At 39.3% G+C, this 143,869-nt stretch overlaps 5 protein-coding genes and 2 long non-coding RNA genes across 12 annotated transcripts in view; 3 read left to right on the top strand and 4 right to left on the bottom strand.

The window, feature by feature from the left end:
• The window catches only part of SMYD3 (SET and MYND domain containing 3), a 384,522-nt gene extending 364,628 nt beyond the window's left edge, over positions 1–19,894 (bottom strand). For both annotated transcript variants that reach the window (XM_068185376.1, XM_068185377.1), the window contains exon 1: positions 19,618–19,894. In XM_068185376.1, the coding sequence (XP_068041477.1) occupies positions 19,618–19,781 (164 nt within the window). In that variant the 5' untranslated portion in view covers positions 19,782–19,894. The remainder of the gene's footprint in view (positions 1–19,617) is intronic.
• Positions 19,895–19,914: 20 nt separating this feature from the next.
• LOC137471245 (uncharacterized) lies at positions 19,915–22,184 on the top strand. Its single transcript, XR_010997476.1, has 2 exons — positions 19,915–21,055; positions 21,580–22,184. It is a non-coding gene; the product is annotated as an uncharacterized lncRNA (long non-coding RNA).
• Positions 22,185–25,561: 3,377 nt separating this feature from the next.
• Positions 25,562–35,984, bottom strand: TFB2M (transcription factor B2, mitochondrial). Its single transcript, XM_068185381.1, has 8 exons — positions 35,614–35,984; positions 34,694–34,782; positions 33,637–33,790; positions 33,055–33,203; positions 31,377–31,466; positions 29,053–29,115; positions 27,680–27,831; positions 25,562–26,351 (listed from the first exon to the last, which is right to left on the bottom strand). The coding sequence occupies exons 1-8, from the start codon at positions 35,912–35,914 to the stop codon at positions 26,159–26,161; spliced, it is 1,191 nt and encodes a 396-aa protein (XP_068041482.1). The 5' UTR covers positions 35,915–35,984; the 3' UTR covers positions 25,562–26,158.
• Positions 35,985–36,041: 57 nt separating this feature from the next.
• Positions 36,042–85,457, top strand: CNST (consortin, connexin sorting protein). 4 transcript variants are annotated; one of them, XM_068185369.1, is made up of 13 exons: positions 36,042–36,164; positions 37,849–37,945; positions 40,224–40,245; positions 49,928–50,365; positions 56,900–57,105; positions 60,041–60,071; positions 62,596–62,682; positions 63,132–63,246; positions 65,707–65,728; positions 65,901–65,997; positions 70,981–71,849; positions 79,320–79,455; positions 81,120–85,457. In XM_068185369.1, the coding sequence occupies exons 2-13, from the start codon at positions 37,943–37,945 to the stop codon at positions 81,323–81,325; spliced, it is 2,232 nt and encodes a 743-aa protein (XP_068041470.1). In that variant the 5' UTR covers positions 36,042–36,164; positions 37,849–37,942; the 3' UTR covers positions 81,326–85,457. The 4 variants fall into 4 exon arrangements, with proteins under 4 accessions (XP_068041470.1, XP_068041472.1, XP_068041471.1 ...); XM_068185370.1 differs by lacking the exon at positions 36,042–36,164 and adding an exon at positions 36,686–36,868; XM_068185371.1 differs by lacking the exon at positions 40,224–40,245 and having other exon boundaries at positions 36,043–36,164.
• Positions 85,458–94,966: 9,509 nt separating this feature from the next.
• LOC137471243 (uncharacterized) lies at positions 94,967–108,742 on the bottom strand. 2 transcript variants are annotated; one of them, XR_010997474.1, is made up of 4 exons: positions 106,852–108,742; positions 104,651–104,802; positions 101,745–103,972; positions 94,967–96,470 (listed from the first exon to the last, which is right to left on the bottom strand). It is a non-coding gene; the product is annotated as an uncharacterized lncRNA (long non-coding RNA). The 2 variants fall into 2 exon arrangements; XR_010997473.1 differs by lacking the exon at positions 101,745–103,972.
• A 1,453-nt stretch (positions 108,743–110,195) lies between these two features.
• Positions 110,196–120,023, top strand: SCCPDH (saccharopine dehydrogenase (putative)). The gene is made up of 12 exons (XM_068185375.1): positions 110,196–110,470; positions 110,646–110,758; positions 111,599–111,679; positions 112,140–112,269; positions 113,891–113,940; positions 115,402–115,532; positions 116,096–116,213; positions 117,121–117,240; positions 117,359–117,415; positions 118,378–118,489; positions 119,304–119,385; positions 119,832–120,023. Exons 1-12 carry the CDS (start codon positions 110,257–110,259, stop codon positions 119,935–119,937), a joined length of 1,314 nt encoding a protein of 437 aa, XP_068041476.1. The 5' UTR covers positions 110,196–110,256; the 3' UTR covers positions 119,938–120,023.
• Positions 120,024–120,837: 814 nt separating this feature from the next.
• On the bottom strand, positions 120,838–142,305 carry LOC137471231 (protein ELYS-like). The gene is made up of 27 exons (XM_068185367.1): positions 142,209–142,305; positions 141,982–142,108; positions 140,556–140,809; positions 138,892–139,072; positions 137,929–138,136; positions 136,668–136,784; positions 135,911–135,995; positions 134,312–134,462; positions 132,576–132,708; positions 132,308–132,489; positions 131,797–131,858; positions 130,843–130,971; positions 128,848–128,938; positions 128,672–128,761; positions 128,350–128,490; positions 127,471–127,575; positions 127,255–127,348; positions 126,833–126,956; positions 126,668–126,724; positions 125,506–125,652; positions 124,583–124,770; positions 124,264–124,408; positions 124,035–124,166; positions 123,353–123,500; positions 123,120–123,267; positions 122,423–122,618; positions 120,838–121,002 (listed from the first exon to the last, which is right to left on the bottom strand). The coding sequence occupies exons 2-27, from the start codon at positions 142,100–142,102 to the stop codon at positions 120,973–120,975; spliced, it is 3,459 nt and encodes a 1,152-aa protein (XP_068041468.1). The 5' UTR covers positions 142,103–142,108; positions 142,209–142,305; the 3' UTR covers positions 120,838–120,972.
• Positions 142,306–143,869: the final 1,564 nt, after the last annotated feature.

Raw genomic sequence — 143,869 nt, 5'->3', positions numbered from 1 at the left:
TTAACTTGAAACAGAATCTTTTTTTTTTCCTACTATTATAAGTACACTCTTGAAGATATCTTCATTTCGTAATTGCAGATGACTTTTCACAAACAGTCTCAAGTCTGTTTTTTTTAACGCAGTACTGTATTTGAAATATCAGTTGCACAACAAAATAAATTCTAATATCTGGAAACAAAATTTTCTCTGACAAACTGAAGCTGCCCTTTCTAAACCAGGAAACACTTGTGGAACTCCAAACCTTGCCAGCCACCATGCAGTGTTGTAAGGGCCACCAATACCCAACCTGGTGATTAGCACCATAGAGGCTGCATCACTGTGTGAACACCTGACAAATAACTGGGCACCCGAGGGATGAAAACCCCATAACTGAACAAGTAGAAGCAAACTTCCTAACACCAACAAAAGACTAATTAGGGCATTAAAAGAAATGTTATTCTTAGCATAGTACACAATTTCAGTCAGTCTACACTAGTTGAAATCTGAGTTTTATTCTACCAAAACTACTACAACTTTTTTGTCTTTTGGAACCAAACCAATCCAGTTTTCAGGCTCAAGATCCATACCTTAGGTATAAAGCTAAAGTTTATTTCTACCAGTTTTTTTCATTAGTTTCCAAAACATTCTGAATTTTGAACAAATATGAAAATGCACCAATATATTTGTATGCATTTAAAAGTTACTGGTTTTGCTCAAAATTATATAACAAATACCTAACTCAACAAAGGTAACAGAGTTTGAAACTCAACCCTTACTTTTTATTGTTTCTCACATAAACCACATACCACAGAGTAATTGGAAACCATAGTCCAGATACTTCTCACTACTTTGTACCTTGCAGAGCACCCAAAAGCCGGGTTAAGTGTCATACTGCTGGCACCCAGTGAACAGCACAGCCTCATTGCTGACCTCTTATTAAAAAAATACCCTGCTGGTTTCCCCTGAGGAAACCCTTATTCATTCATAACAGGTACACTAGAAACAAGGAGTTCACTGCTCACAGGGTTTTGAAGAAATCAATATTGTCTATTCTAATGGGACCACTCTGATTGTTCAGATCAGCAGACACACTGCATGTGATGGACTATGAAAACAGATGACTTGCAGCTATAAACACATCTTGGAGAGCTCCCTATAAACTTTGAATAAATTTGCATTTATTGTCATCGATTTGGATTGGTCTGTAGGAGAGGACAACTATAGCATCAGCTTAGATAATAATTCTAGTATCTAAAATAAGACACGTATGAACTACCACAAAAATTCATGTAAAAAATTACCATTAAAATTCATAACTGAATCTTAGGAAAATGGGATCCATGCAACATCAGAAACAGCTCAGGAAGTTGTAAAATAAACACGATTTAACAAACGGACCCAGGACAATTTGCATATGATGAAGCCCAGATCCAACATCTAAAGGAAGTAAACACCAATGTTCATATACTAATTAAGTAGAAACAAAGCATGGTTTGCTCTGTTTCTTTTTTAGTATTACCAAGACAAAATTTCTGGATAAAAGGGGAAAGCTTGAGGCTTTTAATCAAATTGCACCTGATGGGAATGGGCAATAGAATGAGCGAGCCATCAATCTTACCCTACGCTTGGGCCACCAGTTACTGCCAGGCTTCAAAGCCCTAGCCATGATGCATATATCCAGTTTTTTTAGCTCCACTTCGTTCCAACAAAACAGGGTTTCTTAGACCTCCCTGCAACCGTGTCCTTTGTGTCATTCCTGCAACAATCTAGTGCAATGTGTTTTTTCCCAGTGTTACTGTTGAAGGCCAGCTGAAATTTCCTATTATTTCTGGATACTCCAGCCGGGCTGCAGAGGGGAAGGGTTGGTATGCAGAGTCTACTTCTACTTCATCAACCGCTCTAATTCACAAACATTTCTGGATGCAATTACAGGCAACTGGAAATCGGTGCAGTGAGCCAAGACAGATGCAACGTTCACACTGCTCTGAAAGACAAGCAGCAGAATAAGATTTCTCCTGGCAATCCTGAAATAACACAGTATAGTGGAATGGCACATGGCTGAAGGGTACACTGCAGTCCTGCTACTTCAAATAAAGATATTAGTGGGGTAGGGAGAGAGATTTGTGCATCTTTAAGGCACATCTTTAAAGGACACAGGAAACAGAAGGATGCTTAATACAGCAGGAAGTATGTAACATATTCTGCATTTTTGGTTCTATTTTGTGTTAAGTTTTGGGTTTTTTTTAAAATAGCATGTAAACTGGGGTGCCACTAGGCATCATGTAAGAGGGTACATTATGACAGCTCCAGATGAGGTAATATCCCATTGCTTACTAAAATTGGTCCATTCTCTCAATAATCAAAAACCAAGTTCAACTATCCTCTGCAGAGGCAACAGCAGCAACACCCATCATGTGTTTCCCCTCAGCTTTCAGTTCTTGAGCTTACTCTTCTGTGGACTCCTGCAGACCACAGACCTTTCCTTAAAATGCCAGGCACATTCTCTTTAAAAAATATATTTCATTTTGCTCACAAACGCAATTGCTCTTGCATTATTTTAACCTAGGTTCCCCTACACTTCCAGAATGTAACCAATTACAGCTGAAAAACACTCCCACCCTTATAATTTACTAGTTAGCAACAGATATCCTTCACCAGAATTGTTACCTTTTTTTAATTATTTGTTTTTTCACAGAGTAGGATGCTACTTGTTACCACAGAACAACTGAAGAATATATGATATTATTTCATGATGCAAACTAGTCTAAGGAAAATAGTTCTAAATTGCAAAGTTAAAGCTAAATAAAAGTTCTGTCCTTCTTTATGGCATACTAACTTTTTTTCTGGTATATGATAACAATGAAGAAAATATCTTTTAACTAGAACTGGCACTGAATTGACTCTGGCAGAAGGTAAGACAAAACTCCTGCAACATTCAACTCCCTTAAAATCCATATATGTATAACAGATATGTGAGCAGAAAGAAAAACAGCTGGCAAAGTCTTTTTGTATCAAATCAATCTTTCCTCACACAAGTGTGTCACATGATCATATAACTGTTCCATTCTACTCTGTATGCTTTAAATTAATTCTGAGCCACCAAAACCATTTCACAGAAAATTCTATAATCACCAGAGTGATCACATAGAGACAAATGATGGGAAACATACTCAGTTATTCACAACAACCACAGCTGATATATAGAGATTTTGTACACATCCTGTTACAACTGAATATGCAAGACTATAATACCTTTTAATTTTTACCAAATAAAATCCACAATTGTTACTTATTTCATATAGCAACAGAATATGTAAATTTTATATCCTATATTCCAAAGCAGGAGGGGTTTTAAGTATAATCTGCACAGCTTTTTCAGAGCCTAACTCATCCTTCATAATTCCACTTTTTTGTAGTCATTTTGTTTCTCATTAGCAAATTCATTTCTTTGCCGGCAGAGTATTAAATAAATACATCAAGCACCAATAGTCAGACCAAAGATATAATTATTTCTCAGATAGGTACAGAGCTTTAAATTATAGTATCTACAGTAGTTTTAAACATTTCAGCATAAGAGCTTCCCAGTTTAAGACCCCAATAACTGAGCATCTTCTAGTCACAGAGTGACTCATAGTCATTGCTCACATTCTGCTAAATGATTCCCAATAAAACAGATCTATCATTGGAAGATAATTTTTCATTTCAGCGTTGACCATGCTTCCTAATTCACCAAAAAGATCACCATGAGCACTGAGGGTACATTTGCATCTAGGGGAGAACCTGCAGATTAAAGCCAGTGTGTCTGAACACAAGGAACTGACCCCGACTTATAGGATCAGTGTGACTGGAACCCTCCTCATCTTTCTGTTTTGAAAGTTCTTCTCCTTTCCCAGTAGGGTTGGGTTTTTTGAGTAATCCTGCAGAACTAACCTCCAGAACGATGTCAGCCATGCAGTGTCATAGAAAGGGATCAGCCAGGAGGAAGGTACAAAGATACTTAAGTACAACTGCATCAACAGTAACAAACACAATTTATCAAAATCTTCACTTGCTATTAGAAATTTAAAAAACAACAGGGGCATATCTGAGTATATAAATCATCCCTTCTATTACTGAAAACTTCTCAGTATTAGGATATTTAATACACCAACATTCAGAGAAACAGTCTAGTATCTTTCAATAGCAAAAGGGATCCACATTCTGTATCAAAAATGTTATACAGAATAGTTCACAAATGTAGGAGGGGAAAAAACCCTAACAAAGATCTTCCTGTACATAAATCAGGATTTAAAATCCAAACTTGATTTTCTAAGCAAAATTCAAATCCACAGTCCAAGTTTTCATCGGAAGTAACTTTAGCACATCAATTGTTTAAAGATCCTACAGTTCTGAAAAATGCTGCAGGCTTACCTTTAGGTAATCTGCAAATAAGAGGAGAATAATTTAAGAGGGAAAAGAAAAATGTTGAAGGAGTTAAATTAAAAAAGCATTTCCAAAATATATAGAGATCTAAAGAACTTATTTTTCTTGTGCCAGGCATGTGAAATGCACATTTCACTGTACTGTAACAGATGTTCCAAGTTCTCATGTATTCTTGAAGTATAAATTTCCAATTCATTGCAGCATCTTATGAAATGGCAAGAGTAAGCATTCATTTCCTGAAACTTGAGTTCAAATACTGATTAGGTCAGAAATGAGGTGAAATGGCTCAATCCTACATGATAACCCATCTCCTGTACCTTATGTCCAAGGTGTAATCCCTTCAACAGGAGTGGACACACCTAAATACCACCTAAGGCCAGACCTTGTGTTAATAGATGTAAATAGAAATAGATGTAATAGAAAGCTACAAACCTAATTCTTCCTGAGAAATCTAATTTCAACTGCAAAAATATCTTTAAAATAGAGCATAATTTCAAATTTCATATTAGCTGAAGCACATGGAAGGCATCAACCAAAATTAGCATTGAAGAACACCAGCTCCTATTCTGTTTGAGACACACAGTGTACTTTGGCCACCTAGAAAACAAAACCAAAGTATCATGAAGCTGCAGTTAAATTTTGGTGGGTTTCTCTTGCTTTTCTTGCTGCTGGCCATTTTGCAAGTGGGTAGACAAGCTTCACTTGTAATTTCTCCTTTTTATTTTTAATTTTAAACTTATCTACACAGAAAAATTCAACATTTGTCAAGAAAGATGAAGTTGCCTAAGTCTTTACGGCCTAAATAAACACTGCTTCTGTGTCTGGCACCGATTTTTTTAATGATCATCTTCTCAGTGAAACTGAGCATGCAATTAAAAAACTTAATCACACTACTAAGACTTTTTAGACAAATCAGCTTTTTTAATGTTGAGTATTTAAAGTGAGTTTAGGAACAGCATTAGTCAAATGCAACTTAAAATTGTCGATTAGGTTTAAAAAATAAAGCAAAACAGAACAGTGCTTTTGCACGACATAGAAAAGCAATCTAATTCTGGATATTTGTTGTTTTAAGCTTGGGTTTTTTTTCTACAATTAAAGTTATTGTAAACTAGGCTTTCTCCAGGCATATTTTTAAGTCCCAGTCTTATCTATTCACTTCTTCAAACTATATTAATCCTCTTGAATGTTCATTCCCTGGGCTGCTACTACCTGTGTTCACCAGAAATGGCTTCTCTTCACAACATCCTGGAAAAATTCTTCATCTTACTGTGAAACAATTTTGTTTACACAACAAACCAGGACACATCTGCCCTCCCTTTGGAAACATTTTGGCTATGGAGGCCCCCAAAAATAACAAGCCACAGAGGGCCTTGGTCATTGGTGAAACCCCTACAGCTGAATTCAAGTGGTGAAAGGAAACCACAGTTCTGAAGATAGAGCCAGGCTCTGCTTAGAGGAAGTAATCCAGAAACAACATGGAGCACCCGACCTCCACAACCAGCAGCACCATCACACATGACCTAAATACCACTTTGGGGGTTTTAAAGCAAAGCACAAGGGCAGCAGCTGCACTGACATCCCCCAGCACAATTAAGCAGTTTAGTCTTTCAGTGTGAGGAGAAGGGACATTTGCTTCCAAGTCCACTGCTGAAACAGGCTAAGGAGCTAGACTGAGTAATTGGAAAAGTCACTCCTCATGGACAGTTCTATAGGAACTACAGTCACATCAACATACGGTGTTTATGCTGTACACATTTCAGAGTCGATTTTCTGTCAATGAGACTTTATCAACACACAATTATACAAAAGATGAAAAACTAGTACAAAGCAAGAAGAGAGTCCAAATGTTTCTAATGTTTTTCCAGTAACTGCTATGACATTTTTAAAATACAAAAAGATGTTAACTTTTATTTGAATGGTTCTTCCAAAAGCCTGAAATTGAAGCCAATACTGTATAAAGCTTTGTGGTAAATCTCATTAAGTAACAGATCTATTTGATGGCCTACCACCACCATATTACCTTGCACAGAGTGCCAGCAGTAACTGCACTGCTTTAGTAGAACCTCGTTTCCTCAAATGCACACCATATTTATTTGCTAAATATAACCACTGTAACTTCAAAATAAAAATTAAGAAGGAATAAATGGATTTTGGTAATTAATTTAATCTAAAATTGATTGGGAAATAACTTTGCAAAATTAAGAACTAAAATTTTAAAGACTGTTCAAACATATTTTTTTATTTATTTCCACTATGAGGTAAGTTTATGAGAACTTAATTTTCCCAATTAAAAGTAATCCAGATTTTTTTCTGAAGCATACATATGCATAAAAAGAAAACACACCCAAACAAAAAAAAAATGCACCTTTGGAAATTACCAATTCTAGTAGTCATACAAGCTGAATAAAATTTAAACCTTTTTTCTGTCTTTATTCTAACAGGAGATAACTGCAGGGGTGAGTTCTCAGAGATTTTATTCTTCCTTATTGTGAACTCACATCCCCAACAGCAGTAAAAAGGAGATACACATGTCAAGGACAGATTTTATTCCATAAGTACAAGCCTAGGAAAAACTGGAGGTCATTAATAATCACCAGTCAGAAAGAATGCTAAGGACTCACCACAAGGTAAAGACAAAACATCTGCTTTACTAAAAGCTACAATGAGTTTGTGGTAAAATTGGAAGCATTTCAAAGCTGAGAAAAGTTTTGTTCGCAGAATGGAGCAGGACAGCAGGGGAGGAGAAGGTTTCTGTTGTGTAGTCCTGGGAGAATGCACAGCCTGGAATGACATTCTTAAACCTACAACCACTGATTAAACATTGTCTTAAGGCAAAAATTCTACACAATGAACTTAAGCATGCATTACAGTTTGTAGCTAAGTTATTATCTGCAATAAACTGATAACTATTCATTAACTTCTGAGCATAAGAGACAACTGGCAAGCTATTTCATGCCTCAAAGAATTTACAACAAAAGGGAGGCAAACACACAGTGCAGGTGACTTTGTATTGGGAAAATAAAATTAATATTTAAAAATGCCATTACCTTCCAGCTGTAAAATGGATCAACATGGAGATATTCCAACAAATGCAGTTTTTAAAACTGATTCTGAATCCTTATGTGCTATAAGCAAAAAAGTAAGCATAGTCTTTCAACTAATAACAAACAGCTATTCGTAAAGTACTTTGTAGTAAAAATTAATTTAATATTAAGGCCTATATGAACAAGTACCAAATATGTGCTTCACAAGTAACCCTAACTACAAGGGTCATAAAATAGTATGTGTACTGACAGATACTGCCTGTAAGACTCCATGGGGGGAGGTTAAAAAGATGATGTGAAAATTAAAAATTAATAAGTCTACAGCACAGTAGTTCTGAACAGACGTACTCCCAAAGTCACAACTTCCAACGCAATCTCTATGGACAAGATCTTTGCCTCCATAATAATTTCTAACACAGTTGGGAGTTCTGTAAATTATTTCACCTGCCTCAAAGCAGATTAGGGGAAGGAAAGCTGCAGCAGTGACCAGAGCCCTATGTCAGCTCCCCACAACAGAAAGCCAAACATCGCTGTATTCTGTGCACACCAAACACTCACAGTGCCGAGAGCTACTTGTTCAAAGGCAAAATATGTCCTTTAATAATTCAACTCCCCCTGAGACTCAAGAACAAGATAAGAGGCTAAAACCAACTTTGAAACAGGATACTCAGAACTGCAGGTAACATCCACATTCGTTGGTGCAGACCGTGATAGCTGATGTGCTTTTCTACCAGCAGGCAGCATAACCACCCCGATGGCACCCAGGCTCTCTGGCTACATGCCTCGCACTGGTGCTTTCCTCTCACAGCCCTCCTGACCAAATACAAAGACAACGTTCTATTGCCTAGCTCAAAATCCAGTTCCATCCACACCAGTTTGCCTACAAGTTCATAGAGATCATTTCGATTAGAAAAAAATCTTGTATATTTAAACCATTTCTACCCTCCCTGTAAGATGTTTTGCAAATTCTGGAAATTCGAATCTTGTACAGAAATTATGAATCTCTTCCCATTTTCCTTGTATTTTCCTTGTCATTTTTTTAAATGTTCCCATGAGTCACACAGAGGGTCATAGTCACGTAACTTTCCAGGGAAAACTAGGACTTCAGGTCTCACCTTTCCGAATCTGAGATTTTTAAACAAAAATCAGAAAGCATTTTAAATAGCTTTTCATATCATAAATACATTGTTAACTTCAGCTTCCACCTGCTAAATGTTTTCTCTGTTTTGGTACTTGATTTATACTAGAATATCATCCATAGCAGACAAGTATTTAAAAAAAACTTTTGTGTTCTTTCCTTATGATCAGTTTTCCCCAGAAATTTTAATATCCCTTCAGCTATGAGCAGCTCTCCAGGTTATGTCTCCTGAGTCCATTTCAAGTAAACAATTTTTCACACTGACATTTTCTTTAGTCTGTTGTAATTCACATTCCACTGGCCTCCTTACCGTTCCATCTATGGTATCAGTTAAGCTGCATTTTTTTTTCCACACAAAAACTTTCTTTTTGCCAAGGACAAGCAAGTTTCACAGATTTTGAAACTGAAAGGAACAATCATAACATCCAGCAAATTGCATGGGCCATAAAGCTTTGCATGGCAAAGCTTTCAGCTCTGGCACAATTAGGACATATTTTACCAATTTTAAAAAGCCATGTTAATTCCAAGTATACATAGAAATCTGTTGGTTTTGCACTGTTTCCTAGTAGTACTAATAAATTTATAGCAGATATGCTTTCTGCTGCCTATAATCACTTTTAAGATTCTTCAAGAGGGTTAAGGCCAAATATTGCCCTTAAGGTGATACACAAACATATAAATTTTTATTTTACACTCTATCTTCTAAATATATGGGTGAATGCAATAAACCTCAAACCTCTCTCAAACAGGTAATCCAGAAAAGACTTTAAATTCAACAGACAAAAGAAGGGCTCTAATCTTCCAATTATGTATCTGAACTACAAGGCTATCCTTCATCAGTCATGCTCCTCACACATGCATTAAAATACACATAGCAGCCGAGAATATCTTTAGTTTTATACATGAGCAAGACATTATTAAAAAGAGGTGAGCACAGCCATTCTTTGATTTTATTGACCCCTCCTCTCCCAAGCTGTGTTCAAAGACTGTCCATGGAAGAGAAAGGAGAAAAATGACCACCAGCCCTTACAAGTGGGTTGTGAACACAAGTAACATGGCATGTATTATTACAAAGGGAATTTCTAAAAATGCAGTGAGCAGCACCAGAAAGTGGTAAATGCTCCCTGAAATACCAAATAAAATGAACACCGTAAAAATATAATCCTGAAAGATCCAGTAACTTCTTAATAAATTAAAAATTAGTTGAATATATAATTTGGCACACTCATACCAAATTCCACACATTCATTTATTTTTTTATCCTAAATTCCATAAGGGGCATTAACTCAGCACAAATGAATCCAACCTGTGTCATATTTTATATACATGTAACAGGATTCTCCTGTCAGTGCACTTTTCAATAGAAAGGTGAATCCAGTAAAACAATCCCATGCCAAATTTTTACAAAATATTTAGACGAGTCGTATTCTTTTGCATACAATGCTCAGCAAGTCAGCACTCCTTATAGAATTTCATTAGAAACTGAATTTAAGTAGTTTTGACATGTCAGAACACAGAATAAAGCAGTAATCACATAAAACAGTCAGTGCAATCCAATCAAAATGACTGCCAAAGCAGCAAAGGGTATTAATTGGCAGCAAAACTCACACGTAAGAAATACACCGTCTGACTACATGTCTGATAAAATACTGGGTATCCACTGGAAGTGGCAAGATGAACTTCTTTCAGCAACTGGGTCGCTAACTACAAGCTTCTATAACTTTTCTGCTATTTTTATACCTGTCACTCTTTTTAATGCTCATTAGCACAGTTCATCTACTTTCTTAGCCACAGAAAGGGGCATTTTATAGTAAGAGATGTATACCTAAGTATGACATGCTTATTTGGTGGAACAAAAGCAAAACTAAAACAAATAGAAGATCCAACATAATACTGTAGGGATCTTACTGATGATAAAATACATTTCATTGCTATATCTGTTTTACACCTGATATTATACATATCTTGTGTGGATTCCTGCATAGCCTCTTTTTCCTGGGGCAAAGGCTTCAGATAAATCAATCATCACATCTTGAGTTTCATACAGTATTTCAAGAAATTGTTTTCATGGCTATTCCATCTGTTGTGCAGGAGTATCAACTACTATGACTGTTTTAATATGACAAGTGGATAAAATTAATAGATAGCTGAATAGCCAGTCTCATCTACTAAACCAACATAGATGCTTATGACCATAAATCTCTGAAGTGGTTTTCTGTGCCACTTTATTTTTTATTTTAAATCTTTCAATCTGTTTTTGCTTTTTCAGAAATCTGGACTAAGATACTTTCAATAGCTGGAGGATTTGGAGTCAATACACCACAGAAATCAAAGCCAGCTACACAAAGCACAAACCCACACCAACATTCACTCAATTCTTAAAGTATGTGTATCCAGAGTTTGATTTTAAAAATCTTAACTTTTTTTCCAAATGAAATTAAACTGTAGTGTACTAGCCTGGCATAAACGTTCTCACCCCATCCAATATTCAATAAAGATTTTGAACACAATGATCTGCAAGGTGGAATTTATTTCTCACACACGAGGTACATAGAAATGGAGGAGATAAAATTTATGAGATACACTTTTAGACACAGCAAGTCTTCCTTGGTACACCCCTTATCTCAGAAGGAGTAGCAGGCTCTATTTCTGTGATGGAAAACAGCCATCAGCCCACAAAAAGAAGAAATGTCATTGTTTACCTTACCAGGGAGGATAGTACTTAACACAACAGAAAAACAAAAACAACCAAACAAACAAAAAAAGAACAAGACAGCACTCCAGTTTGAACCTTTATGTTAAAGTGAGCTGCCTTCAAGCTCTTATTGACTAATGAATAAAAATAAGTTTCTGCCTAAGAAGCACAAAATACACTGAACAAGTATTTTACCTTAAGAAATATAGACAGTTTATTTCACACTCAGTATTTCCTGAGACAAATCCCTCCTCCCTGAAGACCATGCTTCACCAAACATCTCAACTTCTTTCTCACTATTCTACCATGCTCCTTCCCACTACCAAGAATGCCATCGCCAAAGAAATTGTCTTTTCAGGTCACCAGTGCACACTCTGAGCAGTTGAATGAGACATTTGAATTAGATTGTATAAATCAGCCATATTTGGGTGAGTTGTAAGAAGGGGTTTACAGTTGGTAAGACCAATTTCATTTCCTCTTTTTACTTAGTGATGATCTTTTACTTCTTTTCTGCACTTCTGCATCTTCTGTGATTCTGAGATCATAGCCATGCCTAATCACACCCTCCTAAGTAATGTTCAACACACTTGCTGGCTTTTTTGTTCTGAATGCTTAAACCTGATAACACAGGAAGCACACAAACACTACATGAACAGCCAAGGCAAGCCCAGCCTGAGTGAAGCCAAAATTGTGTTTCCTACCTATTCACTGCGGGATGAGGAACTTAGAGGACAAGAAGATACTTCAAAAAAAAAACTCAATTTTTAATTTCAACTTAAGCTTGAACAATGAAATTAATAGCAAATCTGAGCTGAAGGCAGCTAGCAGTTATGATGATAAACAGGAAAGGTAAATATTGCATGAATAGGGGATTGCAGCTTGAGTTGGCATAGGAATTACTGGTGTTCAACCAATTGTGCCACTTGACACCAACCCTACAGTCATCAGGGCACTCTAGGGAATGATTCAAAACTTTTGCTTGGCCTCTAAATGAAATCTTCCAGTCAGCCACAGAGGCACTGTGAGAATTGTGACTGCTAGAATTAAGCACAGATCCCAAAATGAGTAAAATTAGTTTCAAAAATGAAGTCAGAAAAGTTGATAAACCCCCACAGAACCAAGACTTCAACTGTAAAAGTCTGCAGTGTTTCTTCTGCTAAAGTGAAGCTAGGATATGCTTCTGAGGAAGTAAAATATGACTGAAACATGCCTTGGTAAAGAAATGAGGGTGGGGTCTCATGGTCCAGGACTAGGCTGGACTACAAGGCAGTAAAAATTGTCCTCAACACTAACAAGCCAGACAATCCTGCACACCTGAAAGCCCTACTTCTCCTAAAGACATCCATAAGAGCTCAGAAATTCCTCTAACTATCCTTCCTAGAGTTTCATCTTTAGCTACAGCAGACTAAAGGCCAGCTACTACCAGACCACACAGCCCTGACCATCAGACCTTGACCCATGTTCAGTGGCCACTTCAGCTCTGTTCCCCCAGCAATAAGCTGATTAAAGGGCACTAAGACTTTTCTATTTTGGTAAAGTATGTTTCTGCCAGTTTATTTCCCTGCATCAGTGTATCATAGGTCATATGAGCAGCAAAGTGCCAAATGAGAAACAGAAGATGCAAGCAGGAAGGAGAGCAAGAACTCGGGAGAACCAGTAAGAATGACTGCCCTTTCAGCAGCTCCCAGCCAGCACATCAGGTAAGTTGTCATGCATAACCCACTTCAAAACATGAATGGCTGGGGCGGAGAGAGACATGCAGAAAATTCTATCAGTCTCACCCATCTAATTTTGGATAATTCAAAACAGCTGTTGCAACTGGTTCTGAAGACAAGAAGATTCTTCAAGGGAGAATAGCATCATTCCATACACCATACAGGCAAAAACACAGAGTGGCTTTTGAGGACACTTAGTGGAAATAACCACCAGCAATTCATGAATTCCAATACTTATGTGCAAGATATCAGTAACAGTTCTTAAAGAATTTAAACAATAAATTCCTAATGCAGTACAAAACTTTGAGCAATTTACACATAATTAAAAACTTTATTTGGGAAATATCTGGAACTAATTGTGTTGTTACATTACCTAGAGGTTACCATAGTTTAATCACTTATGTTCTCCCTTCTAGTGCTGATTCTAATTTTATACTTGCACAATTACAGTTCAACCTAAGGAAATGCATACTAAAGACAATCCAATCCACAAACTTATTTTCATCATTTTATCAATAACCACAAGCAAAGAGTATTTATGCAGAGCATATTAATATTTTAAAACATTAATATTAGGGACTGCACCATGCAGAACAGAAATACAGTATCAGGTGGGCACTGCAGCTACACAGCAAAACCTAAATTGAGTAAAATCTACAAGAATTCTACAACTTACATGGTCAGTCACAGTTTGACAAGACAACAATTTTGATACCGTACCTTTCAAATTATAGAGCATGAAAATTGTATACACAAAATCCTGACACAGTAACAGCTTTAGGGCCCTTTAAAGCATGTCTAAAATTTTCATTTTCCATAAATGATAGGCATGGCAATAAAAACTCTTGACCTGGGAGAATTTATTTTTAACAATGCCTCTCCCTTTTCTGTTTCTCCTATTATTAACAAGAGCAGAGCCAGGTTGGCAGCAGCAGACATGAGCAGTTTGCTCATGCAGTGAGGAGGCACCAATTGAAGAACAAAATACTATGCAATGAAAATAAGGATTTGCAGCTAACAGAACCTGAATTACATTCTCAAAACAAGCCTCCAGGATAAATAAACGGTTGGTCAAAAACACCTACCAAGGGATATTGCTAACAGTAACATACAAAACTCCTGACCATGCTAAAAAGGGTGCTGGGAGGGAAGCAAACCAAACCAAAAGGCAGGCCAGGACTACAACTTATGAATGCTGTCCTGGATGCCAGAGCTTCCTTCTTCCCCCTGCTTCATCCTGACTCCAAAGAGAAGGAATGGGAGATGGAGACCGTAAGCGTAATTTCTGCTACAGACCTTCTCTGGACAGACACTGCAGGAAAGCACAGTCTATGCCTTCACTCCCTCCCACAGAAGACTTTCCTGGCAGCATGGGACAGCAGCGTGAAAGCCACTTCTATGGCTTCGGCTGGCATGAGGGCAGAAAAAAAACATTTCTATACTGCTTTTCATAAAGTTGCTTTAACACTATAGGAGTAAGTGAGATGGGGAAGGGAGAGTCTCTTCTAAGGAAAATGCTGCCTTTTTTCAGACTGTCATCCAGCTACATAGAGAAACGTTACTGGTGGTGGTGGAGTTTAATTTCTCAGGTCTTGGGAATCATTCTCACAAATGTACACGGGACCTGAAATTATGATATTTGTATAGTTTCTGTCTCACATATATTTTTGTTTCAAATGCTTTGCTCTTAGTTCACACTTCAGGTACATCAAGAGTCAGTGCTGCAATTTCACTCCTGTCAGGATGCTCCATCAAATTATAGCACATTATTCCCAGGATTATCGTATCCTGGAAACACAAAAACATAATTGCTCCTAATACTCAAACTGTGATTAGTAAGATTTTTTTATATTCCTCTACTCCATAAGAAGTTACGCATCTTGAAAACTACTGGAACTCTGTCTAGAATTCTGACTGGTACTGAAGGGACACCAAACACATCGTATATCTCACATTTTAAAAAAACCTTATTGACTTATTGACATGGCACCAAGTCATGCTGACCAACTTTATTCATTTATGTGGTAAGTCTAAGAATTATGTTCTTACACATGGTTAAGGAATTTCAAAAACATTGTTGTTTCATTCCATAAACAACCATGGAAATACAATATTCTACAGGAGGGAAAAAACCCAAAACATCTTTTTACACAAGCAAACTATAAAACATGGATATTTGGATATTGTTTTATATCTAAAGAACTATAGTATTTAACTATCTTCATTTGATGACAACTGATGAAAAGTTAAAAGTCAAAGAATGAAAGAATCAAATATTTGTTTTCCACACTCAAGAATCCCTGAAGAGCAAAATATATGTATGCTAGGAACACCTAGAGCAACAAAACAGCATGTTTTCAAGAAATTAGCCTAAATTTAAAGCTATTCCTGTATTAACCAGCAACAGAAGTATTTTTCAGATATAAATACAGAGGCAGTGTACATTTTACATCCTTGTGCATTACTGGAAGTCGCACATATGCAAAACACCACATTAAAAAAAAAAAAAGAGCATCCATTAGCTTGCACCTAATCACCCAGCAACACTGGAAGCAGCAGAATTCTGGCTCTCAGCTGAAAGAGAGAAAGCTATCTTTGATGCTTAAGGAAGCATCTTAACTATTGGTGAATGACAGAACCTTCATGGAGAAACTCCCATTGCTAAAGAGCCAAAATAATGAGCTCCTCTCCTGACCTCCCTGCTGCAGTGTGAAAGGGGTACACTTGAGCAGTTAACAACTAGCTCTCCTCAGGCAGAGCCACACAACTCTAAGCCACAAGTGGTAGGAAGGATCAGGCAATCACCAACCACTCCACTTGTCACTGTCTGAGTCAGATCCTGCTTCTTTCCACTTAAAAAATTCCATACCGTGGTTAAAACTTAATGGTATTTTTGTACCTGCGGGCTGCCATTAACTTTGACACTCCATACTTTAACAATGGTATGTCAACTTTCATGGTGATGAAATCACATGATGTTGTCTTAGTAGCAGTAATCGTATTAGTAGGAATAATAATAACAAAGCAGCCAATTTAAGAGTGTGTCAGTGCTGAAGACACAGCTGAATGCAAAGTTCTGAATATAATGGCATTTCCATTTGGCTAATTTTAAATCAGGTGCAATCAAGCAAGGAGCACACAATTGCTGGCCTGCGTTTAGTACACTGTTATCTAACATGACCAACTATTCAGGCTTGGTTATACTTCCCATACTGCAATAATGTTTGCAGTCTCATCTTGCTTACCAGCACTCTTACCTTTAAATGTTTTTTTTCTCTTTCGAAGTATGTTTAAAAAACTTGTAGTCATTCAAAAATACATTCATACTTGCTCTTTACCCACTTCCAGTGTCTGAACCTCTGACTTTACCCAAACAAGAAACACTAATGTCTTTTATTTCATAGTCTATATATAATGTTATTCATTACTTATTCTTATATATTCATTTTCCTTAAAGGCATAAATGGTATAGCATTTTGAAATAGGATGGTGTTACCTCTTTTTTCCTACTTTTTCTGAAACTCGCACTCTAAGTTTGTTTGCTTGCTCTGAAGTGTCAAATTTTCTTGCAGTGTTTTCTTGTAACTCCAAGATATCACAGAAATGTTTAATGAAAAGCAAACACCAAAGGTATCATTGACTTTCACTTCATTTTGATTCCCAATCTGTAACAGGTTGGGTATATTTTCAATTCAACATCTGAGAGTCAGACCAACATTGAAGAGGTATTAAAGCATGGAAGAAGCCATAAAGAAAACTTTTAATTAGTAAGAAAAAAAAAAATCTTTCCCCAGGAAATTATTGGAAAAAGACCCTGGCCATTCAAATTTTGTCACACTACAGATACTCTTGCAAAAAATGTGCCATCATGCAATACATGATGTTCTCCCAAGACACTGCTACTATAGAAATACACACTGCCAACACACTATCAAAATTTGTATTTCAGAGCAAATCTTTATTATGTATCATAATTCAGGGCAGTATTTTTTAAAACTGCTAACAGAATACCATTCAAACAGCTATGCTATCATATTAAACCATCTACAGCAGAGCATTTTAGCCCAGCCTTGCATAAAAAAAAAACAACATGAACCTCTTCATCAGAAAATACAGGGTTCTCTTTGAAGTAAGAAATCACAAAAGGGGAGACGGTGACAAAAATCTGCCATCTGCTCTATGTATGATGTAGACCTAAAAACAATGACCAAAAATTTTATTGTCACTATAAAAACAGTACCAACAGCCCAGTAAGATAAGGATGGACCGTTAATCTTTTCTACCATTTGATGCATTAAGTACATATATACACACACATATATATATATATGTGTGTATGTTCTTGTATATAAATACTTCAGTACTTTAAATCCACAATAATGGCCACTTTAATTGAGGTAAGACTAAGTAGAACTACTGCACTATCTGAGCTTTCCTTTCTAAAACAGAGCAGCAAGCTGACCCCAACAGCCAACCTTACCCTGCTTTGGTGCATCAGACCCTTGCTGTAGGAACTCGGCCAAGGTCACAGAGTAAGTCAGCACCATCACAAGCCTGTGACCCCAAATTCTGGCAAGAGCATGCTGCCTCTCAGCAGGCAGTCCAGAAGGAAGATACTCTGCACTTCACTACCCATCTTCTGGCTCAGCCAGAACTTCTCATTCAGCCTAAAACTGCACCTAACAACATTCACTACTACAAGCAGAGAGACAACGTATAGAATTACACATCAGTGTAAAGCCTCAAGCATTAATTGCATCTATAAAAGGATTGCTAAAACAGTAAATCAACGTTAAGAACTAGACTTTTTTTAATTTGTGTTCCTGCACTGCCACCTAAAGATCAGAGTGAAAAACAGGAACCGTAGTGGACAACGTGACTTTTATCTGTAGATCTGGAAGAGAAGAGTAACTGTTTTCTGATACCTCACTTTTACAAAAGACCACACCAAATTCAAACAGATCAAAAAATCCAGACTGATGAAACAGTTTTATTGCACATCACAGTTTAGCAGTACTTCACTAATTGCCTAATTTCTATTCATTCAAAAAAAAAAAAAAAAGAGATCTCTGTATGGATGTATATGTATATATATCCTTTAATTAGACAAATGTCAGCTTGGACAGTCTTGATCTATACACTTTGTCTACTCACAGCATATTTTGCAAAGGAAGACAGATTGGTGGAAATATATTTTTTACTTATTCACTTTTTAAAATTTAACTGCTATCACTATATAGAAAAATAACCAAAACCACAAATTACTAACCTCTTGTGATATAACAAGCTGGTAGTACCATTATTTCTCACAATAAAACATGCCCAGGTTACACATCTACATCCATACACCCCAGATTCACTTTTATTCCACCTGTTGCTGCACTCAGCCTGTCTTCTGAAGTCTGCAGCCTCTCGTAACTTCAAGTAGAAAATGTTCAGTCACCGCCCCGAACGGCTCTGATGTCCCGAGTCAGACTTTACAGGCATAATAGCTAAAAATCTTTTTTTGAGTTTGGCATTTATTAGGGTTTTTTTTTTTTGGAGGAGTTTTTGTTGGGTTTTTCCTTTGGTTGGGATTTTTTTTTTCAATATGCTGAATATGCAAGGTGCATCTTCTAAGATGCAAGCAGCACCTGGAATAGTTTGTCAAATTTTTCTTTGATTAAATGAGAACCAAACAAAACTTCAACTGCTTTCAAAATAATCCCCTTCCCCCCGCCCAAAAAAACCAACCCAAACAAATATCAAACCAAAGCAAAAACCTAAAAAAAGAAGAACTAGCGGTATCGAATTTTCTCCTGTCTCTCTTCTCCACGTCTTGGCAATTATACAGGGGTTTGGCTCATGTAGCAGAATGTTTCAGATATTAATATACAGATGTTCCTTTAACAGCTCTGCCACAATCCGGTTTACTGGGGAACTGCTCAAATTTAAAATCTAGTTTTATTTCTTTTCTTCTTAAAAAACACAGAAAGTTACTATGCGTTTGTCAGTTTCCCCTTGTAGGGTATGCGGGAGGAAGGCAGGCATTTATTTATGGCATGTCTCAAAGCCACGTGCTCTTGAGCGGGATAAACCTGGCCAGGCCACACGAAACTGAAGCATCGCCCGCTGCCTATTTCAAGAAGGCCGGTGCCTCCTCAGCTGTGCGAAGGCCAGGGCACAGCTCCCCTTTGCCCCGCCGGACTGCCCGAGCGGCCGGACGCTCCCAGCACCGCCAGCCCAGCGGGAAAACTGCGCGGAGCAGCGGCACCGCACTGCGCCACGCCGGCACGGCCGCCTCCTGCCGGCCCGGGAAACCTCCCCAGGAACTGCCCGCGCTCGGGAAGAGGCGACGTCTTAAAAAAAAGCCGTTCAAAATAAAAGCCCCCAGTTAAAAACAGCGGCAGGAACCGGCAAGCCCCGCAGCTCAGCCCTGGCAGCACATAGCTGCGGCACCCAACACAGCGCGGCGCAGCCGGCTCCTCTCCGGAGCGTGTACCCCCTTCCCTTCCCTTCCTTTCCCTTCCCATCCCATCCCGCCCGTCAGGGCGCGCACTCCCGGCCCGCAGGCACGGCGCGGCCCCGCCCCGCCCGGGCGGAAGGGGCGGCGCTGGCTGCGGAGCGGCGCGTTCTCGCCGGTACCTGCGCAGGCAGCGCTCGCACACGCTGCCCAGCTGCTCCTTGGTGGGGACGTAGGCGAAGGGCACGTCGCGGTAGAGCAGCTCTCCGGGCCGCACCCTCCGGCGGGAGCGGAGACCGCTGCCCTTTCCCGGGCTGTGGAACCGCTCCAGCGCCACCGGCTCCATCCTGCCGCGCGCGCCGCCACCGGAGAGGCGAGCACGGCCGCCCCGCCCGCCGGCACGTGACCGGGCGCTGCCGCCGCCATCTTAAATCAGGGCAAGGGCGGGAGCGGCCCCCGCGGCGGGCAGGAGCAGGGCCCGCAGGGATGGAGCCCGGGCTTGCGGCACACGCGGGTGCTGGGCTAGCGCAGCACAGCCGCACTGAGAGGTGCAGGCTGAAGAGGCAGCTAATACGTGCTGTGATACGTACTGTTAGCTGAAGAGGCAGCTAATAGTACGTATCACAGAATCCCAGAGTGGGTCAGGTTGGAAGGGGCTGCAGGTCGCCACCTGGTGGAGCCGCCGTGCTTAAGCAGGGCCATCCCAGAGCGCGTGGCACGGGACTGCGTCCAGAGGGATCTTGAACATTTCCTGTCAGGGGGACTCCACAGCCTCTCTGGACAATCTGCTCCAGTGCTCAATCACCTAGAAAGTGATGAAGCTTTTCTGCATGTTCAGGAGGAACTTCCTGGGCATTATTTTCTGCCCCTTGCCTCCTGTACCATTGGTTGGCACCACTGAGCACAGCCTGGCTCCATCCTCCTGGCACCCTCACTTTAGGTATTTACACCCCAAATATTTAACAGTTTGGTTTACAAAGGAAGGGATGTGGCAATGATTCAGTCAAAAGACATGCCCAACAAGGACATTATACTTGTGAGCTGGCATCTGGATGTATTTCTGGATCTCACTGTGATCTGAATACAAAGAAGTATGACTGGGCCAGTAGCTGCATCTATGCTCTGGTGGTGTTTCTCACTGAGAATGCACCCCATACAGCAGATAACTTTTTGTCAGAACCATGAGTCAGATAAATGACAACGGAAAAAGCAAAACACTTGCAGAGTTAAATAAGAGTATTCATCTGAAACGTTGGTACTCAAAGCCCGTGAAATAAGTGCTTTCTGTATGGGTCTGTGTAACTTCCATTCATTTTTGAGATTACACTCATGATGTAGGCTAAACGTGCTAAACTGCAGATCGGCTTTACCTGGTTTTCCTTATCATGCCTATAGAGGGAGGTAGGGCTTGTGTTTTGGAAAGGAGCGTTGATTCATGCTGTCAAAGAACACTGAGACAGACCTAACAGTTCTGCCAAGCAGCTGTACAGTGCTAAAAACCCCTCAGTTTTGTTCTCAGTAACTATTATTTCACTCTGCAATTGTTTTCATCCAAGTTGCAACAAGGAAATAAGGAATGGCAATATGCGTATCTAAACCACTGAATTAGGAAGAACCAAGGTGCCTAAAGCCAGAGGATTCTCACAGAAAAACATATTTTGGCATTTGCTTAATGCTACAACGATGTAATTCATTACCAAAAGAACTGACAGCAATCTAGCTGTTTGTGAAATCATTATGCATGTTACTATTAGCTCTTCTAGCAAATGTTAAAAATGTGTTAAATTACAGTGATACTGAGAGTTTCTCAAGAATTAATCTTAGCAGTTATTAAAATATTAGGCAATTAGCTCTGTATTTGGCCTGTATGCTTTACTACTTCACCTATTAAATGTTCTGCATTTTCCTATGATGTTTTAGTTTCTAAGCAGGCATCACCCAAAACCTGTATCAAAAACAAGCCCAGGAATAACAGAAGTTAACATCCGCCTCTATTAGTGAATAAATTTAAGAAATGAATGGTCAAGCAAAAAGCATAAACCTAAAGGCCTACCCATGAACTGCAAAAAGTGCACTCAGAGAAGAGTGAATATAAATATATAATACCAGATTTAATTTTCTTTATTTACTCTTTTTCTTGGCAGGTTTTCTCACTTATATGTCCAGTAATACAAAAAAACCTTGCAAAGTACAAAAACTCATCTGAGGGAATGCCAGTCTTCTGTCACACTGACACACAAACAAAATGAAAATCACATCCTTGAAGAGCCCAGCTACTCTAGGAAGATTTGAAGTATGTATACCTGAAGAAAGGGACTTCCATCAGCTTGGCATAAGCTGTACAGGAAACAAGCCACAGAAACTTCAAAACAGCTTTTAGATGACATTGCATTTCAAGTGATATGAAAACATAATTGCAGTAATAGAGATTTTCTGTATAGATAAGCTTTCAAACACAGCATTGAACATTTTCATGCAGTGTTGGATATGTGGACATCTGCATGAAGGGCCTGAAGAACTGATTCGGGATACCTACATCTACAGGTTAATGACAAATATGCCTAGGAGGGCCATTCAACAGTCTTTGAGCAATGGTGACCAATGGAATGCCCAGCTTGGATGTTTTTGGAACCATCAGTCTGAATTTTCCAAAAGCATAATGATACTAGGGATATATACCCTAGTAAGTGCTCATTTAGCCCAAGAATATATTTTGTTGAATTTAATCGCTGTTATCAGCATGGTATTTTTATATGACCAAGTCATACACAGACCTAAACAGGTCAGACTTCTCAGCAGCTGTTTGAAGTGCATGACACATTCTGGACAGAAGAAGCTGTCAAGGAGTGTAATGAGGGCAGTTTTGAAGGAAATATCACTTAATTGTGGCTGATGCTGCTGAATTAGTCATACGTCCTTACTGCCAGGAGACACCATCATAGGATGGTTCTATCTCAGGATGGCATATTTTACAACATGAATTTAGAGAAAGAGCTGCAGTCATGAAATAATTCAAATTCTGCTCCTTACTCATAAATGTGCAATAGCCATTCCAAACAACACAGCACAAAATAGATTTTCTTTTCTGGGAGCAAAATATGGCTCAAACCACAAAATGTTAAATTTTGGATTGTACAAAATCTTTGTCACTAACAGCATAAATAGCTATCTATTAATTAGTTGAAAGCTTGTAAGTACAGATAAATCTTTTATGAACACATATCTCTTGAAGAGGTCTCTTCACTTTCAATGTTGGTGTGCTACTGAAAAATTGATTCTAGAACGTTAAATTAAAAATCACTGCAGAAGCATTTTAAGCATAAATTTCACATAGATTTTATCTGTTAATTTTTTTTTACTGGGAAATTTACCAAACCATTGTATCTTCCCTGCCCCAAACAAGTCCATTTCCTTCAAATGACAGAAGCAATCTCAGGAAGTTCTGAGCTGTTTATCTGGGCTTGTATCAATACAATCAACCACTTGAGTGCTTAAAGACATTATGAGTAATCAACTGTTTCATTTGGTGTATCTTAACTACTCCTGATTTCCCTTGGGCTTCCTGTGCTTGCTGCATGTTTTGTTCTATCTGCTGGGGACAGTCAGTGTGCCTATTTTTAGCAGTGACAAGTTAAACAGCCCACACAAGGAAAGATGCAATAGCTGTTAAACAAGGATATAATGTGAGCGAATAAACATCTCCTACTGACTTATCCTTTCTGGAAAGGTAACTTGTTATTTCCTTTTTCTCAACATTTACAGAAGAAAGGTATGGCTTTGCTAATTAATGTCTTACAAAGCTCAAGTCAGAGTTTTCAATGTGCAGCCCCACAGATTGTGTTCAGTCTGACAAAACAGTTACTTCAACATACTTCTCAGGAAGCCTCAGTTTCTTCCCATCACATTTGCACATCCTAAACTATACCACACCATCTGTTTCTCAAGTTTTATGCTGATATTTCCATCAACATTATCATTAGCCTGCAAGGCTGAGCTCTAGTTATTAAAATGTCCAATGCTGAACAGGTTTACAGCCAGTACAGACACATTCCACCTTAACAACCTTAACAACCCCTTATCACAGCATCTACTGGGTTAATTACTGCAAGGTCACAAACCCTTCTTCTAGATCAAAAGTGAACTGACTGTAGAGTTCAACTTAACTGACCTAATTCCAAGAGGCAAAATTTATCATTAATTGGACCAAGTTTGTTTCTGTCTCTATTTGTGTTTGTTATGATTTAAATATAGGTAATTAGGAAGAGCTTAGGCAATTGCTAGCACAGTCATAATTTTGTTTCCCAGACAGATGGCACAAGTGATGAGGGCCACTAGAAAAGACTTAGCATCTCCAAAGTTAAAGTCAATGTATCAGCTATGATATATTGGTGCTTTAATATGGAATACCAAACATCATTTTTGGGCAGTTCCTCAAAAAAATTGGAAGAGTGAGAGCAACACTTAAAAGTGTTGTACTAGATAGTGCGTTACATGTGGTTCATGTTTCAAAAGTAGATGTATTAAATCAGTCTTGAGAAAAAAAAAAGGCAGTTATGCAAAGGAAAGGAATGCAAATAGAAGAGCATTGGTTAAAAATAGTAACAGAAATGTATGACAAGCTTTTATATACAATTAAAAATTTGAAAGAGAAGTGAAAGTTCAACATTATCCTACAAAAGCTAAAATACTACAACAGTAGGAATCACTGAGTGGATAGCATCAATTAATCAAATATATAGACCTACTTAATTTTCACTCCCTGTGTATTTACTCATATACAATAGTAATTTTCATATTTTCAATCTTTTCCATGAATACTAAAATCATTTTTATAATGGCAGGCATTTCTCTCTCCATTTCACATTTGTGATCAGGGCTAAACATCGCTTACACTTAGCCTTAATGGTGCATTTCTGTTGAGCATTAAATCTCATTTTAAGTCCCCAGTTATGCAATATTCCTTCCACTTACAGACTCCTGCTGTTAGTCTCTGCATTGGATCATTAAGTGCTGCTTTGCAACATTATCAAAATAAAACAAATTTATTTTTTTCAGTTCGTGTTTGAAATCTTATCAGCACACAGTTGAAGAAATTTATTTAGGCAGTGGTGGTCTTACATTTCATGTATAGAATACTTCTCCTGGTATGCTGGAGGTGTAAGACATCTTGCTGCAACAAGAGCAAGGTGTTTTGATTCAAGGTGGGGAGGGGGAATCAGCCTAAGAGACACAGCAGTCTTGCAGACCAGTAGATAAGACAGTTACCATTTAATGAGACTGAAAAAGGTGGAATTGCTTCTGTTAATGCAAAGCTGCCATTCATTGACAATTAACAGTGACTATCTCTGAAACAGTCAGAGATGTAAGCAGAAAAGAAGCCTCAAATCTTGACAACCTGCACCAGAACACCAGCAAGGCTCTGAGACAGACTGCAAATTAAGCCTCAGCCTTTCCAGGAGTTTCATCGCAATATTACAAAAGCTCAGCTGCAGCTTCAAGAGGAAGCTGCAGCCTAGCTAGCAGAGTGAACTGAGGCTGCCCAAAGTCAATTTGTCATCTGCAGCCAGAACTCCAGGAGGAAGACAGAGATTAATGCTTATCACACCTATACCTCACACTAACCTTAAGAAACTCAATTCTGTTTGCATTGTTTGGGGCGCTACTGTTATTCACAGCCTGAAAATAGCCCAGCCTTCACCAAAATGGCATTTTAAAAACTAGTGCTTTGCTAAAGAAGTGTACTTTTGCCACAGCTCTTTCCAGAGGGTACAATATACAACACAGAAACAGTACAACCTCTCAGCATTGTTGAACAACAACAGAACAGTTAGATGGTAAAACAGAGAAATTGGGAACAGGTTGCCTTACGGAGTACTATGGCTAAAACCAGAATTTTAATAGCATATGGTTTTGAGTGATTTTTTGGTACATGTATTACACATTAAAGATATTGGCAAAGGTTTGAAAAAATAAAATCATCTTATTTGAAATCATTTATACAAAACTGAATATTCTGATGACTTTCAGACCTAAAATAATCCCTATACACATGTAGGTGTTTATGTATTGTATTACAAACTAGTACATGTTGTCCCTGTTATTTTCAAAAGAAATAACTGTTACAACTTTTCTTCAGGGATATCACAATCTTTATTTTAGAGCAACTCTCAGTTCATATTTTATCACCCTGTCATTACCTTGTCTTCTATTAACATACCACTATTAATTTATTAGCATTTTTTGACTTTAGGCTGCAAATTCAGAAAAGCAGACAATGTTGCAGGCTCAGTTGTTGTAAACACCTTTGTATTCTGTGAATCTGTCAAAAGGGCATTCAAATCATTAAGCACTAAAATAAAAACCAAACAAATAATAATTTGGTCTGTTAATTTTTTTTCACGTTGTAAATACACAGCAACAGTGTAACAAAAAGTTGCATTTAAGTGGTACATCCAAAAGTAGCACGAGCTAATAAGCTCCTGTGAAAGTTGCAAAGCTTGTCCATTCCAGATAGGATTGTGTGCAAAGCTTGTCCATTCCAGACAGGACTGTGAAAGATAACTGTGATTTCATTACTTTTATCCTAAGTAGAAGGGCTCTTGTTACTTGCAGAATTTTTCCTGTTTGGACAGGAAATCATCTAGCTAACCGTATCTCCGATTTTATTTAAATCACTTTTTATCAAAGTAATCTTCCAGAAGCAAAAATCATCTTCCAAAAGCTTTAGATATAGGAGTTCATGATCCTTGTACTTGCCAAGACATCATCATGGAAGAAGGTCTCAGCAAACAAATCGGAGTTTTGCAAAGCCTCAAAAAGACGCTTATAGTCTTCTGGATACAAGTTACACATTGCAGCATTTTTGGGAATTTCTAGTGCTTTCAGTAATGTGTCACTATTGTCCAAGCTCCACGAACTGAAACAAACAAACAAAATCATAATGGAGCATTTATTTCTGTGAAAAATTAAAAAGCATGAAACATTATCTGAAGGTCCACTTCACTCTTTCACAGCCTCTAGAAGAAGCTAACCTCTTCTTGCAACACAAGTTACTTTCAATCCATACTGCAAACAGGAAGGAACCTCTGCTATTAAAACACATCAATAGCTAATTAAGCCCCCAGCACACACAGACAATACCAAACACACAAACCTCCTCATTGCAGGATAGATGCTCTCTCTCCCTCATTCACCCAAAATTCTTAAGTCAGTAACAGGCATTACAGCCTAAAAAGGGTGTTTCAGTGCTGGAGAAATTAAATTAAATCCAAGGATGACTCAGTACAGCATGAACTAGTGACTTACAACTCCCAGGTATTTTCTTCTATACATAAACAGATGTATCCACCCTCCCCGCAGCTACATCTTTGCTATGAAAGCTATACTTTTATAAATGTGCACATACATTAACTATTTCCCAGACAGGAAAAGAGTGTATAAGTACACAGAAGATGCATATTAGAAGCCTTCAACTTCCTAGCTGAAGGATCAAGTGGAGATGAGGTATACCACTGAGCTTTAAGAAAGAAATCCATTAAGGCTCTTTGCACTTGTCTTTCTAAGAGAGTTACTGGAATTTAGTAGCTTTTTTTTTCCCCTTTCTGGAAATTAACTTTCATAACCTATTATCAGCAAATGAGAAATATATTCATTATTCTTGTCAGCAAGAAGTCAATGCTTTCCAGACTGTGAACACCTTCCATATATGGGAAACAGAAATCTACTGACCATAAAGAAATGTGAACAGCTTGCATAACTGGTAAAGTCTAAAGCCTAATTTTTAAATTAGATAACAGCCATTTGAGGATGTCCCCATTCCAACTTCTATAACCTTCAGCTGTTTTCATTAGCGTGACTTTGATGTCTGGTGTAAGCTGAATGTCTTTCAGCTTTTAGTTTCTGTAACTGCAAAACTCTTGGTGGCTTTATACTTGTATCTGTAAAATAAATGAAAACTTCTTGCAGATACATGATCTAAGCTCCACTGGAGGTACATGAATTACTGCACATATATATTTTAAATACTTTCCAACCTTCCTGACAGGAACAGTCCCCAAAATACTGTATAGTAGGTTGCATAAATGAAATCTTCTATTCCACATGTTGATTATTAATTAAAACTTAATTAATTCATTTTTTTAAAAGGCAGTATTTTATCTGCAAATAAATACTGCTTCGAGAACGTATTTTAATATTTTCATATATTTCTCTGAAGTATAAAAATTGTAATTCTTTCTCACTTACTTTAATCTGTCGGTAAGTTTAGACTTAGGTTTAGCAAAGGACTGTTTCACCATGAAAATAAAGGTAGATGCATTTGAGGGCTTCAAGCCTCCTGTAAATAGATTTTGCTGAGGAGTCAGTCGTACCAAACAGATATGGTCATTTGGCAGCCGCTGCAAGAAAAACAGAGTAAGTCACTGAAAAAAATAACTTTTTAAGACAGTATCTATCTTAAGCTAAGAGTTTCATCTTTGCCACCAATAACATTTCTTATTGAGAGTCTTAACAAGATGATTTCATTGGAAGATGTGCCTGTGCCTCAAACAGAAAAGGAAATAGAAATCAAATGAAAGATACTACCATTTGAGGTTTATTTCTGTATTTTAGGAGTGGACTTTCTTAGTTTAAATGGACAACAAAACAGGCTTGATGTGAGTTTTCAGGATATTATATGGCCTATTGTATTCCTATACTATGCAAGGTATCAGTCCTGCCTTTTATATATGAAGATGGAACTATGTGAGTGTAACACTAAGACACTATTGCAACATGAGGATTTTATAAAACTGGGACAAAGTGGAGTCTTCAAAGGACATAAATGTACTTCTGTATTGGCAGCAATGGATATATTAGATGTGACAGCTGTACTTCTGACGTTGTCCTAGTACATCTTGCATAGCCCACCTGATGGGCCTCTCCACATGGCTTTTCAGCAACACAACTAAGCATATAAAGCACACCCAGTCACTCACATATTATAGAAATATTCCAAACTGCACTCAATACAGCACCATAGCAGTTTTCTGGGGAGCGTGAGACTCAAAAATATTAAGTAAATGTGCTTTTATATTATCAGAATTAAAAAGGAATATTCCTTTATTATACAAAGGAACATCATTACTTTTCCAAAGGAGAGAAGTAAATAACTTTACACAAGGTATTTTTGCACTTCTCAGATTTAAGTATGGAGACTCTCGCTTTTCCACAATTAACTTGCACATGCAATCTATAATAGACGTGAATAATTATTTTAATCAAAACCATCAGCATACTGATTGTGTTATTAACTGTGGTAATACTTGTTTTGTTCATGCAGGTAGATGCAACCATCAGTATCTTTCTCTGAAAAATACTTCACCTATTCATATTCCTTTATGCTGTTTACTCACTACATTTTTTTCCATCACAGACAATGAAGATATTAGTTTATTTCAGTTTCTAAGATAATAGCAATTCTTCACTCCACTTTTGATGAATCTCTATGCTGCCTTAAATATTAATTAGAAAAGTTCTCAAAAAATACCTATGTAAATGCTGCTATAAAGTTCCTTTAACCTTTAATTAAAAGTCGTTTAGCTGCATCTTCAGAAGAAAAGCATATACAATAATCTTACCCCAGCTTTTGGTATCGCCGGTCCCCCATTTTTCAAATTAGTTGCAAATGAAGACCAAGGTTCCTATGGGAGGAAGCAAATGTATTATGTATCGTGGAATTGAAGTGTTTTGTTAGAATAGAATAGATTATTCCAGTTGGAAGGTACCTACAGTGATCATCTAATCCAACTGCCTGAGCAATTCAAGGCTGGCCAAGCTAAAGCATGTTATAAAGGGCATTGTCCAAATGTTCTCTTAAATGCTGACAGGCTTGGGGCATTGGCCACCTCTCTAGGAAGCCTGTTACAGTGTTTGACCACCCTCTCCATAAAGAAGTACTTGCTCATGTCCAGTCTAAACCTTCCCTGGCACAGCTCTGAACCATTTCCATGTATCCTATCAGTGGATACCAGGGCGAAGAGCTCAGGATATCCCTCTCCCCGTCCTCAGGAAGCTGTGGAGAGCAGTGAGGTCACCTCTCAGCCTCCTTTGCTCCAAACAAGACAAGCCCAAAGCCCTCAGCTGCTCCTCATGGTCTTCTGGTCCTTTCACTGGTTTTGTTGCTGTCTTCTGGATGCACTCAGGACCTTCACATCCTTCTTAATCTGTGGAGCCCAGAACTGCCCAAGTGTTTAAGGTGAGGCTGCACCAACACTGAATTCAGTGGACAATCACCTTTCTTGACAGGCTGATGATGCTGTTTGAGGCACCCCAGGGTGCAGTGTGCTCTCCTGGCTGCCAGGGCACACCCTGCTGACTCACCACCCAGGTGACCAGTGGCCAGCCAGGTATAGCCCAAATCAGTACAGCTCTGAGCTCTGCCCTGCAGCCAGTTCTTCACCCAGCACACCCTGAATCTGCTCATCCCACAGCTGGACAGCTTTTCCAGAAAGATGCTGTGAGGGACAGTATCAAAAGCCTCCCTAGAATCCAGAAAAATTACATCCACCTTTTCCCTTCATCCACTGGACAGGTGACCTTATCACAGGAGGGTGTCAAATGGGTTAAACAAGACTTTCCTTTGTGAACCCATGCTAACTGTGCCTGATGAGTGCATTATTCTTCAAATGCCTTTCAACAGTATCCAGTAGACTCTGGTACTCCATAATGGTTGCAGGTACTGAGATTAGACAAACAAGTCTCTAGTTCACTGGGTCTTCCCTCACATTCTTCTTTGTAGGAGGATGTGGAATAACACTGGCCTGCTTCACTCAGCAAGGACCTCCCCAGACTCCCAAGACCTTTGGTACCTGATGAAGAGAGGTCCTGCCGTAACTTCACTAGCTCCTCAGTACTCTGGGATGAATTCCATCAGGCCCAAGGACTTCTGAACATTCAGCTGATACAGCTGGTCCCTTACAGTTTCAGTCTCCATAAATGGAAAGCCACAGTTCCCACACTCATGGTCCTCTGGCTCAGGGGGCCAAGCAGCCCACGGCTTATCAGTATTACTAAAGACTGAGGCAAAGAGACATCAAATGCCTCCACTTCTACTTTATCCCTGTTAGTCAGGTGACCTCCTTCAAAAAGTACTAATCTTCAACTTCTTAATATTTACCTTAATGTATACCTTGTAGTATAAGGTATTTGGAAGACAATGGACACTGAAACCTTATTTGAGATTAGCAAAACATTTAAACTTTGACAGTAGGTTCCTAGAAAAACAGAGCACAAAGATAATTTTGAAAAGCATTAACTAACTGAAAGTTGATGGCCATATGCTCATGAGGAACTGGAGGGACAACATAAAAAAAAACTTTTAAAACTAAACCATAGCATATTTCACAAGGTAAGAAGGTACTGACTAGTAGGAAAAGAAGGTATGCTTGCAACATTAAAGCACCAAGACTCAAAAAAATTTCTACTGAACACAGCTTAGGAAGTCAAAAGCGTATGTGTTGGCAAAATTCAGAAGATATAACAAAGAGCAGACTATGACAAATTGGAAAAGCAGACTTCTTGTTTCACACAACCATTAGCAAAATGTAAAAGGTTTATCCGGTGTGTAAACATCTTTTTTTAATCTACCAGAATCTGAGAATAAATGTTCTTGAGTGCAGTGGCTTGCAGTGAAAACACTGACATCATAGTGAATAACAATGTTGTTTAATTGAAAGAGTTAATACAAAAAACATGACTGTTTTAGCTTTTTACAAAAATTTTCCAACATTGCACATCCTTCTACAAAGAAGAATGTGAGGGAAGACCCAGTGAACTACAGTTCTCCAACTGATTTAAACATCAAATTAGTTTCTAATTAGTTTGCAATGGTAAACCACTACAAACCCTTTTCTAAATGCATGTCCATAGCTTTAGGCCATATCAACTGGTACAAAACTCTTACCTTATGCAGCAGTTCAATTTCATACCCTAGTTGTGCAAGTACAGTAAGTGCTTGATAAATCTTCGACTTCCCAGGCTTTGCTGTTAATACCTAAAAAAATGGCAAAGAGCAACCACTTTTGTTGCAAAAACCAAGACTGTGAAAAGACTATATAAAACAGTAAGAAATTCAGTTAAGTCTAAAATTCCGAGGTAAAGTTACATTAGGCCTCTAACATGTTCTTTGTCTTATTTAATTTATCTTGTCAGAAGACAGGGCTAGAAGATGTAATATTTGAAGTATTTCTTCACAGCAGTTATTTGGATAGCTGAACTATGTAGGACTCTCCAGCATATACTTTCTGGTCCCTTTTAAGGCAGAGAAGTTTCACACAGAAGAGAAATAAGGATCAGATTTCATATAAAAACCGTAACTTTGGCAGAGTTATCAGTTTACACTGATAAGATAATATCCCCAAGAAGACACACAAAGAAGAGTAAGGAAAACATCAGGCCTTCGTGCTGAACATGAAGCAACTTGCACAGTCATCATGCTGATCCATGTTACAAATCAAACAACTCTTAGGGCAAGGAAAAAAGAAAAGTTTGTGATTATTCTCAAAAAGGGCAAGGAAAGAAGTAAATTGTAGCAGTGAGATTTAACTTTGTGTAATAGATATACATAGCCTCATCGTATGATAAAAAGCCAGAACAACCAACAAAATGAGTCAACAATGTCTAGTTAAAGAAGGTTCCAATAGCTTTTACTACACACTTCTTATGTAACAGAGTTCACAATATAACCAGAAAAGTTAATTAAAAAAAAAAAAAAAAAGAAACAGGGACTACCTTAAATGAATAAGCTGCCCTGTATTTAGTAAAACAACTGACCATTAAAACATACTATAGAAATGGGTATTTCAGTGGTGTCCAAACTGTCATTTCACAGAAGAATATACTTAAGATGGTTAATTTTTTTCAGTGGGGTGTTAGACATAACACTGGTAGTGTAAACAGACCTGGAAGTCCTTGTCTACGTCAAGTAATTAAAGGTTTATGACTGTACAAACCTCCTAGTTTCATGGTGGGGGTGGGGGAGAGAGAAAAAGAAGTCATCCTTGAAGTATAAGTACAGTTCTAGAGCTTTGGGACAGCATAAATTAGGAATATGTAATCTAGAAAAGGCTCTGCCCCTTAGTGTACAGAGCATTAAGAAAAAGGAGTGTAAATCATTATATATTGCCTTTATTATTTTCAGTACTGCATACAAAACAACTCAAGAGGACAAGTGCATCTCACTGTATCGGTATTTAGTGACTCGGAATCCTCTTCACTTGTGTTTTTGTGTTTTGAATTCAGTCTTCATTAACTACTACCTGCAACTAGTAAAAAAACTTTTTGCGAAAGCATGGCAAAGAATTTAATCACCCCACAATTTACAATGGAAAGCAGCTAGTCTGCTGCTGCATATACTTCTCAAGGACCAGTCTTCACATTTTTAAGATCTGCGGTTAAATGACAACAGAATGTTTCTTAATAGTGCTATCACAGCATAAAGCAAACAAGTAGGAAACTGACAAAACTTTAAAATTCTGGTAGAAAAAAAATTCACTAGCAAAAACATCAGGTATACAATATAAATAGGATTGTGTTCTGTGAAGCACTACACCTTCATTACTTGTAAAATGCCTTGCACGTACCGTATATTCTTTTTCACTTATAAAGAGGTTGAGTTCTACTCTTCCGTATCTGTATATGGAACTGCATTCATACAAGGCGAAAAGAAGTCTCCAAAGTCTGTTTCTTTCCCACTGTTGTGGTATGATTCCAAAAACTTTCAAAGGAACATCTGTTTCCCACAATAGCAAAAGTATCTTTAAAATGTTGCAGTATGTATTAGACAATCTCATTAATTCTAATGTCTTAACTACAAAAAACTAAGAGAAGAAAGTCTCTGAGTTCATGTTGTTCAAGAATGAATACAATTCAACCCTTAGTCAAAGCTAAGCCCAGTTTGCATTAGACAAAAACTTTAAATGACAAGAAAACACCTAATTATCTGATATTGCCATGGGGCGGCGGGTGGGGGGGGGAGGGAACAACAGGGGTGGTTCCGAAGCTATCATGAGTCTTAAGCAAAGCTGAAATGTAGAAAACAGCATCTATCAATCCAGCATGTGTATTAAATAGAACATATACCGCAAGCAAATCCCCAAGTTTTTGCCAAACTGCCTATGCACCCTTGAAACACATTTGTAACGTGCGGGATCATAAACATATACCTGCCCTCCAAGGAACTGCTGCTACACCCATGGTTTCAAAAAGTTTGTCAGAAGACATAGCAGGTGGTTTCAAAGCTCCCTTTGCCAAAGGATCCAGTCTGAAGAAGTCACCATGAACCACCTTTAACTGTCCATCCAGGCTATTTTCTAGGGACTGAATAAAAATAACTTTAGTTGAAGAAATCTGGATACAGTAACTAGCTTTGCAACCCAAACAAAAAATGCATTCAAGCACTACCTAAAATTGTTACCCAGTCAACAAGAGTCGAACCTCGGAGCTGCTTCTTACAGATGACAAAAAGAATAGCTTCTTTCAGCTGATAAAAATAACTGCCTCCACTGTGCAGGACATTTTGACATTTTTTGTGCTGTTCAGCTTTAAACCACATTCTTAAATTTGCAAGATGTTCTGCCATGTTTTTAAAAAAACCACACAAACTACTAAACTAAGCAAACAGCTTCTTTTAACAAATTAGAATTCTTCATATCTGAGGAAAGGATACCTTTTATACACATTTTAAGTCAGGTGAGAGTCATTGGTTCTAAACCAGCTCTGTAATGCAAACCTTCTGGAGCAACTTCTGCAGCACTGTGTCTGACCCCCTTTGAATCCATGCAAAGCCCAGGTGAGCAGAGAGGACAACACATGAGTCAGTTGTAGGAAAACAGATTAAATAAAACTGACATAATCAGCATAACTCAAGAGTATTTTCACAGATTTTTTACAGCTTTATACAGAACTCTTGGTTAAACATAAACATCTACAATGACTTTGATCAGTTTCAAATTTAGGCATGAAATTTTATTTATGCATAGAAAGACTATGTATGAACTTGAATTCCTACATACACAAAATGCCAAATTAATTAAAAAACATCCAGCATTTATGATGTACAATGCCAGACTACGTAGTGTTATTAGGCATTATGTGAGATGGTGCAAGTAACAACCACTGCCTATTTCCTTTTTGATCCAACAATTACACAACAAGTTAAGCTAATTTCTCATTTGCCCTTTAATTTTGTTTTAGAAACGTGCAACTGAATCAAAAGTATACCTGTAAGTCTGTAAGAAAATCTGAGTTACTTTCCAGAGCTACCACTCTAAAACCTGCATCAAGCAGAGATCGAGTAAAAATCCCAGGACCTGAAATAGGAAAATAAAGAAAAGAAATTTAAAAAAAATTAGGAGTGCATTTTTGTTCCTAAGTGATTACCTTTAGTGATTTTCCCAACACAATAGTTGAGATATATCACCTTCAACGGGCATGTTTGTTAAACACACTTCAAAACAAGAGTTAGAGAAACGATTTACAGGCAGCCTGCTCGAGATTTCTCACTGTATTACACTAAGCACAGCGTTACAATTAGATACTGAGCAGCACTGGAGATAACGTCTCAAACATTTCTATTACTTTTTCTTCTGCCAACTGAAATATACTGTGAAACCTTATCCATATTTTCTTTAAATTACATTCTGCAGAAATGCAAACAAAAGAAACCCCCAAACCATTAGGTAACTGCAGAGGATCTGCCATAGCCCATAATCCTGGGTGTGCTTTTACTAATAAAACTACAGCATTACGTGACAGAAAATACCATCTCCGGTCGCTCTACAGCGAAGTTTTAACACGAGTGACTCAAGCCTCCAGACTGCAACCACACTCATTCCCCAGGCTCTGAATAAATGGGCCCCCCAGGCACACCCCGGGGCCCGCACCCAGATGTCCCGGGAAGGTGCCGGGGCGCGGGTCCGGGACATCCCCCAGCCGGGATTCCGGCCGGGGCAGCGCCGGAACGCAGCGCAGCTGCCACCCCCGCCCGAGATCCCGGGAGAGGCACGGCCCCAGCCCCTTCCCGCAGCAGCAGCCCCAGCCCTCCGCGGGGCCGGGTGCCAGCACGGCGGGTGGCGAGGGCGGCAGCTCGCACTTGACCCCCCCAAGGTCACTGGGGCGCGCCGGAGCCTCGGGCAGCTCACCGGGCGCGAACTCGAGCAGGAGGGGCTGGGGGCCGGGGCCGGGGCCGGCTCCGCCCTGCAGGCAGCGCCGCACGGTGCGCGCCAGCTGCGGGCAGGCGATGAAGCGGCGGACCACGAGGCTGCTCCGCTGCTCCTTACGCACCAGCCGCTTTTCCTTCGCCGGCTCCGCTACCCGCAGGGACGGGTACTGCCGCCCCGCCGTCACCCAGCACGGCGACAGCCCGCAGAGCAGCGGCCGCAGCCCCGCTGCCAGGAGGCGGCCGCAGCCCGCGGCGCCCAGCGGCGCCCGGCCCGCAAGCATCGCCGCGCCGCCCGCGCCGCGCTTCCAGCTCCGGGTGCGTGATCGCCGCGGCAACCGGGGCGTCACTTCCTCCTCTGCCCGGCCTCTCCAGCGCGCTTCCGCTCCGCCGGCGGAGGGCTCTCCGCCCGCCGCCCGCCCTCTCTATGGTGCCCGCCCCGCACCGCCGGCAGCCTGCGGCAGCACCAGCGCCCGCGCCTCCACGCCATGCCGGCTGGCGGGTCCCGGCCGCCCGAGCCGCCGCGGAGCTGAGGTGAGCTGACAGCGGGCGAGGAGGGGAAGATGCGATGCTTTCCCCGGTGCCGCGCACCGCCGCCACCTTCTGCTCGTGTCGGCCGCCGCCGGGCGCTCCAGGGGCGGGTTAGGGCCGCCGGGCGGGCGGCGGGAAGGAGCCGGTGCCGGGCGGGCTGGGCGCGCTGCCCGCCTCGGCCGGGGTGGGCAGGCGGCGGTGCCGCGGCTCCTGGCCCTGGTGCGGTGTCCCCGGAGCGCAGCGCAGACAGGGCTGGGCAGAGAGGCGGCTTGGGAGGGGGCTCGGGCCGGCGGGCAGCGCTCTGCCGGGCGCCCGTGGAGCGATGTGTGCTCAGTGTGTCGGTGAAGTCCCAGGAGCTACGTATTTAGTTTGAGGTTTGCCCGGGTGTTTCACGGGAGTCTTTGATCTCCGCGTCTGCAGCTAAACAGTCACTTCGGGACTCGGTTGTTTGTATCGCCCTGCCGCTCTCAGCAGGTGCAGGATTCTGCTCCGGCATCCGTCTTTGCCGCCTTCTCTGCTCCGTACCTTGTTGCAATTACGGTTTAGGCGAAACCTGTAGTTTTCAATAACAGTGACGTTGTCCTTTCGGCAACGTCCTCAATGCCTGAACGAGAAATAACTTTAAGATCATCTTCAAAACGTTTTCAAGTTCTGCCAAACTGGAGTTCATCCTTCAGGGATGCGGTGCCAAAACCTGTCAGTGGCAGGTGAGTGGCCGCAGTGTGATGGGGGAAGGGAGAGAGAATCCTTCCAAGCGTGTTTCCCTGCTCCCTGTCTCATTTGTGCAGAAGGCAAGAGAGATCTGGCAATCACAGGGTGCACCTGGTCTTCAAATTAATGGTTGATAAGTAGACTTTCTGTATGATTTTCTGCAAATTGCTTAATTTCTTGTATCTCGTTTCTCTGTTTGTGAAGTGAGAAATGAATACTTTTCTACTTACTAAACAGAGTCGTTTTGTTTGGTATATTTCTCAAAAACAAAAACTGGGATGGAAAATTGTGGCTTTGTTGTTCTGTTTTTGGGGGACCTACATGTGGCATGAAAAGTGGCTGGGCTGAATTTAGAAAAATGCCTTAGCAAATGCAGCAGTCTTTCAACTCTGCAATTTATTTTTAAATATTTAGCTTTTTTACACTGAGTGCTGTAATAGTTTTCCCTGTGCCTTAAGGGAAATGGACAGATTGTTCTGCTGGATGATGGGATAGACCTCAATCCATTTTTAAACTGGACTTTGTTTTAATAGCTTTTTCCCTCTCTTGCTAATTAGTCTGATAATTCAGTAATTTGTAGGACTTTTAGAACATCAAGCAGAACTTGATTTTAGAGCAAGTGTCTAGTAATGTCCTAATTCAGCATTCCTTGTCAAAGTTTATTGACAGCTATGGCCACAGAAAAGTTAGGTATAGTTTTAAGCTTAATTAATGAATTTTGGAGGTTTTTGTTGTCAGTTGGATGACTCAGGAGCGCTAGGGTCATCTTTGAATGGGCTGTCCAGAGCAACTGAGATTATTCAAAGGAGTGTTTGCTGATAAAAACCAGATGACAAAAAGCCCTGATAAGTCTTCATTCGCTAGAAATGATACACTGATCTTCATGACTTTATTTATTTTAGCTTAGTGTTTGCCTGGATTGAACCACAGGTCTCTATGTGCTAAACTCATGGTTTGGTTTTTTCCCCCCTGCTAGAACTGCTAAATATATGCTGAATCTTTCATGCATAAAGGACTACCTCTTTATGACCTGGTCATTATCTTTGACAAACTGATGAAACCATAGGAAAATGGTAAGTTTTGGGTTTGTTTTTTTTTTTTTCTTTAGAAATTACAATGTAGAAAATTGTTTAATACATTGAAGTGTGTCACAGGAATATTTGAACAGTTATTTCTTCATTATGCTTGACTATGGATGTGTTCTAGTTTAATCCAGCTATCACCACATGCAAACACTTGAATTTACAGTCTTACCTCATACAGCCTTATGTCTTTGTAATTTATGTGCATTGTTGAGTGCTCTGGAATTGTTTCCTCCTAATTACTGTCTCCTGAAATAAATCAGAGAGAATCAAAAGAAAAAAAAAGAAAAAAACCTGTTCGATTGGATTCCACTCTATGCTTGAACCAAAAGAGCTCATTAGTTGTATGGGTCAAAAGGATAATAAAGAGATTTGATTTTTTTTTCAGTGGTTCTAAATACCTTTTGCATTTACCTTTCTTTGGCCCAATTTAAAGCTTATTTTTCAAGTTAATATTATAGCATTAGTCTTTTAGTATTATTTTGCTATGTTGTAACCACTTAGCCATAGTAAATATTGGCAATCATTTCTAAAGGTGAAAATTGTGGAAGTACCTGGACCTTGATCTCAGTTTTTCAAACTCTTATGGCCATGCTTCATTTTAAGTACAAATTTGGCAGAATTTCTATCTTCCACAAAAAGAAACTGATGAGTATTTCAATGGAAAATTGCATTATGGTATTTTTTCCTTGTCCTCCTAGTGGATACTTATCATAGAGTCTTCTCTAAAGACTCAAAATACAGATTAAGTTTGAAAGGTTTACATGTTACCAAATACTACCTCTAATGTGACTCTTAGAAAAAGCTTTCAACAGAAATGAAAGAAGCTCTTACAACAGAGCTATTAAGCCTATTTGCTTCAGTAATGTAAAAATAAAATAATCTGCTACACGCTTGAGTTGACAAGAAATGTCTCTTCTTTGCTGAGATGCAGGATGCTGCAGAATTCTTGTTCTCATTTATTTTATTAAGCATACTTGAATAATTTTGTTGTAATGTTTTGGTTGGTGACCAAGGAAAATAGTAGAAGGAGTGGTAAGAGATTTTTTTCAAAAGTGCTCTAAGCATTGCACATTCAGGAAAAGAGTCTCTAGGAAGAATTTTTTTTTTTTTAATTTATCAGAGTAGCCTCATTCTTTTGTCATATTTTCTAGCCATTGCTGTCTCCCGCTTCAAGCCCATATATGCACAAAGGAAATCTTCCAAGAACTGAAGTAGCATTTAATCCTATGCCACAATCTGGTTTGAGATCCAGTGAGTTTGCAGTCTGTGGGTTGTGTTGGACATCTTCCTTTGAAGTGAAAGCCTTTGCCTTTATAAGGAGGTCAGCTATTTTGTATTCATAGCTGTTGTGGTCTATAAACCTTAACTTACTGCTTTCCTCTATGTCCTCTGTTGACAATTAAAAATTGCTTGACATTTGGATGGGGGACAGTGGCTAGGGAGTGGGGGGAGTTTTGCTGTTTGGCCAAGCTATTAGTAGCAAGGGAAATTAGAATCCAAGGTTCCTTGGATGCTTGCCTGCACCATGTGACAATGTAGATTCCAGCCTAGCGCTGAAAACCTGATTAATAGGGAGTTACTGTCCATTAAAAGTCTGTTAGATCAATTGTGCAGATCACTGGAGAGAGACTGCCTAGGTACCAATTAAGTGAAACTATCAAGTCAGTTCTCCTTTGAGATAGTTTCTGAGCACAAGGTGTGAGGTCATGTTTGCTAGAATAAGCTTATTTGAATAAAAAAGTTAAACCACTCCTTTGCTATTTTTCTTATGTAATACTATGCTGTTTAATAGGAAAGCTTTTTCAGACCAGGTGCAGATTGACTTTGCAGCCTACAAACACTGCAGCAAAGTTCACAGCTGACAAAAGTACCATTCAGAACAAAAGTAAACATTTTTAAAATTATCTGATGCCTTGAATTCTGTCCCTGTTGATGCTAACAACAGTGTCCATGTTTTATTTTCCTTCTAATGAACGCTAAGCAATATTTTTGACATTTTCAGTGGAGAGGTGAAGGGTTTTGTAGTGTGAAGATGGTTGCGTAAGCTGTGTATTATAAGGCATTTTGGCAGGGTTACAAATTTCTCACTCTGTACTTTGTGTGTACAGAGAATCTCAGTCCCTAGGGCTATCAATCTGGCATCTTTCATCAGCACTAAATTTACTGCAAATAATTTTTGTGTGCATGCAAAAACAAAGAACTATTAAACTTTTGTGGGCAGGAGTGAAAACATTCAAATAGATGCTTTTTCTGTTTTTTCTCTCAGAATTTCTCTTCGTTGAATTCTGGTGAGCATATTCTCCTGACTTAAGTTCACTCAGCATGTGTTTGTGTGTCTATCTCATCATAAGTCTTTATCCAGAAGGCTTTTGAAATGTTGTCTTGCTTGAGAGCCTGTCGCACCAAAGATTTTTTTACTTGTTTTTTTCCTATTAACCCACTTACAATATGACTGTGATGTCTTTGAAACTGTCTGGCTAACTGATAAGGAAAGTGTAGAGATAAAATGCTGTTAGTGCCAGAGATTGCTGTAGACAAATTTTGCTGTGTTGGGTGCTTGCTTTTTAGGAACAGAGTTGCTTAGCTAGCGCAAGTGTGAAGTTTTTTCCACTGTTGTTCCATTACGCTGCTCCACCTGTCCCAAGTGAATTGCTAATGTGTGGCCTTAGAATGGGAGCTGTAGCACTGCTTTTCTCTGTCCATGCCAATGATTTTCTTGGGTTTTTTGTTTGGAACATTAATGTTGCACTGGAGGGCAAGTTCAGATTAATTCAGAATAACTTTAAAAAAAGAAAGAACATAAAACTAATCATGGTATTCATTTTATCTTGGTAAAATGAGCATGTTAGGCAGATTTTTATGTTCACTTGATGAATACGTTACTGAAATAATAGGGAAATTCATAATGTACATTTTGGAGGTTCTTAATGGTTATAACTTGGAATTTTGTGTGCTTTTAGCCTCTGAGTGAGGGCATGATGATCATATCACTTCAGAGCAACATTCATCTGGACCTGGATCACAGTTCAGGTGTTGTTCATTCTGTTTTTACAGTTCTGCAGTTGACCCAGTTTGGCAAAATAAACAAATTGGGGTGCATCTTGTCCTGAAATTACACGTTTGTTAGTTGTTCAGTAGTATTTTGGCATTTTCACTGACTCATGTCTTTATTTTATAAAGTGACTTATACCATGCAGAGCTTACACATTTCATCCTAGGAAGATTTGATCTTAGCAAGAGTTGGCATATAAAATTACTCTTTATCCAGTGTTGTTTTGGGAGCTGCTTAGTTTTTTACCTGGCTTTCTCTTTTTCTTGTGAAAGACTTCCACAAGTCTTCTTGTGGAAGACTTCCACATAGCAACTTCTTGTTGAAGTCTGCTATGTTACTACTGAAATATAACATCATTAACACAAGGAGAAATAACAGTCATTCGGTTTCTCTATGGGCTTTTAAACTTCTTCTGTCATGGAATCACTGAAACAAACTCACTTTGGGTTTTAAGTGAAATTAGCTTTTACCACCTTACAGTATTGAGTTTTTGTTAGTGTTTGTGATAGTGGGGATTTTGTAATGGAAAGGTCTTTTTTAAATGGAAACTACTTAAAGTGACCTTGATCATAGTTTTTTGAAAAGCTGATCTGAAACAAATTAGATCTCTGTTTACAGGCTCGGGTACTGCAAGCATTCAAATTCCATAAGGAGAAACTGGTAACTGTGTGCTTCAGAAAACCTCTCTAAGATCAGTTAGTCAAAAGTATGTGTAAATTGTTAGAGACAGCTCATATAGCCAATATCTCTTTACACAATTAGAGCTGAAATGAATTTACCATAATAACTTGCTGTTCGAAGGGGGAGAGTTGTAACAGCACTCTAGGCTAAATTCACCACTGGGTTTCAGTAGTTGCAGCTTCATTAACTTCAGTCAAATTACACCAATGATTAATTTTTTGGGGGTTATGATTTGCTTAACATAGGTCTCTTACCATTCATACATGATTAAGTTCTTGCTCATGCATTTAAGGGCCAAAAAAAAAAGAAGAAAAAGAGCAGATTAAATGTATTGTACCTCCTTACAGTCCTTGTATGAAATATTTATTTCATAATCTCTCATTTTATTATTCTTTCCACATCCCTGTGAAAATATATCAGTACTTTTTGGTTAAGAAATGCAATACAGATGATGTAACAGTGTGACTGACTTCATGGAGGAGGTTCAGAGCAAAGAAGGGATTTGATCTCATTCATTTGTATCTGACACTGAATAATGTAGAAACTAGACCATCCTTCCTTTTGGAAATATAAGGCAAATAGATGCAAGATTTTAGTAGAGCTGCGGTATTCTGATTTTCTAATGATGGCAATTATTGAATCTCTGACAATTAGCTCTATTCTTAATTAAGCTTCTGGTTGGACCTGCAGGCTTGATAACAGAGGGACTGCAGGTATGTAATACTTACGGACAAGAATTGTTTCATAACTTGTATAGACAGTTTTCCATTCTGCTTGTGGTTGCTTCTGGCCTTGATATGATTTAGGACCTTACAGAATATTTTTATTATACTAACTTTCTGTGTGTTGATGAGGGCTATAAAACTTGCTTGTCTCTCATCAATATAAAGAAGTATGGAATTCAGTCTCACGATGAAATGTAATTCTCAGAAAGTCTTGAACATTCTTCTTTCCTCAGTTGGGCAACTTTTAGATAATTGCCTCATTCTTCTTATGATTTCAAGGGATTTGTCCTGTCATTTCTGCTTTTTCATATATGTTGAAAATTGTTACCTGAGATCATGAGAGATTTTATATCATATGTTTTTTAGCAATCTCTTATGAGACGGTATGATCCGGCGCCTTTCTCAGGTCCTTGGAAAGTAAAGATTTGGATAAGAGTGAGTTGAGCTGATTAATTCTCATAAATATAGTCTGTAGATTTGCAGGACTTTTTTTTTTTCTTTTTTTCCTGTAAGGAAAAAGTACCTATCCTAGAAAAAATGCGTAAATTTGTCTAGTAGGAAGCTTTTCATTTTTGTTATGCTTTGTAATCAAACTTGTGCACATGTTCTGAAGTGTAACAAAAATCGGAGAGTTCTTCAATTAGAAGGAAAATTTAAAATTCAAAAAGGGCAAATTACTAGTTTTCAGAATACTTAAAAGGAGGTTCATGCATCCCAAGGCAAGACCAGTTACTCATAGGTTATTCCTGAACATTTGTCTAGACTGTTTATAAAAGAGCTGCAATGATGAGAGTTCTCAATTCTCCTAAAGCAGTCTGGTTTACTGCCTTTTCTACCATATCTCTACCTAAGATATGTTCTGGTGTTTTGTTGCAGACAGGGAAAAAAAATTTGAACATATCGAATGGTGAGGTTGATTTTTGTTCTTGTAACATTCAGTCATATTTGTTCTAGTGAAGCTTGAAACCCAAAACTTTTCAGACACTTGGGGGACTCATCATTGTGTACTTTGAGTGCTGACAAAGAGGTTTTTTGTGTGAAATTTTTGAGAGAACTGTCATATGTTCTACTAAAAGCTACTATTTGTTTCCAGACAAACCTCTTGTATTTGGCTACATGACTGAAACATATTTTTTAAGTAATGTTAAATGTGAAATAGTAGATTACGCCTGGCAGTATGTTTATCATTGTTTATTAAAACTGTGAATAAGCAGTATGACTAGGAAGCTTAGAAGTTGAAAATAGCATGTGAAGCTTCCTCTTCAAACCTCACTATTCCTGCTGTTTATAGATGGGAAGCTCAGTGTGCCTTTAAATGCCACTGCTGCTTGAGAAATGTCACATCAGTGTCAGAAAGTACAAAACCACCAAAGTGTTCACGCTCAAGACATTTTTGTAAATTCAGTGAAATGAGATAAACCACCCTGGTATCTGAATACTTCTTGAAGGAAAGCAGACCTCATGCATTTGAAAAAATAGACCTCTTAATCTGTGTATCTGACACAGAAGAAGAAAGCATGTAGAAAGATATTTTTACCCCTAGTACATTTTTTTTCAAAGCCAGGCAGGGCATACTGAGCAGTCAGGAGGTCATTAATGAGATTTTCTCATGGTGAGGCTGCCCAGTAAAAGGTTTGTACATTAGTCTATCTTTTGAACTGATAAACTTCCAGTGAGCCCATGCTCTGAGACAGCACAACAGCATGGGGGTCTGCTTTTCTGCAGAGGTGTCAAGTCGGATAATGGAAACATACATATGAATATCGTTATTTCCCTTCCTTTCAAAACAGCAGTGTTCCAACTATTATGTTTCACATAAAACACAATGCAGAGCAGAATTCTGTTATCTGGAATTGGTCTGGCTTTGTGAGATGATTATAGCAACATGAATTGCCTATCACCTTTGTCTGCTCTATTTCTTTCTGTAGTAAATTCTGTGATGGTCAAACACATCTTCAGCAGCTAGTACTTTTGTACTAGCACTCTGATGATAATATTCCAGGCTTCTGTAGGTATATCTTGGCTTCCACATTAGATGAAGAAGCAAACTGTTGTAGAGAAGTTGCACTTGCACTTCTCTAAAGAACATATGTGCTCTTTGTTTATTAGCTCCTGTAACAGCATAGTGGACATGGTCCTTTTTCTTGCAAGCTAATGAACTCGTAATGCTGTGTTGTATGTAGTTTTTACTTCATGTCATGTAGATACTGGGTCATTTAGAGTTTCCCCCCAGTCACTGAATCTTCATTTTAGTATTAAATATAAATGTTCATAGAATGGGATCAACCTTTTTCCTTCTATGTGGATGTTAATGGGCAGTAAGAAGAATTTCCAGTATATGTTTTGATTGTGTATGGCCATGATAGTTTTCACATTGGTTTTTATTAATTTGTAGAAGATTATTTATCAGTATGAAAAGAGATACATCACAAGAGAATGTTTAAATGATAGTATCTTCACACCAGCTATCAGAAAGATCAACAGATTTATTGTTAAGGAATATATGGATTAGATTTAACTATTCTTGAAATTTTAGTATTTCTCCAGTTTTCCTCTTTGTTCTAATGGTAGAAGCACCAACTCTGTAAACATAATGATTTCTAAAACTACTTGTTTCATTTTCATGGAATCAATTTTGGTTTTTTTTAGGACATGTAAAGCTGCTTGTATTTAAATAAAAAAGTGTGTGGGGGAGAAGATACTAAAACCCCTGCAACAATAAAGAAAACCAAATTCCTTTAATACTAGTTAGTGCCTATTTTTTACCTGTCCTTAAACCAGAGACTTGTTGGATTTCTTCTTTATAATGATGGGGATTCCACAGCATCTCAAGACAGCCTGTTTAGTTGTTTACATAGTGACCTTTTTTAGACTGAATTGCTATTGCCAGGTGTAGTGCTGACCCTTCCTTTCTAAAACTCTTCTCTTGATGGGATCCAGGTTCTCTTGTATACAGCTTGTTCTGTGTATATGGTGCACAGAAAAGCCCCATGATTGTAATTGATTAGTGCCTGGTAGAGCATAATGAATTATCTTGTGCATGTAACACTTGCTGTATTATATCTCAAGAGAAAAAGAAAGCTTGGACTCATTGTCAGGTTTCTGTCCGGTATCTCTTTGAGATGCTTTTCATCATAAAAAAGTGACTGGTTAATCCCTATTTCAGATAGATGTGTGTATTTATTCCAGAAGTTTGGGGATATTCTGTTTGTGTTAGTGAATTTTATGTTATTCCTTTTGGAGCACTTAACTGCTACAATTAATTTTGAATTAAATCCTCAAAAAGGCTTACAACTGCTTCTAGCTGCAGACTATATACTGCTATTGTGGTTTATTATCAATTTAATGAAAATATTGCATGGAAGCATCACTGGGAACCAATCTGAAATGCCCATTCATTTTGAATAGAGCAGTGTTGGTGATATAGTGGGGAAGCTGACTTTCAAAGAATTAAAAGACTTTAGTCTCTTTAATTAACACAGAAAAATTAAATGGCATGAGAATGAGAGAGGGAATATTTGTGTCTTTTGCAGAAGAGCTATATGAAGCCAATCAAATGGAATAAAAAACCAGTTTGATGTAAACTTTCGAACATTAGAAGAAACAACGTTATGATCTGGATTGTTTTCTAAGATATATCCAAGATCAGTAAGGGAAATACTACACTATATGTTCAGTAAACATTCACAGAGCCCACAGTCTGTTCAGGATAAAGGAGCTGAGTTAGTATGGAATTTTAAGGGGCTTGGTGGTGTTTGTGGTTTTGTTTTGTTTTGTTTTTAATGCCCTCTTCAAATTTTATCCACACCAGATCAGGAATGATCCCACTTCTTACTACCTTTTTTTTTTTTTCCCCCAAAAAGCTATATTTAAGGTTATATTTCCATAGTAAGGATAGAAAAAAGTGAGCAACTGAAAAAGTTGTCAAAATAATATTAAGTTGTATGAAGTACATGAAAGGGAACACTGATGAGTATGGGCCTTTTAAAACTGGAGTTGACCTAAAATACAACAAGGGCCATTTCTCTAATGTACATATTGTTTGTCCTAAAGCAAACAAGCATACAAGTCATTTCTTCAATACAGACTTAGTTTATTTACCACATGGCAAATATTTTCCATTTTATTTTCCATTTGTGCTATAATCACCATGATTACATGTGACAATTGTATGAAGCTGTGTGGCAACTGAAGCACTTCTATTCATCAGTACCTTTTAACAAGGGTCAGCACAGTTCTACTCAGTGTTAGCTTTTATTTCAATTTTGGGCAACCAGTGAAGGGAGGAAAGATGGGCCTATGAAGAAACAAACATTTTTATTAACATGCTAATTTTTACAATTCATTTCAGTGAAATGAATTCAATAAATACAGGAACCCATGTTAATGGTCTTTTAAATATCGTTTAAGTCTTAAGAGATTTTAATTTAATTTTCGTTTATAAATAAGTGTATCTGCTTTTGTTTTTAGACAGAGCTGAAGTTCATTCTCACAGGATTTAGATTCACTTTGATACCTGCCTAGTGCCTTGGTAAACTCAAAAGGAATTGCAAATAGCAGCATTGAAATTAAGAAGGTAAAAAATTTCATCTATGTGGGAGGGTAAATACTTCTAAAAGATCAAGGGCAAGAGTGTTCCAAATTCCTTGAACTAGCTCTTTTTGGGTTTTCATTCTCTAAGGATTCCTAAGGGTTGTAGAAAGGAATAGATTTTCAGGGCTACTTTTATTTGGAGAAATACTGAGTTTCAAGCAATAAACCAAGAAATGTTCTGCTTTCCAGCTTCTCAGCTACAGAGGGACTATCATTTCAGCCAAATGTTCAAAGGAAGTGAGTTAACATTTTCCGTCAGAATGTTAAACTTCCTTTACAGCAAATATCACTTGTCAAAAGCATCTTTTCTCATTTTTCACAATCAAGTAGGAAACACCTTGTTAAAATGCATTTGTATTTCTCTTTCCCTTTGCTGGCTGTTGGAAGGATAAAGTGTTTTCTACAGATAGCAGCAAGACAGTGGTGGTAGGAGATTCTGATTTTTTAAATTATTACTGTTAAAAGTAATTCCTCATTGTGTTTGGGTAATTTACTTCAACATCTTTTGATGCATCATTTGATCTATGAGCTGGGGAAAGCAGCAGTAGTTATTATTTCATGTGGCAGGAAGACTAAAAAGTGAACTTTTCAAATATAATACTGTGTTTGGGATTTTTTTTAGTGTTTTAGAACAGGTAAAATCAATCAATCAATCAATCAACCTAACTGTAGTATGGCTGTCTAATAATATCTAGTTCTGATTCTTTCTGCTCTGATTGAAGTTCTGTCCTCCTCTTAACCTTTAATTTTGTGTTTAACTCTCTTTGAGAGAAAGTGGCTTGATTAAGGAGCATCCTTCTAGTGAGCAGACAACTTTTCCAGATAAGTCCTCAGTATCTCCTCTAGAGTTCCCTTTGTCTTTCTGGTGCTCAAGGAAAACCAGTTATCACCTAATGCGGCTGCCAAAGGAAAATGCAACTTTCATCTCTATGTATAATACATAATTCTTCTACACCAGGATAGAATACTTCCATCAGAAGGGACCTACAGTTAGCACCTTGTCCTGAGCAATTCAGGGCTGACCAAGTGTGTTGCAAAGAGCATTGTCCAAATGCCTCTTAGACAGGCTTGGGGCATTGGCCACCTCTCTAGGAAGCCTGTTCCAGTGTTGGACCACACCCTTAGTAAAGAAATGCCTCCTGATGTCCAGTCTAACCTTCCCTGGTGCTGCCTATATGTTTTAGGGTAGGCAGTAATTTTTGTTAGACTGGTATGGCTGGAAGTGGTTAGCAAGTTCTTCAGGTTGGAAGCAGAGATGGAGTTGTCCTGGGTGGTGCTGGCTTCTGCTTTTGTATTGCCCAGTTGGTGGTGGCTTGCTGCCCTCTGTATGCTTCTCTGGAACTCCTTACCATCTATTTAACCAGGCCTGTACTTTGTGTGCTTGTCTGTGAGCATGTTGTTGGAGACAGCGTCGAAAGCCAGGCACAGTCAATCGCATTCATTATTCCCCCTTCTTCTGCTAAGCAAGTCAGTGTTTTGTACAACCACAACTTACCCATCATAAATCCATGCTGACTGCACTTGATGACCACGTTATCCTCCAGATGTTTGAAAATGCTTTCTGGGCTAACTTGCTGTAAGACCTTCCAAGAACTGAGGTGAGGCAGAGCATCCTGTAGCTCCCTAAATCCTTCTTCTTGTGCCTAAGATAGGAGAGATGTTTTCTTTATCTTTTCTTTTTTTTTTTTTTTTTCTCAGTCCTTTTAGCAACTATGAAGTTTATGAAGGAATAATTTGGGGAAAATCTCTTTAGTAATCTTTGTCAGAATTATGTTTCTATGTATGAAGTAAAGCCTACTTATTCTTTTGAATTTTTTTCCATTTTCCCACAACTTTAATTCTTCTAGCAAGTAAAATGAAAGACTGTCTTGCAAATTTACTAAGTGTGTATTTCGTTTACTCAGCTTGTATATACCAGGAGTTAAGAAAGCCTGAAGAAAACAGGTATCCTAAAATGTGCTTTCATTTAAAGGAAAGTACAGGAAGCTGCTGTAGGAGGCTTACCTAAGCTCTTTTATAATACAAGAGTGCTTGCTATTTCTTGGCTTCACTGTTTAAAACGTGAGCTAAATCTAGTGAGATGTACATAATGGAGCTGTATTTCGGGTATATGGTTGCTAAATTAAACAGCAGTATTGCCCTGCTTCTAAAGATAGGAACTGATACAACAGTGGTCCTGTAACATGTAGGCCTTCTGCTAAGTTACTCTTTTTTTTGTTCCCATGAATGTGTCTAATTGCAGCATTGATTGAAGATGCACCTTCACAAAAAGGGAAAATTGACTCCTGCTGAGAGTAGGTGGGGGTTTTGGTTTTTTATCAACAAACCATCTGCTTCTGTGTATACTGAACACATGTTGAATGTTTTCTTGAAAATAATGTGACAATTGAAGCAATAAACAAGTTCTACTTCCATCTAATTCTGATAACACAGTTAATCTATCTGCAAGTTTGATCTGATATCATCACTGACAGAATTAAAAGTTGTTCTACTTTTATTCGTCCCTGGTTTATTTTTATTTCAGGCAAACTATGATCTTATGTGACAAGAATGCTTTTGTTTTAGCCATGGATTTAAAGGAGGGGGGGAAGGGGGACGTGAGGTGGCTTCTGTTTATCTTTTTGTTTTTCTCATTACCTCAGTTGTAACAACAGGAGCACTGTTGAAAAGATCAGCTGTGCTTTTGCTCAGGTAACTAGAACAATTATCATTGGATAAAAATATAACTTTATAGGTTTTTTTGTATGTAAATATCCCCCGTGCTAAGACTTTAAGTGGGTCGGTGAATGAAAGAAATTCGCCACACTTTTAAGCTGTATGACTTGGCTAATATGAGTCTTTATTGGCTGGCACTGGCTGACATTATTTATCTGTTATACTATACATATTGTAAATGCTTCATTCCATTTTATATTTTAGGTCTAAAAATATCTGGAGGGAGATTAAGTGGTTCAACAAGTAACGCTCTAATGGATGACAGAGACTTTCCACCAAATGATCTGCAAATAGACTCAAAGGACAGTCTTCCTGCTAACTATAGGGTAGAAAGTTTGGCATCTCATTTGATTCCTTCAGCTGATGAAAATGAAAATCAACTTGACAGTGATGGGAATGAAGTTCTGATCAGTAGTAGCATTGCTATGGGCCGGCAAGATAAAGGTGAACAGGATAACATCAATAATAATGAGAATATGGACAGTGGAGACTGGATCCCAAGCTGTAAGGAAAGTGAGACTGAGAGAAGATCTGTAAATGTCCATATGGACCCTCAGCTGGAGGAAAAGCCTATTACAGAAAAACAGCCAGGTGGAAAAAGAAGTCCAAGAAGCAAAAGAAGCTCCAATAAAAAATATAAAGGTACTTCATTTAAAATATTTTTGTTCTGTTTATTTCAGAAGTAACACTGTGGTTTAGATCTGTGAGCTGATAAGAAATATATTTTAGGTGTTGTACTAATTATTTTTAGCATTTCACTAAAGGTTTGGTGGGTTTTGGTTTGTTTTACTTTTTTTCTTTCCAGAACTGCTATTAGTCTTCAATCAGATTCAACTATACATGTTTTCACCTTCTATATTTTAAACAGTGGCTATGTAGCAAATGTAACACATCAAGTAAACAGAAGTAGAGGGAGGTACTCAGTGTCAGTATAGAAACAGGAGTGGCATCCAAATCAGAATGGACAGAAATTCCGGCATTACTGTTTTGCTCATTTGAGCGTCATCGTCAAGTGCAACATTTTGGTGTCTTGATCCCATGTCAACATTTGAAATCTTGTTATGAGTACCAAATAGCTTGATCTTGCCCTGCTATTGTAAAATTTACTTATATTTTTCAAAGCTTACCAGATGGGCCAAGGTTGTGTGTTTTGGGTAACAAACTGTTTAAAAATGTGTTCTTACCAATTTTTGATGTTACTTTTTCTTTAGATATTTTGGATGTGAATTGGATAAGGAAAATGTAATGTTTATTGCATGTTCTTATTTGAAATCCTTCTTTCCTTTTTGAAGGAGTAGTATTTAGTGTAACAGAATGTGTTATATTAGGTTTTGCCATACTTTCTAAAGCTTATGTGTCATAGTGCTGTATATATTAATTAAAATCAGTATGTTTCATGCACAGGTTTCTTTGAAAGAACAGCTGATCAGCTGATTCATGTGTGCTTTTCTCCATGCATTTTAAACAAAATCATTTTAAAATATAATTTTCCTCCTAAATGGCACATATTTTTGTGACCTAATCAAAAACTGGTTATTATTTTAAGGGATTATAGAATAGGTAAAGACAGGAAAGGAGGGAAGCCTTGCATTTCATATCTTGTACAAATAGGCAAAATCTGAAAAGAAAAATTATATTTTCTGTTACACATTAGAGTATTCTGAAATCTGTCATTACAGGGAGAATGTTTTCTGAATAACTTTATTCAGCACTTAATAAGTCGATATATTTCACCCATAGATTTAAGTTTTAATAACATAATAAAATAATTAAAATGAGATTGGCAGAAGTAATTGAGAACCAGTCATCTGTATGATGGGAATAACAAAAAAAAAGTCATACATACATGGTGGCATAGGTATGTGAAGCACACTAAGAGGAAGAAAAGGAAAAAACTCACCTAAACACTGGAGTTAAAATTGGCTCATATTCTTTCTCCATTAGTTTGTATTCTTGTTGAATTAACTGGTGCAGAAATACAGCAAAATGAGCTGTCCACAGTAGATTGAAATTTTAAGACAAAAATTAGAATCCTGAAAATACAGAAAACTTCATGGAACAACCTGGCAATGTATGAGACAGCACAAGAGAACATCCTGTCTGCAAAACTCTTTAGAGTTTTGTCGAATTCTTATGAATAAACTCGTTAGTTTATTAGTAAAGAACTTCGATTGTTGAAGAGGAAGATCAAAATACAAAATTACATTATATCTCCCATTGTTTGTGGGCTAATACACATTTAGTAATTTTTTGATAACTCTCACGTGATGTTTCTTCTGTTTTCACAAAATGCAGTTGACTGCGTCACTATTTCTTGATGTTGCAAATGTCTTTATTTTAGTGGTAATTTTCCATTTAATTTCCAGCACCAGCTATTTTAAATGATTCCTGAATATCTCACTACATCCTCTACATAAAGGTCCAAACTTGCTTTCTTCTTATACCAACTGAGAGATAAGGAGAGAATAATCAAACTAGAGTGGAAGATTCCTGAGAGGGTGATAGCAGAGTACCACACAAGCAAGCTGGAACATCAAACTAAATACTTGCATGGCATGTATTGTTGTGATTTTTATTAAAAAATATTTTAAACTGTTGAGAAATCATGCGTGAGTTACTTTGACTCATATCTAAGGAAGAAATTTATAAATCTTTTTCCCTATAAGCACACCTGTTATGATTGCTGTTAAATGTTGCCATTCTAGAAAAGATGACGTTTGACTTCAAAAGCATGTTGTTCATATTCCTCTTCTTGCTAGTGACAAAAGCAATTTATGTGGAAAATTGCATTTCAGTCGTTTTTGTTTACTTGTGACTTGCTCAGCAGAATATTGGTGATCATTACAGAAGGCAATCTTTCGCTCTCAACATGTTTTTACTTCAGAAGAAAGAGCAAGTACTTGCACTTTCAATGTGTCTTAAACCCTCTAAATAGTTGGTTTGTGAAGAATAAACAGTTGTAAATTGGATTATTATGTCTGTATATGCTTGGAATCTGTTGAAGCTAAAATTATCCTAGCTTCTCCTATCAGTAGACTGGAATGCAAGTTTAACAGTCGCTGCACCTGCTTGTTGATCCTTCTGGTTCAATAATCTTCCCGTCAGAGGCCAACAGAATATTTGTAGGTGAGAGTACAAGGCAAAGGCAAACGTGTAGTGATTTGTTTGCATGTTCTGCTCTCCATCTGCAGCAATCTCAGGACTTCCCCAGGTGGAAATAGATAGACTGTAATACTTTAGAGTGAATTTGACACCGGCCTTACAGTTGCTTTTTGCATCCATTTCAGTATCCTGGAGTAAGCAGTTCCAGGATTTAATCTATTTATTTTTTGAAAAAGCATTTCCTTTTAGCCCTCTTGATGTTGTGGGAAATTGAGCGGGGAAGGACAAGTCTATAGCTCCTAGATCCCAATTTTTTCTCACATTCTTTTTGTATACTCATCATAGTTTTGAGTGTGCTATGATTATATCTAGTTAGGGAGGACTGGTGACCAAAGAATGCATGTACATTTTAACTGAAGAATTTATACTTTGGTGATTATTCATAATGTTATTCCTTGTGAAGAGTTGCACTAACTTCAGTGTGGTAGAGATAGTGATTCATCAAGTTTAATCTGTTCCAATATATTTTTGTAAATATGGACTTCAGATTATCCATATTCTCTGAAAATAAGTTCATCTTTTTTCAAAAGGTCAGTCCTGGCATAACTTAATATTGTCTAATCATTATGTGATTCCTTCACATAGTATAACATGGTAAGCTGCATTCAGTCTTTTTTCCCCCAAGTTAAAATCTGCAACATACGCTTTTTCTGTAAATTATTCCACTTATTTCTCATAGCAGCTTGAAGGTGGAGGAAGGAAGAAAGTGTTTGGGATGGAATTGGTATTGAAGGAAATAAAATACATTAATATAAGATAGTCAAATTACATGAAAATTCAAGTAATGTTATTTAATTTAGGGTTCTGTACCAAACTAAACAAGATTTTGAGCTTTCTCATTTGAAGTTATATCTTTACCACCAACACATTTATCTCAAAATACCTTCTTTTAAAAAAGAATAGTTTTTAAATATTTGCTGATCTTTTTTCTTTTTTCTTCAGTAGTTCTTGAATGAATCAGTCTGAAACAGCTTTCTGTATTGGGTACCAAAGAATGTTTAAAAAAAGAGATTGCCATATGTTTTCTGTACTAGAAACTTCTGTCACTGGTGACTTAAGCTAGTGCTACTGAATATGAAAATTTAAATTCATGTAAGAAACAGAGGGCAACATCCATCATTTTATTTTGATAGCAAATCACTCATACTTGCACCTTGGATTCATCCTCAGGCAGGTGACAAAGAGCATCTTAATTTCATATACTTGCAGTACTGAAAAAGAGAAAAACCTGAGACATACTGAAAAAATGTGGGGTTTTATTCAAAAACTGTGTCAACATTTGATCTTTTTTAGGCAAACATGGGGCTGCTTCTGTGAGCTGTTTGGGAAATGGAGAGAAAGTTTGCTTCTCTCCATTTCTTAGGAAACATTGGCACACCCATCTGGGTGTAGAAGGGGTCACTCGAAACATTTGGGAGTCTGGCAGAGCAAAAACTCGAGCCTGGCTCTTTGCCATGGACCTGTTGAGTGCTCTGGCCACTGATACCTTCTGTGTCTTTTTGCACACATTTTCATAAAGGCTTTGGTTCCATGCTGGGATGGAGTAAATATCAGTGCTTTATAAAATGAAGAAAAATTTAATCCTTCCTTATTAAAAAAATCAGAAATAAATGTATGATACCTGTATCTAGTGAAAAAAAAAATCCATCTGCTTTGGACAGTAAGATTGATTGATTGATTCCTGGAAAAAGTAGAGTGCTGTTTTCAAGAATGGGGGGAAAAATAAATGGAGATCCTAGCCCATCACATCTTTATGGTGAAATAGCATTACTAAGTGTTACAATAGAAGTTCTTTGTTGTAGTGCTACTAAGGCACAAATATTGTCTTGTGTTGTGTTGAAAATCAAACAAGTTAGAATTAATGCACATCACTGTAAGGCCTCACTTCCAAAATCAGGGAAGAAATTTGAGGGCAGGTTTTAATTCCGAGTGACAGCTCAACCATATGTACAAATAATAATGCAGTTTATGAAATGTGTTAGCAACAGTATCATGAAAACATTAAAATTAAGGTTTTTCATGAGAGTTGCTATTGAGCATATTGCAGTCAATGTTCATATTTTGAACATTGTGATTATTAACTGCTTTAAAAAGTGCAGCTTGAAGTGACATTTGGTTTCTTTGTTTGTTTTTCTGAGAGAAATGTTTTGCCAGAACATGAGGACCCTCTTTTCTGGTTTCATGATAATGTGCTGAACAGGAAGCTGTATTTTTAAAGACAGCCTTAATTCCATCTCTAGAAGTATTTCCTGGTTTGTGTCTTGTATCCAGTTGTGTCTCTTGTTGCTTTTGGCCCTCAGGAAACCCAAATAAATACCGGAAGATCAGACATGTGCATTAATTTTGAAAAAGCAATGTTAAGTTACACCCATATTTTTTCTGGCAGTAAGCCCTGTGGAAATAGCCACCCACAGAGATTATTAGTAGTCCTAACCTGGATAGTTTACTAAATAAAGAGTTTAAAATAATCAGAATGCTGGAGCGTTCCATGGACAAGCTGATCTCTTTCTTAAGTCCTAAATCTTAAACCTGAATCATCATTATTGGGTTTCAGAGGCGATGAAAACAGAGGGGTCTGAAACTGAGTGCTCACGCTGAGGACACAAAGATACTTGAAACAGTGCCCTCAGCTGTCCACCTTTCAAATGATAACACGATTTCAGAAAATGGGTGTAGCTGGGAACTTATTATAATTTGAGTTTATTAAAAGTTTATTGTGCACATTTCTGTGGCCAAATTCTCTAAGTTGTTTTAAACAATTGTGGGAATTCTTTTAAGTTCAGTCTTATGCAAGTGTGTGAAATTCAATGTTTTATGGAGAAATAAAAATGAGTTTATTAACTGTTGGAATCAGCTGTAGTTTTCTGGTTGCTCTGTGTTTTATAGGAAGCTGTAATTTATTGCTCTCTGATCTTTGTGAGAGACCGATCAAGTCAGTATATGGGTAGTTGATTTCTCCCACTGCTGCTGTCACTACCACTACCCTACGCTTCTTTGTTAATCTCATTTAACATTTTCTCATAACTATCATATTCATGATCAAAATACACAAGTTTTGCATTTCTAACAATAAAATGTAGAATTTGCACCCAGAAAGTTTTTATTCCTGTAATATTCTTGTACGGTTATGCTTTACATTATTTTTTGTACCTCCACCTGAACGCCTGACTTTTTTTGACTTCTATAAAACTGGAGACAGGCAACAGTGAACTGCCAGGAAATGTACCATGGAGAACCTAGTTTTCTGTCTAGCAAGAAGTTCTGGGATCTAAATTCAGTTTACACATCCTTGTGTCATTGTTGCCAACACAGATCAGCCCTACTGCCTCTTTCCCTGGACACTCAAAGAAACTATCCAGCTATGTAGGGGGAGGGGGGGGGGTCTTCCTTTTCACTCAGCAGGAAAGTCACCTTGGACATCTCTCTCCTACAATAGAATCCCACACTGGCATCATCTGCTTCTTTCTATCCTTTAAGATCCTGCTGTCACTGTGAGGAGCCACTGTGTTATCATCTAAAAAACAGGAACCCATTGAATTGTCCTGCTTTCCTTGTGTCTGTCCATCCCCAGGACACCTCCTTGTCTGAGGTCCATGGCAGGAGCAAAGAGGCAAACTGAAAACCTCAGTCATACTGCCCTCACCTACCTGCTATTTGCCCTTTTTGAGCAAAACTGCATTCTAAGCACTTTTAGGTCATCCTGGTCTCTTATTAATAACTCTGTATAAGACTTTCTAAGTGTTCTGATTTTTTTTCCCCCATAAGTGAAAGCAGGGTCCCATTTAGAAGTGTACAAATATATCTGATGTATGTTACTGTGCTCTGTTGGGTAGGTGAGCTGACAGTGAGACAGACCTGTCACAATTAATTTTGACAAGGCCAGTATTTAGTGTAGCAGTGATGTTATTTAACATACTAGGTTTTTATTCATAGTGTTCATGTTGACATTTCCTAAAAAAGCAACTCAATGTATTTTTTTTTGAATCCTAACCTAAGTACTTGTCCTTTTTAAAGGCATTTCTACAGTGGGAACCACAATGATCCAGGATGAAAATGCTCTTAATACAGATACAGATTTCATGCAGGCTGAAAGTGCTGTTGAAGCAAAGGAAAACTTTCATCCAAAAGACCAAAACCAAACATTGCAGTCTCTTTTCTCTTTGCTCCGTGAAGAGGTTGAGCAGATGGATTCAAAGATACTGCCCCTGTGTCTCCATCAGGTACTTACTACGCTTTTGGGGTGCTGCACTAAATTTTACTTTTATTTAAGACCTTTGTTCATTAGGAAAAATATGCATAAATGCAATTTATACCAATACTCATATCTAGACAGGATACTTTGATGCATAACAGATGGTCAAGGCAAATATCTCTTCTAAGATCTTCTAATATTTCTTAAATTGTAAATTGCCTTGTAAGTATATTCTGTAAAGGAAACTCTTTAGGATGGGTTTCTACCTCCCCAAATGGTGAAATTAGTTTGGCAGGAAGATTTAGCAAAATCACTCTTTAATCTACCTTGAATAAGGTTTGCAAGACACCAGTATAGTTGCAGGACAGCAGATATCTGAATAAAAATTTAAGTCTGGAATTGTTTTTACTGCTGCAGACATCTTTCTAGCGTAAATTTTATGCATGAATATTAAGATTCAAGATTTTCTTAGTGTATACCTTTATATTAGCACAGTTGCCACACCTGCAAGAACAAAGGGAAAACTGTGGTTTGAAAAGCAGTCTTTCTTACAAACTGGCCAGTATGTTGCTTTTTTTTTTCTGGAGGTTATGATGCAGAATGAATATGTGGATAGAACTTGATGCAGTATTAATGTACAGTTGTTGTTTAGTTGTGTCAGACTAACAGCAGACTAGACCACCTTTTGCTTGGCTGTGATGTCAAATATGGGCCATATGTAGATACTATACCTGTCTGATATGACTTAGTTGTATTGTCTTTATTTTGGAAGATATTTTGAATTTCTGAATTGCAATGACATTTCTGCAATCTTCTTCTTTGATACAAAAAAGCAATTATATGGGAGAAAGAGGTTTCTCTTTAGGATTGCACATTATAGATAATCTACATTGGACATAGAATTCTAAATTATTTTTCCTAATCCATGCTTGAGTGAATATATTTGATACTGTTCCTTAACTTACGAGAAGCTTAGCTTTAGGGTTAACAATTTTTGCTTTTAACCTCATCAAATTTCGTGGCTTTTCATGAGTCCATACAAAGGTCATTTTTGGAATACAAGATAGGGCAAAAACTTAAAATGCTTTACAAACATTGAGGGGATCAATTGCACATGATGGAGATGAAATGTCTTGCTTTTTAGATGAGGAAGCCAAACCCTAAGGGGAAAAACCTTTTGAAAGTCATACAGGATCTGTGACAGAACTGAGGACAAAATCTGCATATTCAGATTGAAATATGTATTTAAACACTATCTTTTTTTTCCTAAAAATTATCAAGCATTTTGAATGGAGCATTTGAAAGAAAACTGATGGAACTTACAAGGCTCGTAACCTGTTTTTTTAATAGAGGATGGGAGAGGGGAGGATTTTAAGTTTAGCATTCCTGTAAAGTGAGTCTATTAAGAATTTTTTCCCTTTCTAGTGAATTAACCTGTCATCTTCAGACTTTTTTCAGATTGCTAATACAGCCTGACAGTAACATTAAACCAAGTCTGTCAAATACTCTTCTACAACATCCTTTTTCTATTCTCTATGACAAATTTCAATTTAAAATAAGAGTTGTGTCAGATGTTCTACAGTATTAACAATCCATGGTGTTTGTGGGAAGCTTGTATTGAAGATTTAAAGACTGTTGGATAATAGGGGTTGTTCTAAGAGTCAACTTCTAATTAAAATAGGATGTAATTTTTTTCCTGTCTTGAATGGGATTCATTTGATTTGTTTACAACTTGTTACAGAATCTAAGAGGTATTTTTATGTAAAACAGAGGTAGAGCTTTGACAGCTCCAAAAATTCTTAGGAGGCTATTGTGGACAGCATACAAAATGTGTAGATAAAGAACATTAGAAGTCACTTAGCCATTCTCTTTTGGAGGTACTGGGCTCAGAATGGTCTAGTGGTTAGCAGTAAGGCTGAGAGCCAGGAAATAATATTTGTAACCTAGACTCCTCTATCAAGTTGCTGTCTTTTTTGAGCAATCATCTTCAGACTTCTACAAAAGTGCTTATTTAAGCTCTCTATATTATGACTACTTGAATTGATATATCCCAAAGATCTTGAAACTGAATTTTTGAGTGCTCCCACAGAAGTCATTGGGGAATCATCTGTGAGGTGCCTCAGCCTGAATGTTCTGGTATCAGCATACTTACAGTCCTGGACACATTTTGCAAGCTCTGCCCTTGCCTCACTATGCATGGCAAACAGGAAGACTGCCAAAATTTGCTGTCCCCGAGGACTGATTAGTTGCTGCTTGTAAAGGTCACTGGTAGTGTAGAGCTCCGGTGGAATATTTCTGAGGTTTCTATCTTTTGTATTTCATTGCATTTACAAACAATGATGTCAGTATTCCTTAGCTTTTTAGGAAAGCCTGCACAGTTTTGTAACAAGCACAAATAAGTTATTGTTGCAATTCTCAAATATTTTTTGTCTACAGGGAGACAAAAGACTGTTCTTTTCTCATCAGTCAGGAAACTTCCATTTCTGTTTTAACACATTGCAATGTATTGCTCAGGAGAGCGCAGCCATGATCTTAATTTGATCAAACATAAGGAAACATTGGTCAGGCACAGAATTCAAACTTTTGAACTGGTATCAGTAAAAATAGTTCTTCTGTTGTAGGTCATTTTAAGGCTTTATATTAAGATAACTAAAAATGTTTCTGAAATAATGTTTATAGTTGTGGGAACATAAAACCCTACTAAGGTTTTCTGGTTTGTGTAATTCTGTAAATTACATAAAATCAAGTCTGTTTTGTGTGAGCGGACTTAATTTCTGTGGTCTTTGATACTCTTTTAAAACCTTTTTCCTAGAATAGGAATACATGTATTTTGTCAGAACATTCATATTTTACCCCAACAAAATAGGAACCTGCAAACTAGTTGTTTAAAGCTATGATAAAAAGTTTGTATCACATCCTGTCATGAAAATTATAGATTCTCAATTTTTTTTTCACTTTTGCAGATAGCTGAGACCTATTTTCAAGAGGAGGAATGTATCCTTTTACTTGCAGAAATTGTTGCACAGTATTAAAATAATGTGGTGTGCTTTGCTGTTACCTCACATCTGCTGGGTCAGGGTTATAAGGAAGTGAAGAACCATAATTTACCCATGAGTGAATACACAGTATGCTAGCAAATGCTCCTTAATCAAACTGGAATGTGAGTTAAGAGATAAATTCACTTCCAGCAGCTGTACTAATGCAATCATTAGTAGCTGGACGTAAGCAAGGAAGTAAGAAAACATTTTCAAAGAACTTTTGTTTTTATGAGATAACTTCTATTCTAAATATTAGTAACTGGGAAAATGTCCAATTTAGAGATAGGATATGCATTATATCGAATAGAGTACTTATAGTAATGATAAAATTGTAACAAGAGTTGATTAGAATATGTACTAAAAATGTCTAGATTGGAATAAAAATACCAAACACATGGAGCTGAGCTCAGCAGCCTGCAAACAATAGCAAAATGGTGTTTGACAAATGCTAATTAGTCAAAATCATATCAAGGTAGTTTGAGAAATTGTTGTAGGAAAATATGGGTAATTGCTTCTGGGAACAGTTTAGTAGTCCAGTTTATTTTGATTTGTTCCTAGATAATGCGAGTAAGTTTGGTCAAAAAATTGTAATAGTTGAACTGCTGGTAATTATTCTGATATATTTCAGTAATTGTGTGAGAGAATAATAATATTAAACTTCAAAGTTAAGTTAGAATTTTAGAAAAGGTGGACTGGGATTTCCTCTTTGCTTCAAAGGGAAAGTGATCAGATTATAAAAAGAAGATGCCAGTGGTAAGCCCTTAAGGTATATGTGATTCACTAGGATGCATCATATATTGCAGAATTTGTGCGTACAGATTATTTCTTTATTTTTTAATTTGTACAGACAAAATACAGCAAATAGGCAATTGTTTAGCGTGCTAAGTAACAAGGCATAAGAAACCTAAACAAATTATGGTAGCATGTAGATAAAACCAGAGAACTAACAGTTGCAATGTTGTAAAAGCAACATATAGAATAAAATATCCATCACTGTTTTAGAGGACTGCACTTTTGTTTTGGTCCTCCTAATTCAAAAGTGTCCATCAGAAAATGTGAATTGCACAGCACAAATTAAAGGCATGGAAAAATGCTGTAGTAAGTTCTGATGCAGGGGGGGATACAGTAAATTTAAAATATAAATGGCATGGTAGAAACAGTTAATCTTTAATTGGAGTTGCTTTAATTGAAAGGCATTCTATTTAAAGCTGATCAAAGGAAATATTTTTTAATGCAATGTACACCTGATGTGTGGAATTCAACACCACTATATAATACATATTTATGAAGGATATCTCCACTGTACCTCCAGCCATCAGTTTCCCGAGGTTAATAAAGAACTTACTTGATCATGTTGCACTGTATTAATTATCCATGACAGACATTTTAATTCATCCAGTGTGGAATCTCATATTAAAAATAATTCAGAGTTTGTTGCATCGATCCTCTAAGGCTCTCTCTGTGATCTGTAATTCTGTTTCTAATAACAGATTTCCTGAAGACAGGGAATATTCCTTCCATTAATGTTGTTGTTGATAAGCCATGCTGTTGCGTGAGGCTAACCAGAATAACAAGTACTGGTTGTGTTTTTGTAATAATTACTCCAGTGTTTTAATTAGCATGAATAATGGAAAGTGGGTTTTCTGTATTACTAAGAACCTCATTCGCTGTACTTCTATCCTCATTGTATTGTAGAATTACATTTCAAATAGCTGGTAAAACAGCTTCAAACAGCACAGCTAACAACTCGGGCTTAGTGGAACTAGCATTATCCTGAGTATTGATAAATATGTGACTATCAGTATACCTTTGTGAATATACTGATAACCCTAAGCATGGGGAAGGAGTTCTTCATATAGAAGAAAAGTGAGCAGAATCTTCAGGAAGACAAAAGGTAAACTTAGCAGTCCACAGGTAAACTTAGCAGTCCACCAGTGTTGCATACAATGGTTGAAAAGGGGGGAAGGTATTTTCCAAAAGTTGAAGTTGGATCAATTGTTTTAATACTGTCTCCAACTGGTCATAGAAAGGAGTCATATATTTTCAGTTAGTCATGGTTATTGGCATGTAATTGTATTTCTTGCAAGATATGTGCTGGTATTTGTGTCATTATTTTGCTTTTTGTTTCCCAGAGATTTCATTTTTTTGGTAAAGTTATCAGCATAACAACATCTCGGTCATTTATTTTCAAGAAAAATCTTTAGTTGTGCTTCAGGCACGTGGGAAGAGGTACCTGCTGAAAAGAATAGGACTTTCATTTTTTGAATGTTTCTCAACTTATTTTACTTCTTGCCTGCCGTTTTCGTGTCTGCTATTTTTTCTTTATTGCACAGAAATCGGGATGCTAGCCATTATTCATTTTGATTCACTTTTTTCAAATTTCAAGTGTGTAAGTACTTCCCTTGCAAACATGATGCCATTTATAAGTAAGTCATGCCATGTCCACATATATGTGCATTTGCCTTTAACCTTCCATTCAGATGAGAAGGCCATGAAGTTCATTCAGCTTGAACGACTTTATCATGAGCAGCTGCTTGCAAATCTCTCTTCCATACAGGAACAGTGGGGTGAGTACCAGATAAACTAATGTGGTAGAAGGAAGACTTTAGTTTGTATTTATAAATAATACATTTCCAGGATAAAAAAGTTACATAGCAAGAGTGGCATTTATATCAGAATTTCTCTGAGCTTGTTACAAGAAGAGTATTCCTGCTTTGGATTTGTTTGCACACATTTAGTTATAAATGTGGAAATAGTTTGTAATTCATTATTCTGTTAATCAAGATTTTGTTCCTCAGTTGTTTCAAACTCATTTTTGGGTTAGGATTGGTGGGTGTGATGTGATGAAAATAAAGTGTCTTCTGAGAGAATAGGATGCTGTTCTACATAGTCTGAAACAAGACTGTAGAACATACACAGAAAGTTGTCAATATTTCTCCATTAATTTGTTTCACCTATTTGTTTTATGTTAAGCTACTTTCATAGTATCTTGAGTAAAAATTTTGATTTAATGTAGAAAGAAAATGGAAAACAGCAGTTCCCAGTCCAGTTACAGCACTGAGGAATTCAGATAAAGAACTGAGTGGCCAAGAACTGGAAAAGCTTACTAGAGTTTGCTCCTCGCATCGACAGTAAGTATAAGAAAGTATTATTACTCCTCAAACTAATGTTACTGCAGCTGTTGTCTCCTTGCCATTATGGGTGTTTTAAAATAATCAGTGTCAAAATAAAAGTTGCATCACTGACTTGAATTTGGTTAAAAAGTGCTGGTTCCTTTTGATATGTAACTAAAATATTTGTACCATCAGTTTTCACATTGTTTTAATGTTGTTTGAAGAATGCTTGAAGACTAAATCTGAACTCATTTTAGCAAATCATCAGTTTTCCATAACTGGAGTTTTGAGTTTTATTATTTCAACCAAAGGAAATACTGAATAGTGTTAATTTAGGAATAGAGAGACAGTAGAACTAATGACGGTATTCATGTTTAATACCTATTAGTTTAATCGTTGTTTCAAAATGTAAGTGTTCACCGTCTCACACTTCAGCACCTATACCTACCCTATAGGATTTTATTCCCTAATGTCCACATTTTAGGGTAATTCTTTAATGCTTAAAGTAGTTCTTGTTACCTTCTATTAATTTCATATCAGTTGCATTTACATGAAGCAGTAATTCTGTATTTTCCTAGCATGACTGTGTTCTGAACAGTGAAATCTCAGTTGGTAGCTGCTTTGCCTGATCCATCAGCCTCCTGAATCACTTGTATCACAGTACAACAAACTTGTGGGTAGTGCCTAGGGTGCTTTTCTGGGTAGTAACACATATGGGATTGTACCCAGCAGGTAGGAGGAGGAGATCTGTTCCTTCACGTATGAATGTCCTACTGTCCCGACATTGATTTTAATGCACAGATGGAAAAAGTCATACGTGCTGTCACTGAAAAATGATCAATCAACAGCAGTAAGGAAACTACATTCAAAGGCTGTGAAAAGGCCTGCTTGTGACAGGCAAGATGCTCTCAATTAGATGGGGAGAGAGAACTTTCTCTAGTACATTTGCACTGGCTTAATCAGTCTGGATATAACAAGCCAAAATGCTCCTGTTGCTCATAAAGAGTATTGATTTGGCTATCAATTTTTTTCCTCTGGGTGATGGTACCAAAGTTTGGAAACACCCCAGGTGATTCCCAGAATCCATGCAGGGATTTTTCACATGTATTCTGAATGCCTTTGGGAGGGAGCCCCTGGAAAGGTATTCCTGCATTCCCACAGGATAGGGGGCAGGGGTGGCACTGGAGCTGCAGGGGTGCTGCTGCTGAGAGGTTGCAGTGAGCGCCTGTGGCTGCCCCAGCCCGCATTTCCCTGCACACGACCCCGTGAGCCCACAGAAAGGCTGAGACTCAGGTCTGCTGTGATTTATGTGCTGCAACGAGCAGCACCTCCCTGTTGTCACCTGGGTTGTCACCTTGTTGAGAATAACTCTGCTTTCTCCTTCATTTCAGTTTTGAAATGTCATTCCCTGCTCTGAGAAACCCTGCAATTTGATAAAAATTACGGCATGTGTTCATTTGCCATGATCAGTGCTCTGTGTGTAATACTCTTACTCTTTGAAACTCTCAAGGCAAAAGCCTATTTGCTTTTATTGTTTCATATAGAGTTTTTTCCTAAGCTTTAAATTAATTTCACTTCTTAATTGAAATTACACTTTAATTTTTAATGAATAGCATGCAGGTCTTGGAAAATGTGAGCATTTTGCTTTTTTAATTGAAAGTAATGTAATTTTTTCTGATATTAATATTTTATAGCTACATACTGGACATGTTTGCTCTTTAAAGATAGTTTTGAGTGTCCTTTATTTGAATTTTAAATGATAATATTTAAAAGGCAGTGTAACTTTTTGAAGTTTTTGCTAGACAGTATGAACATCAGTACTCTTCCCTTGTCTCTCCAGTTTTTTTTCAGTAGCTTTAAATAAAATGCTCCACGTTTTATCTTCATTGCTGTATGAAAGACTGCAAGACAGATTGCGTGTACAATCACATTGTACATGAATCTGTATCCAGCTGGCAAAGTCCACCCTGACTGTGAGCAGTGTTGATTCACCTGTGAATCTGAATGGAGTCAGTGGGAGCTGCTGTACCTTACCGAACCCAGAAAATGTCCCAGTCTGTGGAGAGGGAAATAGGATTTTTGGGAAAGGCATTTCATTCCTCAATCTCTTTTATAGTGATCCCTATTTTAAATAGTAGTAGATATCAAGTTCTTACAGGATTTTTAAAGTTGGTAGAGTTTCTTCTGAACATAACCTTTTACAGGAATGTACATTTCTTGATATGTTGCAGTGAATTTCCTCCTGACTGCTTTCTCAGTTAGGTGGAACAATGTTAGGGCTAATTGGTCTTCTGATAATATTCATGCAAGCACAGATCTGTGCTTGAAGGTATGCTAGCAGGCTGACACTTCAATGGAAGAAAAGGTCTGTGCTAATTTTAGAGCAGAGCAAAAGTTTCTAAGATTTCACTTACATTTATTATGAAGAATGTTGCCACTAGGTTGTTTAATTTATTCTTTTTTCCTTTATTGCTGCAGGCCACAGGCATCCAAAAATAAGGTAAGCAGCTGTTTATTGAATTCTGCTTTGTCAAAAACTGGTAATACATATATTTTAAATATTACATAAAATCTTTCAGGTTTAGAAGCTTTTTGAAGTTTGAATGTCTCAAAAAGCCACAGCATTCCTGTTTAATTCTAAAAATTACAGGTAATACTATCATATTTTACAGCTAGTAGCTGCAGAAAATACATGGGAAAGCAGTTGTTTACCTCAGTTAATGGAATCCAGAACTTTAAAGGAAAGAGAAGCTACTGCTTTTAAATCAGGTATGTGTGTTTGTATGTACATGTGCATACATTTGTTTTAAATATTACACTGTAATGACATATTCCTATAAATAAAATTAAGCTATTTCATTTGAAGCTACAGCATTTGTTGGATCTCTACAGATACACAAATGGATGATTTTTTTTCCTCAGCACAATGGATAAATAATGCAATTTTAATTAGTCATTGATATTCATAATTGAAAAGTAATTCTAGCCTCCATCAAAAAAAGTCTTAAATGTGCATGCATTTATATTAGCTTATGTCAGCTACAAAATTGTATAAAACTAGAGACAATAATTTGTATGAATACAAATATATACTAGGTAATCAACCTGATGACAGACATTCTGAGATGTGGCAATGGAGGATAGTTAACAATATTAGTAACTGTTTTAAGTTACATGCAGTGTACTGATTTTGAGATGCATTTTTCTGAAGCAACACAGAAAGTGATGAAGTCTTTGGGGGGGTCTTGAAGAGAAAAACTCAGTTAATTGTTTTCAGTACATACTTTAATGTCATTTTAAGCCTCATTTTTCTTTTTCTGCCTTGGGGCAGGGGCCTTTTTGTTTGAGTAATTTGTTAGAATCTTTGGGTTCTTATGAAACATTTACAAATTAGTGAATTGTTAAAATGGAGACAGAGTGGGAAAGAATATTGGTAGACAACCAGGCTATGCTTTATCTCTCCTCTCTCTCAGCAAAAAGTTTCTGGTATTTTGCCATACTCCACTTGCCAAAATAGGCTTAAGCTAAGAATCTTCCCTCAAAAACAGAATTTTTCAGAAGATGAGAACTGGCCTAAGTGTTCCTAGGAGGTCCCTTTCAACCTAAACTATCCTACAAGTGTGTATCAGCCAGGATGTTCAGGAGAATCAGAAATTAATGAAGATATGGAGTCACAGTTCCCTACGTGTGTGGATCTTCCTTATCTGCTCTTTTATCATGACCCCTATACTGCCTTTTCTCCACTTCTGTTCTTGTAACCTCACTAGACATAAAGCATTAGAAACATGAAACAAACATGTTCTACAGCTCAGAAAGCAGATCAAAAGAACACAGGTGCTTTTTATTTTTGGATGGTTAGAAATTCCCACGGAAAAAAAATAGACAATTACAATTTTTGCTCTGGTTTTATTCCAAGTGGAAGTGAAAGCTTTCTGGAGAGCAGAATTTCTGAACATTTGAACATTATGAATTTAGGAGCATTTTGCTTCAGTGTTGAAATACTCTAGACATAATGTGGAAGGAATTAATGGTGTAAATGGATCTTTTCATGCCTTTCTCTAAATGTAAATCTTGTCAAAATATCATCAAAATCTTTGGGTTCCTGTGAAATGTTGGTAAATTGATAAAGCTATGTCATCCAATAAAAAGCAGTTCTGCTGAGAAATTTTCAGCAGTTCTAAGTACTTTCAACCCAACTATAAGAATGTTTCCACCCTATGTCAAGTTTAAATGGTTGAGATTTGCAAAAGATGCTTTTCACAAGATCAGTGCATTCTTGAGGAAGCAATGAATTCTCTCCCTGGCGAGTGTGAGCAGCTGTTGAGCGGGCATGTGGTCATTAGCTGCTGCTGCCCTTCAGTGACAATGCATCAGGAGCGTGGGGATGAATGGGTTTGGTTGCAGTCTGAGGGATTTGGGTAGGGAAAGCATCAGTATGAACCAGTACAGAAATTTGACACAAAGGTGATTCATAGTCTGAAATATCGTTCCAATAACAAGCTGTGCCTGAGTGATCCAGCTCAGGACTAGAAGCGATATAACCACTTGGGACTGGTTCTTGATTTTGCCTGAACCCCAGCAGAATCCCGTATTACAATAAACATACAGTTCCTAATATATATCCTTTTCAGCTGTAGCCTAAATGCATGGTCCTTCTCATTGAAAACTTAAAATGCTTGACTTCTGCTTTTTAGGTGTTTTTTTTCTCTACCAAAAAAAAAAAAAAAAAAAAAAAAAAAGAAAAGTAAACAGGTAAAGTTTTACTTTTCTTATACATGTATCTGCCAAACCACAGGAAGAACTACTTAACTCATTTAACTGCTTGTAGTAGGAGTCTGACTTACAGTTAGACAGGAAAAGGAAACTCTCACATGTTTTGAGAACTGGCTTTCATATGGATTCATATTTAATAAGAATGTATGTAGCAATTATCAATAAGAATAAATAAAATGCATTGTACCAATCTCTGTATTACATTGTAGAGATTGTTGCACTGTACTATAGTAGCATCTTTGAAGTAAAATCAAACTTGCCTGATAATCTGAAGCAAATATTACTCCATTGATCTGCTAAGGTATATGGGAGCATAGTTTGAGCCTCTGTAGGCAGTTGATCCTAAGAAGTCACAATTCCTCTCTCCTGGGGCTACAGCAACCGACAATTAGCTTTATAACAAGTCATCCAGTCAAGATTCCTGGGACAAAAAAGGATTTCTGCCCTTCTGAGCAAGGGTTGTGAATGGTCTGTTCTATTACATTTTACTTTCTGGCAGATTTTCACTCTGAATATACCAACAGAGAGAATTTGGCCTTTAATACTGTGTGTGTATATTAAAAGATGAAATTTGATACATCCTTTTCCCATTAAGTTCTTCAGTTTCTGACTGAAAGCAGAAACTTAATAGCCTTAGTGTTAACTAAAGATAAATTAATGTGTTTCATGAAAACCTTCCTAATGAAATACTGAATTTAACAAGACTCTTAGCATAAGTTTGCAGTGTGTACATACAGTTTAGACTCATTTCCAGGATGGGGAGGAAGTCATTATACCCTGTTTTCTTTTAGGTTCTATGAGATTTGTTTTTAATTGGGAAGAAGGACAAAGATAGGGAAGTGTGAATTCTCCATTGGTAGATTACTGTAGATTAGTACTCTGTCTGCTGGGCTGTGTTGGATTAACAGGACAAAGTGCTGCCTACAGGTTCCTGTGATGAGCGAACCAAGTGTCAATTCTAATGCAACTCTGTTAGGGGGGAAAGAAACAATTTTTTAAATTACCATAGGTGCTTTTGTTGCTAAAAAATTTTCTGTAGACACTTTGTTGTACCTCTGTCACTCAGGCGAAGACCCTGGTGGGTATGTCTTCAGTTACCCTAGTGTAGGCAAAGGCATCTTTTCTAATTAATCTTCAAGTATTTGTCTTGCCTTCAGTCTGTAGTGGGCATGAGTTGCATGAAGTAGTTGTAAATATTGAACACTGCTGAAAATTTGATGTGAATGATTATTGCATCCCAGTTCTTGTACATCTGTGGTTACATAACAGTGCTAGGATCATTTATTACTTTCTTAGGAACAGTGCCCTGAGCTCAAGGGACACCTTTCACAGTAAAGAATCTGATTTAATTTCCGATTCCATTTAATCTTTGTTGCAGTCTGCCAACAAAGATGCCGGTTGTAATGTGGATGTATCCACTAAGAAAAATTGACAGATGGTAACAAAATCTTGTACCAATAATCCAGGCTGTGTTTGAACTCATGACCTATATGTGAAGGGCTCAGTATCCCATTACAAATCCCTTGAGCTATCTACTCATCTGTGTCTAATTTTTAAAAAGTCCCTGTCTCACACCTATTCTTTCAGTGTTTTACAGAAGTTAGGTTCCTTGTACTCTTTCCTTCTGTTAATGTCATTCTGATTTTTTTTCCACATTTTGATTTGCTTGGATATTCTCTTTTTCAATTTTCAAGTTTGTCTTTTCTGTGCTACCTTGCATTTCATTATCCATTAAAAGGGGGATAGTTTGGAATTTAATAAAATTGTTCAGTACAATGAATTAATGCAAACATTTGTTTTAATGAATGTGACTATTTTGTGTAACAAGTTCAGAAAATAGCTCACATTTTAAGAGAGGTTTTAACTGGTGAGGAAGAACAAAATTGACATGGAGAATTCCGTTAAGAAGGGTGTTGTTTGATATCTTCATTAATCTGTTCATAAGACCTTTCTGCTCTTCACTATGACCAAAAAATGCAAATAAGCGCATTGTAAAGTTTTAATTTGTTGACTGAGGTTATTACTATTACTGCAGCAGTAGTCCTCTTATAACATAGTCTTAATATATTTTATATTAAAGTATGGAATAAAAGCCAGTTTCTGTCATAGCTATCTTACTTGGATATTTTAATTCTTAACAGCCCCTTTCTCTCTTTTTAAGCCTAAAAACAGAGAAAACAAGAGTTTTGGCTTTCTTGTAATGAGTAATATCTAATAATTTCATAGATAACTTGGGCTAAGCATCTACTCCTTCATCAGCAGATCATGCCAGCAGTAGGTGAATTCACAAGCTATGTAGAATTCCTTGTGTGTCTCTGAAATTTCAGATAAGAAAAAATAATTTTCATATGTATTGTAAATATGAATACAGAAATAAGTTGCATCTGATTGCATTTTTAATATGTAAGCTGACTGATCCAAAAAGCAGCATCTTTTTATGCTGTCCATTTATGGGAAATTTAATTTCTGTTTAGTTTAGTGTTAATCAAAGGAGCTAATGATATGCAAATATAGAATTTATTAAATTAGTATGATTGCAACTTCTTTAAAAGAAATGCAGATATCTCCCTAGGTGACAGATACACTGGCATCAAGGTACAGTTTTCTGTAATTAAGTGCATTTGCCTGAACTCCAGGCCTCCATGAGATGGTTCATGTAAAATATCCATTAGAAGACAAGTGACTGTTCAGAAATATACTCGCTTACATATTGGGAGTAGCTTTTTTCAGAAGGACACTGAATCGTGTGCTTCACCTGCAAGAATGTGTGCAAATACTTTTTTTTTTTTTCCTGAATCAGGAGTCAGAGACTACTAACAAAAGTTATCCTGACTGTAGCATAAAATACCTGCCCTTTATGGGAGAGCATTTTGAAGCATTAGGTTACAATGTTATCAAATCACAGTATACTCTTTCCCCCCTGGGCTGATGCTTTGAATCATTTAAAAACTCTGGAACTGTTTTTCCTATTGCACTTAGGTACTGAAACTTGTCCTGGCGTTGCACCAAAGAAAGAAGATAAACAGCTGAGCACTGTTTGCCCAGATGAAAACAAAACTGAGAGACAGACAGAGGCAGCAAGTCTTCGGGTAGCTGCAGGAAGGGACCACATGGAGGAGCAGCACTGCAGTGCTGAATCAACATTGGAGCCACACACCCAGTCCACAGGGACAGTGGGCAGGCCTTCCTCGGGCTGTTTATCATCTGGGGATACTGGTAAAGATAACAGTCTGCAGCTGAGGGAAAGACAGCTCTCCAAGGATGCAGTGAAAATAGAAGGGGCTGGGGAGCCAGGAGTGAAACTCCCTCCTGAGCCAATGGTAGATGCTTTGGCTTTAACAGATGATGATTATATGCCTACTGATTTGGTTCCTTCTGATAAAGATGTGCCAGCTGATAGAAGTCTGCTCAGATCAAAACATGCTGCTGGGTCTTCAGAAATTCCTAGTGGCCAGCTTGGAAGTAGTGGCTTAAAGCAGCAACCGATACAGCCTGATGATGATGATGAACAGTCTTCATGGGACAGAACTGCCTCAGGTGAACGCTCTGCGTGTAATGAAGTGTCTGAGCATGAGAGCACTGACCATTCATGGGTGTGCAAGGAAATGCAGAGAGCAGCAGGGCAGGAGGAGAAGGTCAATAATGAGCAAGAAGACTTATTTCTGAGATTTTTGAATGGTAACATAATAGACACTGAAGAATCTGCAGACTTAGCAAACCAAGAGGACTTTGACACTGTTCCAGATATTTCACCTGAACGAGCATCTTGTAACTCCCTGGAAGCTTTATCACTAGATGACAGCTTTTCTTCTCTTGATGAACTTACAAGAAGGATAGAGATTACTGAGGTAAATATTGTAAATCCTATGTAATCTTTCATGTTTATCTCAGTTAAAATATTATAGATATTGCCAACTTCAAAATGTTTTAAATATTCCTTTATGTGTCACTTTTCCAAATCTGAAATCTATACATATTTAATTGTTCTGAGTTACTCAGAAAAAAAGTTTAATTTTGCCTCTCTGTCTCCTTCTTGACCAGCAGTGCACTGTGTTTCAAAAATAAGATTGATATCTTATATATGAGTGTGATACCTGGGGGTTTTGTTTTTTTTTTTTATTCTGACAGAGACTGTTAAGAGATGTTCTCACAATTCATGTTAAATCAAATTTTGTGTCAGAAATGTACATAATGTCTATGATGTACTATCGTTCATTTTTAAGCATAGAAGAAAATTTGCTTTTTTTGTGCTTATTCCATAGAGGTGGGAACTACATATATATAAATTCTGTGTATGAATGAATGGGTTTCTGATTTTGTCAGGTTAGGCAGATTTGTTGTTCAGCACAAGTTAAGAAAGAGCTTCTAACCCTGAACCCACCTGATAGGCCTGTAACAAGGGTGAGTGCTTCATAGGCTAAATTGTTCATCTGAAAATAGAGAAGATTTATTGCTTTGGGACTTTTTTTAGAGAATGTAATGACAGCATCTTTGCTTTATTTCTCTTCTGGTTTTGCTGCATTTGCATCCTTAAGAGCTTTTTTTTTTTTAAATTAGAGTGTATTGTGAAATTATGTTATTTCAGATGCTGGAAGGGGAAGGCTTGTATGAAAGTATCTTCTTAGTTCATTTCTATTTTTAAGATCTTTAACAATAGACTATCCCCTTGGCAATAAAGTTGCAGTACATCTCTATAGATCAAGCTAATGCACAGAGACCAAGAACTTCCACAATTGCTCAAGGACAGTGGCCAAGCAGGGAACTAAATACTGGAGATCAGTGCTGGTGTTATTACATGTTTGGTAAAGTCTCCAGAGCTGAAAAGAGAGTATTTTGCTTTTTCTCCCCACCTAAAGAGTTTCTTGTATCCTTTCCAAGATGATGCCTCTTGTCTTTTTGTGGGCTCTCAGGAAGTGTGCCACATACCAGGACTGACAGCCATGTGCACAAAGCTGTATGCAAGCAGATGTGGAAACCCACATACATGTTAATGCATGTATCCCAAATTTTCATAAGTCCAGTGGCCTGTGTTCACTTAGAGGGTGGTTTAGAAAAAGAGCATTTTGTTGACATCTCAACAAAGTCTGTGCTAAGCCTGAATGCATGTATAACAAAAGAGTAATTTAAATATCATCCCTCAGCATTAAATTTCTTTTGAGCCCACTGAAAGTGCTGCATTTTAGCAGAGGAGTACTGTTCTGTTTCACATAGATATGGCCTAAATTAATCCAATAGCATCTATTTTTAAATAGCTATGTTTGTGCCATTTGTGTTTCAGAGGATGGGATAGGAAGCAGCATATTGATACTGTTAGAAAAATTATTATATCGATTGTCTCTGTGACCGATGATGATGTTTTGCAGGGCATCTAATTTCAATTCTAGTTTGCTCTCCTGGTGCTGGGACTGCCAGTACTCTGATGGCAGAGTTGAGTCTCTGCAGAGGAAAAAGCACCTTGAGTTTTTCCATAGTACTTTTTCTGGCCATATAAGGCATCATGTTGGCTGCATTGGTGAGTCGACTTGAATCATTCTTAGCAAGAGGCTCGAGTTTTGTGTGAGGCAGGGGGCTTAAATGGGAGAAAGGAAGAAGGATTAACGTCAGTATCAATTAAAATTTGTCATATGCAGCATCAGGGGTTGTTTCGCAATAGTTGGGATTTCTAGGTGCCACAGGGTGAATTAAGGACAGCACACCAGCTTGTATTTTTTTATTATATACCTATATGATGTTTTTCCAGTTAATCTTACCACCCATCAGTAGCCTAGGGGTTGTTTTTCAGAAGTGATGAGCACCCACAGCTTTCTTGGAAGACACATTTGAAAGAGTTTGGCACCCCTGAGAAAGCAGCATTGTTAACTTGTGTTCATTGATTCTGTTTTAGTGCCAAAATAAGATTGCACTGAAGTTTTGACGAGCAGACAGAATCTTTGTGCCCAGCTGTAACAATTCTTCCTTTCTTGTCCTCTTGAAGGCTTTGAAATTGCATTGTTCACACTATGGCAACCTAAGAAGATAATGGTGTTTTCATACACTGGTTATTAATGAGTATGTAAAAAATGCATTGGTAGTCACATGAGTGAAATTAAATTAATCACATGAAATGTACCAATGTGGCAGTAAAAAAGAAAAAATAATCTATTTGACCATGATAAAACTAGTCATGAAGTAAGTGTTTACAAAACTGCCACAAAGAAATTAGAATGGAAGGTGGAAGTAAAGATAATTTTGAAATAACATGGGGACAAAACCTATATGGTAGGATAAAATTCCATTAATGTTCTTCAACTGACATGTAATAAGAATTTATTGAAGATGGGGAAGGGTAAATACTTGTGTATGTATTTACAGTTTGGAAGTTTTGCTTGGCTCCAATTTGAGATCCAAGAATCATCTCATGTAGTTTTCTAACTTAGATACTTTGTCTCTTGCTTTTAGTTTATCATTTACAATAATTAATTACCAGAGTGAAAATTCACCAAATTCTGACTCTGGATTTAAATAGCTGCAAAACTGAAATAGCATTTTTTGTATTGTACAGGCCCTTATACTGGGTGTTTCTTCACTAGTACAAACTACGTCCAACAACATGCAAATGATGGAAAACCACAGTCATTTTATAGAAACAAGATTTGCACAGCTAACAAAGAACTTTGAAGCACAGTCAGAAGCTGGCCACAACAGATACTAGAAGTATATAACTCTTCTTAAATATCTTTGATATAATTTCTGTGAGAATAAAATGACACACCAGTGGCAAAACATATTGTAACCTCAATAAAGTTGCATTTTGCTATATAAAATAAAAGGTTGTAGAATAAACTTGTTAGGGAAGTTAGTAAAATCTTAAAGTTTTTCCTTATTAGAAATTTATAATTGGGAAATTGTTTCTGGAAAGCAAAGATTGTGAGACTGTCTGCCAAAACCTAAAGTTTTTGGATGGCAATTTGTATACCAAGAAATAAAGTCTCCACTAGGTTTGGAGGCAATGTTTTGGATCTTCTGTTCTCTTGTATGGCTTGGGTCCCTTAGCTTTGAGTTTGTAAGAACTATGCTGCCATGTGAAGTGCTTACATGGTATCAGGTGTCAGTTGCTGTATAAAGGAGCTCAAGTACTTGCATGGCAAGTGTATCAGCAGGAAAAATAGTTACCCTCAGTAGCTGTGCTATGAATACTGAACCTACTAAGTCAGCTCTTTTTCAAACTCAAATTACTCACTTATCTAATGTATTTTATTAGCAAAGGGATTTGTCTGCTGGTTTTACTGTAACACAGGGCAGTCTTGGGTTTTGTCATTTTGGGGATTGCTGCTTTAAAATAATCTGGTATTGCTTGTAATAAAGCTACAATCCTTGCCACGTAACTGAATAAGGAATACAGCCCACAGAAGAATACACAAACCTTCTTGAGTAGTTTTCTGCATTCAAACCAAACTACTTCATACAATGAGCTTTTCTTCCCAGTTCCTAGTTTGTAGTGCCTCCATTTTGGGGTTTTTATTTATGTCTGTATGCTACAACTAATTCTAAGTGTCAAGTTCAGTATGTTTTCTCTCAGAAGTTTCTTCTCAGAACTTGAATTACATGGCCTTATTTGCATAGTTTTGTCCAATATGTTTATAAATATACACACATCATATTTGTTGAAAATAAGCACAGTGTAAGAAGCTTTTTGATATTTTATTACCAAATTCTGTTTTAAGCAGAGAAGAGAAAGGTAGTTTAATTAGTTTATTTCTTCTGATTTTGCAACCTGGTTAATAAAATTTATCTGAAATTTGTGAAACTTTTGATTGAAGCAAATTCACTTTCTATTAGTGGTGGGGAAAAGAAAAAAGCTTTTTTTAACAGAGTTTTAATTAACAGTCATTAACAGTCAAAATTAACTCTGTTAATTTTTTTAACAGAGTTTTCAATTAACAGTCATTGCTGCTTTCCTTTTTGACTGTTGATGAAAATGCCACCACACACCTGCATGCCACTTTCAGTTCCTGTACAATGACTGTAAAAACTCCTGTTGAAAGATTTTGTGAAGGCCAGCAGAGCTGAGTAAGCTCAGTTACAAAGATGCTCCAAGACCATCTTTTGTTAATTATCTAGCTTAGAATTAAGAAAATATCTGGTGTTTTAGTAGGGTCCTTTATGCAGCTGTTTCATGTAAGAGCTGTTTGCAGGGCAGTCTGGTGCAAGCCTGTATTTTTCTGCTTGTGGTTCAAGTCAAGCCTCTGCTTGACTTGTGGTCAACTGTATTAACCACAGTTCTCTCATTAACTTCCAATATAAATAGTATATTCTGCTTTTTTTATTTCCTCCTGACACCTAAAGAGTGGGATGTAAAACTTCGTCTTGTGTGGCAGCTAAGCCCTTCTCCTTAGATGTTTAATTAGTGGAAGATGGAGCTAATATAATCACTTTGTGTATTGGAGACAAAATAAAAAACCTTAAGTGTATAACTCATAAAATTCAAAGGCAGATGGAAATATGGCAGATGAAGTATAGTGATGCCATGGAGCTGAGTCAAGAGAGGTTTAGGCTGGATATTAAGAAAAGTTTCTTCACCCAGAGGGTGGTTGGGACTGGAACAGGCTTCCCAGGGAAGTGGTCACAGCACAGCCTGGCAGAGCTCAAGAAATGCTTGGACAATGCTCTCAGGCACATGGTGTGACTCTTGGGGTGTCCTGTGCAGGACTAAGAGTTGGACTTAATGATCCTTGTGAGTCCCTTCCAGCTCAACATATTCTATGATTCTATTCTAGGAATAAATTACATATCATGCAAAGGGTCTGTTTTTCAAAATACAGTTTATGGCTTTTGTTGAGATAGGGACGTAACACTAGCCACACTGATTTTTATTGCAAAATCAAAAGCATTTGCTCCCTCTTTTTAAGTAAAAGAAGATGTTCAGAATAGAGAAACCTGTGCTGTGTCACATTAGTTCTTTATGCATTTAAAGTAAATCCTGAAATGTATCCATGTAGGCTGACTGGGAAAGTAAATGAACCTCATTGTAGCAAGTCTTTCCTCCAGAAAGCCTTTTATGTAACTGTGATTACTGCAACACATTTCCACATAATCCTGTCAAGGATAGCCCTCTGGTTTTAAGCTTGGAGAAGACAGGAGGTTGTGACACAGTCATTCAGAAACTACCAAGAGCCAACAGACAGAAGGAAGTGCCTCAGGTTGCAGTGATGTCTTGCAGAACAGACCACCACTTCTAAGCTTTGGGCAGACTGGTAGGAATGCCCTGCCATCTCTGGGTGACATTCCCACCTTGTGCAGTCCAAGCCACTTGGGAATAATCATGCCGGGCAGCAGCCAGCCTGTTGTGTGGGTGGTGTGGGAGGAGCAATTGATCCTCTTTATGAAAGCAATGCTGTAAGCAGAAGCTTAAAATAATCTACTCTATTAAAGGATATCATTTCATCTCCAGCCTTCCAAATAAATAAGTCAAATTAAAGCACTCCTACATAATCCCCCTTCCTTGTTACAACAAAGAAACATAGGTGGTGATTTTTCTGCTGGCCTGTTAAATTTTCGTGGCAGTTTTGCAAGGCTAATTTAGCATTACCAGTAGAAGCTGCACCTCAGTGCACTCGTTTGTTGTGATGGGACACTTGCAGACTATTATTTCTGGGTCATTTGTGCCAACTACTGGTCCTCTGCATGTTGACTTAAACAATTTATTTCCTCTGTCTCCACACTTCCACTACTTTCCAAGTACTTTCTAGCATTGTTTCATTAAATAATCCATTCAAGCTCTTGAGCAGATAAACAAAAGGGAAAATGAGTATCAAAAGTGTGGCAGAGATCAGTTTTATCCTCTGAGTTGTTTTGGGTAACATTATTTGTCCATTTATGGGCTATAAAATACTGCCAGACCAGAGACCTGCAAGTGTAATTGCCACATTTTTCAGTTCAATGTTGCAAAGGCCAAAGCTGCTCCAGTGCCTATTGGATTGTGCCCTGTGTCTCCCTGTGTGCAGGGCACCATCTCTGACTACAGCGTGCATCGATGCTTTATATAAGCTCGCGGCATGAGGCAAGCTTAAGGACATAAGTTAAGAACTTGTTTATGTTCTGTTTCTCTACAGCTCTTGGAAATGCAATGCATACGAGTTTTTATGGGTGGTCTTCTAACTTATGTTATAGATAGGCTTAAGCGGTCCTTTGTCTGCAACTACAGTGTTACTTGGAAAGTTGTGGGGTTTGGAGTTTTTGGGAAACTTAGAGGCCTTTGGGGTTATCTAATAGATGAGTTGCGAATTGAGTTGTAAATGTGATATGTTTTATCTGTAGCACAAATGTTTACATACTACTTTTCAATTTAACAAATGTTACTGCTGATCTACAGAATTAAGTTTTTTAAAGTTCTTCTAAGGTCTAGGAAGAAATAATTATGACTTTTTTTGAGGCAAGGATGCTCACAAGGTAGAAAAAAGGGCAATTCTGAACATAGCTCCTACTTTAATTTCTATTTATTTCTTGCACGCCAGGAGCTACTTGCTTAGGAAAGAATTTTTCTCCTGGTACATCACCTACTTTCATTTCATTAATAACAAGGAAGTTACAGACTGCTCAACCAACCCAGTGTGGCTTACCATATATTCTTGCAACTAATGGAAATACTATAGCAAAGAAAAGAGAAGGTGTGGTTTATTGACTTGTTGACCATATTGCTGTTTGTGCAAGCTGTTTGAGTGACCAGCCTGTAGGGAAGGATTTTTGCACTGCTGCTGTATCCAGAGAGCTTATTACAATGTGGAACTGGAATCCATCCAGAGCACTGAAGCTTTCTTCTTCCCTGGTTTTCCCTCTCTTTGGTTTTGTAGCCCTGCTGTAGCTGCTTGTCCCCTGCCAGAGAACCAATTGCAGTGCTGGAAAATTAATCTCACAATAAGTATTTGATGATCTCTGCAGGATTATATCTTTGGAGAGGCAGCAGCAGTGTGTCATTGACTTCTTATTGCCCTCTGATAATAGTGATTTTGACACAAATCCGCCTCACCACTGCCCCTGCCCATGTGAGCTTACAAAGGAACACAAAGTGTGATCCAAGCAGAAAATGTCTGCATTTAACTTTTATAACAATTAAAGGCAAGCAGTGTCAGTAAGCAGCAGAACGATACTGCAGCTGTCCTGTCTGTTTGGGACTTGATGTCTTCAAGAAGGAGGTTTCACAAGTGCTGCAATGTTTAAGAAAAGTAGACTGGAAACCATTTATTAACTGTTTAGCTTGTTTCCTCCCTGAGTCATTGTGAGAAATCGAAGCATGAGCTCTGTTTAACATAACTTGTGCCACTCACTGACTTTCCTGATAGATTACCCCAGTGGAAGGATTGGTGTCTATACTAAAGAAGAGAGATGACAGAGATGGAAAAACAATTGCTCAAGTCCAGCAAAGGCAAACAAAGAGAAGAGTGAGATTCCAAGAAATGGAAGACACATTGGATCAAGGTAGTTTAAATTTGTTAATTCATGGATTGTTCTCTTGGGATGCAAATATTGTCAGTCTTTTTGTTCACAGCAGCAAAGCAGGCATTTATTGAACATACTCTCTTGTTTTTTTAAAACTTAGTCAGTAAAGGTGACTGATCAAAGATTTTTAGTCTGCACCAGGTTTGGGTAAGAAGACTACAGAAGGATATAATGAGCACACTACTGTTTAAAGCTTGGTTGAGAATGAAGTCACTGCTTTTTTCCTCTGGCTGAGTGATTTACAAGTGACAAATAATTGAAGTCCTTTCATTAATGTTCATTGCTTAGAGGTGTGAGGTGTAGGCTTTCTCCCTAAATCCATTTACTGTGTAGGTAGAGGGATGCAAAAGAAACAAGCACAAAAAGTCTGTTGTGCTTTGTCCATGGGTACATTTCCAACCCTTTCTAGTGGTTTCCATGCGATGGGAGGGTGTCAGATTTTAACCTTGCTTTATAATTTAACATCCATACATATTTGCTAGCTGTCATTAAATCTGGCTTTACACCTTTTGATGGGCTAAATAGCCTCATGAGAAACACAGTATGTTTCTCATGTTATGCTTTTTTTTTTTGAGTTTAGGGTCTCTATCATTCAAACTGAAGAGATACTAAGAAAAATACTTGTGATTGCTAATGATATAGAAAGTTCTATCTACTGCATATGCCAGCCACTAAATGGTATAAATTAGTTCTTAAAAGTGAGTTAGCATGTCTGAAATATTCACAGCCTAAAGAGACCCTATCCCATCTTATCCTTGAAATTATTTTAAAAGTATTTATGTTTTATTTAAAATTCCAATTAGAGTTTTTTAATATGATTTTTCCCCAGGATTTAGTGATTCAAAAGGAAAATTGTTTTATATTGTTATTATTACTTCAAGTTTGATTTCAAACACACACCAAAAAAATCACTCAATGGTTTCTTTTTACCCCATTTCTTCTCCCAGTGTAGAGTGAAGGAAGTACAGAAATTTCCCTAGAGCTACGTCAGTCTGACAGAAGATACAGATGTTGTTCATGCATACAGATTAGCAAGGACAAGTGAGATTGTGAGGATGTAGCAGCACCTCTGCAACCTCTGCATTGCTCCTACTCTGGAATAAACAATCATGCAAAGAATTAGCAGAGAATAACTGAGATGTAAAATAGCCCCTCACATTAGCCTCTAGTGAAGGTTTTGTGTCTGCAGTCAAAATGTGAGAGTAATCACAAGCAGTTCATTGTAGTGCAGTCAGTGTCATTACAAATGAAGCAAGAATGTTTCCATTTGGTTTCATTTCAAAGCCTTTGTTTCATTTGAACTGTTCCATAAAGGGCAGCTTTGGCTGTGCGGCCTTCTCACAGGTGAGCTTATTTTGCTTCAGCATGGAATGACTCCACAAGTGATCTCAGCAGGGATCACAGTACACAGACTGCAGAAATGAAGCAATAGAATTATTTAGGTTTCTGAAGAGACTGAGAAACATAAAATTCCCTGTGTGTATTGTGGTCACTTTGACATAGTGAGCATTATTAAATATGCTCACTACCTCTGGGTTTACCTCTTGACCCATTCATGATAAAAACCTATCTCAGGTTTTCTCACATGCATTTGTATTGCTTTGTATAGCATCTTTATTCAAATCTTCTGCTCTTATTTACAGATGAAGTGTCTGGTGGCTCCTGTATTTTGCTGATCCTGCTGTGCATAGCAACTGTTTTCCTTAGCATTGGAGGAACTGCACTGTATTGCACCTTTGGTGACATGGAATCCCCTGTGTGTACTGATTTTGCAGCCAACATGGATTTCTATTATACACAGATACTGCAGCGTGTAGAAGAACTTAAACACTGGATAGCCTTCTCATAGCTGAAAGGAGTGGACACAGCATGCTGAGAGCTCACCAGTGGTTACTGGAGGGAGTAGAACAAAATTGTGATATCAGTTCTTTAACACTTGCCACCTGCAGGTGATGTGTATTTGATGATATACTTTCACATTTACTTAGAAATCAAGAAAATTTTAGTTTAGCAATCAGGTGGCAAAATGTTCACATCTGTTCACAACTGTAGCAGCGTGGTATGGGAGCATAAAAAGTTATTATCTTCATCCTTTTGAAAGTAGGCAAGTAGCTTTTCATCCACTTGAGCAAGTGAAGAAGAAGGAAGAAAATTAACTGTCTTCTGCATTCTCTCCCATTGCCACACATTGTGTAAGCAATCTCTGGAAGCTTAGTAAAAGGACAGCTTTAATTTACAGCTGTTTGTGCAAAGGTGTTGCCTCCAGCTATCATGCAATAAGTCTCTGTTTTATGGAAACATTATTTTTTTTCTAAGTCTTAAAGTTTTTATCCATTTTATTTCTCCTGGTGAGCCATGTAATTATTTGGGTGGAGTGAGAAGAGTGCAGTGGCATTCACAGAGCTCTCATTTGGTAATTACCAGGCTGACCCTGTATCTTATAGCTTGCAGTGAATATCATTAATGGGATAAATCTGCTGGCAGATTTCACTAAATTTCTTGGACCTTTACTCTCAGCATCATGTGGGTTGTTTTAGAAATGGAAGCTTAAAAAATAAATCACTGGTCTCACTAAACACAGAAACAAAAGATGTTTACTAAATTATTCATATTAAATAATCAAGTGGCTTTGGCTCATTTTAAAGCACCTGGTAGCAGGTGTGGGGCTAACTGGTTTTTCCTCCAGCTTTGTCACTGACTTGGAGTAATCACTTTGTGCCTCAGTTTCTCCTCCATAAATGGGGAAAAATGATCCTTGCCTTTGTCTATGAATATTTATTGGAATTAGGGCTCATGTCTGATTCATCCCAAATAAGTGCACAGGATCACAGAACTGGGTGGCTGCAGCCTCTGTCAATGAGTAAAGGCTATGTAAAGGGGGACTGATCCAACAGAAGAGGTTCAGAGGTTCACTGCAGATCCACAGCCTGCTGGTATTCCAGGTCACTTGTTCCAGCCGATAAAGCACATTTGCATTTATTTGCCCTGCAGTTCTGAGACCTGTATTGTAAAATCTGTTCTTTCTCTATCAGCTTTACAAACAAATTTAGATCGGTACAAAGAGTCATTTTAAGCGAGTATTTCTATCACTTGGTGCTCAGCCCTCCCTGTGTGGTGGTGAGAGAAACACTGGCAGGACAGTGAAGGTGAGAATTAGATCCACAGGCCTTGGGGCCACGCTCTGCTCGAGATGTGGCAGCTGTTCTTGCACAGAGCACAGCGGTGCAGCCCTGCTGACGGTGGGAGTGGGAAACGATTCCTTTACACCTCAGGAAACAGCATTTTGGAGGGGCCCACTTCACTCCACTCTGTGATTTCCTGCTTACTAACCTTGTATGATGCAGTGTGTTCAGGTATAGGATATTATTTTGTGAAATGCTATAAAGTGAAATCTTTGAGATGCTGCTCAGAATTATAACATTAAAGATCATGCTTTCTGACATTTGCAAGCAATTTGTCCCTCTAGTGAGCTTGATTGTTCCTAATGCACTGTTATACTTAACGGGGGTTTAAAGTGAAAGTTAAAAACATGTTTTTTCTAGAATAAATTGCATGTATGAGTTCTCCTTTGGTTTTCACTGTGGAGGCTTAGTTTATTTATACCCTAGGGAGCCTCATGTGCAGCTTGATACTAAACTAGCAAATTTCAAATGCCCAAATTACTGAAAACTTTTGCTTTTAGAATGAAACTTGAGAATGGTAGTTTGGGGGTTGTTTGTTTGTTTGTTGTCCTCAAGAGTATCATAATGCTGGGCTACTCTAAAGGAGAAAGGGAAAGACACTTTTGTGTTTTAAAGTGTTACTGGCTGGTTCAGTTTATTATTTGAATTCTGGGTTTGTTTGTTTATTTATTTAGTTTTTCTTTTAAAGAGAAGCTTAATTTTCTATTTTGGCAATTTACTCACTAATTAAAAAGCATGCTTTCAGTTAAAGTATGTAATTATAGTGACTATGTAGTTAGAATATATTTTGGGTTTCTGTAACTTTGCATTGAGTGTTTCTGGATATTAAGTTTATTCCTAAGGAGACAACTGTTCATTTCAGCTTTAAAAAAATATATTTTTAACTTTTTGTGCACTTCGTCACCAAAAAGATCAAGAGGTATTTATAGATCTACTTATTCAAAAGAATATCAGACATGGATATCAAAGATCCACAGCTTTTAGGTTTATTTAATTAAAACTATTTTAAAACAATTATTTTATTTAAAACTATAAAGCTATTTAAAGTCAAAGCAATTTTTAATAAGTATTTCAGTTTCAAATCAGTGATCCAAATCCTGGTATTTTCTCTTTGTGCTATATTCCTGGTGCAAAGACTCACAAGTATCATCAGAACTGCCTACGAGATCAGGAGGAGGTTGGGCAGCACGTCACCGACACGTACCCACTGAGAAGTGAGCGGCCAGACGTTCTGTGTAACTCGGACACCCCACCCTTGGGACGTGGAGCATCTCTTCAGCCTTCCCCAGCTATGCCAAGGTAGCAGCCCTGCAAAGCCTCCCAGGATCTGAGGGAGCAGAACAGGCACATAGGCACAGGCTGTCCAGCTCCTGATCTGAGCTGCTCACTCCTCAGTTACAACCAAGGGTTCAAATCTGGATCCAATTTCTGTTGGCATTCCTTTAGGAAAAGCTGATGGTGCAAATTCTTGCTTCGTTTGACAATTCTGTTAGTGCAAATGGTCTGTAGTACGTTATCAAACTTGCAGCTATCAACAGAATCAAATTTGCTTTGCCTTGGAACTCCAAAGAGTGTTCAGGCAGGCCTGATGTTGGCCTTCCTATGTGTTCTGTTCTCTTTGGAATACTGGTGACACTGCTTCCAGCTGGGTGACCTGAGGGCTTAGGATCTTACAGACAGGTAAATCAAAGCAAAAAGAAATAGTGGATTTGAACAGTTATTACTCAGCTGAGTGTTTGAGGTAAAATAATACCAAGCAACAGCTAAGATTGTTTCGGGAGGAGGAAGGCAGTGGAAAAAGGCTTCCCCTTCACACATGCGCTTGATGCATTTTAAAGCCTTTTTTGTTTAACATTTTATTCATTGTTTCCTTCCCTGCCACTGTCTTTATGGCTGTTCTGCTTGGCAAGAGAGCGACCATACTGTGCTGAGTTGAAAACATTTGGAATTGGTAGGAAAATTCAGGAAATGGTTCCCTACTTGAGAGTAGTTTAAAAAACTTTTCATAAAATATGACTGGATTTCAGGCTGCTAGGGTACCAGAGAAATTGTGCCACTTAATCACCTGCAGCACTCTGCTAGAAACCCCCACCTTCCTGTTTATTCTTTGAGCATAATTATTTCAAAGAGATTCTTGTGATAAAGAAAAAAACCAACAAGGCTTTTTATGTAGATTCAGCATTATGCTGCCAAAAGATCTGACCACATGATTAACACCCTCACCCCAAACAGCCTAGTCTAGACCAAGAAAGGCACTGTGCTCTAGTGTAGCCACACTATACTACAGGCTTCTTCTCAAGACAGTGTAAAGAAATAGACATTCCACAGCCCAAGTATGCCAGCAGAAGTTTGTGATCTAAACACAGCTGTGTTTTAATATTTTTTTCCATTATCTTTGCTTTCATCCCTGGAAAATGCATAGTAGCCCTGGTGACAAACAGTAGGAAGTATTGTAACAAAAAAGGAAACTCTCATTTAGGGTTCTTGGTAGTAAAGGGCAAGTTTGAACTATCAGGTAAACAGAGTACATTGGAAGTCCAGATTCTTGTGTGACTGGGTACTGTTCCACTCAATAACCTAAAGGGAAGACCCTCCTAAGGAAACATGTTTGCCTACTTTGTACTGTAATGTAAAACCAAGAACATCTGAAAGGAATCAAAGTTATTTGTAACAAATTTATCTTAAGCTTCCTTTAGCAAAAGGAGTAAATAACTGTCTTTGAAAGTCACCCAAGCTTGTAATTTACATACTGTAGCAAAAAAAAAAAAAATAAAAACTGTCCCAAAGAAAATACATGAACCTTTTTGGATACTGTGATTTCTAAGTGTCTGAAAAGACTGAGATTTTCTGTGAAATTCAAGTAAATGAACAGTACCTCCAATAAGCATTTCATTATTAGGCCCAAACCAGAATGGAAAGTCAGGATAAAATGTGTAAGGTTTGGTCTGGGTTTTGGTGTAGATTTCCTGGGTGATCTGTCATTGTTTCAATAGTTAAACAAAAACCCAGTTTCCTCACAGAGCTTGGTGCTGCCAGACAGGTGGGTTTCAGATACTAAAATGTTGCCTTACTGTATCATTATGAAAACAGATGGTGAGTTTCAAAATTCCTAGTAATTGGTGGGTGACCTGGATACTGGTCACAAGGCATTCTGCTCTCTGAACTCAGTTAAATAAATAAAAACACAAACAGTTGCAAGTCAATCCTACCTATGGCCTCTGATCTGAATAGGAGTATATCAATGCTACATTTTGCAACACTTTCCCACCCATTTTTATTCCTTCTGTCTCCTTTCCACTTTACCACTTCTTTCCCAGTATGAAATAGCACATTTTCTATCATTCACAGGACCATAAGGGAATTGAGTTAGGAAGAGACCTCAGAAAGTCTCTAGTCCAACCTTCTGCTCGAGGCAAGGTAGCTGAGATCAGACCAAATTGCTCAGGGCTTTATCCACTTGGGTCTTGAAATCCTCCAAGGATGAAGACTGTACAACTTCCTTGGGCATATTCCTCTGCCTGGCTGTGCTCAGGGTGAAAAGGTTTTTCTTTATACCCTGCATAATCTCTCTTTCAGTTTGTTGTCTTTCATGCTCTCAATATTCACTGCTGTGAGGGCATTTCTTAGTAACCTCCTCAGAGAAATCATCTCTTCTCCAGTCTATACTCTATTTTCTACCACTGTCTTTCTGATTCTTCTCACTTTGTTGTCCACAGTATCTTCTTTCCTGACAGGGATCCAGAATTCTATTAAATTCTGTTCTATTATTCTATTAAAATAGGGATCCTGCATCCCTTTCTTCTTCCACCTTACACTCTGAAATTCAATAGTAAGATTTAGAAATCAGCAATGAGGCCACAGGCAAAACTGAAATAGCAATTACAACTAGTCTTGCAGTAAAAACTCTAGATGACTCTCAGTGGCTCACCAGTGTATAGCAGTGGTGGCAGAACTTAGGCTGATTCTTGTACTACTCCTAAACAGCTGGTGTTTAAAGGACTGCATGCTGAAGCCATGTGTCTTAATGAAATATTTGAAATATTTTTCTCTAAAATAGCTACCCAAGGAAGCCTAAAATATTTAACTATAAAGTTCTTTTTTAAAATTTATTTCTTTAGAATTTGGTGCTTTAAGGGTCCTTTATATCATTTGTGATTTTTGTTACTTTGAATTAAAAGTCATGGTAGTTCATGTTGTCGTAACATGAGCCTAGGGTTTACTGATTTCAGTAATGTCCAAATATTGTGGTCATCTCCTGAAGAAAATGATGGTGGGGAGTAGGTGCATGCTGTTTTACAGTTGCTCTGTGACAGCTGTTACTGAATTGATACCAGTGAATTTCAGCCAAAATGGTACACATGGGTTAATCGTGATTTTTTTTTCTTTTGATATGAGAAACAGGCTAAAATAGAAAATATAGAGACAGCACTGAAGCACAGCCAAAATTTCTAAGATATGTCCAATACTAGACCAAAGTACTCCATTAATCTAAAATTTTAAGCTGCTCTTCTTGAAAACAAGTTTGAATCCATCTTCACATGACATCAGATCCATCAGCTCTCTCCCTCTGCATTTTGCCAAGGAGCTGTCTAACAAAGTGTCATCTTTTAGCCAAGTTGGGCCCCTGATGTAGCACTCATTTGTTAGGCTGCTGGGAAGTTTCCAGTAACACTTCTGTCAAGTGCCAGTTAATGATCATGTCCCCTTTCATTGCCTGGCACTGAAAATGAGTTTAAGCCCCTCTATTGTGCTTTCATAGATGGATCAACTTTAAAGCTGTTACCAAAAACAACTCTCAGAGTGAGAGCTAAATGTTTTCCAGAAAGCGCCATGTGCCAAGTACTGCAATGAGAAAACTTGACTGGTTTTGCCATAACGTGTCCAGACTCCACAGTTGCAGTTTGCAATGCATGGAAGCAGTGCCCCATGCTGTGTTTCCAAGAGTGCACCCCTTAAGCTGGCCAGGATTCATTCTGTTCTCCTGAGCCAGCAGCCTTGCACAGGGAGTGGTTGCATGAGAAGTCATGAAAGCATACATGCACTAGAAGCTGAGCAATGTGAAATGTGAGATATTCCTTCCGCATAAACCTTACACCTAAATCTAGAGGTGTTTTTTCTTTTTTTTTTTTCCCAAACTTTCATCTAGGAACCATTAATCAGTTTTCTTTCTTATCTTTTTAGTAGAGAAATACAGCATTAAGCCAATTCCTCTGCTTCTTTTCCAGAAATAGGAATTAATGCTTTTTGCCAGAGAGAACATGCATCTTGCCACTTGATGCTGAGAATCTTTGTGCTCATACAGTTTTTCTGCCAGAATTTCTAATGAAATGGATAGATCGTCTCTGAGGCTATCAGAGTAGAATATTTTCACACTACTTTTCCTGAGCGAGCTGAATTCAGTGCACTATGGAAGGGACTTGCAGAAAAAAAAGGGAGTGGAACATTTGAATCACTAAGCATCCATACAGTCAATTTCAGGAAGACAAAATGTCAGTATCTACCATCATAGAAACCAGCAAGGTTGCTTCAAAAGACCCGCCATAAATAATAGAAAAGAGTATGTTTGAAAATAGTTCTAAAGCAAAAAAAATATTCTAAGGTTTTTAGTGACTTTTCAAAGATCTGAAGATTTATGTAGAAATTGATAAATTAAATAAGGGGGAACAACTTCTCAGTGTTACACAAAGGTAAAGATGAAGTATCTTATGGGTAAAAGAGCTGCAGAAATAATGTAGCAAATACCTTAGATCAGCTATGGTAATTTTTTACTGGAAATAATAAAAAATATTTCTGATAAAGGTATCTGTCAGTGATGGGTTTTTTAAATCAGATTTTACAGAAACAGAAAAGAGATGCACAATAGTTTTAATTATATCAGGGAGGAAAAGGGAATAAGGATTGAAATATTGTTAAATTCTTCATAGGACTCCTTAGGAGCAAGTGGTTTGTACAAGGGCATGTAGCAGGAAGAAGAAGGGCAAGATCAGAGCTTATAAATTCTATTTTATGATCTTTTGTAGGACAACACAGATTAGGGGAGATAAATGAGTATCCTTTTGTTCATAATCTCTCTGACTTCACACAGCTTTGAAGACTTTCTTTAAAGATATTTTTATATTCTTATAAATTTTGTGGTGATCTTTAGGAAACAATTTTATTCAAGGGAAGAATTTCATTTCTAGTATGCAGGACAAACTGCATATGCCCTTTATCATATTTTTAGTACTTGATATCATCATAGCCATAGTAGCTGGTTGCTATTTACATGTATTAAAACAAATGGTATCAAAAGACCACAAACTTGTGGGAACACAAAGTATAATGGCAATTTCTATCATCAGAAAATGAGGCTCAGGCTGTCAGCAGTTACTTTGTGTTTCACCATCTAACTCATGCTCTCTTAAGTACCAGGAAAATAACAATTCTCAGCAGAAGGGGCCCTGCTGAGAATCCTAATCAAGGCACAATCTCACAGCTCTGCTGGGCTTCATACAATGCATATGGCTGTGCCAAGAGGGAGGAAACAAAGCGATGTGGAACGAAGCCGCAGTCACCAGATTCTGCCTCCCGGCAGAAATTAAGTTCTTGTGAGGCACAGAAATCTTCTGACCATAGAGTAGATGTTGTCATCACTGTCTGCAAATGCGAAAGATGAAAATAATTTCAAATGTTCTTGGCATCCCTAAAAAATTACTTTAATGACCCTATTTTCATTTCCATTTTTGTGTCACCGAAAGCTTTCCCTTGGTTGAAGGCAAAGAAAATTATGCAATGGTTTTTTGAGGGGGTTCTTGATGTGTGCTGTCTCTTGTATTTTTCTATAAATAGGGAATTACTTTTCTGAGTCAATTGACTGGGTAATAGCCCATTATTTACCTACAAAGGCAAAATAGATGGCCATTAGCAATAAGTGACTCATGTATTATAAAACAGCCCCATTAAATGGAACCATCCCTATCAAGTCATGCAGGAGGATGATGAAACAATATTTTCAGTGAATAAGCTGAATTTTGCAATGCGTAGCAAGCCTCGCTCAGCCCACCCACACTGCCAGCTCAGTCTGGCACTTTGTTGCAATTTGTGCTGGGATCTTCCATGGCTAAAACTTCTCAGTACAGAGCAGCCAAGAGGCAAGTATTCTTCCCTTTGCTCCTTTCACCACAAAGATGACCAGGTCTCTCAAAGCTCAACAGCCGTGAGTTGTCTTTAAAGACACCTACGGTTTCAGTAGTGAAACCCCAAAACTGTGAATCAAGTGTTCTGCTCCCAGGATATCAAGCAGTGTCCTTTAGGACTGAGCCTGAAATTGTTTTGCCTACAGTCCATCATAGAAGAGACTGCACAGCATGTCCTGTGGTACTAAACTTGCTGATATTCATTAAGTAGATATATGCAGTATGAGGGGTTGAGGATTTTGGGATCCCTGAACAAAAGCATCATGGAAACCCGAAAAAGACTTGTAGAAAGTTTTGAGTGGAAGCAGTGCTGCTGAGACTGCCTCATGATTTCAGTATCATTCAAATATGAACAAGTTTCTTAAGGTAAAAAGGCTGCACTCTGTGGCACTTACATCACAGAGCACTTACCATCACAGTCATGAATTTAAATACAGTTTAACAGGTCACACTAGATCAGAGACAGGGCAAATTTAATTTTATTTTCTGGCTATTGTTCTGAACTGCACTCTTCAATAGAAAACTACTTTCTTTCCAGTTTTTTGGGTGTTTTTTTGTTGGTGGTGGTTTTTTTCCTTAGTTCTTATATTCTTTTCAATTTTATTTTCCTCAAATCTTCATCCGTGCCTCTGGACAAAATCCTTATTAACCTTGGCTCAGTAATTTTTATTTTTTTAGGGCCAGAGAAGGAAATGACTGTGGCTGAAAAAGGCTGTGCTGTGACACGGTTTGAAGTAGTTGGGAGGAAGAGTTGATGAAGTGATAAGAACACAAACCTGAAATTTGGGAGGGTTTACTTTAATTGTTTGCTTTTCCACAAATTTCCCATGCGTTCTTAAGCACATCACTTAATTCTCCTGTGTTTCAGTATGCTGCATGTGTAACAGGGACTATTCTCTGAAGCTCCCTGTGGCAGTACTCATTCTAATGATCCTGAGAGTGAGTGGAGTCATGGTAATTTCAGAAGTAACACATTTTAAGCAACATCAGCAACTAGCTAGTCACACTTTGAGATGGTTACCCTGCATTGTCACAAGTAATTGCAATGAAACCTGCATCTGAGAAAAGATGGGAAGAAAACCCTTCTTGTTATTCACTTTCTTTTTTGAGTTTTCTCGGAACATGAAAGCTGTTTCAGAGGGGCTATAGGAAAGAAGTATGGAAAAATAGGGAGATGCATTTTAATATTTCTGCCAGCTTTTGTGCTGTTCCATCAGGTGCAAAAATAATTCAAAACTGAATTGCATTCAGTTTTGGGGTGTTTTTTTTGGTGAGTTGTTTTAGTATCGTAATGACTATACTGTGACGTTTTACAGCTATTTTGAGATACCTGTAGAAAATAAAAACCTGTAGCAATAAAAACTGCTTTTGCCTCTCTGCATTTCCCTGTGGGAATGAGGGCAAAAGCCAGTTACTTGATGGATTTCAGTCTCTGGCATCTGCAGTGCACAGACTTATTGGTCCTTCCCACTTTATACCACCTGCAGAGGAGCAGAGCTTTTAATGGGCCTAATGTTGCTGGTGGTCTCTGCAAAGGGTGGGGAAAGGAGAGGGGGAGCTGTCAGAAATAAACTGTGGAAAATACACACAGGTTGTTTTTTAAAGTGTCAGTGCTAAAAGCTTTGAGAGAGAATGTGGAAGTCTGTCCCCCGTTCTTTACACATTTATACCAATTAAGCTTTTTTGCTACCTGCAACTCACTGTAGTGACAGGATTAGTTGGGATTTAGTGATTTAGATTCTCAAGTTCACTGAGAAATTGCCCATCATAAGCTATTCACTGGAAATCTTGAAAATTATGTGGGAGGCTGATATAAAGGAAGAAATGAGCCAAATTAAGTTACACCTTCAGTTCAAACACAACCTAGAAATTCTTTAGTGCAGCTGCCTCCAGAAACACTCTTCTGTCACAGGTACTAGCTGTGGAAACTGCCCTTGACTGCAGAAAAATTCAGGCATGTTGTTGGTTCTGTCGGTTTTTTCCCTTTTTGTAAGTCACTTTCTTGTAGGTTTTTGTGCAGAAGGTAGAGGGTTTGCCCATTTTCTTCCAAATATGTACCCAAGTGGTGGCAGAGAAGAGTGATGCTATCATAATCTCTTACTGAAATACAAAAAGATTATGGTCACAGCAGGTAGCACCCATTTTTGGTGCTATTGTTACATTTCTGTGGACCCATTTTTCAGACCCATGCATATCCTATTCTTTTCAGTTGATGCTGGGAATGCTAAATACAGAGAAGCCATCATTTAATGCTGTCTATCCCTATGTCACACAGGAAAACCAGAAATGGATGTTAGATAAATAATCCTATCAGCCCCTATTAAAATTCATTGTTAGATCTCTGTCAGCTAAAGTACTTATCTCAGCACATCTCACTGAAGTGCTGCTTTTCAGCACCTCATGATTTCCAGGGCACGTTTGAGTAAATGGTAAAAAAACCTTTAGGAGGGGGAGGGAAAGGGCAGGGCTTGTAATTAGATGAAAATAGGTCGTATGAATGGGATTTCCTTGTGATGAAATACTCATTGCTGTCAATTTTTTCAATATGGAGAGAGACAGAGGAGCAAGGGTATTGTCCTTTCTTCAGTCTATTTCTTGTTTCTCATTGTTTCTTGACCTCAAATATCTCATTCTTCAAAACAGAATTCAGATTCCTGCTGCTACTGCTTCTGTTTCTGTGAGGAACGCTGCTTTCTTAAAGTAAATTACTGATAGACTCTGCTGGACATGTCACCAGCAGTGCATATTATCATAAGTTATTTGCTTCCTTCTGAGTTTTCCTCTTTTGGAAGAACAATTTCATTTAGGTGTACTGCAAATCTCAAGTGTAACTACCTTTGAGTTTCAAATTCACTTCAAACCAACACATGAGCCATGCATGGTTTATGTACTTGGCCAAGCTTGCACCAGTTTAATAGGCATTGTCGAGCAGTCTTCTCTCAAATTATGCAAAAGTGTTGGCAGAGATCATGTCTTCTGTCTTTTTAAGGCCTAAATATTTAAATACTTCAATATTTACAAGAAAGCCTTCAAACACTGTAGTTAAATGAGTGCTAATCCATCACTTCAAGTGAATAGTTCCATAAGCAGAACCTGATGTGGAGGAGGCATGTTAACTAAGACCTGAAAGCACTCATTGAGTAAGGAAGGCAAAAAGAACACTGAACAGCTTCCCAGTGACTACATGAACAGGAATCCTTGAAACAACTGGATATGCTAATGTAATTAAAGACAGCATCATAACACATAAGTACCAAAAGCCCAAATTACAAAGTTCAGGCAGTCTTATTTCTGGGATTGGAGGCATTGGCTTTACAATCTTAATAGACAGTGCTCTTTAGAGAAGCAGCAACAGAGCTGCATTGCTTTAAAATATTCAGCTCAATCAAAAGCAGAACACTTCTGAGTGTTAGGCTATTTTCTTCCAAAACAAAATCACAGCGAAATGGAAAAAGCCATCTGATAGTCCTGCAGCATCATCTCTCACTAGAGCAAAGCCAGCTTTTTATATGCTCACAACTGTTCTTACACAGCTATTCTGGTGTAGATTTGTCACCGACCTTCCAATCTTGGAGACAAGTATTTTATTGCTATTATAATTAGTGTTTAAAGCTCGTTATGTGTCATACTGCTTGGCAGTGCACATGTCCTGCTTCACTTCTGGTGTAGGCCTGCATCTCCCCAGACAAGAGCCACAGGGAACACAGTGAGACCTTGCTCTGCCCTGTTCCATCTCTCCAAAATGTGGCCCTGCCCCGCAGAGAAGAGCAGTGCAAGAGCAGCCCAGCTCCCCAGGCTCCAGCAGCACATCTGCCCCATACTTTGCTGCACCGTGGCTGGGGTGCAAGAGTGCTCAATTTCCCTCTCACCACTGCTGTGAGCCCCACAGAGGAATTAGATTTTAAATACTTTTGACACATACCTAAAACTAGTAGAATGCTTTGAGACACTCTTGACTTTTTTTGTTTTAATGCTAAAGAAGAGAAAAATATCTCATGGTTATGATTTGACACCATGATTTAGTTTCAAGCTGTCAATCTCATATTTTTTCAATAAATGACAAACTGAAAGAACCCCACAACCAGCTGCTATCACTTTTCTGTTGTTTCTATATGTTACTATCCTGGTATAAATTTTATTTCTTTGGTTCTTGTAACACTGCACTTCACAAGGGGGAAAGCAGCATGACACTGTCTAATTCCTTTTCATGACACTGACATCTTGAAATTATTGGTTTTTTCCTTCCAGGTTTACAAGAGAGGCTGGAAATCTATTTTAATGGCAAGTTTTTATTTTCCTGCAATCCATCTTTTTCATGCTAGCTGGGTAATTTAATTTGTTGTTGACCTAGTTTCAGTTACAAAAAAATAGACTATTCATCATCACAAAAGCTTTATCCTTTGAGACTTTTAAAAAATATATGCTATCAATTATTTTATGTTCCAGTATTTTTCTTGTTGAGTCCCTTGTTTCAAATGAAAAGTTTCTTTGTACGCAGCCTTGACGATGATTCCTTTTTAATAGCGAGGTGTAATTACTGCCAGGAAGGGTGACACTGAAATTTAGTCACGGACCAGTATTTGACCAGCATGGCACATGATGTAGTTGTCACAGACACCACAGCTTCGTTGCAGGGATGTTTCCCTCCAGCAATATTGAGGCAGAAGCAGCCACAATAATTAGAGGTTTGAAACCCACATTGTAATTGGTTCTGCTACACTGCGCAGAATGAGTGACCCTGTTAAAAAGTGGAAGGAGACAGAAAAGCAGGTTAAAAAGCAGGTTATCTGAGTGATTCTTGCCACCCCCTCTAGGTGATTGATTCTTGCTTGCTTGCTCTCACTTTGGTAGTCCTGGGAGGAGCAATCAGTTCTCTCAAGCTTTTTGGCAATCTGCCCCACTTCTAACAGGTTTTTGGGAGGAGCTGGAGCCAATTAACCTTGGACAAGAGGTCGCAGCTGTGAGCATGATGGCTATGACTTTTTTTGGTTCCACCTAGAATGGGAATTTGTCCCAGTTCCACCAATGAATGACTCATTTCCTGGACATGTAAGTCAACATAAATCTCTATGTCCGTAAAGAAATGCAGTTGTTAGTAATTATAACTTCCAGTGGACTTAAGGCAAGTTCAGCTTCTTTTTTTTTAACTATGCTTTAGATTTGGATGCAGATCCACAGTATTGCTGCTTGGCCAGGGGTTTGGTGGAATCTTGGACACATTCCCAAAGTGCCTGTGGCAGGTTTTTAAGGTGGCAGGATCTGCAGAGCAACATTCCTGTAGCTGCTCTGTGATTAAAGCTGAAGTCTGTAATAACATGTTCACTATTAATGTTTCTGCTGTTTTCCCATCTAAGTATGGATGTAGAAACAGTCCATGGAGACCTTTGTGTCCTCCATACCCACCAGAGTCCTTTGCCCTTCTGTTCCCAGCTGCCATAGGGAATTATGTGGGTGAGGGAGAGATGCAGCTGCATTTAATAGTGATGCTAGCTCATCCTGGGAGAAAGCAAAAAGGCCCAGGGGAATGGGAGGGAATAAAATGGAAAACATTACAGCCACAGTTTTTGGATTTGGATGAGACAGAAACTCCTCATGGGCCTTATTTGTAAGGTTTGTTTAGGGGTATCTTCTATGCAGTCTAGAATCCTTACCTGATGCTAGGTGATTACACAATATGTTAACTGAGATTTCAGATATTTTATGCAATCAATTGTTTCTAGGAGACTGATAGTCAGAGGTAAAGGCTTCCTCTGTGTTGTGTTTTCTACCCTTTGTGTTGTATCCCAGGTTCAACAGTGTTTTTGTAGTCTCAGCTAATTAGTGTGTATTCTTACTAGAATCTGAATTTTTAAATTTCAAACTTTTGTCCCTTGTGGCTATGGAGAAACAAATATTTTAAGAAGATTGAAGCCTTAGAAACTATAACTTAAATATAAAAAGCTTTAATTTCACTAGACTGTATTCAAATATTTCAGGGTCAGTATTTATTGTCCATCATACTGTACACAGATACTACTTGTTTATGTCCATAGATCAGTGTTAAGTCAATCTCATATGCAGCAAAACAGATATTGCAAAAATTAAGAGGTTATTAAGATGCTTTGCAACCAACTCTAACCCCAAAGTCCTTGGAAGATCCTCTGCCTGGAGGATGTGAGGAAGACAGATGCCATGCATGAAGGAGGACCTCTTAGTTGTTTACACAAGAAACTGTTCTTCCAATTTTTGAAAGACATCTGTGCAGAATCAAAATGAGTTCTTGGTAACATGTTGTCTCATCAAACTGAGGAGATGTCCTCTGCCTTCCTGTCTGTCAGTAAAATGCAGGTAAGTGTGAGGTCATGTGGCACTTTTGGCACTTTCTGATGCATCAGAGATGACACAAAGAGGAGATAAATTGGAAGAGAACACACGTGGAGGATGGAGACAGAAGGAGCGAGCTTTTGGCACAGCTTGATGGCTTCCAAAAACTGGAAGGAAGGACAGAGGGAAATCTAGAGACAATCTTGTTCAAGTAAGAGGCCACATACAACAGTGCCCCTCGCTGTGTTTAGTCTAGCTGTGTGTACATCCCTAGTCCTGCTTTTGGCAGAAATTATTATTTTCACTTTCATCCCTTCACTCTTCTCCACGGTCCCTGCAAGAGAGAGAAAACAAGGAGTGTGTGGCCTGCTGATCTGAGAGAAGAGATAATTGAGAATTGCCACAAAAAGAAAATTAGTCACGGTCTCTGGGAATGCTGATAAGCAGAAACCTCGAACCCAAACAAGCATCCAGATTTTTATTTTAAAACAAATGTTGACCTCTGTGCAGCAAGCACTTTGCAGGCTGCTGCTTCAAAAATAGAACCTTTTACACACTTAGCCCTTCTTTGGGTTTTTCCCATCCCTCCTTGCCTACATGAAATGGAACCCTCCCCTCTGCGGTCCTGGCCCTGGAGACGGGAGCAGAGCGGGGCGGTGCCACCTGCTGGTCCCGGCGGGATCCTCTCGGCTCCTGCCTCGCACCGGCTCAGCGCAGAACCTGGGATATCCCGAACTGGAAGGGACCCACAGGGGTCATGGAGTTCAGCTCCTGGCCCTGCACAGCACCATCCCCACGACTCACACCAAGGGCTTGAGAGCTGTCCCAACACTTCTTGAGCTCTGTCAGGCTGGTGCTGGGACCTCTGCCCTGGGGAGCTGTTCCAGTGCCCAGCCACTCTCTGGGTGAAGAACCTTCTCCTGATATCCACCCTAAACCTCCCTGGCAAACTTCAGGCCATTCCCTCGGGTCCTGTCAGGGGTCCTGTCACTGGTCACCACAGAGCAGAGATCAGTGCCTGCCCCTCCTCTTCTCTCACAAGGAAGGTGTAACTGCAGAGGGGTCTGCCCTCAGTCTCCTCTTCTCCAGGCTGAACAGACCAAGTGACCTCAGCCACTACTTTCATGGCTTCCCCTCTCTGGGCCCACCATCATCTTCACAGCCCTCCTTTAGATGCTCTCTAATAACTTTGTATCTTATATACCAGCACCCAGAACACAGTACTTTAGTATCCATAGCCTGTAGTTATTTTTAAGCTAAAATGTCCCAGATTCAGTTTCAGCCTCACCTGACGCATCTTGTTATTTATTCCTCTAAAGAATATTAGTAATTAAAAAAAAAAAATATCCAGGGTGTTGTGTAAAAAAAAATACAGAGTAAGCAAGACAACCAGAGCTCTTAGTATTTATCACTGGTATAGAATCATTATAGGACATGAGAAAGTGTTCATTAGAAATTACCTTTCTTCTGCAGAGGCAGGTATGGCTGTTAAGCTCATGATGAAATATAAGAGCACTCTGTCTCCGGGCCCATTAATGAGCCTTTGCTGGTGCTACATCAGCACTTGCTTTGGTTTAGTGATGTGCTGTTTTTTAACAAGGCCTTGGCATGTTGCCAGTAATTAACTCGGTTTTATGTCTCTTTGGTGTTTTCATAGCCACAGGCTGCGGCGTCTCTCCGCGGGCCAAACCGCGATGCAACAACAGGCCAGATGGTTTCAGCATTATATTCTTCCTCTAATATGAAAGCTGATCATGGTGCTCCAAATTACCTTCATTCCACATGCTATATGTTGTGTTGTGTATCACTGTGCATTCAGCATTAGTCATTTCAGCTTAAACTAAACTTAGGAAATTTTGCATTAGGCAGCAGGTAGAGCTGGTGATCAAGCACAGCTGTCAGTGGGGCTCTGACTCTCTTGGGAAGCCTCAACTGCCACTGGATTTGTAGGACAGGGTAGAGTAATTGCTTTGAAAAATTCCACTTCAAGGTTGAGTGCGTGATTAAATGGCGAGCTAGCCTGGGAGGTGTGTGGAGACAGTACAATGGTTTCTACTACCACAGCATTTAGGTGTTTCCCCTTCTTCTGACATCTTTTGCAAAAACAAGCAAACAAAACTCCTGTTGGCGAGCCTGTGATGAGCCTGATGTGATGGGCAGGGAAATGCCTGGTAACGCCAAATGCAAACTCCAGTTCATCCTCTTCCTCAATTGGGCAAATTAACTTTACAGCTTTCACTCATCCTGGTGGGATAACACTTCTCATTCTGCTCTGATTAACTTCATGGCTGCTCTCTTGCCCACTCTTAAATGTGTATCTGGATTTCTGAACTCCAGAAATGAGCTCTTGGTGAGGCAGGGCAGTGTGAAGACAGGAACTATGACGGAACTACTTCTCAGCTGCACCCAGAAGAGGGTAGGACTGTGAAAGGTTGTTAGTGGCACATATCTAGGAGACAAGAATTTTTTGATGAAACAGGAACCTTGAAAAAGGAAGAATATATATAACAGAAGCTAATTTGTAGTTGTGGCTGGATGACGCAGTAAAATGCAGTTTCGTGAGCATAGCAAAAATGCTAACAAGACAGAGAACATCAGCAGCTGGGAACAATATTGCTGGTGCCTACAGTTTGCTGTAGCAGCCAGTAGTGCCTAGACAAGGGTATAACCAGGACAAGGGGTTCTATATTTCTCTGTAGCATAAGCTCATTGCATACAAAAAAGTCCCTTCCATTCCTCATTCCAGAAGGAAATAATTAAACTAGCAGGCAGAGAAATGACATTAGGGGGGAAAAAGAAACCAACCCAAGCTGCATGTTCCATGAGATTTTTTTTTCTATTTTAGTTTGGTTTTTTTTGGTTTTTTTGTGTTTTTTTTTTTAATTACTGTAAATTTTGAATAAATTCAAATATTTTCCAAACTTTGCAAATGGGATGTTATTGTGGGAGGATGCCAAATCTTGGAGGGGATTTAAAGAATTGCAAAATCTCCTCTTTAGGCTTACAGTGGCCATGTCTTAGATTTCATACATCATGAAGAACATTGAGCAGTCTGAATTTTAGAAATGCTAGTGATGCACCCATTTGCTTATTCCATAAGCTATCAAGTGAACCAATCTGTATGCCAGCCTTATTTCTGACAGCTGTTTTGCATTCATTGTGGCAAAACCTTCTACCACACTCCTTTCCACGTTTTAGAAAATATTTCTCTTACCTGCAGTAGGAACTTATACGACCCTGCTGATTTTGTTTTGCAAGTGGTTTGGAAACTATTTTGTTTCATTCGTCTATCACCATTAAAACCACATTTGGTCTTTTGAGCTTTTCTAGAAACTTCCGAAAAGAAGAACTTAGCTTTGTGAAGCAGTAGTGTGAGCTGTTACCGTACAGGTACAAAGATCCTTTGCCTGTTTATTTGTTTTGAAAGCATTTGTGTCTGAATTTAGCCTTTCGATCAATAGGTATACGGCAGCCGGTAGCTGTCTCTGAGCGTAGAAAGCCAACACATCTCACTAGAGGGAGCCCAGACACAATTTCTGAGCTTAGCAAGGAGTTATTACACCTCACCCTGTTTACTTGCCGTGTGTTTTGTTGGTAAATCTCCCCAGATGATTAATTTACAGTCCCCATGTGAGCAGCTACATAGCCTACATTATGAAAAGTACACTGAGATTTCAATTGCAGATAATTTGCAAATCAACACTGAACTGGGCAGGGAAATCTCAAATTTTGTTAGCACTGGTAACTATTACCAGAATACCTTTTTTGAAACCATAAAAAATGGGTCAGAAGAGTTTTGTTTCACTCCCTGCTTGCCTATTCACTGCTCATGCTTTCCTTCCTCTTCACTAGAGCTCAGATCAGAGTACCAACACCCTTCTGCTGCACGTCCTGCTCCTGCAAACCAGTGTACCTGCCTCAGACACCCTCCTGGCAGAGCAACACACCTCAGCCAGAGCCCAACCTTTGGCCTCTGCCCCCGACCTAACCCACTCACCTACCCACGGCACATCAGGTTTCACCGAAGTGCTTTATCTCATTCTTTGCCCTTATCTTTCCTTGCCCCACCACTGTGAGCTGCAGGTGCAGGTTTGGGCACCACTTGTGCTGCCGCTGGAGGCATTGTGAAAGGAGCAGTCGACTGCACTCTGTACAGCAGCAAGGTTCTGTTGGCTCACTGTAACTGCTGTCGGGAAAGTGTTTATCTGCTGTCCCAGAAGTGATTAAGGAGTAAAGACCTTTAACAATGTGGTCAGGTATTATCTGCCATCAGGCAGTCCTGCCCATGTCATGCAGTTGCTGCTCACGTGGAGGCTCTTGTTCAGGGAAGGCATACTTGGCATCTGCTGCTGTGCCGTGTTAGCTCAATTTTTATTTTAAAAACACCTGTAAAAAAGTTTATGTGGCACACCTTGGGAGCCTTTTTTGCTGGAGAAGACTAAAATACTGATATGAGTTGGAAAAATAATCCAAAATGCTTAGGACAGTCTTAGGCACTCTGCTAGAGGGGAGGTGCAACAGGAGGTCAGAGAAGATGAGACAGTGGACTTCTACCCTTATCACCCCACACATGTTCAGATCATAGTCAAAACGGCTAATAAGGTCAATTCCTTTTTTCATATGCATTCAGCCAGCTTCAGTAGATGACAAATAAGAAGTTATTATTCAAGTAAAACATTAAATAACTGGTTCTCACCTTGGTTAAACACCTTGATGATAATCCAGAAATTCATAAAAGTAGGAGAGAATTTTCTCTCTGTTGGTAAGCAAGACTCTCTCCTGGCACAAACAAACACAGGCCTTGCAAAATTACTTGGTGTGTTGCAGGTGTCTCAAGAACATGGCTAAAAGTGCTGCACTGCAGATATTCCTCACTTTGTAGGACCATTTAGTTCTTTGGGATTTCACAAATCTCCGTTACTGGCCCTTCATGCTGTTGATCAGCCAGTTTTATGAAACAAGGGGAATTTGCTGTCTCTGCATTCTGTGGTTTTGTTCTTTCCATCCTCACAGTAAATGCTCCATGAACTGTTTACTCCATTTAGGATTAAACTCAGTCGTGAGGCAAGGCAGTGATCTGAAAGTTAAACTTCTGCTTTCTACAGAATGAACAAAATTTAATAGTTGTGGCAATTCTCAGAAAACAACCTTGATAAGATGTATTTGTGAGCAGAAGATTTTGAAAATGTCCCCCATTCCAACATTACAGACAATAGGGATCTGTTAGGATCTTTGCTATGTGGAGATGGAAGACACCTTGTCTTTGTCCATACTACAGACAGATCTAAATTCAATTGCAGCTGTGCTGTGCCAAGGTCAGTTAGGGGCTGTTGAAAAGTAGCTACCTGGGAAACAAAGAGGGATCAGCTTGGAAGTGTTGCTCATCCCCCTTATTTCAGCACAGGAATACCTCGTCAGGGTACAGTGGCTGAGAGCATTTGAAACTGCTCTCACCCCCAAAACTCTGCAGAAATTCTGCTGTACAAAATATCCACACAGAACAAAGACAGCTGCACAAAACTGAATGGTGTGCTCTTTTCTCCCACTTTCTTTCATAGGAACAGAAGGGAGAATAAAAAAACTCCACCACTACAGCATTTCTTCTCACTTTATCAGGAACTCCCTGCCCTTCAATCTGATAATTCCTGAGGATGTAGCATTGTGGTGATGCAAGATCTGGCCCCTTACACCCCTCTGCCTTCTTCATGATCTCAGAGACACTCTTTAGGCCTCAGCCTTGATTAATGGCACATGGGCAGTCAGCTCCCCCTGAGCTTATCAGAAAAACTGTCTGCTCCCAGGAACTTCTGTTGCCTAACGAGCTCCCATTTTCTAACAAATAGCCTTGAAAACTTATTTTTGTCTGAGTAACAGCCTAAGTGGAATAATATTATTATTAGACTTCTCAAGGAAAATTCCAGTAACTACTGGCCTGGACTGTGGCCACAGTGGAAATTTACTGACAACCAGAGTCAATCAACTTGCAACCCTGTAAAGAGTGGCACTAAGTGAGACCCATTGGGATCCCCTGGGCTGCAGCACATCTGCCTCTAAGTGGGACCTCTCTGGAGCTCCGCAGCTCAGAGGATCATTGATAACAGAGCCCAGGCTGATACCCACGCTCTCCTGAAGGCTCAGCTGTTGAGAGATGCAAAGGCATCTGATGTGAGTACTTCACTGAACTCCTGGGGTATTTTTCACAGGTATACCTTTGTACATACTTATTTGTATCTGTGTGTGTGCACGCGTGAATTGATTTGCATGTGGTACAGCAAACATACAAGTGTTTCTGTCCCACATTCATAGTGAGATTAGATTTGTAATTAAGTATTTGTCATGTTTATAGCAAATCCTGTTGGATCATTTTGTAAATGTTAAATTAGTCAAAGATTAGGTTGTGCTACATTCCTTGGATATAAACCATTGATCAAGTCTGACACTAAGTTTGGCAAGAGGGTCTACTCTGAACCTCTTGCATCAACAAAAGGGGCCCCTTTGTCCTTTGGCACCCTTGCCCTTCTCCATCTTTACCCTTTTGGATCTCCAGTCTACAGATAAATAATTCTAGATTGGTTCTAATCAGCTTTTCCTTTGTGTGCTTTACCTGAGTAACAGTGGTAGAGTAAACCTTGCCATCAAACTCCATTGTGCTTTTGCAAATTTATATGATACATACACATTTATAAGATATATATTTATCTTGCTTTTGCTGATCCCTTTGCCAGTAATTCCATAGGCAGCCCAGACCACTCATTTGCAACAAACTGCAGAGGGAGAGGGTGGCTTCCAGGGGAGTTATGATGGCATAAAGGTATTAAAACTCTTATAGGAACAGAAGAAATAACTATGTGCTCTGCTTGCAGAATGAGAGAGGGAGATTTGCACTGAGATGCTGTAGTTTCTGGGACGAAGATCAGAGTTTTAGGAAGGACCATCCTTTCTAACCCTTAACCAAAGGAAACAGGTACTGTGGATAGCTGGCTTCCCACTAGAGCAGTTCAAGATAGTACTGAGAAAAAAGAAGTCTTTGGAGGTCAAAAGATGGAATATATTACCACTGCAAAGATAGCTACAAGGCTTTTGTGAACAGTTATGTGTGTGTAGTTCAGCTGTGATTTGTAAATGTAACAAAAAATGAGCAGTTATATTTTTGCCAATGTGTAAACTGGATAATCTGATAGTCCTTCTTTGTCTGTGAACAGACAGTATTTAAGCTGAGAGAAGAAAAGTTCTTGTGGATGCCCTGCATGAGCACTGACAGATCATTCAAATGCACTGAGCAGAAGCACATGGGTGTGGGACCAGGCCTCCTTGAACTGACCCCCAAGGAGTTGTGTAGGCAGTTAAAATCAGTAGAGTACAGAGAATACCATCAAGGAACTGAAGGCTTTTGCCTGTGAGCAGTTTCAGCTAATTAGAGCATATGGATATTTTCACTTTATAATGATCTTGCTTAAGTAAAACGCAAAGAGTATTTAAAGGACTATTAGACTCTGGTTTTATATTCACAACATATTTGAAGGAAAGGTGGCTAGAGAATTTTACAATTCAGTCTAACACTGAAGACTGTAGACAGAAAAGAACAGGGGATCTATCCAGCCATCCACTTTCTCTTATTGCAGCATGAGGCTTCCTTACAGTTAACATTCTGGTGCTTTGTCACAAAATTACACAGTCAGTTTCAGATGTCCTGTCCATTGGCACCTAGCAAATCACAGGACTTGTTCTCCTATAACACTTCCTTTGCTGTGAGGAATGGGTCATGCTGGTCACTCTGTCAGTCACGTTGCTCAGGTGGCACCTCTTCTTGTGCTCCAAGTCCTTCACCTTCCATCCCTAAAAGTTACATCCTCAGACACTTCCAAAGTGTTATCATGCCTCTGTAGCATGCATACTTTGAACTTGGGATTTTTTTTCCTCGAAGGTGTCTTCATTCTTGTTCCTGGATAATTCATTATTTCCTGGATGATTTTCATGCAACTGTCTTCAATTCGTAACAAAGTGGCTGAACTGGAATTCAGTGTTTTAAATTACAGTTTCAAATGGAGACAGGTTTTTATTTCTTTCTATGCAATCTGATGCTCAACATTGCTAATGTCTCCCACATTTATCATCCTCTGGGCAAAACATTTATCCTTCTTTCTTTTAGCATAGAAAAATGTTTTAACTTCTCTAGTAGAGATTACCTTGCATTTTCTGGATATTTTCACTTTTAGTTTCTTACCAGCCTTTAAATTATTTTTTTCTACAGCTATCGAAGAAAGTTTCAAATCTTTAATTGTTGTCATCAAAATGAATACTGAGCTGTGACGTACTGCAGAGCCCTCAGCAAGAGAACTCTGACATTTAACTCCTTAAGTCTTACTTTACTGGGTGCCCACTTTTACTGTAGAGCATTCTAACCCAGCACTGGATATTACTTAGTATCACCAGAGAAAATATTCTCTTCCTCTACATTGTCTTGTTTGGTCTTCCTGAACTGACAAAACTATTCATTTATTGGTCTTTTCATACCTGTGTTTCAAGTTCAGTGTGAGAAGTGGTAACTGCAGTAAATACAGAAGGAAGAGCCTGAACCTCCAGTGAAAATCAAAAGCTTTGACCTTGGCTGTACTTCTATGTGTCAGTGGCGCCTTCATTTCCTTTCCTCAAGAGATTGTTTAGACCTGTGTACAAATGGAAATGCGCACACAGCTTATTAAAAAATAAAAGGATGGGATCTGCAAGTATTATAGACATGACTATATATATGTATACAATATACATATTACAGTATACATATTACATATAATATGTGTACAATATACACTTTACATTAATCTGTATGTATGTATCCATACATACAGGTTAGGATGGTCCCACACTTGGGTCACAACAACCCCATCCAGAGTACCAGGCTGGGGTGGAGTGTCTGGAAAGCTGCCCAATGGAAAAGGACCTGAACATGAGCCAACATGTGCTCAGGTGGCCAAGGAGGCTGATGGCATCCTATCAGCAATAGTGTGGCCAGCAGGAGCAGGGCAGTGATTTTCCCACTGTACTGGGCATTGGTGAGACCACACCTTGAGTGCTCTGTCCAGTTCTGGGCCCCTCACGGCAAGGACACTGAGGTGCTGGAGCATGTCCAGAGAAGGGCGATGGAGCTGGTAAAGGGTCTGGAGCACAAGTCTTATGATGAGCAGCTGAGGGAGCTGGGGATGTTTAGCCTGGAGAAAAGAAGGCCCAGGCTCTTGTCACTCTCCACACCTCCCTGAAAGGAGGCTGTAGCCAGGTGGGGATTGGCTTCTTCTCCCAGGGAAAAAGCGACAGGATGAAAGGAAATGGCCTCAAGATGCATGAGGGGAGGCTTACACTGGATATCAGGAAAAATTTATTCGTGGAAATAGTGGCCAAGCATTGGAACAGGCTACAGGGGAAGTGGTGGAGTCACCAACCCTGGAGATATTTTTAAAAAGTCTAGATGTGGTGCTTAGGGACATGGCTTAGTGATGGACTTGGCAATGTTAGACTTGCATTTGGACTCAGTGAACTTAAAAGTCTTCTCCAACCTAAATGATTTTATGATTAAAGATTGGGATTTTTTTTAAGGTTAGACAACATTTTAATTTTAAAATAAAATTAAAGTAAAATAAATAAATAAATTAAAGTAAAAATAAAGTAAAATTAAATTACTGAACTGCTACATGTTGCAAGCCTGTTGGCTTGTCAGCAGTTTTTTTAGTTTAAGTTGCTCTTTTTTGTCCCAGTCTAGATGTTTCCGTTTATTACAAGTTTTTAAGTTCTGTATGGGTTGGCATTTTGGAGCCAGTTGCCTCTTGATTATAAAGTAATAATCTGCACAAATTAAGGATAAAATGACACCAAAATTATGGGCTTTGTTCCAGAAACTCTTGTTCTCACATCCTTAAATAGTAACTGTAGCAACTGTAGCAGGTACAGAGATGCCTGCCTTTTTGCTTTTGCATTTTCTATATCCCTTTTATACTCACTCACATTATTCTTCATTCCCTGCCATGATTTATCCATGCATTGTTAATCAACCTTATTTCCCAACACCTCTGCCTACTCTTATGTTCCATAGTAACTTTTGCAATTATGCAAGTCAACTATCTTATTTCATCCTTGGAGGTACATGACAATAATGTTTTTAAAAATTACCTTCATACAGCATTGTGTAAATTACATAATATTGTGCTCTTTCTGTAACGTTGGTATTATTTTAATTAAAAACAATAGTAATGGAACATCTGCATTTCCACTCCAGTAAACAAAAAGTGCCCTAAAGTTATAAATTAGTATAAAAACCTTTACCACAAATATTGGTGTCCAAGAAATATATGAATATTGATATAAAGGAGTTTATTGGAAAACTGCTGCATGAAATGATGGGGCATATGGGTGCTTTTAAAAATGCTTGCACAGATTCCTCAGATCCTATCAGATGCTCCAGATGGAACAGGATAAGCTAGCAAAGGGAGGCAAGCCCGTTTAATTCCAGGAATTTGAAAAGATACAGCAGAACACACACGGGAGTGTTGTGTGTTTCACTTGCATGCTTTTCTATCCCAAAGAAACCAGCAGGGACCTGTAGTAGTTAAAGCTGTTTTAGACTGAATGGTCTAAAGCTGTTTAGACTTTAGTCTAGCTAAAGGAGGCTTTAAAGTTCTGAAATCCTGAAGTATCGGTATGCAGATACACATGGAAGAAAATCCTACCTTCAAATCTGAGAAACAAAATTTTAAAAGAAACAGCAGTATCTTTTTATTTGGTGAGTTTCTGAAGCTGATTCAGGTTGGAAGCTCCTTTGCAGAACTGCACTTGGCAGGAGATCTGGCATTTCTTGTTTTCCTATTGGACAAGGAAAAACTGTAAATCATCCCACTGCTTTCCCACAGAGTATTTTTTGCAATCCTGCATTGTTGATACCACCTAGGGAAAAGGATTAACCTTTGTTTTTAGTCAAGTCTGCTGTAAGTCTCCCATTTAAAATCAGAGCCTTGACATCACTTTGATGTTTGCTATTTTGAAACCTACCTGCCTACTTGTTAGTTCAAAGGCAGGAATGGAAACTGGCTTAGAGACTTTGAATTTTGTTCTCTTTATATGCAGAGAGCTGGAGTGAAACTCCATACAGAATTCTTCAACTTGCCAAACAGAGCTCTCCCAAGAAAAAAATTACTTGGAGCTACCATAGTGATATTTAATGCAAACAAAAAGGGAAAAAAAAACCCCCTAGGTTTGCCACATGTTTTGATAGCCCTGTGCTCATTTCTTGTCCTTCTGTAATTCTTAAACCCTGACTTCTCTCTTGTGTAAGCTTTTATCTTACTTCCTTATCAATTTATCTTGCTCCAGCAGTGTGTTTTAAAGAAACACAGCTGACATTGAAAGAGCAGGTGAAATCTTGAGAGCTGTGGATTGATAAACAGGGTAGGTCTGCCCAATTTGGAGTAATGTTTCAGTCATCAAGAGGAGACAGGGCACTCAGCAGTGCATGCAAGCTTGTGCTTGCCAAGCCTCTGTCTAACTACACAATGAAGGTCTTATCAAATACATACGGTCCAAGGAGGCTTGTGCAGTCCCAATTCTTAACAAATGGTTGAGTCAGAATCATAGGTTTATAAACTGCCTCGTGTTCTGGGGGATAACATGAAGAGGGAGAGTGGGCAAGAGAGAGAAACATCTGAAGCAAAGGGTTGAAGAAAGCAGGCTGAGGATCCCAGCAAGCCCTGCAAGCTATGTCAGGATCCCTCTGCAAATCTGCAGACTTATTACAGCCTCCTGCCACTGAATAATTTTTAAAGTCTGGGAAAAAAAAATGTTAACTTCAAATTAGGGGGAAAATATCCAATGTTTATTGTTCCAATGTTTTTTTAAAACTTTTGCAAGAGAGAAAAGAGAATGGAAGACCAAAACTAGGGGCCTCAAAGAAGACTTTATTTTGACAATTGATGGCAGAAGAGAAAAATTGAGCATAAGAGCAAAGTAGCCCAGAGGAGTTTCACGGTATTGTAAGCACAGATGGAAATTATCCTGGTGTGTAGGAAGGAGAAGAAGGTAGTAGAGACAGCTTGACTGATGATGTTCGGTGACCTCACACATAAGAAACTGGTTTTTCAAGGTTGCTCTGTAAATCAGATCAACAAAATTATCTGAATTAAAAAGAAGCACAAAAAAGTCTTTGTCCTTCCCTCCCCCACTCTTTGTTTTTTGTTAGACTGAGTTGTTTCACTGACACAGCTGATGGTGTAGGCCTACAAACAACTGCTTCAGCACTACTCAAGGAGTTGATACTGACGCTTGGAGGAGAGGATCTGCTGCCTCGGAGATGAGATGTTTAGCATATATTCAGAAAGGTCATTCTCTTCAGTACAAATCTGAGATGGGCAAAGACTGGCTAGGCAGCAGTAATTTGAAAAAGCCTCTGAGGTGGAACATGACCTGTAGGTGCAGCAACAATGTGACACTTGCAAAAGAAAAAAAGAAGGCAAGTGTTTGAATAATGTAGAAACAGATGCAAATTCCAGTATATCACATAATGTTTTCAATCAATTTCACACTGACAGGGTGAATGTGGGGTCTAATACTCGACAGTATGTTACCAAAAAAAAATGCAAACCAGCTGAAGATAGCTCAGAAGAGAACAGGAGAAATATATGTTCTAAGTGGCCTGTAAGGAAAAAAATCAAAGGAATCTGTTTAATAAAGGCTAAGGAGATGCATGGCAGCTTCCAGCTCTGCAGCATCTTTTTATATGCTCCTCAGGGATTAAATCTTTTGCCAATGTCCTCAAGAAACAGGAGAAACAGTATGGGGCTAAAACTACAAGATCTGAAGATCTAGCTTCTTGACTCCATCCATATTTATAACAAATGCAGGAAGAGACTGCCTGAGGAACAGTGTGAAAGCATCTATCACTGGAGGTTTTTAAACAGGTTAGACAGGCTTCTGTTGGGAACAATTAAAAATGGTAGGTGCTCCCTGGGAAAATGGGCCAGTGAGTAGCATTCACGAGGCTGCTTCCCTTTGCGTGACTTGCTGCAAGCCTCTGGAATTCAGGTGAGCAGCCTGGCCACGATAAACACAGAAAACGTGGCCTGACCACTCCATGCAGTCATGGATGCTCCATACTGAAGTTTGTCTCCAGGGCCACAGGTTCTCCCTGCTGCAGAAGGAACTTCACATGTTGTGTCATTCCACTTTTTTGTTGAGCAAAACATAAATATTTGCTGCAATTGCAGGGTAACAGTGTTTTGTTTTACTGCCAGGTCATTAAATTTCTCTCTTTTATTAGTAACAGTCTTCCGACCACCTGTGTTACCTGTGCTGAAATGCCTACAGAGCCATGCTCATTATGAAAGAGGATGTCTGCTCTGGGACCAAACAATGGTGACCCAGAGGAGGACCAACAAGTTGATCAGAGGGACTGAGCACCTCTCCTATGAGGAAAGGCTGAGAGGATTGGGATTGTTCAGCCTGGAAGAGTGAAGACTTCAGCATGACCTAATTGCAGCCTGGGGCAAGGCTATTTACAAGTAGTAAATGTACTACATTTTCCTGTCACTGCATGTAGTGACAGGAAAAGAGAGAATGGGTGCAAATGGAAAGAGAGTAGGTTTAAATCAGATATTGAGGAAAAACCCTTTACTGTAAGAGAGGTCAGGCTCTGGAACAGGTTGCTAAGAGGGGTTGTGGATGCCACATCCCTGAAGGGGTTCAAGGCCAGATTGGATGAGGCTTTGAGGAACCTGGTCGAGTAAAAAGTGTCCTTGCCCATGGCAGGGGGGTTGAAACAAGTTGATCTTTAAGTCCCTTCCAACCCAAACCATTCTGTGACTCTATAGGGCCTCCCCCTATAAACGTCGCTTACGCCTGGGCTCCAGGCCCCCTCGGCCGTGCCCTGGCACGCTTCTACTCCCTCGAGGTCCTTTAAATGCCCCGGAGGCGGCTCCTCTCCCCTTCGCCGCCGCAAGCCGAGCAAGGGCCGCGCACGGGCCGGGCGGGCACGGCCGCAGCCCGAGGGGGCGCGGGGCGGGGCGGAGCGGAGCGGGGCGGGGCGGAGCGGGACCGTCGTGCCGGCGCTGCCCGGCGCCACCGCCAGTACGACGGCTGCTCGCCGCATGGCGGCCCGCAGTAGCACCATGACGGCCGGGCGAGTCTACGACATCGTGGTGTTCGGCGCCTCGGGCTTCACCGGCCAGTTCGTGGTGGAGGAGGTGGCGCGGGCGGCTGCCGGCGAAGGGCAGCTGTGCAGCGGCCGCCTGCGCTGGGCCGTGGCCGGGCGGAGCCGCGAGAAGCTGCGGGCGGTGCTGGAGCGGGCGGCCGAGCGGCTGGGTACGGGCCGCGGCCGGGGCGGGGGGCGCAGCGCCGCTGCCCGGGGGGGCCCAGCGGGTCGGGTATGCGGGGAAGGGCTGAGGAGCGAAGCGGGGCGAGCTCCGGCGGTACGCCGAGGGGGAGGGGGCTCGTCCCGGGCGGAACGGTGTCGGTGACGGCGGTCTCCGGTGCGCAGGGAAGGCGGCGCCCGGGGAGGAGGTCGGCGTGCTGCTCTGCGATGTGGGCGACGCGGGCTCGCTGGCCGCCATGGCGAGGCAGACCCGAGTGGTGCTCAACTGCGTGGGCCCGGTGAGTGCGGGGATGCGGGCGGGGCGGTGCCCCCGCGGCGAAATCCTCCTCCGGGCCCGCGCCTCGGCTGCGGGCGGCCGGGCTGCCTGCGCCTGACCGGGGCACGGAGAGAGAGCTGCCGCGGCCGCGCAGCGACAGCGCGGCTCTTGGAACTCGACCCCGGAGTTCCAAGTACAGCTGTGTACTGCAGTGGCCGAAGGGTTTCCTACCGCCGCCGCAGGTGGTGCGGTTCACGGACAGGTCTCCGCACTAAAATACAGCGGGGTTGGTTTTCACTCTTTCACGGGCAGCCTGAGATACTGATGGTAAAGTTTGGCCCAACGTTTTGGGTTGGGCCAGCATGTCAGTGGTGCGAGGGTTAAGCACGGAGCTGGAAAAGGGGCCCATAGGCTTGCTGCCAGAAGCACTTGGCCCTTTTAAAACTTAAGAGTGGCAGTATTTCCAGTGCATTCAGAGAGCATCAAAGTGTGCGAGGTGGAAGTTGGGTCATGACCATGGATTTGAAATTCAGAGTGTTCAAGTAGAGAATATGCTGATAATAAGAGTGCAGAAAGTGTAAAGTGGAATTAGTGGCACTATTCAGTTGGTCTTGATAATCAGATTTCATGAGAGAAATCAGGTGCAGTAGTCTGCAGCAAGCTCCATTATCAGCAGTGAAGTTTGTTTTCTTCTCCCTACACTGCCAAGTAATAGAAGTGCTGTTGCATTTTCGCCTCAGTTAGAAAAATTGATAGACACCAAGTTCATTTTTATTGCAGAGATGTACTTTTAGGTAAAGCACACTAGGTGAGTGGTGTGTGGGTTTTCTTTTGTTACATCTAGTGTTCTTTCCTTCTATAGTATAGATTCTTTGGAGAACCTGTGGTAGAAGCTTGTGTTGAAAATGGTGCAAGCTGCATTGACATTAGTGGAGAACCCCAGGTATGTGATAGTAGAAAAACATTACCTTATATCAAGGCTCTGCAAAAGGAGTGTCTGTTTAGTATGTTTCATGCTGCTGCTAATATTCTATAACATGAAGACAAATTCTGCCTCCTAATCTACAATTTCAAGATGCAGTAATTATTTTAAAGTATACTATACTTGGTTGTATAGTTTCCTTGCTTTTAAGACAGGAGCCTGTTTGGGTCTCTGTGGAAGTTCCAAATTGCTGAATTATGCTTCAGGCCTCTGTTATGATACTACATAGGAATTTTGTACTTTTCACTGCTGTGAAACTTTCATACCACAGACCAGGAATCATGTGTATTTGTAAAAGATATTTGTAAGTGGTTTGAAGCACAGAGGGTGCTATGATGTGACAGTGAAATGCTGATGGCTAATATTTGGGATGGCCAAGAATGAATTTCAGCTTAACACATTTGTTCTGGTTGTGTTTCAGTTCCTGGAAGGAATGTACCTCAAATACAATGAAAGAGCTGCAGAAAAGGGAGTATATGTCATTGGAAGCTGTGGCTTTGACTCCATACCGGCAGATATGGGAGTACTGTACACCAGAGACAAGTTGAAAGGTGACTAGAATAAGTGTATTTTTATGGTGAAAAAGGAATGCAGATTATGCTCTCATCCAGTTTCCTAAAGCAGCAGTGGTCCTGTGGAAGCTCTTTCAGTGTCTCTTTTTGCCTGCCTTTACCAGGTGACCAGTTTCAATCGAATGTGGTAGAGAGGGATTTAAACTCATATTCCCACTGGATGGGTCACTGGGTAGGGGAGGGATTCATGGTCACGTTGCTCACCGAGAGGGCCCTGTGATGAGCCCAGTTGTTCAGAGCAGGGTGCTAATAACACGAGGTTGTGGGTTCCATCCTCATGTGGGCCATTCACTCAATGATGCTCGTGGGTCCCCTCCAACTCAGAATATTCTGTGAATCTGAGTGAGGACAGAATGTTCAGCTGTAAGCAGTAGGCTGCTCAGCCAATGTGTGGATGTCCCTAGGCACCCTCAGCACAATTGCCTCTTGTGCAGTGAGAATCTTGTAGGGAAGAGACCAGTGGGAAGGGGTCCACAGAGTGGGGAGTAATCAGGCTTCCCAAGTTCCCTTTTTCAACTGCAAGCTCTGAGAAGCTGTTTTGTGAGTGTAAGTAGCAGTGCCTTTCACTTTAATAGCAGCTAGAGGGTAACTGAGAGAGAAATATATTTAAGAGAATATGTGAGAGGATTTAATTCTATGTAAATAGTACTTGATCCTGATCCCAGATGAGGATACTCTGTTCATCAGGTCTGACTTTCAGTTGGGAGGGCCCATAAGAGTATCCAAATGTTTTGCTTTTATGGACTATTTAAAAGGCTGCTAAATGGGATCAGTTTACATTGGAGTCAGCATTCATTTGAAGAAACCTCAATTCAGATCTGACTGGAGGAGAAACAAGGTATGGAAATGAGTATCTGGATGTTCATGAGGTTGAAATTTGATGTTTGATACCTGTTTTGAATAGATGTCTTTTATCTCTTCCTATTTTGACTTTACGGCATTACCTCTGTCAATCCAGTTGCTTGCTATATTGAAATTTATCCATATAAATACAGCTTTCCAATCTCAGAAGGAACTAAGCAAAGCAAAACAAATAAGAATTTGGAGGCGTTGTGTTGTTCTGCTGTTCATCAAATTAAGTATTCTTTGCAGAACACGATTTAAGCTATGCTAAAATTAAATATTTTTCTGTGTTTTGGGTTTTTGGGAGGGTTGTGGGTTGTTTTGTTTTGCTGCTGGGTTTTTTGTACTTTGGGTGTACCAAAATGTTTAAGTTCATGTTTGCTTTCACAGCGTACATCTTCCTTTATTTTGAAACTTGGAGGAAAACTGAATGTGGCTCTCAAAATTACCTTCCTCTTTTTATCAATGAATTTTTTACATTATCTCATTAATTATATAAGAGAAATTAAAAAAAAATATTAATGAATAGAGGTATTACTTGATCTGTATTGAAGTAATTTACACAAGAAATGCAATACTTGCTAGCTCAAATAGCTATGCGTCTTAATGTTACATTATTTTGCTTTGAGATAAAGATGTAACTCTGCTTTTTCAGCTGATATGTCGGAGGCCTGCTGTTTTGAGTCTACTAGAGCATTCTCTGGCTTTGCAGACTAATGACTGCATGTGCCAAGTAATGTTTTCCCCTCCCTTACAGGTACCTTAACTGCTGTTGAGAGTTTCCTGTCGGTGAAATCTGGGCCTGAGGTTAGCTGGTTTCTTCCTTCCTGAAATTCGGGAGTATTTGCAATAACATCACTATAGCCCGTCAGAATAACTGTTGATACATTAAGTCAGACCAAGGAGCAAGCTGGCAGGTCTTTGATGATACGTCTAAGAACTTTATTCTTTAGAAGCTACTAGAAGTATCATAAGGAAACACCCTTTTGTAAGGTCTGTTTGCAGAGCTGTCTACCTACACTTTGCTCTGGTGAGCTGTTCCAGGAACTATTTTGCTTTTGCAGACATGTGGGAAGGATTCTTACACAAGTGAAAATGTAACAGGTCCAGAGTGTATTGCCAGTAATCCTATGTTAGGCTGTTTGGGTTTTTTGTTTGTTGGCGGGGTGAAGGTTGTTTCGGCGTACATTAATGCAGGTAATGATAATACCTGTGGGTATTATTTGTAATAATGTATAATATATGTAATAATTCCAATGCTGTTGTTAAAACAATGCAACAATGATCCAAGTCAGTCTTGATGCCCAACAACCAAACACTACTGCTCCTGGCATGAGCATCCATCTTGCCTTACAAACTATTTTTGTTCTTAAAAACATCTGGAGGAGTGGAGGAAGCCCATGGAATGGGAGGGTAGTATCTGTCTGCTAAGCAACAAGAGATAGTCGTTAATGGGAACGTATAAATCTATATGTTGGATAAGAAGACATATTTAAATATATAGCATAAGTTCAAAGTGTTGGTAAGAAGGGATTTCAATAATGAGAATTAGCTACACTGAGATGGTTAGAAGAGCTTCAGATATGTATTAAATTCTGTGAATCCTGAGTATGTTGCAGATCATGTGGAAAGAGGGGTGGAGACTGCATGGGGTCTGGCTGATCTGGAGTTCATTTCCCCACAGCAGCCTTCACAGTGCTGTGCTTTGTGTGGCAGCTACAGAGGTGTCAGTAACACAGCAGTGTTGTGGCTACTGCTGAGCAGTGCTGGCACAGCACTAAGGCTGTTTCTGCAGCATTTCCCCCCTCACCTCACAGGCTGGGGTGGGCAGGATGCTGGGAAGGGACATAGCCCAGACAGCTGCCCCAAACTCACCAAAAGGATGTTCCATACTGTGTGAGTTCTGCTCAACAGTAAAGGCTAAGGGAGAAGAAGAGAAAGGTGGAGGTATGGGGGTGGGCAGGCATTTGTTACTACTACACCTTTGCTTTCATGTGCAGCTTTTCCCTTATTAAATTGCCTTTATCTTTACACACAAGGGATTTTTCCATCTTATTTTCTCTTCACCCTATCTTAGCTAGGAGGAGAGTTATAGAGTGTCTTGGTGAGCACCTGACATCCAGCCAAGGTCAAGCCACACCATTTCAATATACTATCATGACATTTATATGTAATGATTGTAATACCTGTAGTGATTCTAATATTATTAAAATAATCCACAAAACCTTTAAATAATGAACTAATTACTGTTTCATGGTATGTCACAAGGGTCTTGGTGTACATGATGGGACCTGGAAATCAGCTGTCTATGGCCTTGCAGATGAAGCGAACCTGAAGAAGCTTCGAAAACAGATAGGATATGCCCCTGTTCCAGTAGTTGGTGCAAAGCTTAAAAAAAGGTATAAGCATAAGATGTGGAATATGAGGTCTCCTAACAGTTCCAGTATTTATGATACAGATTGCTACAGTATTAAATACTAAAAAGATGCATTTAAGGCTTTAGTATAGTATGAAAACATAGGTGCTCATCTAGTAGAATTGAAGAAATCAGTTTTACTGATTTCTTCACATCTTACTGAAAAGAGAACATGTCCCAGCATTTACTGGGTCTAAAAATTAACGTGTTCTAAAGGACTTCTAGTGACATGGGAAACTTTTGATTTCAGAAGTGATTAGCAGAATGGAGGGGGAAGAATTAAAAGATTATTATATTGATTATCAAATTCATCCTTGATATAGTGCATATAGTGAATTATATATAGTGAATTATATGTAGTGAATTTTGAGTGAGCTGGGGATATATTTGGAATTGCTTGCTTTCAGTGAAAAGAGATAATGTCACAAAAATTCTTAAGAGAAAACTGGTAATGGTAATGCCATTGCAGTCAATTTCTTTCACTTTGTGTGAAGATTAGAACTTTTTTTTTTTTTCTGACTGGTTTTTTTTTGGTTTTTTTTGCAGAGGATTTATGTTTTACAGTCCGGAATTCAAGGAGTACTGCATTACATTCATGGGATCTGATGGTTCTGTTGTGAAAAGGACTCAGCGTTATTTGTACACCGAGTTGCAGCAAGCACCTGTAAGTTACTGTTAATTGTGCACTGGCCTGTTTCATGCTACTTGAGACTGTGGCTGATGAGCCTGCCTTTGTTAACATGATAGTTATGAGACTGTTTTGTCGGGTTCTCCTGTCTGATTTCTAGGTATGTATTTGTAGGGAATGGAAACCTTGAGTCACAGGAATATTTGAAAGGTAGCTTTCATGATAAATATACTAAATTCTGTTTCTGTGCAGAGACTTTTCTTGTTGTATCAGCAGAGCTTCTAAAAGCATCATAACTGTAGTCAATGGTAGCTGTAGCCAGCTCAGCATAGTGTAGTAAATATCCTGATACAGAATTCATATGCTGCTCATTTATAACTTAAGATTTCTTTGATGCTTGGGTCTCCAGTGTGCAGAGTAAAGGCAGTGTGAAGTAATGGTGGTGGAAAAGATGATTAATTTTTGTTTTCCATGGCTTCCTGAGAGGAGATGAGCACCAACAATCTGTATAACTGCTGTGCAGAATCACAGGCATCAGATAAGCAATGAGGGTGAGATGGTGCTTTAAAAATGCACTTGGAAGCTACAAAGAAAGGCTTGCCATTGCTATTTCAGTTTCTCTTTAAAAAAAGCACAGAGAGGAGAAAAGGAAGATCTAGGAAAGAAGACTGAAATTGGATATCAAAACACATCTTTCTGTTAAGTTTTCTGTTCTTGTGTACCATGTCTGCTCCCCCTTCACTCTGTAGTTACATTGTCTTCCCAGAATGAATGATGAAGTGAAAAGTATTCTTCAAACAATTCCTTAGAACTAAGACAATTGCTAAAGGCCCTGTTTAAACCGATGTATGTTATGCAGAATAACTGCATCTTACTTTATAAAAATCATTTGATGGAAAAAGTTAATGTAAATCCTATCACTGAAAATAAATTCTTGCTTCAGGTCCAATATGGTGCTTATGTGACTGTAGGTGGTCTTGGCTCTGTTATCAAGCTGATGTTTCTGGGAATGTTATTTCTTCTTCTGGTGAAGTTTAACTTTGGAAGAAAACTTCTGACAAAAGTAAGTTTTCAAAACACAAAATAATTTAGTGTTTGGAGGTATCTTTTTTCTCCCTCTTATTTACTGTTGGTCTTTTTTTGTCTTTTTTTTTTTCTTTCCCTCTCCTCTATTCATACAGTACCCAGAATTTTTCTCTGCTGGATGCTTCACGAAGAAAGGACCAACCCAGAAGCAGGTAACTGACTTTTCTACCACAGTCATAGAATACATTTGTTGTGGTAATGGTGGAATAGTAATTTAGAGTCGGCTGCCTAGCCTCAAAGAAATACTTTCTAAATGAATCACAGAATATTCTGAGTTAGAAGAGATCCACGAGGATCATCCAAGTCCAACTCCTGGCCCTGCACAGTACACCCCAGAGCCACACCGTGTGCCTCAGAGCATTGTCCAAGCACTTCTTAAACTCTGTCAGGCTGGTGCTGTGACCACTTCCCTGGGGAGCTGTTCCAGTGCCTAACCACCCTCTGGGTGAAGAACCTTTTCCTGATATCCAACCTAACCTCCCCTGACAGAACTTCAGGCCATTCCCTTGGGTCCTGTCACTGGTCACCATGGAGATCATTGCCTACCCCTCCTCTTGCTCTCACCAGGAAGGTGTAACTGCAGTGAGGTCTCCCCTCAGTCTTCTCTTCTTCAGGCTGATCATACCAAGAAACCTCAGCCTCCACTCATACAGCTTCCCCTCTAGGTCCAAATGCATGTTGTGTGTGCCTGTTTAGATAGTTGCTGGATATTTAAATAACCATGCCTTCTGCTTTTAGACATCAAAGTGTGTGTAACTCCTATGATGAATAAATGGTTAATGTTGCTGGGCCTGATGTATTCCCATGGATGGCTTAGAGCACGCTATCAAAGGTGATGACCAAGGGAGACTGATTAGCAAAAAACCCAGGATTGAAAGTACTGAGAGAACAAACAGACTTTAGTACAATGCCAGTGCAACAAAGTGGAAGCAATTAAAAACTCAGATTATACCTTTTAAGCAGTTATTCAAAATAACTCCTCTCCTGTTTAAATGGATTATAGTATTTGGCAGGATTCTATATATAGAATTTGGATACTTTTATTTACTACGTGTGCTTTCCTGGTAGCAATCAGTTTCTCTTTTGGTGACCATGCTTGTCTTGTCCACTACAGATGGATGGAACCTCTTTTACAATGACTTTTTTTGGTGAGGGTTACAGTGAGGGACAAGATCTCCAGAATGGCAAACCAAATGTGAAGATATGCACTGAAGTGAAAGGACCAGGTATGTATTTTGCCTAGCATTCCATGCTCTAAAATATGTTTCTGATTGCACTGCTGTCCCTTTAACCCTTGAGAAGCACTTGCAACAGGAACAAAGCCAACAGCCTTTACAGTGTATTAACTTGGATACTAGAATTCATTGTGACCTGGTTTTTGAAATAGCCAGTTCACTTGCATTCTTGTGATTATTTTTCCACTGACTTTCCCTGGTCTGATTTTCATTTTTGCAGAGCAGACCTTCTGAAGGAAAAGGGCCTTAAGAATAGTTTTTAGGTTTTACAGCCTGGACTTTGTTTATTTCCAGTTCCCTGAGAGTGAATTTAAACAGGTCTGGTGTGGTATTATTTCTGTCAGATACTTTTGTTCAGGTCATTCCTTGAGGGGAGATGACACCTGATGTTTGGAGAGAGCAAGAATGTACATTCAGAAATGAGTTACTGTAGCATAGCTTCTTTAAATAACCAGAGATGTGGCAGAATGCAAGTGTTTCATGGTAAAATTCTGAATTTAAGCACAGGATAGGGAAAGCTCTTGCTGTGTCAGAGAGCCCTCTGTCACCATGATGTGGTCATTCACAGTTATGAGGTTAGAGGCCATTATGTGAAGCAGTATTTGTCTGGATTAGATCTTAAGGATTTCACCAGCTACTTGGTCTGATTACTAGGTAAAAAAAGCTGTTCTTAAATGGGAAAGGCTGTTTCATTGTTAAAGATATTATTCTTCAGAATGCTGTAGGGAAGAGCTAGATTACATTGTACATTTCAACACACTGTATTTCATTGGGGGGTTTTGGTTTGGTTTGTTTTTTTTGTCAGAGCCTGGATATATTGCTACACCAATTGCAATGGTTCAAGCAGCTCTATCTCTTCTGGAAGATACAGCTTCTCTGCCTAAAAAGTAAGTACCTTCCCATGCTGAGCAGCTCACTCTCCCTTAAATCTACTGTGTGCAAATGTTTCTATTTGAAAATATACTTAATCAGCCCTGTGGATTTGTGTTACCTCACCCAGCTGGCTGTGCAAGGGAGATGCTTCACCACAAGCTGATTTCAAGACACTTGCTCTTCACCAGCCGATCAGTTTAAAAGAATGTAGTCACAGGCTTTTAGTCAGGCCTTTGCATCAGTGTCTTTATGTTCAGTAAATGGAGTGGTTTGTGTAGAGTTTGGTGGATGCAGAAATGAACGAACCTATGGTTATAACCACCTGCCAAATTCTTTACCCACTCTCTTCTCTAAGTGGCTTTTTCTTTCTTAGTCAGGGAAGCACATCTCTAGCTTCACAAAAAGGTGTCGCTCAATCACTGTGCCACTAATGTTTCTTCTTTTTGATTTTCACTAACAGGGGTGGTGTATATTCTCCAGGAGCTGCCTTCTCGAAAACAAAACTGATTGATCGCCTCAACAAGCGTGGTGTGGAGTTCTCTGTTATTAGCAAGCCTGAAGTCTGAAGTTAGAACATAACTGTATGAACTAACACCTTTCCTGGGTCTAACTCTAATAAAACCCATGTGGCTGCAAAAGCCTAATCATAAAACAGTTTCAGCGATTGTTTGCAGCAGAAACAGAAGAAAATTTGAGTTAAAAGCTATAATAATATTTGCTATAGTGAGCAAACCCCTGAAGGGTGGGTATTGAGTTAATTCACAGACATACTGGTAACTTCTTGGGTACTAATTCTGGAATCTTTATCTCATTCATCTAAGTTTAAGTTCCTACTTCAGGACCCACTATACCATCTGCTTCACAAGTAAGCACAGCTGCCTTGTTTTGCTCCATTATGCAGCTATGTAAAGCAGGCAGCCTGGAAACAGAAGTGCCTTAGCAGATAAGCTACTAGTTATTCCTAATGTGTGTTTGGTATATGTCTTCATTAACACCTTCAATTAATCTTTCCTTTATTTAATAATTGTTCTTAGTGCAGATCTATGTGTAGTTTCTGTAGTTAGGTAAGTAGTCATGAACTGTATTGTGCTTTTGCTTCTGTAAAGAAGGAGGCTTGTTCTCTTTATTGCTTTTGGAATCTGACCTGATGTGATCCAGGTTCTGGGTGCACTGGCCTGTTTCACACTACCTGGTACTGTGGTTGATGAGCCTGCTTTTTGCTGTTAGCCTAAGAATTATGAGAGTGTCTTGTCCTGCTGTCTTATTTCTGGGTTTGTATTCGTAGGCAAAGGAAGCCTTGAATCACAGGAATATTTGAAAGGTAGCCTTCATGATTTTCAGGACTGTGAATGCATTATATTTTGTTTCCATGTAGAGGCTTTTTTTGTTGTATCAGTAGAACTTGTAAAAACTATGAAAGTTACTCTGAGATACTTAAGGTCATAAAAGTCTCTATCTCCCTCAGCTGCATCACATTGACCTTTATTATTCTAAGGCAAATCACATACAAATTGATGCTTTATAGTATCATAGCTGTGTTGAAGATTGCTTTATGGATGTAGTTCATTATATGGTGGGGTTTTAGGTGCTGCTTCTTATGTTTATGCTGTCACTGCACTGTCTTCAATAACCTAAAGTTAAAAAATGTCTGTTAATACTTTATTCAGTAGCAAACTGTCTAATCTCACACTGAACTACAAGAAATTAAAGACACTGAAAAGTTGCTCTTCCCTTCCACTCACCCCTGAATGTGAAACCTATGTACACACTCTGTACTACCTTATAGCTAAGAGTTTATGTATTTGAGGCACAGGGATCAGAGACGTTCCTGTGTACAATTCACATGCTCTGTTTGTGATATTTTTGTTCAGAACTAACCATTTGCTACTGCCCATGACCAGGAGCAGTTTTCCTGCACAAGATGTGTACACAACCAGCGGTGACCATTACATTGCGGTGCCCTCTGCACCGTTCCACAGCCAGAGTGACCCACTCTGCCTCTGACAGGGTAAAATACAATTGGGTCCCCAACACTTAAAGCTTCAGTCATAACAACAGAAAGGTTATTTTTCAGATTTCCTGAAGAAACAAGAATGTATCATCTTGTTGTATACAATGTTCTCTCCTATCCCAGTAATTCTTGCAATTTCTACGCTGCTCTTTTAAAAGGCACACAACCATTATTCCACAAGGCAGCATTTTCAAATACTGTATTCCAGATGCCAGTCAAGAGAGCAACAGCCACAGCTTATTTCTGCACTAATTAATCAATCTGCACACAAGATGAAGGGATAGTGCGGTAAAAATACCTACATATCTTCATTTAGCAGTGTTCAGGTTTTCCCAGCTCAGAAATGTTTTACAGTATTGAAAGAGTTAGAAAGGAGAAGGATGAAGCTAGTTCAGTAGTATAGATGATATTTCATAATAAGAAAAAGGTTATAATTTAGGGAGAAGGCAATGATTTCATTCAGGTAGGCAAAGGAAAAAAGATCAGAACCAAGGGGCCATGTCAGGTATTACTGCCTTGTATGGTAACAGTTTGATGGCAGTGACTGGAAATACAGTTTAACACAAACAACTGACAAGCAAAACTGCTGCAGAGAGTCATCCCTGCATCTGACAGACTGACCTCACTGGCATTGCTTAGTTCTCATGCATGTGACTGGATTAAGAGTTTGAAGCACAGTTCTTGATTGTAGAAATGCACATCAAACTTTACAAAACTACTTGGCACTTAAATAATGACATGGTTAAGCCACAAATTTCATCTTTAGGCAGCTAAATATAGATTGCAAAGTCTGGGTTGAACTTTGTTCCATGCAATAAAAACAAGTGTATTTCTCAAAGCTGTGGGACAAGGTGACCACTTCAATTAACTGAAAACTAAACTTTCCGTCTTCCCATTTTACTGCTTTGAAAAGGACTGTGTATACAATAACTACATGCATGATAAAAATACCTCACAATTTGAACCCAGGGGTTTCATTTTAAACAAAACTCACAAGCTTCTGGTTTGGTTGGTTGCTACTGACTTTTTAAAATACAAACCTTGACCGCAAGAGGAGTTTCCAGTACATTCAGCTCTGATGCTCTTGGCAGATTCCTTTGGTAGCTGGAGTGATGTGTATCTGATCTCAGGGGGCTGGATGCTACAAAAGAAGTAGAAGCTCTGCATGGGGACTGCCAGCTCTCATCCTGAGCCATGGAGCAGGAAGGAACAGGACAAACCACCAAATCCAGCAACCTGTTAAAATACACATTTCAAACCAGGAACATCAGTAAATAAATGAAAAAAAGCATGTTGTGATAGTCTCAAATGCTGACAACAAGAACACTCAGTGAACAAGAAATACAGGTGAACCCTCAGTGCTGGGGTGATATATTAGGCCCACATGGAAGTTACAGGCACTTCTTTTTGTTTGTCTAAGTCTGTACACCAAGAGCTTGGTGGTAGTCAAAGCTTTAGTTTCAGGTGTCTTAAACTTTGTAAGCACATTTCTCATCATGTAAATACATGTGTTTGCCTAACTAAGATTATCATAGCAGAAAAATATTTTTCTCCAAATACTACTTATGATGAATTGTGTCTCAAACATCGTATGTTTTATGTGCAAAAAAAAAAGCTGTGTTCACATGTACCTTCCCACCAAGACACTAACATAATTCAAACAGATTTCTCTCCTCCTTTTTCTGTCTCCCCTCAAACACATAGAACAAGGCTAAATTTTGTGAAAAGGCTGCTTACTTCTTATATTCTGAGAAAATGGTTGTCTTGTTTCCTAGCCATGCTTCTTTAAATCTGGACAGTACTTTAGTGATTAAACTTGCTCTTACATGCACATTTCCTGCATTAGCCTGCCTTGTTGCTGTTGATAATGGCTTTGGCCTTGGGACTGTAAAGCAAGAGAGAAAAGTATCAGCCTTGGGTAATCAAAGTGACGGCCAGCTGCACATGCTATTTCCCTTCTCTAAAATTACCTTCTCTTAAGACTGATGAAGGCAAACGGTACAGCTTGGCTCTCTCTACTGCCAGCTTCCTTTGAACTGTGGGGAGGATCTTGCCATATTGGTCTAATAGAGAATTTCTGGCTACTGCTCTCTCTCTCAAGCGAGGATCACGACCATTCTGACAAAGGAAATGCGTAAAGCAAGAAGTTAACAATTCACCTGAAGTTCATTGCACAGAACTCTTCTCTGCTCTTTCTAACCTAGGCCTAAATTTGCTCTACAGACAAATCCACTGCAGAGAGCCACAGCAAGGTCTAAGTTCCACCCAGGAGCACACACCAATTTCACCTGGTAGTTTTGGATAAGTGCAAGGAAGACTAGTTTAAAAAATCAAAACCGTAAAAACCCCAAGCAACTCCAAAACTCACCACTAAAACCCGTAAGGCAAATTTTACCAGTGGAGCATCCAGACTGCTCTCAGGTAAAAGCCAGATACAAGACGTGACATACAACATACTCTTCATTCCACAGAAATAAGTAACACAAACAACTTCCATAACATAACCATACGTAACAGAGGGATCTGAGGAACTGAATGAAAAGACAAGATACACATTTATTCCTCAGATGCAAACAAACTCTTTTAACTGGAGTCAACCATGGTCTGTAAGTTTTAATTCATAATTTCTCACAGCAGGACTGCTACCCTTACCGTCACGTTGGCCTTCATGGACTGATTCAGCTGGAGGGCTGGGATGTAGTTGGCACGCTGCAGATGGTGGACTAAGAGGAATTCATGATTTTGAATACCAGATTTGGTCTGTAAAAACTTCTCCAAACACTCCTGTGAGAAATAACACGTTTCAAACTTTGATTATGATTCTGCCTCTTCTCTTGCCAAAGAGACAATTAAGAATTTTTTGTTTCTTCTCCAAACTCACTTTTTCTGTGTCTGTGAAGGGCAGCTTCAGCAAATCCTCCATGAGCCCCATCTCCTGACAGATTTCATACATGTGCTTTAGCAGCTCTTCTATGTTTAACTTCGTGGTGTGTTGCTGCAACAGACCCCAAGCCTCCACCATGCACCTGCAGTTAAGGTTTTGCACATGGAAAGGAATGGGAACACTGAAGCCAAAAAGATGCCCCACAGTGATGGTATTCATTCAAAGCTCAGAGGAAATGGAAGGGAGCCCCATTTGTGTCATCACTTCTCCACGCTTCCCCGTATCTGAATGCCAAAACAATGGGAGATTTCCTTACCTATTGGACAACAACACGGTGAGGAACAGCCGCACTTCACTGCTGCTGGACATCAACGGCTTCATCATCTGCATGTACCTGAGGGCTCGCCTGTGCTCTCCCTGGCACATGAGGGACTGAATTATCCTCATGTGTTGCCATGACACAGTCTTGATCGTAGCTGGATGGAAGAGCAGGGCCAGGGAATTCTGGACAAGTTGAGAGCAGCTTCATTACCACAAATACACATACCCATGCGACAAACAGTCAAAACTTTCTGCAGCAAGGCTGGACTTGGGTTAGAGGAACTTAGATGTCTAAATAACAAAATACCTGATCCAGGGCATATCAGTAAAATTCTTCAGTATTTGCAGGGGAAAAAAAATCAGCCACCCAGAACAAAGTGAATGTGTTAAGAGTAGCAATTCAGATTTTTCTAAGTTCACAAAAACCCTGTGTACAGGCATCACTTTTAATAAATACATTACTTTAACTTATGCTATAAAAAAATTGGTTGTATTGACAAAGTGACAAGAAAAACATTTAGTATCAGGAAGAACAGCTATTAGGTTGAAATGTCACTCCTGCAGTCTTCTGTCTCAAATGATCCTGTTATCATCACAGTTTCCATGCTTCAAGTACCCAAAACACTCTTCTAGAAACAGTGTTCAACCAAGTCTGCTGAAAACCTAACCACAGATGGCTTTGAAAATTCAAATATTAAGCATTATTTGACTACTCCTTTATTTTAATCAATTTCCTGTCAAAGTAGTTAAAGCAAAATTTCAAATCATGACTTGTTGCTGAAGATGTCAGAGCAATGTTACAAAAAAGATTCTAATGCTTCAATAGCTCCTTATAACCAAGTACCAATTTTAAAAATAATTGTATTGATTACAGCTCTGCAGTGCAATGTGTGTCTAACACAACTGTTTCGTACTTACTTCATAATCATTGTGATCTAGAAGCCAAAACCCCTGAATCAGTTTAACAAGACCCCAAGGGATAGCAAAGGCAGTTGGAAAGGAGTCAATTGAAGTTTCTGTTTTATTTGGAAAGGAATGCATAATATCCAGCAGCAAGTAAATTGTCTGAGAGTAGCGAATTAAGGTGAATAAATCGCTAAGACAAAAACATGTATCACATTACATTTAGCAAAACAATGAAATAAGAATATGAAAATAGTAGAAAGCAGAACATCCCAAGGTATTGATCTCGCCATTTTAAGCTATTAAAACCCATTATATTAATAGTCAGGTCCTAATCACAAAACTGCATTCTGAATATACTTCCAGAAAGAAACACTTGTGGATTTCTGTAAGGCAAACAGAAAGGCAGATATTGGGTATTTATATACTGCTGTTACAAACCCAGGCTTCTGCTTCTGTCAGTGAAGCTACCAGTTGGACACTCAACACGCTTCAACATCCAGTGCTTAATTAAACAAAAGAAGTGCTACAGCTGTTTTGTTTTCCTCATTTCCTGTCTTCACAAAACCAACACAAATTATGGTGCCCATACAATGCAACTTAGCACTTACTGACTGAAACTGTGTTTAAAACTGCATGTGGATCCCACACTGAAAGTGACATCTTCCCTCTCTGACATCCCATGTTCGGGACATGTCTGAGAAAGGCAGCTTGGGAATACAACCATTTTTAACCCCTTTGCTCTCCAGGCTCCACTCTCGGTTTAGCTAACAAACAAGAAAAGGTAATTCTGCATGTTCCAGCAGCTTAAATATTAGGCTTTCGCCCAATGAATATTCTGTGTGCATGCAACATTTACACAAAAAAAAATAAACAAAACAAAACAAAAAAAAACCCCAAACACTGTTAGCTAGGCTGGGAAACAAGTGATTTTGGCAAAAATCAGCAACTGGAATACCACTGTCGCTCCACCCTTTTGCTCTGAACAGTACGTTTTAAGGCACCATACTAACACGTAGTCAAATGCTACATATAGGGGTGTCCTAAAGAATAATATTTTAGGGAACCTGCTTTCTTGTATCAGAAAAGAATTTGCACAAACGCATAGGTGACAAACACCTAAGAACATTTATGTTCTTATTAAGGAAGGAGAAATAACAGAATCTGGAAAGGATACAATTGCATGTTTGTCACTTTCTTCAATGCTTTCTAGCAAATAGAGATCCAGCAGTGCCTGAAATGAAAGATGAAAAGGTTTTCTAATGCTCCTGTCTTTCACAATCATTGGCTTTAGGGAACTGCTGCTGCTGCTCCTGGGGTTTTCAGTGAACAGAACACTCACATGTAAACTAACAGGTGGGTATTTCCCAGTGCCGCCTTCATCCCTCTGCCACAACTTCTCCACTTCTTCTCCCAGCTGGGAAACCATTCCATCAATCATCAAGCAATCAGAATCCCATTTGCCTCTGCAACAAAAGGGAGCAAGGGCTTGCACAGTGCAAAACACTCATTCCAGCCTCTCAGCGTCACAGATTTCGGAGTCAGAGGAAAGATGGTCCTTAGCTCACAATGAACTTATTAATTAAGGAGTCGGAAGCACAAACCCAAGAGAAGAGTTGCAATGACCTTCTAGGTTCCAGGTTTGCTTTCTTGCTCTGTTATGTGTAATGCCAAGGAGTGCAGACAAAGGGTTTTAACTGCAAAAATAACCACTCTCACAAGTCTAACAGTGTCAGCTTTCTAGAGAATTCCTCTGAGTCTTACCTTGACAAACGCTCGAGTTTCTGTCGGTGACCCGTATAGTAGCTCTGAATCAGAGGGTAATTGTAGAAAGGTCTGGACAAAGGCATGTGATCATCTACAGGTGAAAAAGTAAGAGCAAGTTAAAGAAGTAAGACCACATTTTTCGACTAAAACTTTGGACTAGACAGACAGAAACCACACAACCTCAAGTGTTTTGGTACTACAGGTTCTGCTTACCTAAACCCTCAGGAAGGAGACTGGATCGACAGAACCAGATCACCACTTGTGTATACAAAGAAATGAGGCTGGTTACCATCTGCTTGTTTGTCAAATCTGTAAAACCTGAAAAAAAGGCAAAACAAGATTTGAGTATTGCAATTCCTTTCATTTGACAGAACTCCCGTTGCAGAACAAATAGAAAAGTATGAACAAACACAGGAGAAACCTGTCTTTGTAGCTGTCCCTCTGGATCACTTATGAATTTGAAGGAAAAAAACCACCATTCCCCCCTCGCCAAAAAAAACCCCAATCACCACAAAGAAACAGAATCACCAAAGATTAAAATTGAAAAATAAAGCCTAAACTATTAGATATACTCAGGAAGACAACGTTTGTTTTCCATGTAGCAGAGAGTTTTACTTTACTGAAAGACATTATAGTCCTCTATTTCCCTCAACATGCCAACAACAATTTATAAAATCAGAAGCCAGAAAACTCAACGAAATTGCTTTACAAGTTACTCACTTTGGTTTCCTTTCTATTTCCCAGCAATCTGCACACAACTATCAATTGCCAGCTAACAATTATGAACACTTCTCAGCATTACCACACTCAGCTGCTGCAATTGCCACCCAGGTTCTTACTCAGCTCAGTGCTGAATCAGTGTAGCCTCCCATACCCAGCCTCATGAACTCCACAACAAGCTGCTTCCCTGAACTCAAAGTGGCTTAAATCAAAGTCCCAACTGCTCAGATTTAAGCCTCTCCTCCCAGCAGCTCAACCTGACTCTCTCCCCACCATCCAAAACAACAACAGCTCCTGTCTCCACAGTTACAACCCAAGCATCCTTTCAAATCTGAACAATCAGACCTAAGGCCTAGCAGTGCTTTCACCAACCTTTCTCAGTAAGCTCTCGGGCTTCTGTTAGAAAACAGTTCAGGACTGTGCTGAGGTTGCTCAGAAGCAGCTGGCAGTGCTGAAGGGACTGTAATGTCTGTGGGTCAATGAAGTTGCAGGAGCCGTCAAACAGCGGAACACCTTGGCAAGGAGAAATATTAAATCACCACTCGGCAGAGCAACTGCACGCTTCCAAACTTAAACACTTAAACAACCACAGGAGACTCAAAGAACCTCTTAAAAACCAGCAGCATACACTGGCAGATTACTGAAGAAGATCCTTTACAAAGAATGACTCGAGGTTTCAAAAACCACTACTCACATATTTGGTCCAGTTCATCTTTTGTACAGATCACTTTGTTCCACGTCCACTCAAGAACAAACCGTAAATTTACAGCAGAACTTGGCTGCTCTTTAAAAACAGAAAACAAAAAGGACATGAAGCCACAAGTTCTAACCCAAACAGACACAACATAAAAACAATGGAAGCAGCATTACCTTCAGAAGTCCAGTGTTTAATGCATCCTGTCAGAAGTTCTAAAGATCCTGTCTGCACAGCAGCTGACAACACTGCTTCTAACTGCTCCTCCTGAACAGAACAGACAAAAGCAAATCACAACCTCACATACTTTTCCTCTAAGGCTTACCTTGATAAACACTGGAGTTTCTGTCGGTGACCCATACAGTAGCTCTGAATCAGACACTACCTGAGCCATCGACACAAGTGTTTATTTCTAACTGGATACCAATTCTGACATTGCAAATGCAACTAATCCCATATTCTTGATTCTTTCTTAATTCCAGCCACAGGCTGGACTGCAGGCAGGAACACGTGAAGGGGACAGAGCAAACACCACTGTGTTTGCATGGAAACAGTGAAGCTGAGGCCAAGCAGCTTCTGAGACTGGCAAGACATGAAGCAGCTCTGACAGCCAAAACATTAAGTTACAATTTGTTAAAGTACCATAAAGAAGTGAAACATTTCAGTTCTAACAGGCTGGAATTTCAGCCTGTTCAATTACTGTATTCTAATGCCATGGCAGTCCTTGAGAAGGATAATGCACAGGCATGCACACACATGGGAAATATGCCTGAGCTTATTCAAGCTCAGACATTTATTTCAGGTGAAATGATCATCCTGCATAGAATTTTTCTTTTTTTCTTTCCTCTAGTTTTTTTAAAACCCATTTTAAAAGTTTGCATTCTAAGTAAAATCATGACATTCAAGAGCAATTTCTACCTATTAGAAGACATATTTCCATCATTTTCTGAAAATGCAGTTCAGAGAAGGAAACATGCCAAATACTACTTAGGGAACCAAACAAAATTCCAAGCCACTTGACCCTAATTCTGAATTTTTTTTCTTTCTAGTATTCAATAGCAATCCATGCTTAATGCAGTGTCTGAACAATATAGGCACAATTCATCAAAGGTCATCATAAAATTTCTCGCTTTCTCAAGTAATTTCACACCAGAGTTGACATCAGTAAATCTAACCAGAATGTAAAAGCCTACAGGCTTGCAAAATAAGCACTCTATGGGCTGGGTCTGCTTGCCAAATTTGTTTTAGCTACCACATTATGCAGAAGTGTTATTTTTCCTGACACATTTCCACAGTCCGGTGAAGAATCCCACAGACAGGAAGATGAAGGCAGGGGGAAGACTGCTCTCCCCTTCCTACTGCTTGCTGCTCCACTCCATGATGACCATCCAACCCTTCAGCTTTGACCCTGCCTGCAGAAAGATGGGCTGCTCATCACAAAGACTCCTCCTTTCATGGAACTCTTCAGATGAGAAACAAAGTTTGCTGCACCGAAAACGGAAAATCCGTGAGAGAGGGTGTGAAGCCACTGTGCTGACAGACAGAATGTAGCAGTGTTGAGAGATACAGGTGATGCAGGTGCTGCAGCAAGAGGGCAGTCTAAGAGGAGGAAATCGAGCTAACACAGCACAAGGCAAAGGCTACAGAGGTACAGATCAGTTTTGAGAGGGTGCAGAAAAACCTACTGATGAAGGGAAAATGAGAGGAAGTGGTGATGCAATTGTCAGGTACAGCAGACCATTGTAACTGGTCAGCACTTCCTAGGAAGGAAATAATGTCTAGCGCAGCAAGCTGGTGTTTGCAATAGTGCACACTGGAGGGACGCACCATCGGGGCCACCTACTGCACTGCACCCAAGGCTCTGAGACTCTGAGGGCATGAAGAGGATGAAGGCTGTTCCCAGGGAAAGCTGTTTTCTGATGCACATGCCCAGCACTGACTGAATGCTTCCGCATGTGGACCTGGGGCATGGAATTTACAGACGCGTCACTAAAGACAAACCTCTCAGGGCAGCTCACAATCAGAAGACTGGATCTAAGAATATTATTACTTCTGCTATCTATAAGTCAAAACCTGCCTCCCAGAGCAGCTTGCAATCAAAATCCATGGTCTTACAGCCTCTTCAGACAAGATGGATGTATTTCCCCCTGGATTCCCCAGCATACACTCACCTGACTCAGACTGGATGGCTGGACATCCACCAGTCTTGGAGACAGCAAGCCAGCTACAAGACACCGAGTGTAGCTGTCACGAATGGCTTCACTTATTAAAGGACCAGATTTCTTCAAAAACTTCAGGGTCTGAAACATCAATCAAAACACACAGGTTAAGACAGCATTCAGTCACTAAGGTCCTGGGTCACTCAGACTGTCAGAAAGCTGCATTAGTAGCAGCAGGCTTTAGGTTAGCCATTTTGGTAAGCATTGCTACGTAGAGTCAAAGACAGCAGCACACTAACAGTTCGAGTTTCTACAAAAACATCCTATATAAGAAGAAACCCTTGCAATGCTGAAGGCAAGAAAGTATTTTCCAGCCTCTCTGTCAATACACAGGCCTTGCTTTCCCCTGAACATTGACACAAATTACGTTCTGCAGAAGTTAAAATTAATACAACAACAAATCACTCTTTGAAAGTCTCTATGCTCATTTGTGAAAAAGATGATACATTGAGTGAGCTGGAACTTAATTTGAAAGGGTTTGTCAAAAGCTGCGCAGTGGCTCAGAAATTATCATTTGGCCAAGGCCGAGAGAAAAAACTGCATTTCTTCTTAAACAGTTAAATCACTTTTCCCTTTCTCCATGCCGTCCTCCTTTCTCAAGTTCATCAGGGATCAAAACCCCAACTCCACACTATACAAAGAAGTAAACACCTTCCCCAACTTCCACTACACTTGTCCTTCCTACTACAGCAATGCTGCAATTCCTTTCTAGCCATTCAACCCCTGCTCATGCCTCCCTAAAACAGTGCCATTTGCACAAAACTGGCATGGCAGGATATGACTGCAGCTATGCATGTGCATGGGCAGTGTCAGCATCAAGTGGTCTCTGACACTCAAAGCACTACTGCACAAGAGAAGTTAGAAAAGGTTCATCTCTTGACACTCCCAATACAATTAAAAAGTCACCTCCTTCTGGAAGCCGGTGCAAGTCATGTGAACAACTCCCGAGCTGAGCAAGCACGTCACATCTGCAGAAACAAGGAACATTTGACAGACCTTGTTACCTTATCTCCACTCTATGCTTTTTAAATAGTGCTGTCTGCCAAGACAAACCTCCAGCACCCCTTTCCTCCTTCATATCACTTACACACTTCTCATAAAACCTACTTACTCTTTGTCTGTAGAAACTTAAGCTCGAGTGCTATCCAGGTGCCTCAGATCAAAGGCATTTCATTTTGTGACCGTCACCCCTTCCCAGGCTATGTTACAGAAGCCCCAAAACCCAAAACTCAGCAGCCTGTCAGATACGTTTCACAAGACTAAGTACCTTGTCAGGACAAGGCAATCAGGTTTGCGGGCCCTTTTTTGGTTTGGTTTTTGTGTGACAAACAATGAACAAGAAAGAGAACCACTAAAGTGGCATTTGACCTCCACTGAAGCTTGTCACTATTCAAATGAAAAGCAGTGAAATACCTACCAAAATTATAGGTGCTTGGATTAAAAAACTGTTCAGGTGGTGGATAAGAAGGAGGAACCCCCCGACTCAGACTACGCTCGTGTACCAGAATATCCAAAATGAGGTTTGGAGAAGTCATGCTTATTACAGGATCCAGTGACCACAGTGCAAAATAGGGGCAATCATGAAGGAATTCTTCTGGCCTTAAAGAGAACAAGTGCATAAGCTCAGCAGCAATTTTCAAATTAACCTTTTGTAGGGATATTGAAACCACTCAATTGAAACCTACCTCAACGAGTCTGGCATTTGAGCATGATACCAGCGATTGATGTCAAACACACCCAAATAAGTCGATGGTTTTCCCTGACCATAGGTATTCACTTGCCAACTGAAGATCGATACACTGGTGTCAGGAGAGATTACTGTCAAAGACAAGACATTGTTTCTTGTTGTAGAAAATATGAGATATTTGCTGTTATTTCACTCATGAAACACAACACTTTACTAGGAATGATAAAAAAATTATGAAATAGCAACCATCTCTACAATAGGCTTCGGTCATACTTCCTCTTTTTCTTATTCAAATTTTATTTGTTTTAAACAAAATCATAAATTTTGCATGCTGGAGGAATAATTTGGTGGAAAATACACTAGGAACTCACAGATTGCTATTTTTAGAAAGCATACTTGTATTTATCTTACACTGTTGTATCCTCAGCTAGCATGATTGATTTCACTATGTGACTAAACAGGAAGTTTAAAGAGTCAAAGTAAAAGAATTAAATTATCAGACTAAATAATTAATATAATACTTAAAAATACAAACAGGACATAAGAATTAAAATTTTAACATAAAACATTCCTTATGTTCTCTTCCAGTTCCCTCTGTTGGAATGTTTTGTGTTCACTGGGGAGAATGCATTCTCTAGGAGTAAAAAAAAGTATGTGAATAGCATTTACTCTAATAGAGCAAGAAACAAGAGAAGACAGTATGTTTGGCAAAATGCTTCTCTGTTCTCTCTTCAGTTCACCACTAGGGATCCTCACACACTTTGCTATATCTCATTGTGAACTTCTGTGTCATTTCAATTTTGTCAGCTGCTGAAACCGCCTTAGCGTATAACAATTACCTTCACAACTGAGAAGACAACTTCACTGCTAGCCTCAACACACATCCAGCAGAAGCTCATGCGTGCCAAGAACATAACTTGAGCAGATTCAGAATAAAATCTTATTAGAAATCATCAGAAAACTAACAGGTATTTCACCATGCCTCATACTTGATAATAACAAGACAGAAAAGGTTTTTCTTCTTGTTGTTATTTTGGGGATTTGGAGTTTTTTAATGTGGTGGGGTGGCTTGTATTCAGCCAGCTGTCATGTAAGTCCCCTTGGTACTTTTCCACCAGGTACATTTCCAGCCACTTTTCCCCAAGCCTGTAGCATTGCAAGAGGTGTTTGAATCTCCTACAATTGGCCTCAGTCCATCAATTCCTCTGCACAGCATTCCTACCCTCCAGCAGATCAATATTCTATCCAAGATGTTGTTGTCCCAAACTTACTGAGGGTGCACTCAATCCCCTCATTCAGATCATTGATGAAGATATTTCATAGGACTGGCCCCAGTTCTGAGCCCTGGGGCACTAGATTCAGTGGATGCACACTGGATGCAGCCAGATGTTTGAGCAAGATGAAAAAAATTCAGGTAACGCTCCTAAGCACTAGAATGTTCTTACTGTTCAATACAGACAACTGGCAGAACAAACTGACTGTCCAGCCTTATACAGACGACCCCATTTGCTGCTCTAGCAAACATAAAATAAAACTTCCTTTTTCCCTGAAAGAATGATGGTCAGAGGGGTAAGAAGTCTCACATAACTTAAGCACACAGATTTTTTTAATAAGCCCAACAAGGTCAGCTAGACAAATATTTCAGACTTTAAGACTGGGTATAGAACAGCCTTCATTGCTTAGATTTCCAAACCATGTAGTTCAGAATAACCAAGCAGGGACATCAGAACAAACCTTCATTAACACTATCCTCTCTGCCAGCATGGTTGTGAAATTTTTCTATGGTCTGACAGTTGAGGAATTTAGTATTGCTGGTCTGTCCTCTCAAGGGAAAGATTCCACCAGTGAGGTCTAAACTGAAGAGTTTGACACAGTATGTAAAACCCTGGGGGAAAAAATGAAAAAGAGAGGAAAGGTAATTTTGAATAACAACATATACCTAAGTATGAATTAATGCAAATATTATATATATATATATATTATATATATATATATATATATATATATATAATATGCTTATTTCACTCTATGTTTCCCATCAATAGGAACTACATCTGACATGCACAAGAATTAAATGTCAAGTCATAATGGGCAAGTTTGGCTCTAAAGGCTTTTGCACCTTTTCAAAATTTAGCATTTCCCTAACATTAGTCTAGATCTAAACATGTGTTGCAGAATCCCTTGCATCATCAAAGTGCCTTTACAAACCTGAACATATACTTACAAAGAGACATCTAAAACAATGCAACACATCTTCACACAAAGCCTTTGCTCCATGTTTTGATTACAGAACCTGACATTACAGGAGCTAAAGGTCTGTCAGGAGACATTATTGATAGGCACATCAGTGGAGGGAACACTCATCTCTCTATTAATAATGAGAACTTCCTAGAGATTTTAAACCTTCTTTCAAACCACATGAGCTCTTATCAGGGAAATATCCCTTAATTCCTTATGGAGAGGACATAGGATGAATATGGACAATGTGTTTAAGATCCCAAATTACTACAGAGCAAGCAAACTGCTTTGAGACACACAGAAATAAATATACAGAAAGGATGGCCCTGAACCTCTGCCACCACCATTTTCTAAGGAAGCATTAAGTGAAATACTGTCTTCTCAGTACAACTTTCATCTAACCTGTCTACCATACAACATGTGAATGTGTGTGTATTGTGGACAAATAGCAGCTCTACAATAAAAAAGCCCAACAAAACACCAAACTTAAAAAACCCAGAAAAACTACTTCCAAACAAAAACTGAGTTTCCAAAACTTTCAGAGATTTAAAATAAACTGGCATGAAACAACACATTCTCATTCTATACATTTAATTAATCTAATCTGAGAAGAGACAAGCTTTCTCTTAATGGTTCCAGGAAATGCTATAAATAAATATCAAAGGTGTCTAAAATAAATGAATAGATTAAAAGGTTTTTCATTACTGAAAAGAAAAAATAGTAACATTTGTCCTGAAACATGCACATTCTAGTCTATTTTAATCAGCAAATTTGGAAATAACAGATACACATGCACCATAGTTAAGGAAAATCAAAACCATCTCTTTGAAAAACCAACATGAAGCCTAAGCAAAGAATCTCATCTTATAAAATGACTAAAGATAAAATCAATTTTAATAAAAGATGAGGATCTGAACAAGATGTCCACCATACCAAAGGACAGTTCCATAAGATAAAGTACTACAATTCCATAAACTCATCAGGCATTCATTTTAACGACTAGAAATTTCAGCTTTCATTCATATATAAAGAGCCAACTTAACTGATACTCAGGGAAACTTTATCTTTTCATCTCTCACATACAGGCTGTCTTACCTCATACATGACTTGTGCTGATGCCAGACATTTCCTGTCACCAAAGGCTAACTGCAACAGATGTAAATATACAGCATTCCCTTCACTGAAAAAGGTATAAATGAGAAGATTTGATTACAAAGCTGCTTTACAATCCTCATTATCATTTTATTAGATCTAGGCTGAAACTAACTTGAGAGCATGCTCTTGCTGAAAAGAAAAACACTACTTCCCAAAACATGATAATTGGTCACACTTAGCCAGTAAAACATAAAGGAGGAAATTTTGACACAAACAACTTCAGGGGCAAATGCTAACCATACCATTGGAAAGCTTTAATATGCAGTATGGACCTAAAATTGTCGAAAATAGCTTTTCACAGTAAAGCATTCTCCATGAAAACTGCTTTGAAGTCAAGCTCAAGAAGACTGCCACTCTATGAACAGCTGGGCTGACTAAGTAGCTTGTTGATGCTGAGAGAGAGAGAGGTATGTTTGTCCCTTTCCCATCTAAGTTCCAGGCCCTCTCTTGCATGCAGTGCACCCTTCTACACTCTGACTTATTCCTTATCCCAGCTGGAAACCATTGATTTGTTTGCTGAACACTGCTCCTTTTCTGCCAGAGAAGCTGAACTAGCACACAAGGACTCCAAAGAATTCTGAAGCTCTCACGAAGCAACCAGCAATACTGTCACATCGTCCTCTTTTAGGGACAACTCTATGTGAACAAATATTTTTTAAAAAATCTAATTCAGTTGCTTATTGTAATTTTTATTCACCTTTGTTGTGTAGACTGAACAGCCCATAAGTAGCAACAATTTTGAAGATCACTCTCAGGCTCTTGAGAAGTAAGAGCACAGACAGGAATCCTTCCTCCTCCAAGCTGAGTGTAGTGCCTACAGGTTTGAAAAAAAAAGTAAAAAAAAACAAATAATTGAGTCAAGCAAGTACCTTTTATGCAGCAGTCAAGGTGAGGAGATTTCTGTCCATCAAACCAAAAATCTCTATTTATGTCCTTCTCTGCCCGAGGAGGAGGAACAGAAATTATTAGTTCAGCTGCTAGGGAAAACTCTAGTCCTACTGTTGAAGCCTACTTCAATATTGAACTTAAAATGCAGTAAATCTGAACGCATTTAAAACAACACCAAACACAAGGAGCTTCTCATTTCTTTATTTGGACATTGAAACAAACTTTTTCTTTCTGACTTCTGAACCTTAGTTGTACCTTCACAACCTTTTCCTGACACCTGATTATGCCTCCACTATCTATTTATGCATCAGTAATTATGGTAACTGCAGATTTGCTAAAGTAAACCCCTATCTGAAATCCACCACGTATTTAAAGTACCACTGCTCTTCAGCAGATTTAAAATAATTTCTTAATTTTACAGTTGTTTATAAATTTACATGCTTATTATTCTCATCTCCAAGGCTGCCAAGGAAAAATTGGTTCATGTACATCAATGCTTTGGAATGGGTCAGTCCCTTACTTGCATCAAAGCTGAAATGTAGGAAAGACTATGATTTCAGACATAGATCAGCTATTGAATTATCATGTCTCACAAGTATCATCCTGGCCCCTTAAAAAAATATAATCAGCAAAATCACATTATTCATATACTGAAGCCTTTCAGTGCATGCCCTCATTGCAGTAACTGGTTCTGAAAAATAATTTTTAAAATCTGTGACATGGAAAAATACACATTGCCTTGTTTCACTGAATACGACTGGACAGAACAAACTGACTTAAAAAAATCAGATCTCTCAAATCCTTACTGCCTGACATGACCCAGTACTTTCCACAAGACCTCTGTGCACAGGCACGGTAAGAAATCAATTGCAGTCCGCTGCAGAGAAGGTGCTGCCCTTAAACCATGTATGAGTTAATAGACACTTCAGAAGAGGATTTCTGAACACTCCAAGGTTATACCCAACATCCCACACACAGAAAAAGGGCTCTTGAAATTAATATATTTCCTGAAATAGAAAAATTGAGACCCCTGCACCTCCAAGTGTGATCAAGTGGAAGTGACTACTTACTCCCTCTTCAAAGTTTTCATGTTCCCCAGTGACAAGTAGCCATCAGAAAAACCCACAACGAGCTGGTTGCTTCTGCTTATGTAGCACAGGGTTGATACTGCTGTGCCTGAAGGACTTCGTAATTGAAAACAGAGATGCCTCCCTTCCCTGGTCACAGCTTCTCTTCTTTGTGGAACTTCAGCAGGAATTCGAGTGACAACTTCTAGATCTAAAAACATAAAAACAGGCAAGAAATTAATGCATTATGCCACTTCAGCTGCATTTTAAACTCGTGTTATTATACAACGTGTATAAGCTAATTTTTGCAGCACCTTTTCTTGCTATGCCCATTTCTGCACCCATTCAGAGAACAGAAGGACTCTCCATTGGGACAGGTATTCTCACTCCTATTTCAAAACTGGGTATAAATGCAACCACTGTAGACAAATTCCTTTACTGGGCCTCATGAGGAAGCTACTTGAAGGGACACGAACTCCTGAAGCCACTCTTACAACGCCCAAAACAGTGTATGCAATCTGAAAACACAAATTGCAGGATTCATTCACCCAAATGCAGGATTTTTGATAAGCCAGATTTATTTTAAAACACAAGCCTAAAGCCTGACCCAAGTCATTAATGGAAACAGGAGAACACTCCCAAGGAATTTGGTACCTCTGACACAACTTCCTATCCCACAGCTGCACTGACTCAAATGGAAAAATTCCTACCTCCCACTGGCAAGAATCACAGGGACAAAGGGATGTGGGCAGCAAGAGGTCCTCTTAACATCGGGAGGAGTATTAAGCCACTCCCATTTTTGACCAGTTCAGAACCATACCACGTCAAACTGCTGCCTGCAGTCAGCAGTCGGCAATGTCGGTAGTCAGTCAGCACGTGCTGGGCTCTGCATTGGGATACAAGCTGGGTTTTGAAAAGAAACACGTTTTCTTACTTCTAAATTCATGTTTAACAACTGCAGCTTACCTGATGCTTCTACTTCATTCTGACTGCAAGATAAATCATCCAAACAAAGGTCCACCAGAAGGACATGGCCAACATCTGTGGCCACCGCTGCCACTCCAAAGAGCCATCGCAGACTCTGATGCAGGTGCCGCGTGCTCACGCTGGCTCCGCCGTCATTGCTGATGGGTTCGAAGGCAGTCACCTGCAGGGAACTGCAGGTTAAGATCAAAGCTCTTTGACAGGCTCAAGAGCAATCCACAGAAGGGAAGCCAGCATTAGCACATAAGAAACAGAAACGAAATACAGGTTCATAAGACTTCCGTGGGAATGAAACAATCCCAGAAAGTATTGGAGGGGGGTGCTGGCTTACTAAAATCAACACTGGCCCTCACTTTGACTGGTAGTATCCAACAAAAATTTTAAATGCACACCAGCACTCTTACAGGTGGTAAGGAAAACTGTAAAAGGCAGCCTAAACCAAAAGCAAGAGACCAAACAAGAACTTGCTCAGCCTGAGGCAGGAGCTCTCTCTGCTCCCTGATAGGCCAAGCACTCCCCATGACCTCAGCACAAGGTGAACAGACCCTTCAGCACCCACACCACACCCAGGACAATACTGACTGCTCTAGCAGAGACACAAGCACACCAGGGCTCCTGCACTAGAATAGGGGCTATCTTCCAGCCTCTTACAAATGCAGCATCATGAAAGCAGACATCAGCTCTACATCAACGGCAAAGGTTTGTCTGAAATAAAGAAGTGAGCATCACAAGTTAGTCTATCCTTTTATGTAGCTTTTTTACACCCAGAAGTGTGGGAAAATATCCAAACTTATAGGCCCCCTGAGGTTTTCTTCTGTGTCGTACCAAGCACTTGCCTATGACTGCACTGCCTGGCCACCTGCTATACCATCCACCTTTTACCTTGAACACAAGAAATCTAAGCTTACAGCTACCTCTCGTAAATTCAGGTAATCTTATTTTCTTTCAGACTTTCTATTATTCAAATTAAATTTTTCATCTTTACTGCTGCTCAGAGGACTAACAAAAAATATTTTGATTATTCAAATTCTCGTGCTTTGAATCTTAGTGACTGTGATGAGGAAATACAGAACACATCTTGCTACACAATTAGGCAAGGTTCAAGGGTTGCTGCTTCTAAATTTTTAAGATATTTTTTCATTGTACAGCTGGATTCAAATGAATCATTACTAGCTCTGCATAGAGTCTTCTAACAATGTTCCATGTAGAAGCTCCTGTAACGACATTTTTCCACTATGCTATGCACTGCTTTTTCCTGTTCTCCTAGTATACTGGCAACTCATTCTGAGGAAGAACAAAGAGAAGTTTTCTCACTGAATCTGAATGCTGCCCTTCTGCCTCAATCAAACCAGGAAAATCTGGGAAAATACCATGCAGCAGTTGTGCAACATGCAATCATTATAAACCCACATGGAAAATAATACTGGAAATAGGGTGCTCCTTAAAGCCTTAAAACAAAAATGACAAAAATGCAGAAAGGGGTGTTGAGAAAAAGGCTCTCTTGGCTGGGTACTCTGAACTGACAATATGTTAATACAATTCAGAAAACATACAACCTTCAAAGACATGTTCCAAAGCTTCTCCTGAAACAAGATTATGCAGCACCAAACAACACAAAATCTTCATTTCCCCAAAAAGATACATACCCTTCCTGGAAGAACCACTGCTTTAACCACTCTTGAGATCCCAAGGTCATACAGACAGAGAACACTTCCCTCTGCTTCCTCCAACCCAACCAGGAGTCCAGTCCTCTTCTGCCAAGAAAACTCCTTCACCACGCGAACGGTGGGAGGCTGCTCGTTCACTCCGCTGAAGCGATACGCAGAGAGCCGCTCTCCGGTCACTGAGTTCACCACCTCCAGCTGAGGGCCACACGCCAGCCACGCCAGGCCACTCCTGCCTGCAGGGCAAAAGCAACACCACTCAACAAATGCCCAGCAGAAGAACTGAAACAACACCAATGGCACTGCCACTGGGCCTTTCCCTCAAATGCACCTAAGGGAGGAAGGCCAACCTGCCTACACCTGGACAATTATTTTAAACCATCCACTGCAATCCTCAACCGGTACTTCTCAAAATTAATAACCCCATTCTCTTGCATTTGTACTTGTCATTCCTGCACTCAAGAACATTGACTGTTTGGGATAAAGATTACAATAGACTGAGCTCTAGTCTGTACACCATACTTGGCCTGGCTTTGCTAAAAAACACCTAAATATGTACAGGAATACAAGTCTCAAAGCATACTTCAAATACAGCCCATCTAAACCAATTCATTTCCAGTCAAGACTTTTGCTTGACACATGACTACTCTGGGCAGGGATTTGGACAGGAAATTATCTTAAAATGGGCACTGCATGCTTCTTTCCAACTTTTACATGTGCTGATCCCAGACAGAATTTAACAAGTGTTGTTTCACTCAAGACTTTAACACTTGCTCCTTTCTGAAGAACTTCAAGCTCAAAGGAAGGATGAGCTCCATTACTGCAAGTACAGACAGATAGATAAGATAAGATTCTACCTGGTCTTAACAGAAGCCCAGACATCCAGACAGGCATCCAGCTCTACCTTCAGATCACCTAGAAAGTCAACTGCTTCATCTGCTTAGCTGTTGTCAGCAACACTCACTGGCTCCTCATCTGCATCCTATTAAATACCTTGGAAATACACGGGCAGCGCTTAACAGAACTGTCCCTCTTTCCACTTTTTATTGAGACTAGAGAAGAAAAAGGAGCATATTGTGTCTCTGTAACTATTTCTGCATGGGATGCTAGGATGGACGTAGAACTTGAGCTGGTAAAAAGAATACATCCCAAAACAACACTCTTTCTTCCTTGAAAACTGCCTTCTGTTTCATTCAAAACTGAGGAGGGCATGGCCAGCTGTATTATTTAAGTAGCACATGATTCTAGCAGGCTGTTCCACTTTCAGTGCTTCTGATTGTTAAAATATCCTGTTAGCACTATCAGAACCTGATGCATTTTACTTAACAGAACCAACCTGATGCTATGACCCTGTGCTTCAGGCAATAACAACTTCATACCAAATCCAAATTGAAAGGAAAATGCTCACCTCCAGAAAACTTCCCACACAGCGCAGAGTCTAGGGTGATCTCATCTTCCCCAAGTGCCTCAACAGTCACCTCTGGAAACTGCAGCAGACTGCTCGTTACCTGAGCCGTTAGGTCTCGCATTCTTCACTGGAAATAAAGAAAAAAAGGCAAAGAGACTCATGTCAGCCAAAAATATCTTTGAGACTGACCCAAGCTTCATCAGTGTACAGCGACAAATCTCCCATACATCATTTGTAGCTCTTTTTTGCTCAAAAAAAATGGCACTTAGGACAGTTTTTCATCTCACATCAGAGCAAAAGGAGAATCGTGAGCTTTTCTGATGCCTATGAGATCAACAAAAAGGGACACAGAGGGATGAACAAGATAAATAGCAGGGAAGAGAACAGCACACCAAGTTCAAGTCTACTCACACAGGTTAACAAGATTTGATCTCAGAAAAATCGTATTTTAAAAAGTTTGTGCTTGCCAGGAAGCATAAACCTACAGCAGAAGGTAAGAAGTAGAAAGGATTTCAGCACTCTATCCCCACTTTATCCCACTTAGCCCCCAACAGCTAAGATTCTGTATTAGATGCAGACCAAAGGTTTGATTTTCCTTTAAGTGAGAAAACCCGCACAGATCAGAATTGGACATTAGGGCAAATTTACCCAGCTATCTGCCGTGGCTCTTGTCTGACACGACTCTGGTTCATTCAAGTGTTGCAGCCTGTCTAACATGGTTAAGCAAGCAAAAGTTCCTAAAGTGTGTGCTGAGTCAGTGCTTGCCTCTACATTGCTTCCTTTACCTGGACAGACATAGGTGCCAAGGGGCTCAGTACGGAACGCAGCACTGAGGCATTTCACTGTTGTCCCCCCAGCACAAGTTCTAGAATCTTGGCTTTACAAAGGAATGCTAGAATGGCCTTCTGCAACCACTGGCAGTCATCCTGTCCAACTGCCCTGCTGCTCAAGCCTCCACCTACAGCAGGTTGCCCAAGGCCGGATGCAGGTGGATTTGGAACATTTAATTCTCCGACAGGTTCTTACAACCAGCAACCTGACAAGATCAACTGCAGAAACGCCTGCGACCCCAGCAACAGGGCCTGGTGTTTGGTGGCTCTCTCCTGTCAATTTAAGGATCCTATTCTCTCCACCACACCAGCAAACCAGCGTCACACCAGGAAAGGCCTGTCACCAGTGCTTCTCCAAAACTATGTCCGACACCTTAATTCCCAGGGCGGCCAGTCAGGCAATGCGCGGCTGTCAGGCGGCACGGCCCCGGCACAGCCGCCGCGCTGCCGTCCGGCCCGGGCACGGCCTGCCCCGCGCAGCGCTCGTGCTGCCGGCGGCCGCGCACCGCGAGCCCGTCCCTCGCCGCGCCCTGCAGGACGGCGCTAAACTCCGGGAGCGCGTCCAGAGGAGGGCAAGGAGGATGGGCCTAGGGGGGAAGCCGTATGAGGAGTGGCTGGGCTTTCTTGGTCTGCTCAGCCTGGAGGAGACTGGGGGGAGATCCCTCTGCAGTCTCACCTTCCTTGTGAGAGGAAGAGGAGGGGCAGGCCCTGATCTGTTCTCTGCGGTGCCCAGTGACAGGACCTGAGAGAATAGCCTGCGGTTGTGTCCGGGGAAGTTTATGCTGGATATTAGGAAAAGGTTCTTCACCCAGAGGGTGGTTGGGCACTGGAACAGCTCCCCGGGGAAATGGTCTCAGCACCAGCCTGACAGAGCTCGAGAAATGTTTGCATTATGCTCTCAGGCACGCGGTGTGTTTAGGGACAGGAGTTGGACTTCTGTGATCTTTGTGGTTCCCTTCCAACTCAAGTTTGTTCTGTGATTCTGTGTGAGAGCATGTGCTACATTTTGGTGTTCAGCTCCAGGAGGACAGGAAATGTAGGTAACACTACGTAACACT

The sequence above is a fragment of the Anomalospiza imberbis genome, chromosome 3, assembly GCF_031753505.1.
Source record: "Anomalospiza imberbis isolate Cuckoo-Finch-1a 21T00152 chromosome 3, ASM3175350v1, whole genome shotgun sequence".
Lineage (NCBI taxonomy): Eukaryota > Metazoa > Chordata > Aves > Passeriformes > Viduidae > Anomalospiza > Anomalospiza imberbis.
The sequence above is the reverse complement of the archived record's forward strand: the minus strand, read 5'-3'. Positions and strand labels throughout refer to the sequence as shown.

Bases quoted from the DNA above. Each gene is read 5' to 3' on its own strand.
- TFB2M (XM_068185381.1), bottom strand. From the start codon at position 35,914: ATGCTTGCGGGCCGGGCGCCGCTGGGCGCCGCGGGCTGCGGCCGCCTC. The intron at 34,783-35,613 runs GTGAGCTGCCCG...TTCCTATTTCAG, and splicing joins CCTGCTCGAGTTCGCGCCCG to GTCCTGGGATTTTTACTCGA. The intron at 29,116-31,376 runs GTAAGAGTTTTG...TTCCTCCCATAG, and splicing joins AAATTGAACTGCTGCATAAG to GAACCTTGGTCTTCATTTGC.
- CNST (XM_068185369.1), top strand. The intron at 50,366-56,899 runs GTACTTCATTTA...TCCTTTTTAAAG, and splicing joins CTCCAATAAAAAATATAAAG to GCATTTCTACAGTGGGAACC. The intron at 65,729-65,900 runs GTAAGCAGCTGT...CATATTTTACAG, and splicing joins CACAGGCATCCAAAAATAAG to CTAGTAGCTGCAGAAAATAC.
- SCCPDH (XM_068185375.1), top strand. From the start codon at position 110,257: ATGGCGGCCCGCAGTAGCACCATGACGGCCGGGCGAGTCTACGACATC. The intron at 110,471-110,645 runs GTACGGGCCGCG...TCCGGTGCGCAG, and splicing joins GCGGGCGGCCGAGCGGCTGG to GGAAGGCGGCGCCCGGGGAG. The intron at 110,759-111,598 runs GTGAGTGCGGGG...TTCCTTCTATAG, and splicing joins TGCTCAACTGCGTGGGCCCG to TATAGATTCTTTGGAGAACC.
- LOC137471231 (XM_068185367.1), bottom strand. From the start codon at position 142,102: ATGCGAGACCTAACGGCTCAGGTAACGAGCAGTCTGCTGCAGTTTCCA. The intron at 138,137-138,891 runs GTAAGCTGCAGT...TTATGTTTTTAG, and splicing joins GAATGAAGTAGAAGCATCAG to ATCTAGAAGTTGTCACTCGA. The intron at 128,491-128,671 runs GTGAGTAGTGGT...CTCCTTGCCAAG, and splicing joins AGATGAACTGGACCAAATAT to GTGTTCCGCTGTTTGACGGC.